The 116796-nt window shown below is 44.4% G+C and overlaps 2 protein-coding genes and 1 long non-coding RNA gene across 4 annotated transcripts; 1 reads left to right on the top strand and 2 right to left on the bottom strand.

Moving 5' to 3' along the window:
• Nucleotides 1-6554: 6554 nt before the first annotated feature.
• Nucleotides 6555-98916, bottom strand: SCAI (suppressor of cancer cell invasion). Of its 2 annotated transcripts, none has more exons than XM_044992704.1 (18): nucleotides 98761-98916; nucleotides 97676-97720; nucleotides 56559-56690; nucleotides 40658-40753; nucleotides 39902-39988; nucleotides 38552-38650; nucleotides 37049-37145; nucleotides 35373-35471; nucleotides 34084-34236; nucleotides 26316-26417; nucleotides 25354-25455; nucleotides 24036-24114; nucleotides 21695-21794; nucleotides 19709-19790; nucleotides 12815-12887; nucleotides 11099-11272; nucleotides 10778-10878; nucleotides 6555-9216 (listed from the first exon to the last, which is right to left on the bottom strand). In XM_044992704.1, the coding sequence occupies exons 1-18, from the start codon at nucleotides 98811-98813 to the stop codon at nucleotides 9067-9069; spliced, it is 1824 nt and encodes a 607-aa protein (XP_044848639.1). In that variant the 5' UTR covers nucleotides 98814-98916; the 3' UTR covers nucleotides 6555-9066. The 2 variants fall into 2 exon arrangements, 1 of the variants encoding a protein (XP_044848639.1); XR_006574194.1 differs by having other exon boundaries at nucleotides 9176-9216; nucleotides 11099-11190.
• Nucleotides 52464-55388, bottom strand: LOC123352503. The gene is made up of 3 exons (XR_006574195.1): nucleotides 55218-55388; nucleotides 54285-54376; nucleotides 52464-52556 (listed from the first exon to the last, which is right to left on the bottom strand). It is a non-coding gene; the product is annotated as an uncharacterized LOC123352503 (long non-coding RNA).
• A 2858-nt stretch (nucleotides 98917-101774) lies between the features above and the next one.
• On the top strand, nucleotides 101775-104796 carry RPL35 (ribosomal protein L35). The gene is made up of 4 exons (XM_044992921.1): nucleotides 101775-101916; nucleotides 102580-102716; nucleotides 103593-103674; nucleotides 104570-104796. Exons 1-4 carry the CDS (start codon nucleotides 101914-101916, stop codon nucleotides 104717-104719), a joined length of 372 nt encoding a protein of 123 aa, XP_044848856.1. The 5' UTR covers nucleotides 101775-101913; the 3' UTR covers nucleotides 104720-104796.
• Nucleotides 104797-116796: the final 12000 nt, after the last annotated feature.

Raw genomic sequence — 116796 nt, 5'->3', positions numbered from 1 at the left:
CAAACTAAAAATTGCTAGAACACATGCATGTTAGACGTTTGTTAGAGACTCAACTCAGCCAAACTTGGCTTCCTCTGTAACCCCAGGAGCAGCTTCTAAATTTCAAATTCCTGCTCCCAAGAATAAAGGTGCAGAAGTTTCTCAAGACAACAGCGGTTGGTTTGTTTTTTTTAAATATTGGTAAAACATTTTTATTTGTCAAACAGCTTAATTGGGTTTTTGCTGAATTTTATTTATTGCCTCCTGAGGCAGACACTCAGTATGGAAAATTTGAGCTTGAATGCATAAAGTCTGGCAAAGTTACAAGAAATAGAAAATGGGGTCTTATTATGGAAAGCGTAAGGCAACCTTAACTCTAGGCATCCATACCAGCTATACTTGCAGTCAGACAATAGCCCTGAAAACCAGTTGCCATTGAGTACAGGAGGTACGTGATTTACTAGCACCAACACACAAAGCCACAACAATGTAAGACAATGTGCAGAACAGATACAACAGAAAGCTATCAGAAAGAAATTGGTTTTTGCACTCTTCCCTTAGAGGAATTTGGGCTGGACATGAAGATTAGCTTCCCTTCTCTTGCCAAAAATGCCATGGAACCTTTAAATGACCATAAAGTGTTTTATCTGACACCACCACCGCAATGAGCATAAGCTCACCAAGAGCTGGTACAGATGTACACAAGGAAAACCAGAAATGTTTTAAGCAAATATGTTTATTTTATATTGGTAATACACATAATTTGAGTGGATTTCAGATACAAAAATCATGTACAATAGTTCACAACTGATGAATGTAGTCACATTCTGAGAGAACATTTACCAATGTGAAAATGTCATCAACACACTAACAGCAAAAACACCACACTTTTCATATTGTCATTCAATGCAACAAACATTGTTACAGTATTTCATTCCCTTGGTGCTGTATTAGCTCTGTGCAGAATCACAGTGTTAAGTTGGAAAGTCTGTTTAGTGGAATAAATCTTCCCAGCAGCAGCAAGCAAGCAAGCAAAAGGATGGCACATACACACACTGCTTTTGAGGAGCAAGTCACCACTGGCCATTAGGCATTCCTAAACCCACCATTACCATCTTGTTGGGGTATCTGCCATTGAAACCCACAATCTCTCACACAGTTTTGCACAAACTACAGCATGAAGTATCAATATCAACAGACTAAAGCTGGGAAGAGATTTATCAGATGGGATGAAACAAATGAGAAAACTTGCATGGTTGAGATATTATGGTGTAAGCAATTCAGATGCATTAAACACAGACAACAGCTTATAAGTTGCACAAGACAGACATCAGGTTTCCACATCAACCATGTGAGCCGGTGTTTGTGTGTAACATTATCTCTGTAGCACTTTGCAGAAAAATGTCCTAACATTGTAAAACCAAAATGACCTCAGATTCCCTCAGCACCAGAAAGGTCTCTCACTACACCGGTCAGACCAGGACTATTTTCTCTTTATTTATTTTTTTAAAACCTCAAGTCATAACAGACAGATAAACTGGCAACAAGACACATGATTATGTAACAAAGGGAAACAGGCTTTGTGAACCATTACAGAGGTTTGTTACCCAACAGCATCATCACATGCACTATAGACTAGCAGCACTTGGAACAGGATAGGTACATGTAAAACTCTTGTGCTTCCATCTCTTCAGAAGAGAGCGCCTATTAGAAATACAACGGTATATTCCCTACAAATGGCATCACAGTTCAACAACATTTTAGTTACATACAAGCATTGGCCACAGTTTATTAAAATTCCTTTCATACCACTAAGGCGGCAAGTTATGACCTCCAAACAATAATGTTAAAAAACAAGCATGTTACTTTCTAATAACAATACAAAGCTATAAAAAAATTACATAAATCATTTGTCTCCATGGGAAAAAAATGTCAGATACTAAGTGCAGACATGCTTGTTCCACACATGGTTGACTTCAGCGTTCTTTGATTTTAATATGTTTACTCACGAATTACAGTAGGGATTCCATCTGGCTAAGATGGCATTATTGAGTCTGAATATATCATGATCTACATATTCATATCCCTTCCTGACATACAACGCTGCTGCTGCTGTCTGATTAAAAGCTTGGCTTGTATCATGTAAACTAGAGCGGATTGTCCATTTAAGTTGGGTGGTATAGGCATTTTGGTTGCATGCAGTTCCATTTATGGAAATTTAAATATGCCTTCCACCTGGATTATCCAAACATATCCTTATGACTCTTGATTCTCTTAAAGTTGTCTAATCACCACAACTATGAGAGACTAAGGTTTGTGTATAGCTAAACCAAGAGAAAAATCTGGAGAGCCACTGGTTCATCAAGGGCCAGCTGGCAGAAGGGAAAGCATGCAAGAAATCTGCAAAATGGCACTGAAAGAGGCTTAGAACTGATAATGGAAGCAATAAGCAGGCCTTGGTGTTATTCTAATTACTAATAAGAATCAAGGTGGAAACTGAATTTTTTTAAATGAAGTAACTTCAATTCTCACTTTAATCTTAGAAGCAGTAACTTCTTCCTGAAATGTCCAGTGGTCATATATATGTCATAATATCTAATATATATATGTCATAATATATTCCTTTCCTTCCAAAGACAATAGAATATTTTTCTGGAATTACATTGCTTTGGTGAGTTACAGATACCTTGCAAGAAAAGTCCATTTGCTCCAAAAAATTTCTCTCTTTATATATTTAAGTAAAATAGGTTTTGTGTTGTTTTTTTTTTTACCAAAATAAGATATACAGGCACCTGGCTGTAAAATAATTTTGAACCAATTCAATATAAAAATTACTTTTAGCAATAAATATTCTGATTCCCAAAGGCAGAAAGCTCCCATTTCCTGCGTGGATGGGCTGCCTGAGGTGGAGTTCATCTTTCTGGATTCCCATCCCCATTTTCCTTGTACTAACTGATCCTAGGGGAGGGGCTGGAGAAGGTAGTGGCACCTTGTGCTTTTTTAAAAGTACTGCTAGGCAATGCCGTGCTCCAGCAAATCAGCTCAGCACTGCTACTGAGAAGTGGTAGTAAGAGTCCAGGGAGTTCCTTCTTGTAAGCAAATATTAGGGAACACAGTCTGAATAGAAAATTCAAAACGGAGTTTCTGCAGCTTCAGCTCGTATGGCAGGCTTTGTTAGCCCTGCAGGAATACGTGCAGAGAAATGACCTCTGAATAAGATCTGAAAACTGCTCCAGTATCTAAACTGAACAAGTAAGCGGTATTTGAAGTCTGTGACTCAAGTCTCAGAAGCTGGGATCTAAGAGCAGTGCACCTACAGGACAACAGCTGGCTGGCAGAAAAACTGAGAAGGAATGGAAATTCATTCCTTCAATCTTCTGAAAGACCACTCAATTCAGAAATCTTCAGCTCGCTTCATCCAGGGTGGAGAAGGGGGGGGGGCGGGGGAGAGTTACAAAATAACAAGGCAGGGTCTTTTTAAGATGAAGGGTCTGAAGAGCAATGGCAATAGACTTACTTGCATGGCCCCCATTATGGCAATCCTCCAATCCAGCCTCCTCAAACACAGACCCAGATGGTACCACAGTCCAGTTACACGATGTTTGATGGCATGGTCTGTACTAGACTTTTCCCATAAGATTACCATGGTTCTTATTGGTGCAGCTCTACCAGTTGTAGCATTGGTGAGAGCCCCAGTATGGATCAATTGTAATGTATTAACTGCTACATTGCCTAGTCCTGCCAGCTCTATATTAAGGCTTCTAGTATACCACTGCTACCACTACTGAGCTGTAATGGTGAGAAAGTCTAGTGTAGACACAGGCTGTTTAAGAAAAGTGTTCAGACAGAAGGGCTATTCAGAGAGGTCACAAACAAGTTTTTAACTTCCAGGAAGGAGTTTGGTTCAAAGGTTTATGTACAAGTCTGGATATGGTTCTGATGCTAATGAAAGGATAAAGGAATCAAGCCTGATCAATCAGCATGAAGCCTTCTCCACTCTCCAATATCTGCAACATTGTATATGGAATTTGGGCTTCTAGGCATGCTCCCTCACAGTACAAAGAGCAGCCATAGATTCACACACAGATATTAGCATCTCCTCCCATCCTCAAAGGGTCAGTTTTTACACAACTGCTAAAATTTTAAGATCTCCAGAGATTAACAAGTGCCCCTGCTGAAGCCTGAATTCCCATTCCTATATGCTCCCTTTGAATCTTAGGAGAGAAATGTCCTCATTTTCTTTCCCTGAAAGGGTTTCCTAGTAGCCATTACTTCAGCGCTATCTGCTGAAGATTATTTGAAATCCATCAGGACAAAAACTGTTTGAGACTTTTCCAGAATTCATTCCAGAGTCCAACTCAATTCTTCACAGGTGTTAATGCACCTTCATTTTTGTCAGAGTCTATGCACAAGCAGCAAAGTGGTGGCACCTTTTTATACTTGGAGAGGGGGTAGAAATTACTGAATTCATAAGAAGCTCCACAGCCCTGTTTGTTTTCTGTTAATCTGAGACACCAAGGGGAAAAGGCAACAATAGATGTTTTAAAGCCCAGATAGCAGAGGAGTACCAGGCAAGAGGGATGCCACCAACGGAGGTAAATTACACCATACCCACTACGTTATCATAGGCAGAACGTAGGAGCTGTGGCAGAAGAAATCTGCAAAGCAGCCACTTAGTCAAGTTTGCATATTTTCCTCTAAACATTATAGGCTAAGCTTGCTGTCTTCATAGGACCTTTCCTGAACTTGGAAGGCAAGTTCTCTCCACTGTTGTAAGCAAGTGAAACACCCATGTTTGTTTGTTTTTTTAAAAGGTCTGACAAGAGCCGGTCCATTACCTCTCCCCTGCCTCTAACTGTGATCCTCCCAGATCAATCTTTCTTTCACTGCTATTCAGTTCCTAGCAGTGAGGATTTCTGAACATGAAATGAACAGGAGAACATTTTTCTGTTATGTACAACCATGCTGTATGTACAGAGAGGTATCCACAACCATATCCACATGCCCATGCGTACAGTAGGTATACACATGTTGAGGTTGACCCAGACTTTAAGGTCAGAAGGGACCATCATGATCATGTAGTTTGATCTCCTGCACATTGCACACCACAGAACCTCACCCACCCACTTCTGTAAGAGACCCGTTAGTCCCTGGCTGAGTTACTGAAGTCCAAGTAACAGAGAATCCACCATTTACAATGGATGAGTTCAAGTAAGTTTGAATGGGAAAAACTATTAGAACAAGATAAATGAAGTTCACTCTTTGAAAATCCCTGTTGTTAAGTATGATTAGTAGCAAGTATTCTGAACCAAACCAACCAGATATGATAGAATAGCCAAGAAGAGAATGAGAGACTCCTTTAAAAAGTGCATCTCTGACTTTTTAGATCCAGGCAGAGTTGATGACATGTTTGGATTTTGACTTAATGTTCTCATTCTTTTCAGATTCTAAACAAGCCTCTTCTACCAGCCCTCTCTGCATGTCCATGTCTGACTACTGCAAACTCTAGCTAATGGGGAGGCAGGACCAAATACATCACTTGGTTCTGTAGACACAGAGGTCACACAGAAGCACCATAAGCAGAGAATCTCTTCTTCATCCAAGCTATGCAGAAGACAAGCATCAGGGCTTCCCCATCAGCTCACAAACCACATTCCACAAGGGTTCACCAGGACACAAACAGGGCATGCCAATGGAATCCTTTCTTCCAAGCTCATGTACACATGCTATTCCCAGCTGCAGGGAAGTGAAATGGAACCACAACAGTCAAAGCTAAACATGGGATTTCAATACGGTCACAGTGCAATGACCTGGGACAGAGCTTCTAGCTTATTTAATGTTGAAGTGCAGGAGGGGGAAGGTAATACAGATGCTGTGCGCTCTCCCTTTGTGCTGCGACTACAGAGATTTCCATAGTCCTACATGGCTTCCCCAACGTGTCTGCATGACAAAAGAAAAAAACTAAACATTAATGCAAACACTCCATTGTGTGATTGGGACCTCGTGCCCATGGGAAAGGGCAAATCAGCCTCAAGCTTCACATTTTCTGGATTCTGTTGGTTCATGTCACAAAATTACTATCATTTCAGTGTGAATTGGAATATTTACAGTTGTAAAAGAAACCCCCTTGCTCACTGGATGAGGCCTGCTGCACCTAGTTTTAGCCCCATATTATTTCATTTACCAAACATAAGCCCCTGAAAATAGAGGATTACAATGGTAATGCAACCACAAACTTAACAGCTACAGCATCTTGAATAATGCTTCTAAAACACCCTCATGGAATGCAATCCAATTGGTGTACGTGTGTATATATAATTTTTATATACATATCTTATCTCAAGACCTTCCTATATACAAATATCTATGCATATTTACAAGCACACCCAACAGGTAGGTGGGTGTGTACTGTACATAAATACACAAACACCAACTATATACATATTTATTTTAAAATCAATTCAATCTCAGCTAAAGAAGGTTGACCAAAGAACCCACAGTTCCACAGAAGAGAACTGCATCACCAACTGCTCAAAAAAATAATTCTCATAATGTTCCATTGAGTTTTAGTGCCCATGGGAGTGAAAGACTTGGTTACAGCCCAGCACAGTGCTAAGAAGCACTTTGGAAGCACCATTCATGCCACCTACTCTAACACCCACGCTGTTCTGCACTGGACTCTTACAGCAGTGCTGATGGGCATCAATCCTGACCTGGTGCATCCTCAGTCCCTGGTTTTTCCAGTCTGTCTTAAAAAGATGGTCACATCACTGTGGGATTCTGAAGAGGCCCACTGAAGTAGGCACCAAGGGAAGTAAGCTACCAAACTCATTTTAAAAATTGAAACATTGGACTAGACCTCAAAATTAAAGGGCTACTCAAACTCCTCCCCATTTTCCAGCATTGGAACAATGAACACAGAACAAAACAGCTTTTCATGTAACAGCTTGAAACATTCCACCTTGGTACCATACACTACATTCTCTAAGGACACAACGGAGTCCAGCATGGTGTCCTTGCTCTGTTGGAGGTTTCAGCACTACAGTACAGGGAGCACCCCACTGGCCTTCACTTCAGACAGCAATACAGCCATGCCTAACAACAAGCCAAAGGCAGCCTTTCCAGCACCATACACTTTATATTCACACAAACAAGATGACCACAGTTTGCTTTGCTACCACTATTTCTAGACCTGTCATTTCAGGCCATTTGACAATCTGTTGTGCAATTTCAGATACAAAAATTACAATCCATATCTCCACAGACTTGCCTTTCACTGCATTTAAAGTGAACACCTTCTTGGTAGAATGAGTATTGTCAGTTAAAAGCCCACTATTCATTTTACATATCTTTAAAAACCAAAACACTGGAACCTACAAAAATTTGCTTCAGTCTTGGCTTTGGGACAAGCTGGCTTTTTTACTGCCAGTAACTGAAATGGAGCCAATCTCAAAGCTGAGTGTCTACAGGCTATTAGCTTGGGTGTTTAGAACATTTGCTTTGTAGAAGCCAAAATCCTTCTACTGTTCTGGTGCTTCCACCCTCCCACCCTCCATGCCTCCTTTCTGTCAAGGGGTGCAAGAGCTCCTGGAGCTTGTTCTGAAGCTAGGAGGGCATTGCCTTGGTAGCTTTACCCTCCTACTTCTCCAGCAAGCACCTTCTCTACCTTAGCTTTGAATTTCATACAGATCTTTGATGCAGACTTTATAGAGCCCTGCTGGATGTTGTCTAGGTCTGGGTGGAATTACTGTGCAATTAAAGGGACACAGCAGCAGCTGTGATACCTATGAACCAATCCCCATTAGTTGTGTTTTGGGGTTTGTTGGTGACTATGTGCCTCGCACACCTTCCCACTGCTTAGCCTGCCTGTGGCTCATTTGAAAAAATGCTGTCAGAGCAGGACTCAGAGCAGACAGGTAGGGAGTGGGGTGGAGCAATGGGCCCTCACCACATGCATGAAGGGCTGCAGTGTTCTGTGGCAGCACTTATTAACCATTATAACATAAGAAAAAAAAGCAGTTCTAGGGTCACAAGGCTCCCATGAAAGATTATCCCATTGTTAAAGCAGGCAACAGCAGCAGCACCAAGAGGCGTCCTGCTAGGTGTTTCTCTGTTGGTAACGGCTGGAACTCAGTACTACTATGGGAGACTGGTTTGCTTTCTGGACAGACTCACCAAGGGCTGAGAATACTGTGTAAGCCACTCACTTCATTCACTCAACAAGGTAAGAAGGGAGACACCCTCACCCCCTGCGGTGATTAAGAAGCTTTACTGATTGACTCAAGAGGAGTTATGGACCAGCATCCTCAGGCAGATGGGTGGTGGCTCTGACCCAAGACATGGAGATGGGGCAGACTGTGCTGTACTGAGGAAATGGGGCCAGCGTTATTAATTTTATAATATATGCCACCAGCCTGCTATCTACACCCAAGCAGGCAGGAGGGGACTTGTGTTCTTGGCCAGCAGTGCTGCTCAGTAGAAGATTGAAATTACTAATTTACATGGAACACTAGATGTTAGGAGATCCCTCTGCAGCACCACTCCAAACCCACTGCTCCAACTGCCATTTGTTCTAGCACAAGTTTGTCCAGTTACTCACCTAAGATTGAAAAAAAAATAGATTTGTTGTGAAGGGCTGGTTCTTTTATTGCTCTTGCCGGTTTGCATTATGTGTTTCCAGCTTTACCATTTCAAATCCAAACTCTTTGGAGAGAAAATATTGGTTTTCTATTGGGTTTTTGCTTCCAATTTTTTAAAACTGTATAAAAATAAAGGATTTCCATAAAGCGGGCTAAAATTGGCCAATAATACTTTTATGCTTAGGATCTAGATGTGGTTGCTTTCAACCACAAAAACAAAAAACAAAACTCCAAGGATTCCTTAGTTTAACATTTAAAAGATGTGAAAAGATTTGTTTATAAAATTGACCCCATACAGAATGGGGCAGCTGGGCTAACAGCTATTTAAAAAAAGATCCTAAATTTTAAAATAAAATCAAATAACTCCTTTTGAGGATTTTCACATTAGAAAACTGCACCATTCAAAGTCTGTGGCTAGTGAAACCCTATTGCAGTAAAAATATTTCTTTTAATAGTCATCAATGGTGTTTTCCAGGAACACATTTCTAACATCCAGGATGGAAGCCAGCTCCAGAATGTGTTTTTGGAGATGAGGGTTCTCCACGGTTTCATCTCTTGGCAGCTGGGGATAAGTTTCAGGGTAATTTCGAGTTTCCTGCTAGATGAAGAGAAAAAGAGTACAATTATTTTTATAATAGTACAGAACAAAAAGTATAAAAAGCCAATTCATTAAAAAACACAGACGCTGATCTGTTTGACAGGCCACAAAAGTGGCCAGATCTTGGCAGAAATGATGAAGCTGATCTTCACAGCCATCTCCCTGGACGCACAGGCAGTGGCCTAGTTTTCAAATTATGGCAGCTTAGTGCCTACAGGTGACTGTGGCAGTAGCAAAGCCTCATTAACCCAAGATGGCCAGATGTGTAAGTGAACACATGATAAAAATGGAACAGGACAAAAAAGGAGATTTTACACATGTGCTGAATACACTGCTAATATTTTCCTGCAATGCTCAAGCAGCAAGCAGGTAAGTTAGATCTGTGTACCATCCACAGTATACTTCACAGCGGACGTGTATAATAGCGTAATCCTAGAGGCAGACTTCATTCCTGGCAACAGAGGAACAATCTTTCTGCCCACTGTAATTATCTGCAGTCTTTAAGGTCACAGAATCACAGAAGTGTAGGGCTGAAAGGGACTGCAAGAGGTCATCAAATCCAGCTTCCTGCAGTGAGACAGGACTCAAACCTAGATCATCCCTGATAGGTGTTTGTCCAGCCTTTTCTTAAAAGCCTCCAACAATGGGGATTTCACAGCCTCCCCTAGAAGCCTATTCTAGAGCTTAGCTACCCTTATAGTTAGGAAGTTTTTCCATATCTAACCTAAATCTCCCATTACTTCTTGTCCTTCTTCAGTGCACATGGAGAACAACCGTTCACCATCCTCTTTATAACAGCCCTTAACATATCTGAAGACGTATCAGCTTCCTCCCTCAGTCTTTTCTCAAGATTATACATGCCCAGATTTTTTTTTTTTTTAAACTGTCCTCATGAGTCAGGTTTTCCAAGCCTGTTATCATTTTTGTTGCTCTCCTCTGGACCCTCTCCAGTTTGTCTACATCTTTCCTGAAGTGTGGTGCCCTCACGTGCCTCAAAAACACCCCCACCCCACTTTGGAAATCATGAATTCTGTGATGCATTCCAATTTGAAAGCCCACCCACCACTCTTGTTTATAAACTTGCCAGGCTGTGTGCAAGAGGTCCTCTTACTATATTTTTTGACGTAGCACTCTTAGTATACACAGCTGTGTACAATTACAGTGCTATATAAGTGAATATGTACTGTGGGTAGGCTCAATACTAGAATGTGTACTTCAGAAACGGAGGGATGTGTCCAAACTCAGAAAAACTGTTTCATGCTCTACATGGAATCAGAAGACAGATGCACTATATTGTTAAAACTAGTTATGAGCATTTGTATACAAAGGCCTTTTCACCTGTAAGAATAGCTAACATTATCTGTTATGTGCTTCACACATACATTAATGAATACTCATTTACGCATGTGAGGAGTCCTTATGAGCAGTATTAGTGAAGCACACGAGCAGAAGAGCCACAGAAGTTAGATAGAAGAGCCCTTTAACCCCCACACAAGGCAATTCTGCATGAAAATAGAATTTGTCTGGTGACTTTTGCACAAAGGGAACGTTCCCTGCATACCCGGAAAATTTTGTGCATCCTCATGGTAGCTGAGCAGAAGACGAATCTTGTTAGAAGTAAGCGAAGAAATTCATCCCCAAAAAACTGAAGAAAGGCCTGATCTGCAGAGGAAGAAGGTGACACTTAAAAAAAACTGAATTCAGAAAGGCATTTTTGAAGCAAGAGACCTCTGAGAAAACACCTCATAGAATAGCTGTGCATTTCCCCCCCAAACTGTATTATTCTTTGGCAAGACTGACCAATGAGAAAGAGATAAGAAATCCAGCTCAAGTTGTGCCACTAAGTTCTCTGTTGAGTGTGTGTAGGTCTTTAAGGACATACCTATGGAGCGAGAATGGGTCAGCAGCTGGGCGATATCCCGGTTGATTTTTCTAAGGTAATCTTGACACTTCTCCCACAATCCTCTGCGCATGCTTGATAATCCAGAGACAAATAGGAATGCCATTAAAGGGTTGTTCAGAAAGAGGGTGAAGAGGCTACCCCGCTGAGACTGATCTAAAAGCCAATAATAAACAACAACATGATGCATTCAGTGTGTGAAACAGGAGAGCTGTCCCTGTTCTGTTCATGGTTTTAATACAATTAGTGTCAATCTTGCAACGCAAGATACTGTATAAGATCATAACTGGACCCACCATATAACATTTCTTTCTTTTACAGTTTATCAGCATTACCAAAAACCTAGAGAAACGTCTTTGCTCTGGTAAGAAGTAGGCAAGCAACACAACACTTGGATATATATGGTCCCCCACCCAAAACAGACATATTGCCCCTTTGTTTTTTCCAGTTACTCTCCAGAAACCTACTCCTTTCTTTGGGAGTGCTGCTGGCTCTATTTAACAGCTTAAAACAAGAAAGAAGAGAGATGCTAGAGAAGTCTTTTACTGTGGGAACCCCCTTTTGGTCACTGGTCAGTGTCTTACCAGAGTTACAACAGATATTTACTGGTGCGTTACTAACACTAAACAGGAACCCCACTGGAGACATTCACTGTTTAAAAGGTAAGTTCTATTATTTAATCAGAATTCCTCTTTGTTAACACAGTTTTCACTTGAACAAAACTTTTAATATTTTCTACTCAAAAGTTTCTAGCAAATAATAGAACTTACCTTAAAGCAACTGTGACGTCTCCAGCTTCTCTCATTCATTCATTTGCTGAGCACCACTTCCTGTGTCTCAAACTATGTCAGCAGACTGGACTTCATGCTGGGAAGTAGCAGTAAAATTGGCAACCCTCACAGACACACACCAGAACCAGTCACAGTTATAGGTATTGGAAAGTTAATACGTATATATTCTTATTTAGCAAATATTTATTTTGCTACCTCAAGTAATGGCTGCAGTTGTTTCCGTTAAGCTCTGACAAGTAGAGCTCCTGACCATAGTGCAGGCCACACTGTCAACTCTGTTCTAATGGAAAAAGGCAGATGGGAATCTGACCATGGTCATCTTTAACCTAGGAACTGGCAGAAGCATTCTGGTCTCTGACTTGCTCATTCTGGAAAACCATTTTTCCATGAGATGCACTGATTGTTTTCCTTAAGAAACCCTCCAAAATCTACACAGGTGCCAGAGAGATTCTGCAGACTAGATATTAATGCAGATTCTACAGCTGGCCTTTAGAACGGCTCCTGGAATAGAGTGGGCAACATTATCTTAGTGACATTCCATTTGTAGTGAAGCTTCTCTCAAATGCTAATAATAGAAAAAGTGAATTGTGACCCCAGCACTGTGATGGCAACTTTCTGGGTCTCTGCATCTGCAAACTGAGTTTCCTCTCTGGCACTTGGTGAAGCTGCTTGGACAGACTCCAGTTGAATCACACCATGTTAAAGTCATTTGTCATGAACGGTCAGTAACTCTTGGCATGCTATGCCACTTCAAGCGCTGCTCACCCCCCGCTGGGGTTATCATCAAGTGAAGAGAAAGCATCAGAAGGTGATCATTTTGGAAGCTGATAAATGTTACTTTATATTGTCTTACACAGTTTTTAAAGTAATACAAGAGAAGCTGTGAGGAAAGGCAACACCTTTGTACCTTGTAATGCTTTTGGATACGCTGTTGGAGAAAGCAAGCACACCAGTGGCTGTCCAAATAAGTTTGTGAAATTCTGTAACAGAACAGTTAAAACATCAATTGTCATTTTGTCTTGTTGGTTGGAACCTTAATATATGTTTAATATATATAACTAAGGAGGGAATGAGCGGGGAAGGGACACACACACACGCTTCATAGAAACAAATTGCTTTTAGGGAGTAACCCATTACAGTAATGGACTTGCTTTAAAAATATATTCTGTACTCCAAAGAACAAATCTGTTTGTTTTCAGGCCAAAGACCAACTTGGATTACCCTTTCAATTACTTTCCTTGCCATTAGTTTGGCTGTCCAATGAAGGTAAAAATATTGCTTTTTCCTAACAGTAGGACTGTTCCCACTGGAATAGGAGAGCCACAGGTATGATGAGTATTTAAAATTGGCTCCATTTAAAAACAAATGTGAACCATTAAGCAGCTGCTATGCGAAAACACTGTTTCAAGTTAATTGCTTAATCAATTTTCCTTCAGTATTCGTAAAAACACCGTATTTTACAAGAATTACTCTGAAATTCAGAGCACTGCATTGTTCTACACTCACACACACACGGAATGCATCTTCTACTCTAGAATCTACTTCTTATAGAAAAAGAGGTCATGAAACATTTCTCCAGTTTAGTTACTAAACTGAGTTGCTCTTTTCCTGCTAGCCATCTTTCTAAAACTGAAGAGTTGCAATGCCTTATAAGAGAGAGACCAGAATGTCTGTACGACACCAGCGCATACATTCACGCTAATGAAACAGTGGCCGGTTCAGTGCAATTCATAGTTCCCTTCAGATTACATATTACACATCTAAAATGTACATCATCAATCTTGGGTTCAAGGCTCAGAGAATCATTTACCTACTGCAGAACCATCAGTCACTTGGCTCAAAAAAGAAGAGGTCCCAATTCTGGATCTTTTGGATTTCTGCCTAGCGAGCGGATATTTAAACTGCTTGCAAAAGTATTTTAATTAAACTAATTCCTTCTAAACATGTCAAAATACTAACTGTGGCCTGGTCTAATCAAAGTAATATACGTTTCCCATGCCTAGAAAAATACTGACTAAGCTAAAAGCTCTGTTCCAAGAAGAGCCTAAGCAAGATTTATGAACTAGATATTAAGATTTTGGTCTCTAATGAAGAATCATCAGAAACTATTACTGTGCAGATGACTGCAAGCCAAAAATGAACTGATAATACTGAACTATACAGCAGGGGTGGCCAAACTGCAGCTCACGAGCCATACGTGGCTCCTTTACAGGTAAAGTTCGGCTCGTGGACCCCCCGCCCCCCATTCTCCACCTCCCAGACTGGGGCAAGAAGGGGGGAGGGAAAGCTCAGGTGGTGGGGTCAGGGGCTTCTGCTAGAGATGACTGGGGCCTACTGTGGGGCGGGGAGGGGGGGGGGAGAGAATTTAAAAGTTCGTCCCCCACAACAGCTTGAGTCAAGCCCCCTCAGGCAAATCCCCCCCTTAGCTTCAGCAGCCCCTCCCTGCAGCTCCCAGGTGTTGGCTGCTGCCTCTCCACATGGAGCTAACACCTGGGAGCTGCAGGGTGGGGCTGATACTTTAGCTCACTGAGAAGATGCAGCAGCAAAAGCAGCAGCTCTCCCTGCAGATCCCTGCTGTTTGTTGCTGCCTTTCCCCATGGCTGCAGCTTGCCAGCTCCACCAAGCAGGGCTAGCAAACCCTGGCGAAAATGGGATGGGGGGGCACATGACCCCCCACATATATCACCTATAGCTTCTGCCCAGCAGGGAGAACATAAGAACGTAAGAGCAGCCAAAGGTCCATCCAGCCCAGTATCTTGTCTACCGACAGTGGCCAATGCCAGGTGCCCCAGAGGGAGTGAACCCAACAGGCAATGATCAAGTGATCTTTCTTCTGCCACCTATCTCCACCCTCTGACAAACCCTTCCTTACCCATCCTGGCTAATAGCCATTAATGGACTTAACCTCCATTAATTTATCCAGTTCTCTTTTAAACGCTGTTATAGTCCTAGCCTTCACAACCGCCTCAGGCAACGAGTTCCACAAGTTGACTGTGCACTGTGTGAAGAACTTCTTATTTGTTTTAAACCTGCTGCCCATTAATTTCATTTGGTGGCCCCTAGTTCTTATATTATGGGAACAAGTAAATAACTTTTCCTTATTGACTTTCTCTACATCATTCATGATTTTATATGCCTCTATCATATCCCCCCTTAGTCACCTCTTTTCCAAGCTGAAAACTCCTAGCCTCTTTAATCTCTCCTCATATGGGACCTGTTCCAAACCCCTAATCATTTTAGTTGCCCTTCTCTGAACCTTTTCTAATGCCAGTATAACTTTTGTGAGATGAGGAGACCACATCTGTACGCAGTATTCAACATGTGGGCGTACCATGGATTTATATAAGGACAATAAGATACTCTCCATCTTATTTTCTATATCCTTTTTAATGATTCCTAACATCCTGTTTGCCTGGGGGTTTTTTTCTTCTTTTTTTGGAGGGAGGACTCAGGGCTTCAGCCCTGAGCCCCGGCAGGCACGCCTCAGCTCTCAGATTTCTGAAGATTGTCATATGCGTAGGGTCAGTACATTTAGCTACCCCAGCTATATAGGAACCGTTTAGAACTCCACAGGTATGTCTTGACAGCACACTAAGCTCAGGGCTTTGTGACCCGTGCCTGCAGACTCGGTGTTCCAAGCCCAATAGCGCCTGACTGATCAGAAACACCACCCTGGAGGGTGTTGCTGACTGCAGGATATCCAGCAGCTTCTGCTGCAAATCCCTGACCTCTAGGAATGGAATCGGAAGAGTGTCAGCTACCTCTTTAGGAGGTCTTGAAATTACCAAAGATCATTGGTCATGGATGGTGGCAGAGACATAACTGCCTCATCTGGAGAAAAGGATGAAATAGGTGTTTGACAGTGGCTTCATTATCTGCCCTGGCCTCCTGCTCCTCAATAGTCTCCTCCTAGTGACGGGCCGGTTGTGGAGGAGAGGGCTGTGCAACTCTGGTCTCCCTCTGAAGGACAGTACTGGTGGTCTGGCAAATGGTCATTGATAGGCAGTCCAGAGTATAGTCATTGGGGGGGCCCTCATACGGAACAGGGGTGAAATACAGGGTTGGTTCTGCTACCCTTGATAATGAGACAGTTATAGGGAAAGATCAGGCTAAGAATGAGTTCCTGAAGGGATATGTTGGAGAACCCTGAACAGAAATAGAGGAGACCAACTAGAAGTCCCATCCAGTGGAGGAGCACTCACAGAAAATGGTGGAGAGTCCTGTGGTACCAGAAGACAGTAGTCTGGAGATTGGGGTCTCAGCCAAATTATACCAGCTGGCTCAGACTTCTACCATCCCTCTCAGCCCTCTGTGTAATTACTTAATTGCTTCCCATTATGTAGTATAAAATCAACTCACATGCATTTGTTCTAGATAGGCTTGTCTGCCTTCTGCAGACATTAAGATGTGACAGTACCCCATTTCCTCGATTCCAAATCCCACATTCTCTAATTGGCAGAGGCCCAGATCACTGCTCTTCCAACCCACCCTACATTCATTGGCACACAAGAGTGCTTGCAGGAGATGAGGACAAAGCACTTTTGGTAGTCAGCCTGCTCCTCTGGAACTTGCCCCCAAATAGAAACAGTGAAGCACAAACCTGTCTCTATTTAGAAAGAGCTGCAAGATGACTATCTTGGTCCAGGTTTCTCCAATGGACTGAACTATGAAAACCTGCCCTCACAACTGACTGGCCAGATTCCTCCTCTGTCACTGTGGAAAAGCTGTGTGCTGCAGAGGAGCTCTTATAATGTTAATTACTCAATTTAAGCGATGTAAAGTGCACAAATTTCATGGTGATGGGTACCTACTAAATGTTCCTAAATAAAGAAATCTCCAGCTTTGGATGGGTCCAACCCAAATATAAATATTAGAGACGTTCCTCTCTCCTTCTTGCCTCCCACTCTACCCCCATAATAGCACAACAGTCAGCTCTCTTGCTTAAATGCCCTGCTTGAGGAGGAGGTGCTAGGTGATACTCCCACAGCATATTGCTCAGTATGACTATGCACGCTGTGTGGATGGAGAAGAGATACAAGAAAATGAACATTTTCTTTTTAAGACCTATTAGCAGGTCTCCTTTTTCCCGCAACCGTGGATGCAAAAATGTTTTAAGAGCAGACACCTTTCTTAGAGATAACCCCTGCTGGCTAAGGAATAAGGGACAGTGCCTACATCCCTCAGAGGGCCAGTCCAAAGTTGAGTAGAGTATTTCACAGAGGTGCTGAATTTCTAAGAGCACGACGTCACTTCATGGCAGGACTCCCTCTGTCATCACCATTTAAATTCTTCAGGAGGAGAAGTAATGACAGAGCGCACATGAGCAGAAAGCAGCTTTTTGGAGAAGGCCTATGAGCAATTCATGTTACTGTCAATAATGCTAAGCAGTGCCATTTAAATGTCAAACTAGCTACTGTTCTCTGAAGGATCAGAGCAGCAGCATAGAAAGGAGTCACTACACTGGCTCTGATTTTTCACACAGAACATTTGTCTGCGCTGACGTGCTCTGACTACAAAGCATTTCATCTCCACTCACAGCTCACCCAGGGACATTTGCAAACAGCACTAGTTACATATTCTTACTGCAAGTCACCAAGCACACTTGCAGAGCAATGACATGGGACTTGCATTACTGAGGGCTGGGAAACACTACCACAGCTGGGCACTCCACTAGTTGCCTTTCATTGAGATATACGAATGGTGATAGATTTCCTGACGTTCAGACACGAGGTCCTTAACATTGTTTACAAAACTATTTCAAACAGTCACACTAACTTTCCTGAGTTGTCTCTAGACAGTCACAAAAAATGGAGTCCATATAATCACCAATGTCCTACAAGTTCCTAGCAGCTAACATAATTCCAAGGAACACCAGAGTACCCACTTTTCCCCTTGCACACAAGCTGGGAGCTGAGGTGCCTCCCTGCTCTTTTCTTCTGCTGGCTGGTCCGTGAGCTTTGGCATAACAACTAATGCACTGGATAAGAAGTTAGAGGTTTGGCTCACTGACCAAACACAAAGCACAATGAGGAGCAGAACTCAGGCTGAGACGGGTGTTTGTCTTATTGACCGCACAGAAATTCTACAGTCTCCATTTGGAAAGGATTGAGTTATTCCTGAGTTTACAAAGCAACTTTCTTCCAAAACTATTGTTTAAGAGTCATGTGAGATGCAAGCCCAAATGAGGGAATCCATGACCTCCCCCTGCAGAGAACATGCATGTCCAGAGTTGTATGTGTACTGAGGTTCCCTAGTTCTGCCCTCTCCCATACCAGGCCTACATGTTTTTTCAGAAACTATAATAGGAAGGGAGGAAGAATGGTCTTGTGATTAAGGTGGAATGAAAAAATCAAGAGATCTGGGTTTATTTCCATCTCTGCCACTGATTTTCTTGTGGCTGTGGTCAAATCACTTATCCCCCTTTCTGTAAATTGGGATAATACCTACAAGCAAAAGGGCATGGTGAAACCAACTGCATTAGTGATTGCAAAATCCTTCAAGATGCTTTGACAAAAAGACACTAAGAAAAGCAACGCAGTGTTATGTCATTTAGGTCAAAGTGTTCCCAAATTTATGATAGACTAGACTAATTTTGAATTATATGATTACTGATATGCTGAGTCATAGAATCATAGAATCTCAGGGTTGGAAGGGACCTGAGGAGGTATCTCGTCCAACCCCCTGCTCAAAGCAGGACCAAACCCAACTAAATCATCCCAGCCAGGGCTTTGTCAAGCCTGACCTTAAAAACCTCTAAGGAAGAAGATTCCACCACCTCCCTAGGTAACCCATTCCAGTGCTTCACCACCCTACTAGTGAAAAAGTTTTTCCTAATGTCCAACCTAAACCTCCCCCTCTGCAACTTGAGACCATTACTCCTTGTTCTGTCATCTTTTACCACTGAGAACAGTCTAGAGTCTTGTTATCCGACATCCCTCTCTAAACAGGGGAAACAGACAATGGACACTGAAGAGAGAACAGGCATATTTGGCCACTAGACATCCCTAATGCTCCTTAGAAATAGAGCTGCAAATGACCATTTGTCTAACTGTAAATAAGTCAAGTTGTAAGAGGAAGGCATTAGGAAGTGACAGTTTTGCATACCCAGCATGTTTCTGAACATTACATTCACTAATAAAATGTCATCCAGAGGTGATTGGTGCCTCTGGAATTAATCACACTTGCTTCCACATTACCTAAATTGTAGATTGCTAATGAGGATTTGGCACTGAATAATTCTCTGTCTCTCTGAATAATTCAGTCACAGGAGTTTGTCATTTTTCTAGCACATATTATACAAGAGGAGATGCTAAATGTATATCTAATTTTTGTAACACATTTGTCTTTTAATTTCTTATTTGTTATTTTTTTCTCATTCAGATATTTTTTTCCAGATAAATGAACATACCTATTTACAAGGCAAAACTCTGCATTGACACTTTTCTGCCATTTAAAGCAGCTCTGAGTAGGAGGGTTAGATATCTGGAGCAGAAAAGCAGATTAAGTAATCCCCCCGGAAAAAGAAATTATCTTTGGTATATAACAAAATATAAATCTCTCACCAGTCCCAATCTTAAACTGCTTTTTTCCCCCTCCAAGAGGATTTATTACTTTCCAGTGAGCAGCCATTCATGTGCTTCTGTTCTTGTTCCTCTTTAAAGGATCAGATCCTGCCCAGCACGCACAACCCCGACAAAAAGAACTAAATACAATGCATTAAAAAAAAACAAACACTATAAAACTGTAGGCTACCTGGGGATTGGCACCGTACTCCATCACACGTCTGCTTTCAAAATCTTACCTTATAGGCAACGCTGTTTGAGGAGTCCACAATGATAAATAGGGGCTTTCTTGTGAAAGGGTAGAGATCACCAGGGTGAAGGCTAAAAAGAGAAAGATGAGACAATTCACACAGTACTAGAACTTTCTGTGAAGCTGCTACAGGGGTCGCGCTGTCCTGCTCTGAGCGAGGAGGTTTCTCCTTAGGCACATAGCTGCCCACATCAAAGGGAGAACAGTAGGATGGAACAAGAAAGCCTAATACTCAAGTTGTAGCTCACTTTACAGGAAAAACAAACAGAATATTTAGGCGGAAGTTTTTTTGCAGTCACCCACAGAGTATTAGCCCCAAACTAGAGAGGATGTAAAGAGGTGATATAAAACGTTAGAAAGAGCTGGACACCACAGCCGACATCCAAGATGGTTTAGCATAAGTTGGGCCCGACCAAATTCACAGCCATGAAAAACATGTCAGACTGTGAAATCTGGTCTTTTGTGTGCTTTTACCCTATACTATACAGATTTAATGGGGGAGACAAGCATTTCTGAAATTGGGGGTCCTGACCCAAAAGGGAGTTGCAGAGGGGTGGCAATGTTATTTTAGGGGGGTAGCGGTATTGCCACACTTACTTCTGCACTGCCTTCAGAGCTGGGTGGCTGTTGGCCAGGCACCCAGCTCTGAAGGCAGCCCCCCGCCAGCAGCAGCACAGAAGTAAGGGTAGCAGTATTGCAGCCCCCTCTAAAATAACCTTGCCACCCCCCGCCCCCACAACTCTGTTTTGGGTCAGAACCTCTATAATTACAACACTGACATTTCAGATTTAAATATGTGAAATCATGAAATTTATTATTTTTAAAATCCTATGACCATGAAATAGACCAAAATGGACCTTGAATTTGGTAGCATCCTAAGTATGAGACAACATAATCTTTTCTAGCCTTTCAGGAAAGTAACAAGGGGCTGGGCCTGAAGGGGTGCAGGTCCTCTCCTTCCCCTTGACCACACAGGACAGTGGGAGGGAAAGAAGGATCCACTCAGTCAGCAAAGTGCTCCAATAAGAGTCCTGATGCCGTTCCTCCTGAACATCCGGGATTTGGGGAAAGCACCTGCCCCCAAGGCACACTAACCCTAGGAACCACCTTTCAAATATAGGACTGTTCCTGAAGTGAAATTCTGCTTAAGTCTGTTCATACTTTTTAGTGAGAAACACTCAGAAGGGGGCCGGGGAGCGGAGATTACTGCCATACTTCTACAGATAGTGAGATTTGCCCTTTAAGTCACCGGCTAGAGGCCATGAGTTTTGAAACTGAGGATTCTGAGTTCTAGTCCCCATTCTGAACGTATAATTGTTATCACCAGACCTACATGCACTGAACAGCTAAGAGCCAAATACACTGTCATGAGTATTTGTGCCATACGAACAACCTCGCTAAATACAGAGTTTGTTTGTGTGTGTGTGTGTGTGTGTGAGAAACCAATATAGCTATGTCAATACGAGCTCTAGCATAGCTGCAGTTTACACTGGCAAAAAAGTGCTTCTGCCAGAGAACTATATAAGCTGCGCTGGCAGAAGCACTTTTATGCTGATGTAAACTTCATCTACACTAGTAGGGTTTGCTGGTATAGCTACACCAGTTAAAAAAAAAACAACCCACTTTCCTAGTGTAGACAAGTGTCATCTAGATGTAGGTGGAGATGACGGGTGGTAAATACAGCTCAACAGAAGTTAAGCATCCAGACTGACTCCTCCCAGGTGTGCATTTTCTTGCCCTCTCACTACTAGTTCATCAGACAGGAAACTCACTCCAACTCTAAAGTTTTGTGACCTATGCATTTGATTATTACATATACACATATACACACACACACATATATATAAAATAAATGCACACATTTTTCCAGAAAAGTTAAATAGGGTTTGGTGCATCTTTACGAGAAGAAAAAAACAAACAAACAAACCAAACTTGCTTGCCACTTATTTCCCCTTGCTGAACCCATGAAACTCACCAGTGCATCTCCTTGTAAGATTGGTTCCGTTTGTGGATAGCATCACCATTTATAATGTCCCGGTTACTGTTTGTAAGGACCCCACCAAAATCATATGGGCCTACAAATGTCAAAAAAGAGACGAGATTAGCTGTCACGCCATAACTTGGATGAAGTGATTATAGGTGTAGGACAAAAAAAAAGTAATGAATCTGAACTACTAGAGCTTCAAGAAAAAGTAATGATGGAGAGTTTACAATTTACTAGCCATGCAACTTAAAATGTGTGTGTTTTGGTCATTTCAGTGACTAACCTTCTGGTCTGGTAATACTGAGCATGCTGTAACTTCCACATTATTCATTTATTCTTCAAAACAATGTAGAAATCAGAATCAAGACATCTACTGTAACCCATTAGGCTATGTAGTAAAAGGAATGCACATCTAGGTCAACAGATGCACCGGGGACAGGAAAAGAACTTTACATATATTTCATACAGGACAAATCAAGACAAATTTTAAATACGACTTGAATCAATATATTCCAGAGTCAGAATTTGTCCTTCTAAGGAGTTAAGATCAATCAATTTCAAAACTTGAACTTTCCCAGGGCAGCCACAATACCAGCCTTTGCAGCCATCAGAGCACTACTAGGAGCTCTATAAACAAATCTCATAAGTTGAAGAAAAGTTGGTTTTTAAACCTAGTAACAATCCAACATTATCAGCCAGATTTCAGATCCAAAGTGATGGCTAGCTAGTCTTTGGAATTCTGTTGTTTCTGAAGTTCTAATAAAATATTACACAGTTTTAAAAGCTATGTTGCAGTGTTTTGTGTGGTCCTACTGCAAGCTTAGTGATTATTCCATTGGGCACAGCATCTGGGCTGACTGGTGGACAGTGTAGAAATTTAAAAAATTGCTGTCTCCACAGAAATATCAATGGTCCCTGCAAGAGTGTGCTGGTACAGACATGGATATATTTCTCAGTTTAGTGGGAGTAATGGAACTCTAGTATTAATGGAAGAATTGCATATATACTGGGACTTCCTAATTCTGCACAGTTGGATTTCATCACTTATTTCATTTGCAGATAGTCCTTCCCTGTCTACACCTGAAAACCCCTTCCCCTCAATAAACAATTATTACTTGTAAGAGAAGCTTTAAGATGTCAGGAACAGAGCAAACTCTCATTTAGTGCTGTCACATGTGGCTTAAGTGTGACCTGTCAGCCAAAACTGGTCTGTATAATTTAACAATGCAACCTGCAGCTCCCTCTTCTTTAATACAGAGCACTACATGCTGGGAATTTTAGTTTTTGCAGGCCACACTTTCCTATTTAAAAACAACAATACACACACGACTGACTGCAATCTGATTCATCATGCAAGCCCCTGGGACCTGAAAAGTTGCTTATGGAGCTCTCCATAGGACAAAGATTGAGTAGTACAGTAGAGTAGTAAGTTAGAACAAGGCATGCAGTGAAGTTGGATACAATGCAGGTTACAAGGGACACAATATAGTTAAGACCAAGCTGTCTGGGTTGCATCACACTGTAAAATGTTAAAAGTAATTACAAAAAAAAAATCACTGCCACAATAGAAAGTTTGCAGGGATTTTTTTTCTTTTAGCATTTTGAAAGATTCACAAATCATGCAAGGAAGATGAAACAAGCATGCATCTTATAAAGGAATGCAAGTCTCAAACAGATGAAGAGTATACAATATTTAGGATGTTTCAAATAATTTCTTCCTTTAAAGAAAGTTATAGAAAAGTAACAATCTTTTGACTCCATTTGCAGTAGTTGGCCAGTTTTAGATTTTTAGACTGTATCTGCATCCCAATATTCTGCTGGGTTGAACAACAGGGGAAGATGAGGTGAGGGGAATTATTAAAATCATGACAAGAGCTTGAATTGTCACATCAATAAACGTATAAGGAGTACAACAATCTCTGCAGAGAGCCCTTCAGCCCTTTTGCCACCATTCTCCTGAACATCTATTTTGATACTTCAGATTGGAAAGAAATGCCAGATGTTGTTGAACCATTTTATTATGGTAACTCTTCACTGATTGGCCAATTGAGCCATGTGTCTTCAAAACTTATGAAATATTAAAAATGTCACATCTTTCAAAAACTTGGTCATGTCCTTTGAAAAGATTTCAAGTCAGTAGGTTATTGTGTGCTAAACACATAGAATTAGCTGCTGTGTATCCAAAAGAAAGCAAGTCTTGGTAGGTAGATGGGCATATGAAATTGGACTTGTCCTTTAAAAGGAGTTTAGCGAGATCTCTGTGGGCCACTTATCCTGAAATATAAAGCAAATTCAAGCCCTGTTCATGACAGGGAGCATTCCTTTATTGTACCTTCACTATCCGAACGACCTGAGGGAAACACGCCAGTGGCCGACAAGTAGATCAGCAGCACGCTGTTTGCAGGCAGCTCCTGAATTTCAAGCAAAGGAAAGGGGCAGGAGGAAAATTCAGACAGTTATTGTAACATGCTACGTACATTCTGTATCAGCCCGATAAAATCATTGGTATTTACAGGTGCAACTCCCCTGCCCCGGCTGCCCTTCACCCTTATGTGGCTCTTTTGCATGTATCTATATCGCTTACACAGACACTTCTTGAATCAATGGGCATTTGGGATAAGAACAGCCATGATGGGTCAAACCAATGGCTCATCTAAGCCCAGTATCCTGTCTTCCAACAGTGGCCAATGCCAGGTGCTTCAGAGGGAATGTACAGAAAAGGTAATCAAGTGATCCATATGGGTACACACAGTGATGCGTGCTGCAGAGGTACTCAGTTGTATCTTTTTAAATATCTGATTGATACGCCGGGTTCAGAGGCTGTAAGAGCACCATTTCCCACACATCCCCTCTATCCTAATATCTAGACACAGACTTCCTGGAATGTGGAATCTAAGAGTTAAGTCAAGGTTCCTTGGGCAGACAATCTCCAGCTGTCCCAGAATTCTGAAGGAGGTCTTGGCTCCCCATTCCCCTTCTCCCCCCCGCAAAAAAGGGCCTGCAACAAAAATAATATCCCAAAACTTCTCAGTTGGGCAACTTGCCAAAAAATAACCCAGGGTGCTGGATCCTGCACGAGTCTGTGCAAGCAATGCATATGCATCCATGTGCCACCTTTCCGTTCACGCCCTGCATGGGAGCACCGACATATCAGAGACCCCTGCTTTCTGGGGGAGAGACTGAGCATGCAGGCACGCACAACACCAAACACAGCCAGGAAGTTTCATTTTAGGCTCATCAGCTGTGACACTGCTTCCTCTGTAAAGAAACAAGTTGTTTTTAGCAACTAAATCCCCCAGTTGCTGCTGGTACAAACAATTAAATATACTGGGCCCTACAACTATATTAACTGGAAATGAATTTAGCCATTACCTTTGTAGAATTCTTAGTAAAAAGATACTTATATATTTAGATCAGATAATCTGCCACTAAGACAGACAAATAAGTCATTAAAATTTCCATCCTATGAAGAGGATGGAGATTAACCTTTTGTCATTTACAATTTAAAAAGGCTACTAACGCCTTAGTTTTCAGGAAAAATAAAAAAAGAAAGGGGTTTTCTTGACTCAGTTACTTTTCTTTAGCAAAGTGTACCATTCCAGAGTTGTTGTTTTTTAAATCAACTGACAAATACACCTGATTTTACAAACCTTGAACGCTGCTGCTAAGAACGTATACAGCTGGCTGAAGGTAGGTTTATACAGCAAGTACTTATGGGGATTTTCCCGCCTAGCAGGTTTCTCAGTCGACTCCTATTTAAAAACAAACAAACAAAACAAAAAAAGCACACCATGTATATTCCTAATATATCTTTATCTTTAAACTTCCATTTATCTGAATATTCATCTTCAACGTGCTTCCCTAACATACCGGTCTGCCCATGTAGCATTCTCTACTTAGTACCACAGTAACAAAGTTCAGGTCAGAAACCATTTGACAGTCAGTATTCAGGCTTAACCCTCAATTTAATTTGCCACCCAAATCCTGCTTTAATCCTGGATTATAATTTCAAGAGAACAAGGTGAGAAAATGCAGTCTCCAATTCAGTTAGTTCCCGATCCCTTAATAAAGCTCCCTGACCATATTTTCAAGGACACTCCCTGATAAAAGCACACATCGGCCTCATTCTAGCTCCACGTTTTTTACTTTGTTCTTCCAAGATACAAACATTTTCTTCCATTTTATTTGTACCTCAACACACTGCTGTGAAGTGTGCTGACAAAAAACAAGGACTGGCAATTCTCCCCTTTGTCTACAGATGAAACACAAAATGCATCCTAAATATCTACTCTAGACTATACTAACAGGGATGACCCAAATGAGAGGGACAAACTGAAAGTCCAATAAGCAAAAAGAAAACAGAGGGGCTTTTGGAGGACAGCAAACAAGATAAAGTCTTTCCATTAGAACCAAACAATACTTGCTACTGAAGCTTCCACATATAATAGAGAAGCCACTGTTACCCAAGTCCAACTCTAGAGTTTGAACCCCCTTTCTGTAAGTATCAGAATAAGAGTTATAACAACACAGCTGCCATGCTCTACATACAGAGAAGATAGACTAAAGTTAATAGAATTCTGTTGCCAAGTCTGCAACTGAAAATGAAACTCACCTGCATTCCAGGTTTGTTCATCTGTGAAGCCAAGTTCATTGGTTCTCTTTCCAGTGCTTGCAACATTCGGAACATGTCAACCGTTAATTCACTGAACTTTACCTGCAAGAGGAACACTGCCATCACTAATGCATCCTGTCTGGCACGGGGTAAATAGGTACTCTGTTTCCTTAGAATTACCCAGGTAAGAGCATTGAACTGCATACTGAAAAGATTAGAGTGACAGACTACAATATCTAAAAGTGCCCAACATTTGGTTAAGATACTTGTAACCCCACTGCTGACATGGAAAAATTATAGAGGTGAGATATGAAAGCCACTTGACATTGTTAGCTAAAGACAGAAAATTTCCCCAGGCTGTTTGGAAAGACATTAAATCTGTTGCATCACCTGTGATGTGACCCTCATATGGAAGTGTCACATCACAGTGATGCAACAGATCGGGTTTTTCCAGACAGACTGTCCCACAAAAGACATGGCACTAGCATGTTTTAAATGCGCATGTAGCAGGGTGGTCACCCACTCCCAGCCTGAAAGGGTTAAAAACCAGCCCTTGGAGAGGGCTGGGGTTGGGAGCCTTAGGCTGGGCTGACTGGGGAGGCAGCCTCAGCTGTGCAGACACACAGTCTTCTCTAGCTGTGGAGGGAGACAGGCCTGGCTGCTGGGGAGCTAGAGAAGGTACCTGGAGTGCAGCAGGGCTGGGGAAAGGCCACGGGAGCCGGGGAGCTCTGGCCTGGAAACCCCCCAGGCTGCAGCCTAGTATAAGGCCAAACAGGTACTGAAGTTGCAAGGGGCAGCCCCGCTGTAGGTAGAGGCAGCAGGTCCAAACCCAACCTTGCCTGTGATGAGTGGCTTATACTGCAGTCTGCCCCAGGGCGCTGGGGCTAGTTGGTGACTGGCAGTAGCCTACGACTGAGGCGAGGTGGGGACGGTGGGTGGGGGGTTCCCCTGGGTGGGGAGACCCAGAGAGTGGGAGTACTGCCTGGGGGGCAGCACCCTGAGGAAAGTGGCACCAGGTCCAGGCGGACATGGGGGCCAAAGCAGTGAGTGACGAGACTTTGGCCTGCAGAGGGCACTCCAAGGCTGGAAAAAGAGCTAATTCCTAGGACGCCAGCAGGAGGCGCCGCCGGGTGAGTCTGTGCACGACTACAGCGCACAACAGGCTTTGGGTATCAGATAGAAGAGATCATTTTTAACTAGCATAATGGATATAAGTGGTAAAAAAGTTATGCGGCAGTGGGCTGACATGGAGAGGTCCCTTACCTTGCAGTAACTTGAGTTTGACCATTTTTTCCCTATGGGTGCTCTTTCGTAGGATGTGCCCACGTGCTCTTGACTAAAGAATGCAAAGTACTGTGTGAAGGGCTGCACCTAGCAGCACCTTGTGCCTCCAAGTGAGGGCATATAACAAGAGGCACGAACATGCTGTCACTCAGTTCCTTCTTGAGTGTGAAGCAGAGCTCCACAGCTGAGAGAAAAGGGGAAGGGAAGCACCCATACGAACAAAACATTTTGAAGAACTCAAAGTTACTGCAAGATAACTAACCTCTTCTATGGTGGAGCACCTATAGGGACACATACCTGAAGAAGACTCCCCAGCAGTAACTCAACGAGGAGACCAGTCCAAGAAAATTCAAAAGACCATCACCAAATGTAGCATCATCCCTCCAAGCAGGTAAAATGGCACAATGCTTGGCTAAGGCATGAACAGAAGACCAAATTGCAGTCCTACAAGTTTCTGTTATGGGAACGTCTTTCAGGAGAACTACAGATATGGACTGAGCTCTAGTGGAATGTACTGTCACTCCGTGAAGGGGCTGCATCCCAGCGGATTCATAACAGGTTAAAAAGCAACCCGAAACCCATTTCAAGACTCTGAGTGGAAACTGGTTGTCCTTCCCTCTGTGAAAAGTCTACAAATAATCTGAGAGAGGCCTAGAAGATCTTAGTCCTGTCCACGTAGAAGGCAAGAGCCATTCGGACATCCAGTGTATGTAGGCTGGCCACCTCTCTGGAAGCATGATGCTTTGAGTACCTGGTAAGTGGATCTCTTGATTAATACGATATTCCAAAAGATACCTTTGGAAGAAGCAAGGATGTGATATAGCATAACCATATTTCTATACAAGGTAGTAAATGGTGTGTCTGCCATCAGAGCACTGAGCTCTCTCATATGTCTACGTGAAGTGATGCCTATAAAGAATGAAGTCTTGAAGGAGAAGTGGAGGAGAGAACAGGTAGCCATCAGTTCAAAGGCGGTTTTCCTCAGGGCACTGAGAACCAAATTAAAAATTCCCATTGAGGGGCCAGAGGCCATACCGAAGAAACAACTCATGTAAGCCCTGGAGGAATCTGGCTGTACAGGTCTGTCACATCTTACGTGCATTTAACATGCGCAATTTCAGCTTTACGCGGTCGGCAAAAAAAAGAGAACAATAATTTAAATACTGTTTCTGTAGTGTGGGCAATTCCGCCCGCCATTCAACTCAATGTAATTTTGACTATACGTGGTTTTCGCTTTACACGCTAACTGTGGAACGGAACCCCCACGTAAGAGGAGACAGACCTGTAATGGGATGGGCAAAAAACTGAGAAGCCCTCAAAAAGTGGAAGGCAGTGATAATGGGCAAATGTACTCATTGCTAGACGGCATGTCTACAAATCCAATAGTTAGTCTAGGATTTTGGAGAGCAGAACACCTCTTCAGTCTATACCAGCATCAGAGAACCCCAGGAATGGAAGTATTTCTAATTTTGAAGGTAAGTTTTGCGAGTACTAAGTTTCCTGGTAGATAGGAGAACTGACTAGACCTTATCCAAACATATTAGCCCCATGCTCAAGAACCATCTAGGAACCATACTCTCAGATTCAGGGGGGAGGGGGTTCAGATAGATCAGGGTCCCAGAGTTCTGGGACAGGAGATCCTTCGCGAGAGAAAGTCTGGGAGGCATTGCCAAAAAGAGGTGAAGGAGGTTCAAGTACCACACTTGTGTTGTTCAGAACGGTGTTATGAGGATAACCTCCCTTTCCTGTTGCAGTTTAAGCAAGGTCTTGAGGAACACAGGCAGAGCAGGTAAGCACATAGCAGGATACAGGGCCACAGTGTTGTCAGGGCAGTCTCAATCCCCCTGCTGATTCCTATGTAAATAAGTCTCCCCGTTTTTATTCCACGCTGCTCAATTTACATTGGAGACAGGTTGCTAGCTGCCTTCTCTCGAGTTCAGGAGAAAACCAGTTTCTCCCTGTGTTTGGTCACAGACTTTGAAGCATATCAGTGAGTATCCATAATTTCTCATATAGTATTTCCGAAACGTATGCATTATGATATTAATCACCAGTAAGTCACAGGCTTTCATAAAAGACCTTACTAAAAACAATTTTCTAATACAGTAATTTGTATTCAGTTGATTCAATTACTTATCTGAGGTTCAGACCCCTCAGTTATTAACAGATAAGAGGCATCTCCCCCCTACTTGCTAGGTTGATGGCTTTGTTTACCTTTCATGTAAGTATACCTCCATTATTTCTGCTTGTCTGACCAACATGCATTCCTTTGTCCAAGGCAAATTGTGTTTAAAGTGTGTTTGGCAACACTTGGTACTGGTAGTGTTCTGAGCCTATTGCAAAACATACAAAATGTTTGTGGGATGGAGGGGGGGGAAAAGGGAGGAAAGATGGCTACATGAAAGTAGACATTCTGGAGGTCAAGGGCAACAAACCAGTCTCCCATATTTAATTGGAATGACGGCAGCTAGTGTCACCATGCTGAAGTGCTGTGAAAGGATATAGGTGTCCAGGTTTCTGAGGTCGAGGATTGGTCTCCATCCTCTAACCCCTTGGGAATGAGGAGATAGATAGAATAAAACTCTGTTCCAATGAACTCTGGGGGAACAGGTCCAACTGACCGCAAGAGTAGGAGAGACTGGACGCCTTGTTTTAAGAGATCTTTGTGAGAGGAGTCCCTGAAGAGGGACAGAGAATGACGGTGCCGTGGGGGGGCGGGGGAGAAGAGTATGGAAGTGGATAGAATATCCCACATTGATCACCTCCAATACCTAGAGCCCTGTGCGGATACAAAAATGTGGCTCCGCATCCACCAGGATCAACGTGCAATCCGTCTTCTACTTGTATCCACATCTGTACCCACAGCAGCAAGTCGTCTAGTGATGGGGGAGGGGAAGCAAGCGTGGTGGGGGCAGGGTCTTACAGGGAAGAGGCAGCACAAGGGTGGGGACTGGAGGTAAGGAGTAGCATGGAGGCAGGGTCTCAAGAAGAAGGGGCAGCATGGAGGGAGGGGCTGGGAGAAGGGACTTTGCATCACATGATGCTCCCAGGGGCTAACGATGGCACTCAGCAGTAGTGCTTATCGCATCACAGTGGGGCGGAGGAGTGGGGTGCCCAGGAGCTTGTGGGCCGGGCCTGAGAGCGCAGCCACTGCTGCCAGGCCATGGTGTGGATGCTGGCGCTACCCGAGAGGCCCAAGCTGCTGGACAGGAAGCTGTATGGTGAGTGGATGCTGGACAGCCCTGCTGCCCAGCCCCAGCCACTGGCTGCTGGCCTCCAGCCCAGTGCGTGCTGCACCCCACAGGCTGTCCGAGCCGGATACCACAGGCCAGGCATCGCTGGTGAGAAGAGCCCTGCGCGATCGTATCTGCATCTGATCTACTATCCTCAGAAATGGTCCGCGGATATTTGCAGATATGAAGTGGATATTCTCAGATTTGCAGGGCTCTACCAATATCCATTTATCTGAGGTAACCTGTTCCCAGGCAGGGAGAAAGTGGGAAAGTATGGCTTGTACAGCACAGGATCTGGGAAAGAAAGTTGTTCAGAGCCCTTGACTAAGGGGTTAAAACCGTTTATTAGTGGGAGGTGCAGACATTGCAGAAGGGGATTGTAGACCTTTTTTGAGGTCTAAATCAGGGGGTCTCAGGACAAACTTTTTGGTGGCCTCAGAGTGCTTGTTGGTGGCCGGTCTCACACTTTTTCCTAACACAATTAGCTTTAGGAAAACCAAATAAATATGCACATACACATGTTCCAATGGTTGTAATTATTTATTGCTAGCTAGTAAGTCTGCTGTGAAAAGTGATATTAAACATACAAGTATCACTTTTCACAGTGGACTTACTCAGCCCCACCACGCCTGGGGACAAATTAAGCTCTGGAAGGCTTAAGGGGAGCCTAAAGCCCCTCCACCGGAGCCTGGAGCCTAGCCCGGGACTGGCGCCCGCCGGCCAGAGCCTGCCACCCCACCATTCCAGGGCTCAAGCCCAAAACCTGAGCCCCGCCACCCCTAGAAAGGTGGGGAACTCACTGGCTGCCTGATCCTCCAGCGTGTACCCCAGGTGACTCCAGAGGGGGGGGGCAGGGCCCAACCCCTGCTGGCAGCCCCAGCAATCAACACCAAGGCGGGGTGCTTTGCTACTCCCCCCTAGCACAGCAGGCTGTGGCCTCAAGAAAGGTCCCTGGTGGCCGCATTTGAGAAACACTGGTCTAGATCTCCTCCTGTGAAAGCCCAAATGTCTGGGAAAAGTCTGCTGCGGATGGTACTGTAACAGTACAAAGAGCTCTGACATTTGGAACCTACTAAACCATCTCTGTTGCAGAAACAAAGTTCCCAGAGACCCTTGCGTCCTTCAGGGTGTGGAGCACTGAAGAGCTTGGACTCTTTAAAGGGAAGGCCATCTTCAACCATACTCTGCACCTCTCTGGGGACCAGAAGACTGGAGCCAGGATGCCCTTTGCATAACCACAGGCAGGTTTGTCGCATCCGGAGGGAGATTTTAACTATAAACTGACCCTCTGAAATGAGGGTTTGAAATTGTTCCCTCTCATCCTGTGGCAGATGTTCAATAAAATGTGTGAACCTGGAATATGTATTAAAATCATATTTCACCACAGGGCTTGGTAGTTTGCCACCTTAAATTGGAGAGACGCAGAGTAGCAGCTTTTTCTACCCAGGTCTAAATGTTTGGACTCCTTATCATAAGGAGAGAGTCTGGAGTGGGTTTGTTGATTTCTCTTATTAGCCGCACCCACCTCCAGGGAATTGGGAAGGAGGAGGAAAAAAACCACTCTATTCCCTTGCTCATTTGCAGGTGGTTGGATAGTAGCAGGTATTTGCTAGACTGTGCAAATAGGCGATAACAGAGCCTCATTGATTGGGAGAGGAATTTTCTTGAAAGGTGATATTTAGAATGTCCACCAACGAGTGTTGAGACTCCTGGACCTCTTGTCATAGGATCTGGAGGGATTGTGCCAGGCAGTTCAGGGGGGGCTTGGAAAGCCCAAAAGTCATCAGCATAAGATTGTACATGGACTCAGCAGGGTGTGATGGTATGGTGCCAAAAGAAAGAGCCCTGTACCAGAACCTCAGAGTCAAAAGCAGTATCATTCCTGGGGCTGAAAGGGGGAACATAAGATATAGGTGCCGGTACTGGGGTTCAGTCTGGGAGGATTGTGGTTGGAGGTGTTCATGCAGTACTGGGGATGGAGCGTTTAGAGAGGTCCGTAACAGGGGAGATTCCAGTTCTTCCAGTTATAAAAGAGGTCCTCTGTGGAGAGAAATCTGGAGAGTGCTCGTAGGCTATGGTATCCAGAAGTCTGGTCAGTACTGGAACCTGGAGAAGGACTCTGGGCTGAAAAGGAAAGCATGGTACCAGAGAGGCTTGTAGAGGAACTTCTGACCTCAGAGCTCTGGTGCAGGGAAGGCACGAACAGTGGAACATGAGTGGGAGGCCAGCGTGCATCTCAATGCACAAGAGATGTCAGTCAGTACTCGGGGAGATGGCTGCATGTACTGTTTATTAGAAGACTTCTCATGCTGCTTCTTGTGCGGTACTGGCGGCTTGGTACCAGAATCAGACAGAGGCCTAGTTGTACCCCTTGAGGAATGCGAGGTCTCCTGAGAGTGGGATTTATGAGGCTTCTTCTCGGAAGTTCTAGCCTCTGGAGGTGCTGATGGAGCTGCAACAGCCACTGGAGCACCCTGGGATTGAGGTTGATGTACAGTGGGGGAAGTGAACAGCCTCCACTGGGGCTTTTGAGTGTTCCATTAGCAGGCGCTTCAGCCTACTCTCTGCCCTTGCTACCTTTAAACTACCTTTAAATAATGCACAGACCCTACACTTTGATGGGATGTGCGTGGCTCTGAAGCAGCTCAAATGCCCATCGCTAGAGTGAAAAAGACTTGAGGCAGGTCTGGCAGGACTTAAATCCCAGGGTCTTCAGCATCACCCAGAGCGCTAATGGACCAAAACAGAGGACTGAAAGACAGGGGCGAGGGGGAGGGGACACTAAGAATCGCTACATTTAAGCAAGGCGGGAAGCTGAGAATGAGTGGACATGCAATCTCTCCATATTGAGCTGCAGCCGGATGAGAAAGAACTAAGTGACAGTGGGTCCAGGCCTCCTTATATGCCCTCATTTGGAGTCACAAGGCACTGCTCTGTGCAGTGCAGTCCTGTGGACACTGCTTTGCATTCTCCAGTCAAGAGCACTCGGATGCGAGCATATCCTATGGTGGAGTACCCATAGGGACATACATTCGAAAGAACAGGACAGAAAGGACAGTTCTTGCTGGTTATTACTCAGTTTGCCAAACTCTCAGCTAATCTACAGTCACTCAACATCATTGCTCAAGATTTTATATTTGCATCTCTTGGACTCTGCAATTTCCTTTAGTAGAATCAGAAAAAAAAATGAACTGTTTTCAATTCCAATTGAAGACTGAACATTACAAGGAATTGTTTGTAGTCTCCTTTACCTGGTTATTGCAATTCCCAATAATTAATGCATCTGCAAGAGTGAGCTGTCCCACAATCATTCCCTGCTCCAGCAATGGGGCCCCTGTTTCAGCCAGTCGGTTGGAGGTGATTACGATGGTATTGTCATCATTTAAAACCATCACAGGATCTGCCTGGAAAGATAAACCCGCACAGAGCATGAATTTCAAGGACACCTACAGGGTCCACAACCACAAGGAAAAGGGACTCTATATCCTGTCACTCTCAACAGACATCCCATAGCTGACGTGAAGACTACTTTATTTGTCTTAATAATTTGCCTTTTATATCCTAAGGCCGCAGAGCAATTCCAGCTTGGAAAAGGAGCTGCTCCTAGGGACTAAGAGAAAGTACCTTGGATATTTAAAACACAAATATTTGCGTTGTAGCACTTTAAGTGCAGTTGAGAGGAGAATGTACCCATGCAGGATAAGCCATCTGACTTCGCTTCCCAGAATCAGGGGAAACAAACTTCGCTAACACGAGTGCAGCAGGCAATCCACATGCAGCCCATGCAGATAACTGGTAACACTTCTACATGGCAGAAAAGTCCTGCATTATTTACATATAATAATATGGGTATTCGTACATATTTATGTGCATATGCATTGTACAAATGGAGGAGAGCAGGAAACCATCTCCTATTTTGGAGAAGAAATCCTCATTTTTCTTTGTAGCAAGACATAAAAAGGGCAATATTATAGCTATGCCAAGACATACTGCCAGTATAACTGCCAAGATTATACTGTATTTTCCATTACATATTGCTTACGCATTGCCAGAATAATATGCCAGTCCTGCAAGCATCAAAATATATTTGGAAGTTACTAATGCAGCCAGAAGCGGGCCTCCCACAGAGATGGGCCTGTAGCTGGCAGACCTTCTACAGCAGTTACTATGCCAATGGCTGTGTTCTGATCTCAGTGTCACCTGAACACCAGGTGGTAAGAAGAGAGGTGGTGGATTGCTGGGAGACAGCAGGTCACAACCTCACGCTTCCACTAGCTGCTAGCTTTATGTTGCTTGAGCAGATCTGACACTGATGCCTCCTTAACAGCTCAGCTACTGCAGAATATTTCATAAGCAGACTGGAGAGGAGTGTGGCACACCTGCGCACAAGACCATTCCTTACTAGCTTGCTCCCCATGGCATGGCCTCAGAGAACAGTCTGCAGTGAAGAGTTCCCACTTTTACTTTTAAAACAAGAGGGTTTTTTATGAAGGACACTTTCAAACAAAACTGCAGAGACCAAGGTTTCCTTCACTCTCACCTCAACAAAAGCTGCCACCTCTTGAAGAACCAGGTTCCACTCCACCTGGTCCTCAGTGTTAAAGCGGTGAGTGTAATCTTCAATTTCATCTGATAATTCCTGAGGTAAAAAGTCCAAAGGAAGAGGAATAATGAATAACTCTTTTGAAAGTTAAGGCAATCACCTCTCATAAATAAGGTGGTCTCAGCACTTCAGGGATGAGGTATCTAAGCAATTTAATTATAGAAGTTTTGATTGTCACTACCCACATGGCCATATCCAATCTGGAACATGGCCAAGAAGATGGCCAACATGTGCCACATCAGGAGACAGGACTCCAGGTACCCTTACTTTGCACTCTGAGAACACAAACACCTTTCAAACAAACACAAGAGCAAGGGATGGCACTCATTTCAGACACAAAATTAACTGGCACACCCACACAATGCTACCAGACTGGTCATTGTAAATTCTTGCTATCACAAGTGCTGACTCAAATCTAAGATTCCTGAACTTGTTTAAAGTTATCTGTAAGTGAATGGCCTGTCCTTTCCAGCTGCCTCCTCTGCTAGTCTGTGCTCTGCAGCTCTTTGATGTCTGTCCCATTGGATCTAGACAGGCAAAGAGCAACGCAGCCTACATAAAACTGCCAACACCAGGTTGTGGCTTGCAGCAGTGTAGAAATGTTCTTGGGGAAGTCTGGCTTTCCTGTCATTACTCTTTGGAAAGCAAGACTGTTGTCAGAAACAGCCGCCCAACTCCAGGCACCCATGCCTACGTGGATGTTTTCCCTTAATGTTAAAACTCTTCAAGTGGAAATCAGCACCCCACTGGAGTGTAACATTTTCCCTAAACACAATAATAAAGTATCTAATCTGGTCCAGGATATTCCCTTAACTCCAAACATACTGACGATGCACTGCTGCTCGATGACATACCCTGGTCTGTATCCTAATCCCTATCTAATGTCCCCCAAAGTTTGAAGCAGTTCTGAAAGGTAAGTCTTTCCCTCCCCCCACCATGCGCACACGCAGATTCTATATCTTTCCAGTCCCTTAATGTCTCAAGTCTTTCCCAATCTGGTTTCTGGAAGAGCACGATAGATTATTTTCATTTGCAAGAAACACCTCAGAAATTCCAAGTACCAGATTGGAAAGGAATCTGTGCTGAGCAGAAGGGCTAACAGAATCAAAATGGGAGGGATTTCACGGAGAGGGAGGGTCATGGAGACTTTTGAGGTCAGAGAGAGAAGTGGGAGCTACTGGCCTGAGAGGAGGGAGGTGCACAAGGCTAGAGAGAAGATCCCCAAAGCATTCAGACAGCTGAAACAAGTGTGATATTCACATCCACACTGTATGGGGCTTATCCAAACCCAACTTCATGAGATCTGCCTTCCACCCATGGCAAAACCACTCTTTGGTCAAGTGCTCAGGTCATTTATGTCTACATGATGCTCAGAACACCAAAACACATCAGGATGTTGTTCCTCCCACTGCAGATCCCAAGGCCAGGTTTAGTTAAAGCTGTAAGATTAACAGGAACAACAGCAGCTGAGATCTTATGTGTGAGATTTCAACTGAAAGAGAGATATCCTGGATGCCGAAATATTCCACTAAATGCAGGAAGAAAAGCTCTGCGTGACTAGTGGCCTATATTGCATGGGCATGTACACTTTCCATTGTACTCATATAATTTACCTTTACGAGGTCCTTTACAACATCCATTTTGTTGAGCAAAAGACAAACCACTATAAACCTTGCATAATAACGCAGCTTCTTAACCACCAGTTCAGGCCTGAAAAAGAAAACACCAAAGCAGTGGTCATGGAAAAAGATGATCTGTACTGACCCCAGCATGAATTCAAGCAATGTAGGAGCTGCTCTAATTTAGACCTGCTGTGCATAATCCCTAAAGGGCCCCACACATCAGCTAAGGATCAGCAGAGCTCTGTGCTGCCTCGCACACATCCCCTACTCTAATGTGAGATGTGGGTGGTTGGTGCAGGAGCTGGCTCTACTGGCTTTCTGCCAGTTTATGGTCAGAACCTGGCTCCTCTGTGTTATCTGCTGATGGATCACAAATGAGATTCTGGACCACTGAGTCAAACCATCAGAGAGAACAGAACATTAAACATCTGCAAGTTCAATTATGGGACATAACATCTTATCATATTTTCACCTTTGTAAAATACATTTGACAGTCTTTAAAGGGGACATCTCTGCCAATCACATCTAGTCTGAAGGAGTTCAGACACCCAGACTGGAGTGGGGAGATTCTTCAAGGAAAAATAAGCTAAGATCTGAGGCCAACAATAAAGGACACTAAAATGGTTGTTTAGTCTATCTGCAGACTTTCAGACGGCACACTCAGAAAATCAGTATTAAGTCTCTAGGCCCTGCTAACCAAGTCCAAAATTCTCGAGTGCCTGTAACAAACTTGGCAGGCAATTCTATATTGCAGTGATCATCAGTATAAAAATCTCTCTCAAAAAAGTCAATACAAATCACTTCTCCCCCAATTCTAACTAGCCACTGACCTCACCTCCCAGCCAGAGCAAAGGATTGACAGCAAGAACCTCCTGAGTTCAGTGTCTGCTCATACTGAATCCTCCTAGTCGCCTGGGAGCCTGAAGTGTTAGACAACACCTCGCAGCATCCTTTTGAATGAACCGTGCTCCGGATTGCTCCCCACAGGAGCACACCTCTCGGGCTTTCTGGAATAGTTAATGAATGGGGAGGACCATATTACCTAGTCAAGTGTGGTAAGGCTGCCAAAATCACTGCACTTCGGAGAATTTTCAAGTAAAAATAAAGGGACCTATTATTTCCTCTACTTTGCTTCTGCATGAGCAAATTAATCTCCCAGCTCTAGAACACTATGCGGGTAATTCCCAGTGACAGCACTGATAACAAGGGCTTGGAAGGACACAGATGAGCAGCTGAAGGTCTTCCTTGCTGCTGAACCCAATCGCTAATCCCTCTAGTCTCCAGACATGGCTGGTGGTTCTACAATAAAGCGTATAATCAGGGTTATTAGGATTAACAATGACTTCCTCTGCAGAGCTGCTCTTACCCGAGTTATTTTCCCTTAATCACAGTTTACAATTCAAGGCTACTTCTGCTCATTGCTCTAATCCCTAAAAAAAAAAAGGGGGGGGGGAGGGGGAGGGGGAGGCGCCCAAGATGCTGGTACAGTCATACCTGTCCTCTTTATTGACTTGGGAGTAATATGATCTCTGTCGAATTGCTGAATAAAAGGAGAAGGCTTCATTCAGATAGCTGGTTTCAGATGTCCGCAGGCTGTGGGAGAAACACATTACCTCACAGCTCCATGTAGAGGGTCCTGTCACCCCTACCCCCGCCACTGACACACAAGATGATTGAGTGGATAAAACATGCTCCTTCTCAAGTGAGTGCCACATTAAAAAAAGGAAGTTTCCCAATCCCAGCACACGATTGGAGAAGATTCCAGAGCTTCCATTTTATTTCAGACAGTCTAAGGAAGGAGCCAGCAGCAAAGATCAGATGTCAGGAGCTCATGCCCATATGTACAGGTGATATGTTAACATGGGAGATTTAAGGGGAACAACAGTTTAAAATCCCAAACTAGTAACTAAATCAATATGCAAAGTCAATGCAACAGATATGGAAGACTTTAAAGTGACCCTTGAGGTCAAAGAGGCAGACCTTTAGCACTGTCAACAAAACTTGCAGAATAATATTTGGGCATGAGGGTCATCTTTGGGATCCACTTTTTGATTCGGCAATGAATCTTCTTGGGCAACAAATGCTGTGAGTGGTCCCTCCTGGGGCTGTCTTGTACCACTCCTGAGGGCATGTCTACACTAGAAACATAAGTCAACCTAAGTAAGGTTGACTTACAACTCCTGCAGTAATTACTATGGTGGTTCATGTCCACAATACCCTCTTTCTGTTGGTGGCGCATGTCCTCACCAGGAGTGTTTCCACCCACTTAAGGGGGCAGTGAGGAGGTCTAAGAGCCTGGACAGCTGTTGGTCTGGGAACCAGAAGCGAGGATCCAGGGAGCACCTGTGCTCCAAGCTGAGAGGGCACAGCCTGACTGGGAACAGGGAACCCGGAGAGCAGCCGGGCTCTAGCTGGAACCCCTCACCCACCCCGGTGACAGCTGGGCTTTCTTGTCAATTTCATGGCTCCAGTATGGAGCTGCAAAATTGACAAGAATGAGAGCCAACAGCCGATATCAGTAATGCAGTGTAACTACACTGACATACACCCTACATCTCTCAGGGAGACAGAGTTATGTGGGTGTAAGAGGGCACTTACATTGGACGGAGGAAGGCTGTAGTGTGTACACTGACATAATTAGGTCTACATAAGCTGCCTTACATCAACCTAACTCTGTAGCGTAGACCAAGGCACAGTCACTTGAGAGTACACATGGTTCCTCCCAACCCCATCCTTCACTGCTGGCTCAGGAATGAAATTGTTCTGGAACTACCACCATGTGCGCTGCATGGGGCATGAGCAACACCACTTGTCTCCAGCAGGCACAGCAATAGATTCACTTACTAATAATGGTAGTATAGCTGCCCAATCTTGGAGGCAATTTCCCCAATCTGCCACCGCTTCAATCCATATCGATTGTCCAGTACTTGTCTATTTCAAGCAAGAGAAAAGGGAGAATATTAATATATCCCATGCATTTCCCAGAACAGCAACCCATCCAAATTCAAGTCAAGACACCATTCTAAGGCCAAATCCTGCTTGCCTTACTTACGTGGACAGCCCTTAGAGAAACTTTTATACTCTAACATGGCATTTACAAGCCAGCTCTGGCAGAGTTGTGCACACATTAGAAGTGGCACATTGCAAAACAAGGGATTTGACAGCACCAAAAATGTGTGATAGCTGGAAGGATCATTGCGTTTCACAAATAACGTGAAAGAGGGTCGCAGCTTCCTGAGAATACTCAAGAGAGCTGGGTACAGTGAGGTGTGAAAGGTCAGAGCTTGTGCAGCAGCAAGACATTGCATCCATTCCACATGGGCACACAGGTGCACTGCAGAGACCCTCAGCAGATTAAGGCAGTGCGCATGTAAGCAGGCTGGGAAGTTGTTTTTGTTTTTTTAAAAAAAGTTACATAAAGAAAAGATTATATGCAATGTTTTTTGGTTTAATTTAATTTAAATTCTTCAGGGCACAGACTGTCTCCCCTTGTGCTAGGAGAGCACAATGGGACCCCAGTCCAGGCCTCTGGGCACTACCATAATACAAAAAGAACACTGCAGAACTATTTGAAGATAGTTCTCAGGAGCATTTTCTTACCTATGCTGCTGTTGAAATTTCCAGAGTTTAGTGTAAACATCAAAGGTTCGCCCAAAATAGGACTGCCACTGCTTCTGCCCATACTGAGGCAAATCTCTGCAACAGACAAATGCAGAATAATTGCAGAATACATCCATCAGCCCAGGATGTGAGACGCAAACTCAGTCAGATTTTTGTTTGGGTGGTTGTTTTTTTAAAGTTAACATTTGTATTCTTAAAAAAACCAAAAAAACACAAAAAAGCCCAACACAGACTTGTGATATGCTATGACCAGTCCACACCTGTAAATTCATGTTCTGTCTCTGCAGGTAGACCAGCTGCAATACAGACAGAAGAGGACCTGGGTTCAGGCTGCAGGCCGGTACTTGGGTTAATACTTCCTACTGGCACTGCAGTGTTAGGGCAGGTGGCACTTTGCTAGAGACACCAGACTAAACTAGGTCATCAACTCATGAAGCAGTTTCTGCAGAGAAAGAGGCATGTATTCCCATACCCATTCTTCTGTTGTTACCCCTTACACTCAGACAGAATTCTTTGGCCCCTGTATAGACAAGACTGGGCATTTCATTAACACTAACAATCCCCAGACAGACATGGGCAACAACCTGAATATTTGCTAAGGGTCAGTTTATCACGGACTGAGAATGGGACAGAATGGCACAGAATGCAGAGATCTGGTGCCTTGAACTGCCTGGCATCACCATCACCCACCCCATGCAATGTCATATCATCTACAAGGCAACACTAGTATCAGAGGCAGGGGAGGATAGGCTGGTGCCAGCTAGCATTCACCAGTCCTTGGGACAGAGCCTTTTGGGGACTAAGAAGGTATTTTTGCCTCAGAGCAAAGACTAATAGCAAAGAACTGGCACAGTTCTTCAAAACCACCCATACACCACCACTCCAAAAACACACACTGCTCTGCACTGCAATATACACTCCTCATTTTCACCTGCACAAATGCACACAACTCTCCCAGCACAACACAACCCACACACAAATCAAACAACCAGCATACACAATAACCCCCCAAATCACTCTGAAGTCTAGAATGTCTATTGGGTCACCATGAAGTGATGGAAAACAGCTACAAGTACAGTTGCGAGCTTTTTTTGCTCAGAATATCACCAGATTCATTCTTCACCAGATTCACAGTTACCACCCAATTTTAAGTTCTTGGTCATTTTTGTTTTTTTTGTTGTTTTTAAACTCAACTTTACGAATTACACCCGTGCAACAGCAAAGGCTTTTAGCTACCAGTATATCACTATAGACCAGGGGTCGGCAACCTTTCAGAAGTGCTGTGCCAAGTCTTCATTTATTCACTCTAATTTCAGGTTTCGCGTGCCAGTAATACACTTTAACATTTTTAGAAGGTCTCTTTCTATAAGTCTATAATATATAACTAAACTATTGTTTTATGTCAAGTAAATAAGGTTTTTAAAATGTTTAAGAAGCTTCATTTAAAATTAAATTAAAATGCAGAGCCCCCCCGGACCAGTGGGCAGGACCTGAGTAGCGTGAGTGCCGCTGAAAATCAGCTTGTGTGCCGCCTTCGGCACGTGTGCCATAGGTTGCCTACCCCTGCTATAGACTGTGCATTTATAATACATAGAACATATTACTATGTATGTACTTGCCTCATCCTGCTATGCCTGGAATTAGGGGATGGCTGCCACAATATGCAAGTACAGCAACAGCTGGAGGGAGCTAATGCCACGTGTGAATTCACAGAATGTGTTTACATGGCGGTGGTCTGTGCAGATGCAGACACACATGTGCATGTGTATAGATGCATGATTTAGAGAGTGGAAAGGAATTCATGTTTTCCAAGCTCCGTGAATGTGTCTTTTTACCACAAGTTGTCAGGTCTCGACATCAATAAAACACAAGACTCTCTCTACATATTTACTGTAACCCTGAAAACAACTCCCGAAGGAAACGGCAGGGTTCTTGCAGCTCCTATGCTTTCTAGCAGGCGACTAGAAAAGCAACAAAAGCAGTTATATGCACCAAATACTAAATGAGATTCCAAATATTATCCAGTCAGGAACATACTGCGGAGACTTCAGTTCTGCCCAAAAAAAGAGGAGACTTTGGTACACGCATCATTGTTTGGTTACTCTTAGGGTACACGTCTTCACTACCCGCCGGATTGGCGGGTAGCAATCAATTTCTCGGAGTTCGATATATCGCATCTCATCTAGATGCGATATATCGAACCCCAAACGCGCTCCCGTCGACTCCGGAACTCCACCAGAGCGAGTGGCGGTAGCAGAGTCAACGGGGGAGCCGCGGACGTCGATCCCGCGCCGTGAGGACGGGTAAGTAATTTGAGCTAAGGTACTTCAACTTTAGCTATGCTATTCATGTAGCTGAAGTTGCGTACCTTAGATCGACCCCCCTCCAGTGTAGACCAGGCCTTAGACACTATGTTATGCAGCCATTATTACTGTAGTCAGAAATGGGAAGTTAATGGTCCGTGGAATTAAATTAAACGGTGCTCAGTGATTGTCCCATAAGCCAAATCTCCTTGGAGCTTGTGCTGTGCAAGGGCAACTTTGGTACGAAACAATTGTTTATAGACCTCTCCCTAAATTACAAGAGGCAGGCCCATTTTCCTAAAGCCTGTTCTATTCCAAGGCAGAGAGAATATCCATTTGATTCACAGCTTCTGTGGATGTCAGACTGCGTTTTTTAATACACAAAAGGGATTTAAGAGCTTGCATTGAGAGGTTGCACTGAGAAATTGCCCTGTATTTCCTCCTGGGAACTTCTGCTGTAAACAGGCTATAAAAGCCAGTTCACCTAGAGCCTCCCTTCCCACTTCCCCATAGCACTAAAGGAGATTCACCCTTCTAGTTGCAGACATACACTAACTGGCTGGGAGCACAATGCTTAGTGTACAGAAAAGGACATGGAATGTCTGATAGAATGATGGGGTCACAAATTGCATTTCACTGAGATTTAGTGTGACAAAAGTATTTTGGGAGGCCATGACAATGTCTCCAAAAATAAGCAGCAAGGGCAAATCAAGAACAACCCAATTCAAATCTTGGATTAGACAAATGGCTCTCCCCATTCTTCATCAAGGGCCCAATCCTGCAAGGTGACTGAGGCAGTTGAATACCTCCCAGTCTTAGGCCCTATGATTCCATATGCAAACCAGTTATCCGAGAGTTACTGGAGTCAGCTGGCATATGCCCATACCCAACCCTCATTGGCCCACATTGTGAGACTACAGCACTTCTATGAACAGAACAAAGGTGAGTGGGGTGACACAGCATCACGCTTACTACTGGAGACACCTATGCAAGAAACAAAATGGCAGAACTCACATTCCATGGGACACACTGTGGAGGCAGAGTTAAGGTGGTTTTCCTACCTTTACTGTGAATTTCCATGTTTTTTAATGTATTTGTTTTTGGCTACATTATAAGGATTTTAATCTTTAAATTACCCAGACATGCTCCCAACATTAATATCTACCTTCACAAAAGGCTCTTTGTTAGGGTATCACAAGGAGCTTGGCATGAACTCCATGAAGAAGACAAAAATATCCTATCCCCTTGAAATCAACACATTCAACACAAACCTAGGGTGGAATTTCAAGGCAGGCATACAGCCCACATGAGAAGCTACTCAAGGAGGCATTACATTTAGTTGCTCTTGAATCAGGTCAAGAATTTTTTCAGAGAACCCTATCCTAGATCAGTAAGTTGGTTCACCTACTCTACATAGTGAATAGCAGATCACACCTTCTATAAACAGAGGCATTCTGAAGTCCCACCCCCAACAACAACTTCAAAAAGAAGGACAATTGCAACCTTCCAGGACCAAAGTTCTTTAATAGAGTCCAGCAATGCCCCAAGATGGGCTGCTGCAACATGAGACGGAAACCCCATCGCCTCTCCCTTGCCACTACATAGGCAATAACTAATTTTTACAAGAAGTTCCCCTCCCCTCCCCTCCCGGGAGCAGAGCTGTGCCTGGAGGCACAAGGGGAAGGGATGGCTACAGGAATGCAGCCTCTTGCTGATCATGCCAGGCTCTCTAGAGGAATAAAAAAAGGAATAAGGCAGCAGAATGGGATTTCCACAGCAGAAAGGAGCAACATTGTTGTCTAATCTCTTTAACAGCACCCCAAGTGGGATAGGAAATTAATATTGCTGTGCTTATCAGCCAACTCTATTTCCCACACAGCATGAGGGAAACTGGCTGACTCATTTTATGCAAAATGAATCCGTTATTGGCGTGATTCCCTACCAGCCTGGAAAGCCATTTCAACAACTGTTGCTATCGTGATGCTGCTGATGCCTGAGAAGATAGGCAGGAACTGGCCAGAAAGCAGGTCCTGCCAGACTCAAAGCTAGCTGCTCCTAAGGTCTGAAGCAAGTGGACAGAGTCAGGTCTGAGGGGGATTCCATATGATCACAGGATCCACTGTGCAAGAGGAATACTGCGAGAAGCAGCATGAGCTTCGGGACACCTCATGCAATAAACAGGACAAGTTTGCTTCAGGAAATCTTAATGAATCTTAACACTTGTTTTCTGAACCATCATAATCCTTCCAAACTGTAAAGCATTCTCTCCAGCCACAGACTCCCCAGTTGTCAAGGAACAGCTGTGGAGCATCAAAGCAAGCCCCTTGCTACAATCCTCATGTTGCTTTATTCCCTGGCCCCATCCTCCCCAGGGCTGAGAATATTCCTCACACCTATTGCAGTGACCACCCCCGGCTCCAGCTGACCAAGCAGCAGCATTCTGCCTTATCAGGCCAGGATGACAGGTTAGTTTAAGCAGGAGGCTAAAGTGGGGAGATCCTAGAAGCAGCCCTCTTTCTCCCCTCCTCCAAGTACTCTTCACATTATTTTGGCCATTTCACATCCACCACAAAGTGAGTGGAAAATGTAGCTTTAAACAAGGAAGAAATCAGGCACACACATACTACATTCTTTACTTGTAACACTCTGAATTTATGCGTCACCCCTCACTATTGTGTACATGTCCTATAAAATCCAAAGTTTCCTGGTTACTTCGGTGCTTTGGATTCCCTCTGATTAATGGCCTATTACAAAACTTCTGTCCTTGCAATATGTACATGTTGGGCCACTATTACTTATAGAAATTCCTGTGTATCTGCACATATACATTTCAAGCAGCAGGTGAGCCTAATCACAGCTGGCATAGCCAGGTACCGTGCCATTCCTGGGCTCCCCTGGGAACAAGGAGGGTCTCCATGGAAACTGACACCAGCACTTTTGATAACATCCTGACAGCATAATAAAATTTCATTTGTGACAGTACACCACCACAGCACAGCCAAACACTATTCTGCAGGGAAGAGCAGCTCTTGCCATCACCACCCTCCCACCCATTTGTTGTCTTGTGATCTGCACATCATTCATGCTGCCTTTGTCAGGAACTGCCCTCAAAGGGAAAGCATAATGGGAATCAACGACAACCTGTTACTCTCCTTCCCGACAGCCGTCTCCTTCTTCTCTTCACCCCTCTATGCACCTAACCCAGACATGCACGCCATCCAAAGCACGGTGCAGGACGCAGGAGTGACAAACAGATTTGCCATATGGGATGGATGGTACAAAGAAAGGAGTGTCCCAACCACTGAAGGATGGGCAAAATATGCTGAAGGGATTGAGTAAGAGGACAGAGAAAAGACAGTCAGTCATTATCTAGAGTTTGCTACTAAGCCCTCCAATTTTAATGGTAAACCAATGCTTTTAAAAATTCAGATTTTTGACATCTCTAATAGGAACGAGTGAAATCCCACAACTGCTCCTGGGGCATGGCACGCACTATGGGTGTAGTGTAGTCTGTTGGTCCGTGTACTGCACTGGGACAGATGATGGATAAAATTGTGGTGAATTTTTAGGCCCCATGTGGAAATTTTCCCCAGTTCTTGCTATGATCTGCTTTACGAGGTATAGCACTTCATCTTGTGCGTTCAATAATTCATTTTCCATCAGCGGTTTCAACCACATTGCTGACAGAAGCCAGAGTTGCACTGGTTGAAAATGAGTTAAGGAATATTCCTTTTGGCTAACTCCACGTGGAAGCTGTCACAGAGGGACATGGCTCAGACTGAGTAAAAGACCCACAAAATCCAGGGAGATTCTCAGCAGGCCTGCAGCAGCAATGCAAGGAGCAAAAGCTACACTTGAATGTAACAGAAAAGCTTTCCAGAATGATGTGTTACACTGGGGGGGTGAAGCCCAAGGGACTTGTCTGTTCACAATCATACAGTCACTCAGCCAGGACCACCCCTTGCCTCCTGTACCCAGATACCAGAACTGTGCAGTAACTCCCTAAGGGGCACAACCTCCTCACCAACAAGCCACTGTGAGCTAGAAACTGCACCAGCAACATCAACAGCACTGCTTCAGTGGAGCGGGTGCAGCACCCCAGATTAGAGGCGGACAAGGCCCTGATTCCATAATCTTGTGGGGGAGGAGGGTTCAGACAGCAGAAGTACTATAACCCACACCCTCCTGCGCCACACAAGCACAGGGCCCTCTTCCTGAGACACACTGCCAGCTGACTTGAGGAGGATGAGCTGGAAGGGGAAAATGGGGAGCACAGCCTTCGATGGGCCCACATCAGGAGCAACTTGGAGGCGACAGACCTGTATGAAGGCGAGGGGTGGAGTGTTTGCAAGGTGATGTCTTTGGGGTTGCCGAGAGGAGTGGAGACAGCGTGCAGCATGGGGTGGGAGTTGTACACACTTAGCCACTCTGCACACAATTTAGAGACGTCTAGTTCTCTCACCCTTGCCCACCTACCTCACTGGATTCCCTTCCCCACCCCAAACACGCACATTGTTGTAGCTCTGGTGTATTGTCTCATGTCCATCATTAGCGTGAGCTTTGGGAGAGGGGCTCTGCCTTCCTAATATGTTTACACAGCAAATATGAGGAAATATCATAAGAGCCACACCAGCTAGCATAGAACAAAACCAAAGGAGGTTTGACCTGAGTCCCTGAAAAGCAGTGCACATATTACTGGAATTCTGGGAGAAACAGGAAAATATTACCATCTCTTCCAGTAAAGCATGTTCTTTCAGGCCACACAGTGAGCAAAACATCATCGCTAGACTGCAAGCTCCTCCAGGACAGCATCTCTCTTTCCATAGCACTGAACTCAACATTTAACAAGTGATACTACTAGAAGCAATGCAGAGGCTGGCTATCCCACAGCTAGGCACTTCCTAGCATCCGGGACATCTGCAATTAATTCAGGTTTTAAAATGTATTGCTAAGGGTGTTTATTAAGGGAGGTAAGTGCTACAGACATAACCTCCTCCCGCCCCCCGCTCTACCGAAATACAAGTAATTCTAGCAGCTACAGTCACAAAAAGGAAGCATCTCCCTTACCCACTGGTAAGAGCATAAAATATACTTGGGAGCAGCAACCTTTATAACAGGTTTTTCCTCAAATGCTGTATTTGGCAACTGAAATCAGGAAGAGAGGAAGGAAATGCTACAGAAAGAAAGACGTGGCAGGCTGGGTCCTTACCATTCTGACAGCAGAAAGAGTGAAACAGCTGCCAACACACAGCCATAGGCTTGGCTTTCTGCAGCTCGAGCACCCAGAAGAATTTTCAGGAAGGAAACCCCCAGCATGAAACATTGTGTGGGTGAAGCCCCTGTCCACAAAGCAGCAGAAGCCATCACCTTAATCAAAACAGCAGGTCAGGCATGTACCAATGCATGCATTATCCTACAGGGAGAAGCCAGTGCTGAGATCAGGAATTAGGAGGACACTAAGCCTTTTCCAGGAAAGCCAGAAGGGGACAGGTAACTTGCTCAGGAGTGTTGGTGTCACTAGGCATAAATCTAGGTAACTCGGAAGGATGGCTCTGGGCCTATGTGAACCAAAGTACCTCTATGTGAAGCGCTTTTGTTAGCCTTACTAAAACTTTTGTAACCTCCGGTACTATGTGCTGACTACTAGCAGCTGCAAGGCCGGTTGGCACTAGATGCAGCCAATACTAGATAAGATAGGCGAAAAGCAGATGCTGTAATCAAAGTTATATGCATGAGAAAGTAACCCCTACACAGTGGAAAAGTACAGATAAAAAGAAACAAAAGGGGTATAAATACTGGGACCCCGCCTGCGTGCGGGTGTGCAGGATTTGAGATTGCTATTTTTCCCTTGCACCTTATTTGGGCTCAAATAAACTTGGTTTGCTTCTCCACCCTGGTGTGTTAATTACTGCAACGCACACCGGGCAACAAACCCCACTGTTGTCCCCCTCGGGCCCTCTGGGCCGGCAACAGGAGGTACCACACAGAGATATGTTATAGCAATGCTTCACCACAAACCCTATGCCCACAGGAACTGCAGCTGAGAGGAGCACTGTGGGTGAAATAGTGATTGATTTCTGTCCAAGGGAAGACTGCATTCGTTGTGTATTTTACTTCAGATGAACCCATGCAGTGGCATATTCAAATACAATCAATGATCACCTTGAGAAACAGTCTGAGCCTGGTGACTGAAGTCCATCCTCTTACATGGATTGCTCAAACCCATTGGTATTTTTCTACTTCCTGTTATCTAGCTAGGTGAGAAAGGATTCTTTCCCCCTGCATACCAGTTACAGTATCAAAATCCTGATCCTCTATCAATCAGCTGGAAATTTAACACCGCATGTAGCTGCATCAAAGGCTTTTTCAGAGAAGACACTTAATGGTACTGTAGCAGATCCCAGTGTTTGTCAGGTTCTAAGCCTGAACATTCCTCAAGTGCCAAGACACAAGAAGTTCTGATTTATTCCCTACAGGGTCCAAGGGCTACAGCCATAAGCATGCTATGACCTAAGCATGACAGGATGGGACATATGATGCCAGAAGCCAAGTGAGAAACCTGGGACTCAGGATCTCTCAGTACCAGAGTCTGCTTCCTTGGGATGCTGCATAAGGTCAGTGAGGACTTTTGCATGTCCATTTGCTTTATCATTCATATTCTGCAGCACAGGCTGTTTGTTTGGCGTTTGGAAATCCAATTCACACGCAAATTGTAGGATTATCAATAGTTTATGAGAAAAGGGACGAGAACATCTTTTCTAACCATCTGTGTTTGCGTATCAGCAGTCCATACAGCCCCCAACACATAGTATTACTCAGACCAATAAGACACTGAATTGCCAGGAAAATAGTGGCTATGATAAGTGTTGCTCAAGAAATTCTACAAAGGAGTTAAGAAATAACAAAGCTTCTAACACACAAACATCAGCCCAGAGGGAATTCCCTACATTCTGGAACAAGCATGCCCATGTCACAGTGAGAGAGCTTGAACCACTATCCCACAGGCACCAACATTCCTGAAGCACCTTTCACTGCCTTTGACAAGATAGCAAGGCTTCCAACTTTTACTAGTTGCTTTGGATAATTCTAGATTTGACCCTTGTCAGGGCTTGTTCTACAGATAAGGTTAGCTTGAGCAATGACCTTTAGTTGTGTACTGGGCATGAAAATGAATCTGTGCCAGCAGGAAATAACTCTGCACCCCTTAAAAACAAAGTAATCTCAAACGTGGCCTGTGTGTTATCTGAGGCACACAAAAGAGCGGCTTGTCCCAAGGTCACATGGGAGTCATTAACAGAGCAGAGAACAGAACTTGGGATTCATGACTCCTGTTTCACCAGTGTTTTAACTACTAACCACCACCTTAGGATTCAAGATTGCCTCTCTGGGTTGTGCAATTCTCTGCTACTGCAGACAGCCATTTAGGGTGAAGGTATAAAGTGAAGAACCTGAAGTCCACTGTCAGCCACCATCCTAGGCAAGGACTGGCTGAGATTCACTCTGAAGCTATTTATTCGGCTAAAGGGGTCCCTGTTAAGTGGCACAAGGAGCTTTCCCCCAGGGTTGGGCTGAGAGCACTGATTCTCAGTTTCGTTGGCCCAAGAAACAAACAACAACTAAGTGGGGTTAGCTTCTGAACCCAGATAATTTGCATAGAAGTGCAGTTCCAATCCACCATCCAGCCCTTTACTCCACCTGGCTAGCTTCATGTTTGGGGATCTTAAGTGTATTGTTACTGTGTTGGGGGAAGGCCCAGAAAGATTCAAGGCATAACCCCATTAAATCTGATTTAGGGGGCACAAATGCTGCTTTGTTAATTTGTTCTAACAACTGCTGAAAGGGACCCCCATCTTTGCAATCTGCCTGATCTCAGCAGAACAACATAAATTTGCTCAAGTCATCCTGAACAATGCTGCTCATGTAACATCTCTTCCTGTAGGCACTCAAAACTGCCTCAGTAAGACTTATACCAAATGTTTCACTGGACCTTCTTAGAGTCTGCATATTGGCTCCCCAGATTGAACCAGGTAGTATACTGATCAGGTTGTTTCTGGTCTTTATTTTCAGTAAGGCCTTGGTAAGGTGTTCTTGAATGTCCAGGTGTGGTTCAGTGTAACACCTAAATACACCGCTTTAGGTCATGGTCAAGCTCTGCCATTCAGTAAAATGTCAAGCTGAATGTTGGCTTTTCGTGGCTTACATGGAAACAGCTGGAATCTGTCTTTTTGGTACTTGGTTTAAAAGTTTCCATCTTCGACAACAGTGGGCCATCTCTCTCATTGCCACATTCAGGATTTCTTCTAAGTGACTGAAATCCTGGTCCCACACAGCCAGACAGATACTCTGTAGCAGAGTATTGCTCCCTGTGTGGGTCATCTCATCTCACAAAGGATAGTCGACAATCAGCTAAATGAAACGATGCAGATAATCACTAGTACCATGAGATCGACCAACCCAGCCTCGCTGCTGGTCCTGTCCAACCTTGCCCCTTCTGACATGAGGTGACAAGTCGCCTTGCAGAATCTTGCTCCTTAAGGTGCAAGACATGCCACATCTACCTGTTTAAAAAAAGTGTGTCTAATCCACCAATCTACTATCTTAGCTCATGGCTCCCCCTTTGGACAATTCATTTGAAGAACCTCAAAGTCACCTCCAGATGTACTACATGGCAAGGTTTCAAACATAGCCATTGTTTATCTTGTGAGACATTTGAAGCCCAATCCCCCCTTTTGACCTCCCACACCATCTGTAGGCAAAACTCAATAGTTTTCAATGTAGAATTAACAGATGTGCTGCAAATGACTACTAGTGGGAACTTTCTGACTCTCTCTTTACCACTGTGGCCGGTTAGAAGATTTTGATCATAAACTTGCAGGCTGCACCTGTTGGCAATGGCTGCCTGATTCATTCATGGACTTGCACAATGCCCTTCCCTCAGCTACTGAACGGTTAAGACATTTAGACGAAGATGCTTGACTTCAACGTCTACGTAAATGCAATCAATAAAAAAACCGGACCTTCAAATACATCCCAGATCTCCTATACATCAGTTGCTTTAGTGCACACTAGAGAAGCAGAAGCCACAAATTCTTCATACTTCAGCCTAGGCAATCAGCCTAACTTTCACTTAAACCAGCAGATATTGATGTCAATTAGCAACGTGCTTTCACTCTGGAAATACGTCAAGCTCAAAAGGCATATTGTCAACTACCAGAGACAGACATTATTCCTGAATTCATGTTACCTAAATCACAGTCTACAATTATTGCCTTTAACAAAAAAAAAACCTCTGCAGCCTTGACCTTTAAAGCTTCACCCAGCTCACTTTTATGCACACAGAATTAGAAGATTGCTTTATATACTAATCAAAATCGTTTAAGGGATCAACACTAATAGAGTAGCCCAAAAAAATGTTTTAAAAAGCAAAGAAAGACTTGCTTTAGAAGGAGAGAGGCAGTACAGTCTCATGTAGTACTTCTCACCCTGTCGGGGTCCACAACCTAAAAAAGGCTCAGGTCATCTTGCAAGCCACCGTATCCAAAAATCCTTTGGAGTCTGATTGTGGGATCTTGGCCCTAGAAAGAAGCAACAGGTAGTTTTTGGGTGCTGAAGCTTGAGAGTTATGGCAGATGTTGATGGAGTATTGGGAGCTGTTGCTTTGGGTATCAGTCTGCTGGAGTGGAAGGGGTGCTTGTTTCCTGTTCAGGTGCAGGAGAATAATACTTTCAGTGGTTGCAGAATTGGCTCTACAATTCCTTGCAAATTCATTTCTGAGCCCTAGTGCAGAGCAATGGGTGGTGTGAGGGAATAAGAGAGCAAAGAGAGATTGTTATATGATTGGGAATCAGTGAAAGCACAGAGCCAAGGTGCTGGTAGCAGAGACGGCAGCAAGATGGGAGAGGGAGTGCCTGGCCTATAGGATTTCATTGCTCATGTAACTTTACTTCCTCGGCACCCACTTCCCACATTGCATCCCACTGACCGAGAAGTGCTGGGTTAGTGGTAACTGCACAGAACAAGATGTCAAGGACTCTAGGTTTTATTTCTGGTTCTGTCCCAGGCACAATGAGTGGCCTTCAGCAAGTCCCTTAACCTTCCCTGTGCCACTTTCCCCCTCCAACAAGGACAATACTTAGCTCCCATAGGTGTTGTGATGATTAATTCACTGATATTTGTTAAGCACTCTTCAATACTTATATATGCTGACTCAGAAGGACAAAGCATTAACAAATTTGTTTCTGGCTTGTAAATTGGAGCTAACAGTGTTTTATTGCTGATGTGCCAGGCAAACAGTAGCCACTCGAGAAGATGGAACTAGCCAGCAGACTGATCCAACAGGGGGTTATAGATACCACCTGGCAGAAGTCGCACAGCAGTCAGCAGCTCTAATCAGATATGTCAAAATGGCACTTCAGCTGGCCAGATCGGTAGAAGAGATGCTGACCCATCTTAGAAGAAGGCTCCTCTGTGTGGCTCTCACATCCCTGTGATATTAATCTATGCTCCTGATATTTGGATGATTGCTACATAAGGGCTTCTTACATCGGAAAGGAAATGTGGAATATGGTAGGATGTTATTCACAAAAGCAGAATAACTATTGTGCACTAATTCCCCATGTAGACACCCATTCCACAATAGGTGCTTTTTTTGCAATGTATGCAATGTAATGGGATTTAAATTCACACCCTACTTAATTCCATGCTAACTTTCCAGGTAGACAAGCCCTAAGCTCTTTCTGAGAAGTACAGGATGTGCAAATCTCACATTAGCAAGACAACCTGCTCAACTTCAGAGTGTTTTTAGCTAATGTTTCAGAACTGGTGCATACCAGAGTTTCTTGGGAGCAAGGTGAATGGAGCTGCTTTGCAAGATGTTAGAGTGTTTTCAGTATAGTGCATATGCCACCTCATTACCACAGGGTTGTCAGCTACATTATTAAATTAGAATGGTGCCAGGGCAGTATGCAGGTGATCTTGTAAAAGACAGTTGCCTAACTGCCCAAGGTTCACTGTTGGAGAGGGGTGGGAGTGGGGGCAGAAGCAGGGGTAGTTTGCGCTTGTAAGGAAAATAGCTGAAGGTTTGTTTTTAAAAAACACATACTATACTGAATAAACACTGCAAATAGACATGAAAAGGCAAGTCAGAATTCAGAGCCATTAACCCGGAAAGGCTCTTTTACTCAACAGCATAGCTAGAAGTCTTTTCAGTTAAGGCTTTAGTAAGAAAGACAGTTAGTGCCACTGATGCAGCCAACAACATGCAGAGAGAAGACTATATATAAAGCCAGACTTTGGAAAGTCACCTTGGCAATCGGGAGCAAACTGAACAGATTCAATAAGATACATTGCTAGCACACAAACGGACTCTCCAGTACACATCTTCTACCTGAGCTGACTGAAAGAAAGAACAAAACTGATGAGTAACTAGCTTTTCATGGATTCCGTTTAAGCTTTATACTGCAGCTATAACACTTAGCACTCATTCAGTGCTTCACTTCTTAAGAGCACTTTACAAAAACCACTACCTAATACACCACCACAACTCCCCTGGGAGGTAGGCAAAGAAATATTATTGCTCTCCTTTTATAGCGGGAGAACTCTGAGGCACAGAGAGGTGATGTGACTTGTCCAAGGTCATACTAGGATCCCATGGCAGAGCTAGGATAAGATTCTGCTTCTATGTTCAAGCCATTAGGCCACACTACCTCTCTGATTGCCATGTTGGATCAGGAAAGAATTTCCCCTGCAGGTCAAATTGGCAGTGACCTTGGGGTGTTTTAACCTCTCTCTGCATGCATATGGGTGTGGATCACTTGCTCAGACTATTTGGATATAACCCACTGCAAGGGCCACAGGCATGGTGCTCCTCGGTCTCTTCTGTTCTCTACCTGTGGTACACAATAGTTAGGCTCCTGTGAGCTGTAATACTTCGGTCTAATTTCAGTTGTTGAAGGGTGTTAGTGACCTATGATGCAGAAGAGGCCAGACTAGATCTCGTAGTCTCTTCTGACCTTAAACTCTATGACTCGCTGGGTGGCTAACATCTGCAACATTTAATGGAAAAAAAAATCTATTTAGAGAAATATTGTGAAAGTGCACAATTGTTATGAGTCTGTTTAGTCAGGCTAGACTCCTAGAATTTGCCTGCACCTTTAAAAAAGTGTTCTGAACCCTGGGGTCAGTCAACAATCAGGCATGTGGAATTTCCACACCAGCAAGTTTTAAGACATACTTACCCATTCTTTAATAGATGGGCACTACAGAAAACCCTAAGTGCTGCACGTGCAAATTGGATCTGCAACTTAATAGCTTCTTAGGCAGTGTGCATTTCTGTACTAGCCAAGTTAGTCTTCATTTGTTGAGCTCCAACAATGCATTTGGCAATGTATAGAACAGAGAGGAGATGAGAGCCCTTTCCTCAAGGAGCTTACAATCTAAGCAAATGGAGGGGAAGGGGGGGAAAATCACAATGATTTCAAAGGTAAGGAATACAGTTACTCAACCCTCGCGCCCCCGCCCAATCATTGCTTTTATAAAAAAAATAATGTCCCTGCATGTAAAGAACCAGAATGGAGAGAGGAGCCCACAAGCATCTGTATTTCTCAGTTCACTTTTATAACTGTCAATTCAGGAAGCCCACTCACAAAGACACTTGTTATATAGCAGGAAAGAACTGAATCCCACAAACTGTCAGTCATTTCCATCCTGGCAACACACAAGAAACCCAAATAGCCACACAGATTTCTGCAAAGGAATTTGCAGATGCAAGTTTATAGGCGGTCTTACCTATAAATGTGTAGGCTGTCTTATTTAACAATAGGCTATTGGAGGGGAGAGTTAATACATTCCCACTTTAGTCCTATAGTCCTACATCAGTAACATTAACATCACATCAATGCAACCACAGTAATTTGCTCTGTATAGTTATGATATGATACACTAGCAGCAGCTCACAATTGTGTACAAATTGCATCAGCTCATAAGTGAATACAGGGACTGTCTTCTTTGCAACTTGTCTACACAGTGCCTCGTGCAGTTGGGCCCTTATTCTTTGTTGCAGGTCCTAAGCCCTACCATAATACAAGGAAAAAAAACTACAGCCTTTAGTCTGCAACAACCAGATGCCCAGTGTAAACGGAGATATAAAAGAATGGATCCAACTACATGCAGCGGCCTTCCACAGCTGTAAATCCTTCTCAGAAGCCCAGGAAGTGGCTGTGCAGCACTCCAGAGTGCACACTGTTGTAGGAATCTGGAAAAGAATTCTTACAACAATAAAAGTGATAAAGTGGCCTTATATAGGAACTGGTCTCAGTTCCTGCATCTCGGAACAAAAATGTATGCAGAACCATAATACATGTGTGTATGCACGATTCTTTCCCTACCCCAACATATACATTTTAATTATTTTGTTTTAAAACAAGAAATTACCATTTACTCCTAGTTTGCTGTACACACTGTATATTGTACAAACTCCAGCACTGTTCATGCACCAGCATCTGGGTTACAATGTTGTCCCTAAGGAGACAGAGAGGGTAATTTTCTGTTCACTTGTGTAGCACTATAAATCCACTAACCTTAAGCCATTGAAGAGCTGTTTAGATTTATCCAGTAGGTAACAAAAGTCGGTGACTGTTTTCCTCTCTCCCTGAGGGATATCATCTTCAGCTCCTCCAGATGACATGATTTCTTTTAGGGCAAATTCAGTCCTAGAAGAAAGGAAAGACAAAGACTGAATGCAACTAGGAACTCTGCAGACAGGTTTAAGCATGATGATTTCACAAGGATAACGAAACAGATCAAACATGCAAATCTCCCACAGGTTACTTTCTTTGAGGCTCACTAAAAGTTACAACAGGAATATTAGCTTAGGATCAGAAAACCCTAACAAAGCATGGGGATATTTACAGCATGGCTCACTAGTTAACAGAGCAAATGAAAATGGCACAATAACCATGAAATAAAAATAACTTGTTGACAGGACTATTAACGACAAAGCACAAATAAAAGGATGTGTAAACAAAACCTGATTTTGACGACAACTCCCTCTAGGTTTGTCTATTAGCGAAGTGATGTGGTTGCCCCACAGCAATGTTTAGAGAGAGAAGAGGCCCAGGCCCTAAATCTGTTTATTACATGTGTTGCCACATATTTCCTTTCCTTTCACAGTTGTTGGAACCTGTAGTTTCCTGTTCATCACCGTAGGACAGCACAGAGGACATCAGCTGTGTTTCCAGGAAGACCTGCCCAAAATGATGACTGTTGCCCTGCATTTCTTCACCCTCTGTCAGCCCTAAGGGCTGCAACCCCACAAGGATACCTACACAAACATTGATTTTTTTATTATTCATCTGTGCACTACTTTACATTGTGCAATAACTGTGTTCATACACACAATTATAACATAGCAAGGATCTGTAGTGTGGCTAGACCTAAAACTGAGTAAAGGTGTCAAAGTTATAAGGACACAATGATCTTTTTGGGAAACTTGTCTGAAATTAATCCACAGCAAGCTTGTTATGATCATCCAACAGTGAACAGGGAGCTACAGGTTCTAACACCTGCAATAAGATGTGCTGCATTTTAAATAGCTAGTCACTCTGGGGCCCATCTTTGCTCTTTAGAAACTTGTGTTGTGTAAGGTAAACACATCATGCCATTATTAGGAAAACAGAGAGGACCAAGTATTTTTGGCATCTCTATGGAATCTTGCAAACTAATGGGGGTTTATTTTGGGGGGAGGGAGGGGATTTGAAATAAATTCCATTTGCACAGGAGCATTGTGCAGTGACTGTATATGAACAGCCATCTGCAATGCTAAATTCAGGCCAAGAGGTAGCAGGGCCCGCCCTGCAAGGAGAGCATGGCAAAAGGGAAGATTACATGCAGACACTGGAAAGTAACTGCAACTATTTTCCCATCAAACATCATGCCAAACCCTCAACTCAACCAGACTTTGCTTAGTACTTGGCAGTGCATGAAATGGTGTCACAGGAAAGTATAACCAAAGTGGCAACTCCCTCCTTCACCTTGTAAGGGTACGTACGTGAACATGTCCCACCAAACAAGGAACTTTGTGTCTGCCTGTGTTTGGCAAGGGGCATGTATTCACTTTCCTCTCTCACATGCTGACATAATGACACACATGGCTTTATCACTAGAATGTGGTTTGCTTTGCACAGACCAATTGCTGAAGAGATTCAGAGGGGAAAGTTAAGAAACATCTGTCCAACTGATTTTCAATTAATTACTCCTGTGATATGCCAGACAATATGCAAGAGCTCAAAACATATCAATCACATATCAATGGTTACCAGTATGAACTAAGAAAGCAGGACCTGGGTGCAATGAAGAACCAGTTTGCATTTGAAGCTTCCAGCATCAAATATTTAACATTTTACGCACAATGAAACATGAGACAATAACTATTCCAAGCACCGCCATATGAAATTCACCCAACAAAAAACACATGGTGAGAAGAGAGCTAGAAACAGATGTGCAAAGCAGCTGAGAGGTAAGTCAAGTATTTCAGGAAGAGGGACTATACCCCAGATCCTCTGTGCTCCGCAGCAAGCTTGACCTAAATCCTGTGGCAAGGCCCCTGGATTCTGCAGTGCTCCACTGTGGCAGACAGGATACTCTACAACAGCTTCAGATAATGTTTTTTAAATGTAAGGTTTGAATTACATATAAATCATAGTAATACAGTCAGTACAGTATGTTTAACTCAGTGATGTATACAGTTTATTTTTTGCTGCCTCAAAATTCTTAAATTTTTAATGTCTTTAAGGATACTACAAGATATCCAAATGGCTACTAACACTGGTTCAGCTCCATGGGTGCAACATCAGGAGCCCTCGATTAGGCAAGCACAACAGCTATCCCTGTATTTAACATTTGCAATTAGACCCCCTCTGAGCAACAGTGTGTTTTTCACTTTCACTCTCTAAGACAGGAGTTTGAAAAATGATAAACTACAAAACTGTCAGCACAGAAAGGCCCCAAGAGACAAAAATCCTTCCTGTACGAGATAATATAATCATCTCTGAATCATAACAGCTTGTTAGGGCTGAGGGGAGAGAATTTATCAGAGAGTCAGTCCAGGAAAGACTCGTAAGTCATGAAGATACATTTGGGACAGCTACACTCTATCCTGCTCCCAAATCTTTGCAATGATGTCTGATCTTCTCCCCTTGTGGAATCTATTTCACTGCCCATTTGCTCTGTCTAGTCTACTGATGCCATATCACATCCTAGGAGAGATTATATACATGTGCGCACACATGCTAGGAGGAGAGGGATTAGATAGCAGGAACTCATGTTTTAATGATATTTAAAACCATATATTTTTGTGCTCAGTGGAGGAAGACTTTTACATTTTACAGTCACAGAAAGAAGAAGCTATGAAGCCAGCACAATCTGCCTTGATGACAGATTTTGTTGATGTAGAAGTGCAAGAAGGAAGAGGAGCACATTCTGGTGCTGTGCAGGGACCTGAAGAGTTATTACCACTGGGCCACTGCACTGTGACATTCAATTTACTACCTACTTGCAGCTTCAAGAACTTATGTATGCTGCAGCCAAGCCTGACACAGATGCTCTCGAGCCCAACCAACAGCCTAAGCTTAGTCTAGGAGGAGGGATGATTATAAAGTTTGGGTGGTTTCAGGGCATTGCTTTTCAGGACAAAGACGACACAGGAAAACAGCTTAGCTTTAAATTAATGGGATAGGGGGTCTTTTACATCATTAAAAGGTCTTAGAAAGCCTAATCCCTCAATACTGATATTTTGTGCTGTTTTGTACAATTCATGTGCAATGTATACTCAACTGACATCTAGAGTCACTCTTTAGTCATTAAAGGTCACATTTAGATAGCAGCAGTGAAGCCTCAGGACAACAGTCTTCTCAGCTCTGTAAAATTTACATATGAAACTCCACAGGCCTACTCCAGAGCTGCCAAATCTTGGATGCTCTGCATGCTGCCACCCCCCCCCCCTTATAAAATTCTGCAGACTGTCCTAAATGCTCTCAGTAGAAGTTTAAGTTTGGGGATGATTCCTGAAGTATTTCATAAAGATATTCAGAAAGGCAGAGTTCCCTTATCAGCCCTAATAAGCGCCCTCTTTTCCCAGGCACAGCAGGTAATGCTGCCTGGCCAGTCACTGTTTCAGTCAGGGTTGCTGTATAACTTTCAGCAATGCAGTTCGTATGGATACCCAGACCTGTGGATAGGCCCATTTTAAATACAGATTAATAACCAAGTCAGCCATACCCATTTGCCAGCCGATGCCAAATGATTTTCTAGTCTCAATGCACTTCACAGAAAAGCCCGGACAAAGCACAAGTACACATTACTAGTTAGCCACCCTACTGCTCATCGGCAGTCTCAGCAGAGAGGCCAAGTACCTAATGGATATGCAAATGACCACCTCTTTCATCCATAGAGATAGTCTCTCCACAGCAGGGGTTGAGACTGTACCTGTTCTGAAGAGTTGCCTTCAGCCTCCAATGCTGTTAACTCAGGACAAAAAACATACTTTAAAAAACAAAAACTTAAAAACAAATGAGTGATGTTAAAAAGTCAGCTGCAGTGAACAGATACTGCATTTTATGCAACAACCCTTCCCAAGTCTGAAATCAAAGAAGGAACACGCTGGGTAGCTCTGCAAAGCATTCTGTAGCTCTGTCAACAATCCAAATGTGCAAAATTAATATATGGGCTAAAATACAGTGTAAGAGGACACAGTTTACATAGAGCTAAAGGGATTGAAAAAGGCTTAGCCCATGCCACCCCACAGTCCATTGAACAGACACTGAGTGCAGGATCAAACTCAGAAAGGTCTGCCTTTGGGCAGGTTTGTTCTATTAAACCAAAACCAATATTTGGATAATGACCTGGATTTGGGCAATAATAATTATATCCAGTAAACAATCACTCACGCAGCAAGAACCATATTTGCAACACTATTCAAAACATTTAAAAGGGGGGAAGGTATGGGGACAGGTGAAAAGAGACAACAGATTATTCTGTGGCCAAATAAATGTTACGGTTCCCTTCCGAGCCACTCTCTTTTTAAAGCCGTGAAGTGTTGCGCAACACTTCAGCAGACTAGTCAGAGGAAGATTTCCATTTGTAATCTTGCTTCCTGAGAAGTGAAGTCCACAAATATAATTTAACCTATACCCAGCCACTCTGCAGCCTGTTTAATTCTTCGTTGACTTTGGTACCCTACCCTCACCTCAAACAAATCCACATGACATCTGTTAGTCCCAGCTCCCAAACCTTTACAAAACCCAGTAACTGCATAAAAACAGACACTCATAAGAGATCATTTGAGCTTGGGCCACCATGTCAAGACTGCATCAGACACAAGGTCTCAGCTCAGGCAGGAGAATGAGTACAACTTTCCTAAAATCTTTCTCCTGCACAGCCACCCCCTCAATCTCAATGAAGTTTCACTGGCTAGTTTGCTCTCTTCTGATCCCCACCCATGGATCACCATCTTGTAGTTGTGGAGAGGCTTGTGTGTCTCAATGACCCAGAGATGCTGCCTGGGCTCATGTACTCCCTTAGGGTCACCCATGGCAGAATGGTCAAGGGTGAGGTTCCAGACAAAGTGTGATCCAAGAAGTCCCTAACAGCAGAGCCGACAGAGGATAACTGCACAATGGAGGTGAAACTGTTGTGTAATGTTACAACAGCTGTAAAGGAGGATGAAGGGCTGAAGCAGATAGAGGACTGAGATTGTAGCACCCATGTAAATCAGTTGCAGAGGTAAGGCTCAATTAAGAAAAAGAAGTTGAAAAATATAACCACCAACAGCAACAAGCAGCAGGGTCAATACTGGAAAACAACATTTAAATGTGTAATTAAAACCAAAGGGTCTTAAATTTCACATGGTGGGGGGAGGATTAAATGACATTATGTGATGCCCTTTAGTTTTCTAGGTTCTCTATTGGACACCTTAATAGTCCTCACAAAATGAATGGAAATTTTCAATACGCTCTGTAAAATTGTACCACTGCAAGCTAACTCAATGCTGAAAATCCACACACCATTAAATCCTCTCCCTTCTGATCTTAAACATACCTGTAGATTACACTGCCCAGAATCTATCAAATGCTTTTTATACTTGCATATGGGACTGTGGTCACTCTGAACATAAAAAGTGTTCTGCCACACCAGATACATACTAATATATCTTGATGGATTCCTTCAGGCTACATGATTTATACTTAGATTTATAGAATATAGTGATAAATGACAAGTAACCAGGATCTCATCAGGTACAGGTAAATAAATCCAAGTGCTAAAATGCCCATGACCCCACAGCCTTCAGAAAGGGGACATCTATTTTCCATTTTCTGGAACTTAATTCTTCCATCTTTTAATGACTTTATTTTGATGATGGGGTCTTTGCTTCCCATTAACACCAATTTATCTGGCAGATCCAAGATGCAATTTGCAATTTTCATTAAGTGGTAATTTAGAGGAGAAAGAATATTAGAAACAGCTAAAGCAGGCATGGCCAAAGCCCAGCTCATGAGCCACACGGGGCTCCTTTACAGTTAAAGTGCAGCTCACAAGCCCCCCCACGCTTCCCCGCCCTTCTCCACCTACCAGACTACGCGGGGAGGGGGAGGGAGTTCAGGGCATCTGCCCTGCAGCAGGGTGGTGGGACTAAGGGCTTTAGCAATGTGCGGATGGGGGGGATGTCAGGGCAGAAGCTCTGTGTCCCAGCAGATGCCGCCCTGCAGGGCAGAAACTCCACGCCCTGGTAGGCACTGTCCTGCAGGGCAGGTTGTGCATATCTTGAAGCTCTTGAACATCTGAAAAATTACTGTATGTGGCTCAGAGGCTCAGGAGGTTTGACTACCCCTGACCTAAAGTATCCAGCAATTGAATAAATGGAAACAGAATGTTTGTATTTTAGCAAAAGTGCAGAGACAATGTTAAAGCGTTTGTGTTTTAGCAGTAGATGAACTTCCCTGTTGTAACCTTGAAGTTCGTATTCCCAAATTCATACTTTATTACTCCTGTTACATTAACATGTACCACTCCCAAACTCTATTTGTAAACATCTGAACCTACAAAATTTGAGTGAGAACACCAGCTAGCGGTTCCCACTGCTCACCCAGAGGGCAATCAAAGACAGCCTGGTTTTGGTAATGCCAAATCAATAGTTTTTTTAGTATTATGATGGACTGTTGGTTTCAATCATCTCTAATGGGTTTAGCTACAGCAAGTTTGAGCACAGTGGGAATGGTTTACTGAATTATATTGTTTGTAAGCATTTCTTTGAAACTTCAATGGAGATCCACTAGCACGAAACCTATCCCCAGCCCAGTAGTGGGGAGATGAGGGAGTACATTAGAATGTAAAGAGGAGGGAACACTGCCATAAGTGACCTTGGTGGAAAGACTGGGATGTAAGGAGAAGGGTTTAGAAAGAAAGCCAACCAATTGCAAGAATTAATGTGTTGTTAACCCAACAAAAACCCAGCCACTGGTAGAAAAAACAGATATGGATAGAAAGAAGCAGAATCAGAATTTTCTTGCAGAAATGTGAGAAAAAAGTCATCGTGAATGAGCACACAGAGAAAGACAAGTGTAGTATAATGGGAGAAGATGAAGAGTGCTACTGTGATTCATCACTACAGAGCAGGAAAACAAGGAGCTCAGAAAAAAGGAGAAAAAAGTGCACAGATGGATAAAGGAAGTATTTTACAGAAAATTAGCTTCTAAACATTCAAACCATTATGACTAGCAGCAGAGAGGCTATTCCCTCTGCCACAGTGGAATGCCCAAGAGAGTCAGCCATTATAAATTGCATTAAATTAGTAAAAAGAAAATATAAGCCAGTTACTATTGTGTTTCAAATTTCAGAGCAGAACTGAATGTTTCCATAACTACAATCTTCTCTCTTATTTTCATGCCTCCCCTCCCCCAAGAGAAGTTAAATGACCAGGATAGCAAACAGTGGGAACTTGGGACTCCATTCTCAGTATCTCATTGAAGGCTGTAATTATGTACTGACTAGCAAGGAGGACATGAGCGTGAAGACAAATTAGGACAGAAAGGAAGGGAAAAAAAACTTCGCAGGTACAGCGCTTGAAATTACTACTGAACAGGACAAAAAAGTCTCAAAACAATAGAGAGGAATATAAGAAAGAAAAATGAGACATTCAGGTGCTTAGATCATTTAAATAGCGTGACAATAAAGCTCCTCGGCTTCCAGTGGTTGGTGGAGTTATTTTCTATTTACACATACACACCCCTCCCTCAGACCAAAACACAACACACAAATGGTTGCCAGACTGTGTTTAAAACCTCTCATAGCACAACCTTTCAGTTGTATATTAAAATCATGCACAGCCTAAAAGTTAACAGAAAAGTAAAAACTTAAAAACCGTGCACACACAAAAGGGTCTCATTACTACATTTCCTGCCAAGAAAACATCCCCCAAGCATTCAAAATATCCTCCACTTGGCTCCTATTTATCTCATACTGTTTTATCACATGCATGCACACATTAAAAAAAAAAAAAAAGGAAAGGACTCTCTTTGAACATATTTTACAAAACCCTACCAAACATCTTTTCAATTCAGTGTATATTGAATTAGCTACTTAATGGTAAAGCTATACAAAGTTTTCAGAGGAAGTCCTCTACAAAAGACACAGGCATCAGAAGATCCAGGTTCAACACCTGGCTACACCACAGACTTCATGTGTGCTTTCAGCCTAGGTTTCCTGCTCTGTAAAGGTGCAACTTGCCAACTTTGTTAATGTTTGTAAAGCACTTTGTAACAAAGTATTCTATTAATATACAGAAAGTGAATTTCCTAAGATCCCCACTATTTATATTAGGATATAAATAGTTCAACTGAAGTCTATACAGATTAAATGAAATCATAAAAATATGCATAATTACATCCCTGTGTTCGGGTTAATTTCTCAAACCATCTCTAGTCTGAACAATCTGTAAACCTCATTCTTCAAATGAGGAAGCAAATACTTACAGAATCCTGTAAGAAATATTCATTGTTATTTCTAGTCTCCATAAAGATGACATTTTCCACTAGGAATCACAAATCTGTCAAAATCAGAAGCAATTAAAAACACAACAGGTCAACAAAATGAAGAATTGTGAGGGCCCAGGTTCATTATTTTCACCACCACCCAGACCTGGGAATGCGTCCAAAAATAAAACCAAATCATTCATAACGAGTCCACTGGGAGAAAAGTATCAGGATCCCAAACAAGCAGAAACAAAAACATCTCCAATAGTCTCCCCAGTTTCAGGACATCAAAGGACCTTTCCAAAAAGCTTGAAAGAGCCTCCAATGCTTTATGGGAAACAAATGTTCTGTTGAAAAAGACTATGTAATTCTCAGCACCTATTTTAATTACTAGGAATACTTTCATGAAAACAGGATCTTTTGTTTGGAAGGTTTCATCTGTTTATTCCCCTCCTCATTTAACAACAATGCAATTGAAGGTCTGGGTAAATAAAGCAAGACTAATTTTTCTAGGTCAGTTTGAGGCAATTTGCTATGCATTCATTTAAGTACAGCCACAGCCCCATTTTTGATACTACTTACTTGTCAATGACATTTGTAGTTCAGTTGATAGCTTTACCTGAGAAGATACCTTAGAGCAGTGGCTCTCAAACTTTTGTACTGGTGACCCCTTTCACATAACAAGCCTCTGACTGCGACCTCCCTTTATAAATTTAGCACTATTATAAATGCTGGAGGCAAAGAGGGACTTTGGGGTGGAGGTTGACAGCTCGTGACTCCCCGCATTATAACCTCGTGACCCCCTGAGGGGTCCCAACCCCCAGTTTGAGAACCCCTATTATAGAGCATCCTGTCAACACAGTCTCCCTAATGGAATGGTGCAGCCTGCTCCCCTTGAATTCATCTGCCAGGCCAATTCTTCCAGTTCAGTTGTCAATCAACACAGAAGCAAGAGCAAAGTAGCACACACCCTGTCCATAAACACAATGCCGAGCATCCCAGGGGGTCTAACACTATCTCAGACACACCCTACATTTAGCTGCCATTGAACTATTCAGACATCAGAGCAAGGAGCTAAAGAAAAGACCTGGTTTCATGCAAAAAAATAAGTTTCCCTAGCAATAAGTAAATATGTAAGAAAACAAGATCTAGTGGCATGCTAGTGTTTAAACTAGGGCTGTCGATTAATCGCCGTTAACTCATGCAATTAACTCAAAATTAATTGATAATTTTATAATGAATCGCAGTTTTAATCACACTGTTAAATTTTAATCGGTATTCTATTGTTTATTAAATATTTTGGATGTTTTTCTACATTCATATTTTATATATATATATTATTCTGTGATGTAACTGAAATCAAAGTATATATTTTGATTACAAATATTTGCACTGTAAAAATAAACAGAAATATTATTTTTCAATTCACCTAACAAGTACCATGGTGCAATCTCTTTACCATGAAAGTGCAACTTACAAATGTAGATTTTTTTTTGGTTACGTAACTGCACTCAAAACCAAAACAATATAAAACTTCAGCGCCTACAAGTCCACTCAGTCCTACTTCTTGTTCAGCCAATCACCAACATAAACAAATTTGTTTACATTTACAGGCGATAATGCTGCCCTCTTCTTTACAGTGTCACCAGAAAGTGAGAACAGGCATTTGCATGGCACCTCTGTAGCTGGCATTGCAAGGTATTTACGTGCCAGATATGCTAAACATTTGTATTTCCCTTCGTGCTTTGGGCACCATTCCAGAGGACACACTTCCATGCTGATGATGCTCGTTAAAAAAATAAATGCCTTAATTAAATTTGTGACTGAACTCCTTGGGGAAGAATTGTACGTCCCCTGCTCCATTTTACCTGCATTCTGCCATATATTTCATGTTATAGCAGTCTCGAATGATGACCCAACACATGTTGTTCATTTTAAGAACACTTTCACTGCAGATTTGACAAAACGCAAAAGGTACCAATGTGAGATTTCTAAAGACAGATACAGCACTTGACCCAAGGTTTAAGAATCTGAAGCGCCTTCCAAAATCTGAGAGAGGCAAGATGTGGAGCATGCTTTCAGAAGTCTTAAAAGAGCAACATTCAGATGCAGCAACTACAGAACCCGAACCACCAAAAAAGAAAAATCAACCTTCTGCTGGTGGCATCTGACTCAGATGATGAAAATTAACATGCTTCAGTCCACACTGCTTTGGATTGTTATTGAGCAGAACCCATCATCAGCATGGACGCATGTCCCCTAGAATGGTGGCTGAAGCACGGAGGGACATATAAATCTTTAGCGCATCTGGCACATAAATATTTTGCGCCACCGGCTACAACAGTGCCATGAGAATGCCTGTTCTCACGCTCAGGTGACACTGTAAACAAGAAGCGGGCAGCATTATCTCCTGCAAATGTAATCAAACTTGTTTGTCTGAGTGATTGGCTGAACAAAAAGTAGGACTGAATGGACTTGCAAGCACTAAAATTTTACATTGTTTTATTTTTGAATGCAGAGTTTTTTGGTTTTTTACATAATTCTACATTTGTAAGTTCAACTTTCATGACAAAGAGATTCACTACAGTACTTGTATTAGGTGAACTGAAAAATACATTTTTTTTTACAAGGCAAATACTTGTAATAAAAAATGAATACAAAGTGTACAGTGCTCACTTTGTATTATGTGTTGTAATTGAAATCAATATATCTGAAAATGTAAAAAAAATCCAAAATATTTAAATAACTGGTATTCTATTATTGTTTAACGGTGCGATGTATTAATCACAATTTTTTTAATCGTGTGATTAATTGCTTAACAGCCCTAGTTTAAACAAAGCTGTTTTTAAAGATTTTAATGAAGCATCAGCTAATTATGTAAAGGACCCCATTTCCAGTATAATATTCATATATTAGGGAGCTACTGGAAGTGTCCTATTGACAATATAGGTGAAGATGAAGCAATGGGTTTGATGGAAAAGGATGCACAGATTTACAAGGAAAGTGCAAACAAATAACTTGACAGCTTCTGTCAGGAATTAGGAAATGAGAAAGACTATCAGATACAAGACAGATTTTCTACTTACTGAACAATAAGGGCAGGCTGTTATCTATTACTATAACTGTCTGTAGATCACCTGCACCCTTCTGAACAACTGTAGGACCCACAGCTGAACTCACTTCACCTTGCATTTACTGACCTACCTGTCAGTCTTGCATTCAACTGATTATTATTGGATTATTGTTGTGTGCTATGAAACCACTCCATTTCTGTTAAGGTTCTGACAAATCAAAAGGGTATATAGTACCATGATTAAAAATAATTCCTCCCCAAGTCCCTAGCTGCCCTCCTTCTTCCTCAGTAGGTCTCAGAGATCACAGACCAGTCCTAGATGTTAGGGAATTGGATTCAGAGCCTCTCATTTCAAGGTCATAGATACGGAACATAGTGACCAAAAGTCATTCCTCTCCTAGAATTCTCCTGTTGCCTACATGGAATAAATCTGTCAAATTAAAAGTTCTAAGAATTTTAGAAATGAGATGTGCTATGCCATTCTAAGGGTGATTTTCCTTAGATCTTCAGGAAGATCTTGGATTTTAATGACGTGTATGATGTCATGATAGTCCAAGTGTTCTCAATATACCTGTTCCTTGGCCAGGTACCACCTCTAGTATACCAATTACAAATTGTGCAAACTAAACCAAAATAAAATAAAATAAAAGTTGGTCAACATGTGTCCATGAAAATGGACACTGTCCTGTTAAGGACTGTGACACTGCAACATCACTAAATTCTCTTTGTAGGGAGCATGACTTAAGTATTGCTGCTGGTAACTCATTCTCTTTCCTGTGGAGAGTTGATGCAACAGACTACAGCACACACAAGTAGTCAAAGTTCGAGCTCTGTATTCACCCTGCTCTGTTTCCTGTAGTAATCCTTGTTCCACACTATGTTCTCTGCTTGGGCCTGATTTCTGAACACACCGATATCCCACAAACACCACACAGGAGGTGCTCGGCTTCTTCAAAATGAGGCTCTTATGTACCTACCTCCCAATTAAGCCATGCACACAAAGTGGATTTTCACCCACAGCAGTGTGATCGTTTTACGGAGAGAGGCATAAGACCCAAAATGAGAGCCAGAGCTGTAATAAATGCCAAATCATTGTCATATTATCCTGTTGTATGGCCCATAATGGGAGAGAAGTCCCACATTTGCGTAAACCAGGTTTTTTTTGTTTTGTTTTTTTAAAATCTAATCCGACTGCCAGTGCACCTTCCAAACAAGCATAGCCTTTCTAGGTATGGTTAAAACCAAGCTCTCTCAACAAGTCTCTTGCCCACAAATTTGCAAAGTGTTGTTCACTATATGCATCTTTTGCTTGTATAGTATGTACCATATCTGTGTCAGAGATGTGTGCAAGTGAACATTATTGCCAGTCTAGTTAAGGTTGCATCAGATTTCTGTTTAAAGGTCAACCCTTTAAGTCCTCTAACATTGACATGCTCGGTCAGATTTCTTTGAAATTTGGTGTGCCTCAGGAGGGTGCAGGATAAGGTTAGTGATCCAAATTTTGGGTCACTTGAGCTAGGGGTTCCAGTAGATAAGCCCTCAAAAATAACTGTTTTGCAAAAAGATTCTAAGTATGGTTTTTGTGGGTTTTTTTGGCACAGAGATAGAGATCAAACTATTGCTGTGATTCAGGTCAAATTGGTCTCAGTCTGTCAGTTTTTACCCAAGTTAGTCTTTACTTACCCACTAAGTCTTTGGGGGATTCAATTGCACTAATAAAGAAAAGATGCAAGAGGATTTATATGCTGCCACTTTATGCTTGCCTAGCTAGTTCGAGGGAATCTGCTGATGCCATTACCCCCAGTGAATACCCTGCCATTAATGTTTTCAGTCTGAACCTTAGTACACCTGAGCAATAAAGATTTAATAACTCACATTGCTTGCTACAAGTTGTCCCTGTTATATTTAACATGTTCTTATTTCCTGTGGATAGGCAAGCTTTGTATTGCCCATGCTACCTTAACACTGCCCTCTTTCTAGAATGCCACAATATGTCCCATTAACACATCTATCTTTACTTTGCCAATCCCACAGTTTCTAAAATGTATATGCGCTTCACCTCCTTTTACAATACATTTACTCTCATTCATGGGATTCCATCTAAAGACTATTAAGGATAAAATTGAGGCAGGGGTTATCCTTGCCACCTTCCCTCTACCCTCTTCAAGCAATTCCTCAATAGACACATCAGCATCAAGGGCCAGTGAGTAAGATTCAAGAGGTCCCATATCGTAGCATACACTCACATACTTATCCAAGTCCCCAGAAAGAATACCATATGTACAATTTAAGAACCACTTCACAGCCTTTTACAACTGCCTTACACTTACTCACAGGACACCTCCACCTACACTTTCTTTTAGCCATAATTAAAGCATTATAATCCTCTCAGATTCCACCTCACTGCTGACTAATATTCTTTATAATAAAAGCCCTATAGACTATCAGGGTTGGAAGGGCCCTCAGGAGGTCATCTAGTCCAACCCCCTGCTCAAAGCAGGACCAATCCCCAGACAGATTTTTGCCCCAGATCCCTAAATGGCCCCTTCAAGGATTGAACTCACAACCCTGGGTTTAGCAGGCCAATGCTCCCCCACATTGAGCTGTCCCTCCCCCCTACTGACATAACCTACACAATTCTGGATTGAAATTATGCCTACTGGATCCTGAAGGTACATCTGCAGCTCTTCCCTTTGCTCACACACATCTAAGGGCGCAAAACATAGGCCCCCTCATAGGATAATTACAGCTGTCAGACCCCTCAAAGTAATCTACATGTCCTCACATCACAAACACACCTCTGCCAAGCAGGCCCAACGACTGCCTTCACCATTTAGCACAGGTACACCTAGCACCTAACACACTATCTGCACCTGGAGTGCATGCAAATAATCCCTGTTCGCTACTGCCAGCTCCAGATCAGAGGAAAGATGGCATGGGCTACTTTTTTCCTTCTCTTTTTATCCTTTATTAGAGTTAGATGGAATCATGTGGGTGAGAATAGGCTGAAAAAGGAGGTGAAGAGCTTGTACATTTCAGCAACTGCAAGGTTGGCAGAGCAAAGATGTGTGTGTTAACAGGGTGTATTGTGGCACTGCTGAAAGAGGAAAGCGTGAAGGTTGCATGTATATCCTCAATTGTGCATTTCCTGATTTTCCAAAGTTCATGTTTTGTTTAACACAATGTTCTGCAAGAAAAGGGCACACCACCAAGTAATCTTAACATCGCATTAACCAATTCGCCAAATGGTGGTAATTTCACTGAAACAAGCATATAACAGTTAATGCTTTGTATATTTAAAGCACATTACAAACTTAGAGCAATCAGATCACTGACTTCTCAGTAACTTTAAAAAAGGACCTTATTTTTTTCTTTGCCAGAATGATCCAAATTTAAAATCTTACATTTATTGAACATGGTGCCTTCCATCACCCAAGAACCCTAAAGCACCTTACAATTAATGTACTATGTGGATCACTTCACTCAATGCTGAACCACTGCCACCCCTGGAGTGGAACAGGGCAGCTTTCTAACCATACAACAGCTTGGGACAGAAAGAGAAGATTGAACAGCACACACCAAGTCACCAAAACCAGTTCCTCCAGCACCAAGGATTGGAGGCATTGGAAAATGTCTACTTAGATGCTAGTACCTATGATGATTAGTAGCAAGTTTTTGCCTCATCATTTATTGCTAGGGCCCTACCAAATTCACAGCCATGAAAAACACGTCACAGACTCTGAAATCTCGTCTCCCTCCCCCACCCATGAAATCTGGTGTGTGCGCTTTTACCTTATACTATACAGATTTCACAGAGGAGACCAGCGTTTCTCAAATCGGGCGTCCTGACCAAAAGGGAGTTGTGGGGGGTGGGGGTGGTGTCACAAGATTATTTTAGGGGGGGTTGTAGTATTGCCACCCTTACTTCTGAGCTGTTTCAGAGCTGGGTGGCCGGAGAGTGGCAGCTGCTGACTGAGGGCCCAGCTCTGCAGGCAGCAGCGCAGAAGGGTGGCAATACCGTACCATGTCATCCTTACTTCTGTGCTGCTGCTGGCAGGGCTCTGCCAACCGCAGCAGCACAGAAGTAAGAGTAGCAGTACTGCAACCCCCCTACAACAACCTTGTGACTTCCCCACAGCTTCTTTTTGGCTCAGAACCCGTACAATAACACCATGAAGTTTCAGATTTAAATAGCTGAAATCATGAAATTTATTATTTTTAGAACCTTATGACAGTGAAATTGACCAAAATGGACCGTGAATTTGGGGTAGGACCCCATTTATCACATTACTTACCTCTGAATTGAGCAATATATGTATTGGCCTACAGGGAGCAGTATAAAACCCTACTGAAAATGGGCAAAGTTGTGTTTTAAAATGTTAGCATGAATTCTGCATGGTTTGGCCTGGTTTCTTTCCAGCTGAGAGCCAAGCCTCTTTTCATGCTAAAAATAAAATAATTTAATACTGTGGCATCTGTATAATGATCAGGTGGAACAACAGATACATAGGGAAGCAGAATCTTGCTTCCAAAACTGAGCAAAAAGATACAACTAGGAAAACAAATGAGGATTTAAAAAAAAAAAAAAAGAAAAAAAAGAAAAAAAAAAAGCAACAAATGAGGAGACAAAGAAGGCAAAGCTGGGTGTAACAAGCATGACAAGTTCCAACTGCAAAATATTTCTGAAGAGAGCTGCCAGAAGAGAATTATTTCATGGATTCCAAATTCAAGACTATGGTTGAGTTAATACAGACATAAAATGGGTGCTGCCGCTGTTAGTCCTGGTTTCACTCAGCCATGACATAAACCTGAATACAAAGCAAAGGGGGGAGGGGGTGGGGGAAAGAGACAAAAATAAAAAGGGCAGGAAAAGAATGAAAGCAGTTAAATGAGAAAGAGGGAGGAAAATAATGATAGAGTTAATCAGAATAGAACAGCCAGCTCCACCTACCTCATTCTGCATTGGCTTCTCATTCACAGAATAAGGCAGCATTTTGGTATTGTGCAGAGACAGAGCTACTATCATAAGCTGCTCAGAGGAGAGGGAGGAATTATTCTCCCTGCTAAAAGGCACAGTGCGTTGTAATGCCATTGCCAGACAGGAGGAAGAATTTGCATGAGAAATAGGAAGTGAGTATAGCTACACTTCTCATAAGAACGGTGATACTGGGTCAGACCAAACGTCCACCTAGCCCAGTATCCTGTCTTCCGACAGTGGCCAATGCCAGGTGCTTCAGAGGGAATGAACAGAACAAGTGATCCACCTCGTCGCCCATTCCCAGCTTCTGGCTCCTTCTCCCTTTGCTAGGACACTACAATTCCCTCTGGAATATTTAGAACTGCAAAAACAAAATGAAAAATAAAATATAGCCACAGTATAAAACTACCATTTCTTGACTCCATCAGTAACCGCAGAGATCTGTGCCACACAGGGGCCTATAGCCCAGCGTGCTGGTTTTAGGAGACCAGCCACTTTAGAATGATTTGTGACACAAATTAGCCAGAGGTTCTTTTATGCAAAGGGAAAAAAACAAACCCATGAAGTACCAGAATGAAAGATAGGCGTCAGGAGCCAGCAAAGATTATTTTCTAAAACGTAGCACGTGTCGTTCCTTAGAGGAATAGTTTCTACACTGCTGGCTCTGGTCTCCCTGCAGCCCCCCTTCCCCCCAGACACTTGTTGAAACATTAGCTTAAAACACTGACCATAAAAGGCCAGCAAATGGATACTTTCAACACGGTTTTATTATATTCTCTCAAAAGACTTCACTAACTCCTCGGTCTACATGAGGCAGAAGAATCAGACTGGTCAAGGACATGCCAGGTCCTTTCCAAGATAGTCTCAAACACACAGTACTTTAGATTTCTCTAGTTCACTCCATTTGCTTAATGGGTTGTAGGATGACATCTCATTGCAATACCCAGGGCAGAAGGATTTCAGAAGCATCCTGCAGGTGATCAATTTCAGCAAAGCAGTTCAGCTTGATGAGAGATAGCTTCACGATGCCAGCTGATATTTTCAAAGGCTCTATGGCATTTATACTACACACAATTCCACTTCCTAGTGGTTTGCTGTATTTGGTTAATGTTTTGCAGGTTAAGTTGAAAGGGGGAAGAGATTGATTAAACAAACACTGTGTGCTCCCTGTTCGCTTGGGGGCAATACTCAAGCTTGCAATGCAAAGCCTACTTTGCACATGGTAGTAGGGAATCAGGCTGGCTAGGAGAAAGACAGAACACACATACACAAATTGGCTAAATACTTTTTCTTTTTTTTTTAGCCAGAGATGTGTTACCCAGTAGCCTGCTGGAATCAAGTGGTCATTATCTCACAGCTAATACACCTCTACCTTGATATAACGCTGTCCTCGGGAGCCAAACAAATCTTACCACGTTATAGGTGAAACTGTGTTATATTTAATTTCCTTTGATCCACCAGAGTGTGCAGCCCCCGCCCCCCCGTAGTACTGCTTTACCGCGTTATATCCGAATTTGTGTTGTATCAGGTGGCGTTATATCGGGGTAGAGGTGTACTTATGTGAGGAATAAAGCCTCACTCCATAAGGAGTTAATACCGTTCTAGAGCTGAATAGTGTATTTCATGAGCAGTAGTTCTCAAACTTTTGTACTGGTGACCCCTTTCACACAGCAAGCCTCTGAGTGCAATCCCCCCTTATAAGTTAAAAACACTGTTTTATATATTTAACACCATTATAAATGCTGGCGGCAAAGCAGCATTTGTGATGGAGGTTAACAGCTTGCGGACACCCCCCCTCCCATGTAATAATGTCGTGACCCCCCCGAGGGGTCCCGACACCCACTTAGAGAACCCCTGTCATAGAGGGAAGCTGGGAGTGGAAAAGTCTCTAGTGACTGAAAGGGCGGAGAGAAGAAAAAGCACTTTCCCAGGGCTATATAAAGGGAGGAACTGGAGATAATTGCAAGGATGACACAGTGACATGCAGATTCTGAAGCTGCAGAGAAGTGATGGCTTAACACAGAACAACAGAGTTGGTTTTTCTGAAGTGTGGTGCACAGAAAGTCAGCAGTCTCCTGCCTTCCAGACCCTCATTGCTTGGGAGATTTCAATACTCTCTAAATATGAATGTAAGAATTTTATCTGTCCATTAGCAGTGCTTTAACTGGGTCTCCAAAATGGCCAACTGAGAATGTGCTGTTCTTAGCATACCATCGTCGGGTTTGACACTTTGGCCCTTTATTGTCAGAGGCAGAGAATTCCAGTTACTAACCATTTAATCGCACATTTGTTCCCGCTTATGTTCTAATGAAAAGACTAAAGGCAAGAGTGATTTAGATGTGTAAATGCAGGTTTTGAGCAGCACAAAGTATGGCCACATCATATACCTGGTATATATACACACTTTCTTCCTTCTACAAAGTACACAATACATACACTAAACTTCGAAGGTTTCAGGTTTGAAAACAACATTCTCATCAGAAAACCTTAATGTCTGCATTCATAAAAAAAACTAGAAAGTCTTTCAGAAATTATTGCTCATGCCCTGTTATTCAAGGCACGTGACTGTCATTTAATGTATTTATTCCATAAATTTCAAACTTCCACTAAAATAAGATACACAATGCTCAACAGCCTTAAACGCAGATTTTTTTTAAACGCACTTTTCATGAAATGCTGCCTCAAGTAACCACTTATCTTCAACATCCTCCTAAGAGTATATCTTGAAAACATAGTGTAAAACCCACAAACATTCCAACTACACTAATGCAGGTTCTAATATAATTATTTTATATCAGAGGGACAGGCAATTTACAGGACCATGGCTCCCAGGGGAGCTATTTCTCTACAAAGGTTGGGGGTAACAGGGATTAGTACAAAGACACTGGGTCTCGAGTGACAACCACAATATCTGCAGATTTCCCAGGGGAATCTCAATATAACAGTGGATTAGCGACTGTCTAGCCCACTACCTGGTAGGGTATATATTATTAACAACCAATTATAAGGCTATGTACTTTACAATCTTTAGCTAAATTAATCCTCGACACAGCTGTCAGGTTGATCCAGGGGAAAGATCAAGTGGCATTAGTGCTATTCGAGACCCAGTCAAACTTTGGGGACTAACAGAAGGGAAAACAATCATGTCTCACCACAGTCACAAGTATTCCGCAATGAATTCCTCTTCTACTCAGTATTTGAACAGAATATCCTAGACTGTCAGCATGTAACGCAGAGCACTTTCAGCTGCAGAGTGCTGTCAGCATATAATGCAGAGTGCTGTCAAAAGGATCTAGTTTGCTAATTGGGGTAGGGTCATAATTGGGGGGAGGGATAGCTCAGTGGTTTGAGCATTGGCCTGCTAAACCCAGGGTTGCGAGTTCAATCCTTGAGGAGGCCTCTTAGGGATCTGGGGCAAAAATTGGTCCTGCTAGTGAAGGCAGGGGGCTGGACTCAATGACCTTTCAAGGTCCCTTCCAGTTCTAGGAGATTGGTATATCTCCAATTATTACCTTTACCTTTTTATTACCTCTGAAAACCAAGCCCATCTCACACTGTACCATCTACAGGCTGCTAGTAAAGCTGTAAATCTTCACAAGCAGAAACACAATTCTCCACTTCATGGCATATGGCAGGATCACCAGGGAGACACGGAGGAGCAGAAGGTATTCAAGGGAGGACAGCACTCTGGCAGGCATCAGAGTGGGGAGGGGCAGAAGGGAAGAGAAGAAATCAAGAGCAGCAATTCTCAGAGTCTTCACAATAAATAGGTACAGGGAGAGCTCTACCCCCACTCTCGCTCATTCAGTATTTTACTTCCACTCATGGAGCAGAGAAATCAGAGGCATTCATTTCCCTCTGAAGTGTTTGGGAGATAAGACTGTGTATGTAGTTCATGTACCACACTTAGGCATGGACACACGTACCTGGCAGGCTAGGATGAAGTCCAGTTGTCATGAGAGCTGTAGACATAGGTTGGTAAAGGCAGTGTTTGCAGGGGATAATGGGCAGCAGGCCTGGCTCTACTAATGGTTAAGAGCAGATTACTAGATCTGCTAGAATATTGTTCATGTCATATGCAATCTTTCTGGTGAATGTTGCTAAATCATGTTGCTATTATCTCGTCTTTCATGTATGCTTGCAGCATGCTTTGAAAATGCAATTTAACCTTGAAAGTCAAGCAAGTTCACGTCCAATGATGTTCCACTGATAACAGGGCTTGTCAAAGGATGCTTTGAAGGGAAGAGATCACTGAGTTTCAAACCACTGAGATTAATTTCTAGAACTTTCTTATTTACAACAGGCAATTGGTGAAAAAACTACAGCATGCTGGGTAGAGCCAAAAGGCTAAGAAAAATGGGAAGTTTATGGAGGAGCACAAGTATAACAGTAGATTACTGCAACACCAGTGAAAGACCCAAAGTGCTGCAAAATTGAAAAACTCAGAAAAAAATCCCTTAGAGACCTTTCTAAGGAATATTTCTGTGCATTTTCAGTTAAATTCAGAAAATTTCCCTTTTCTATCTATAGAACAACCTATTTAGGAAGATTTGTATCATATCAAGTGCTTTGAGATCCTCAGGTGATAGGTGTAAAATATTACAGTAGATCCCTCTTAACTGGGTCATCCTCTAGGCTAGCTTATCTTCCCAAAGAAGAGTCAAGTCCACTTCTGTAAGGAGCAGTTTAAAAAGTTGAAAAAATACTGGAAAAAAATGGTACTCTGCACTTCATCAGCATTTCTTCTTTTAATCTTTGCTTAGCAACTTCTGCATTAATAAAGCAGTATTCAATAATTCACAAACATTTAACACCTGGATAAACACCACTCAGAACCAACTAAAGACAACCTCATAGTAACAGAGGCATTGCCAGCCCAGTTCAGTCCCAAAGTCCATCTAGTCCAGTATCCTGTCTCCAGCAGTGGCCTTTACTAGATGCTTCATAGGAAGATGATACCCTGTAGTAGACAGATGTAGGATAATCCATCTCCAGAAGTCTTGTCCAAATCCCTACAAGGTAGAGATTGGTTTAAAACCTGAAGCGGGAGGTTTTGCCACACTAACATAACTCCTTATAGTTACTCTAGCTCAGGATATTGTTATCCATACAAATGTCCAACCTTTCTTTGAATTCTACTACATTCTTGCCCTCAGTACACCATAGCAATTAATGCTTAATTGTGCATTGTGTGAAAATGTATTTTATCAGTTCTGAATTTGCTGCCTTCCAATTTCATAGAGTGTTCCCTTCTTCAGTGCCCTGTCTTATAACACAAGAAGTTTCTGATCTCCCTTCTCTAGACCACTCATTTTTGTACACTTATTAGGTCCCATTTTAATCATCTTCTTTATAAAGTAAAAATCTTTGTAAAAGTGTTTTTCCAGCCCCTAGATCACTCTCATAGCCCTTCTCTGAACCTCCTCCAACTCTGCAGTATCCTTTTCGAGAGGGGATGACCAGACTGGAGTGGTATTTGATATTCTCCATATTGTTGTCCAGTTCCATATGAAATGGGATGGAGATCATTTGCTTTTTTTGACCACAGCTGCACACTGAACTTTAGTTTTCATTAAGCCATCCACAATGATGCCCAGGATCTTTTCCTCGGGCTGGTTATTAAGAGTCCTCTACGGTGTATGAATTGTTCAAGTTTTTCTCCCCAGTGTGCATTAATTTTCCTTTATCAAACACTAAATTTCCTCTGCCACAGCACTGCCCATTCATCTCGCTTGAAGTTTCTCATAATCTTTTCTGGACTTGACTAACCTAAATAATTTTGTGCCACCTGCAGATTTTGCCCCTTAACCAGGGCCGGCTCCAGAGCCCAGCGGGGCAAGCACCCGCCTGGGGCGGCCCTTTCCCGGGGGGGCGGCAGGCTGGGCCGGCGGACCTGCCGCAGTCATGCCTGCAGGAGGTCCACCGGAGCCCCGGGAGCAGCGGACCTGCCGCAGGCATGACTGCGGACGGTTCGCTGGTCCCGCGGCTCGCCTGGACCTCCCGCAGGCATGACTGCGGCAGCTCAACCGGAGCCGCTGGACCAGCGAACCGCCCGCAGCTGCGGGAGGTCCAGCCGAGCGACCAGCGGACCCTCCGCAGTCATGCCCGCGGGAGGTCCGCTGCTCCTGCGGCTCGGGGGCGCCTCCCGCGCATGACTGCTTGGGGCGGCCAAATTTGTAGAGCCACCCCTGCCCTTAACTGCTCATCCCCCTTTTCCAAAGTAAATATTTAACAGCACAGGACCTCGAGGCACCCCACTGTTAACTTCTTGTCATAATGAAAACTGACAATTTATTTCTACTCTTAGTTTTAGATCCATGACACAACTTTCCCTTTTACCTCATGCCTCCTTAGTTGCTTTAGTCGCTTTTTGCAAGGAACCTCAGAGGCCTTTTGAAAGTCTACATAAGTTATATCAACTGGTTGTCCTTTAGTCACTACTTTGACCATTCAAAAAACTAAGATTTGCGAAGCATGATTTTCCTTTGTGGAAACCAACCAGGTTAGAACTAATCACATCATGATTACGTCTAAAATTTTGCCATGGAGGTCATGGAAATTGTGAACTTGAATAAATCAGTGAAAATTTGGAAATGGCTGTAAAAACACATTTGATTAGGCCTTCAAACTAAGTGGCAGTGCAACCTGGTGCACATGGTCACAGCAACACTCAGGTTTGTCCCATCTGCCCCGCTGGAGATGGGGACGGAGGGTTGGGAGAGATGAACCTGAGTGGCACCGTGAGCCTGTGCACCAAGTTGAACCAGTACTTAGTTTGGAGACCTAATCAAATGTGTTTTTACAGCCATTTCCAAATTGTCACTGACTTATTCAAGTTCACGATTTCCAAGCCACAATGTTAAGAGCAAGGAGCTGGGCCCAGCCCCCACGCCGTGGGAGAGGAGCCTCCACTGTGGGGTGAGTGCAAGGTGGGCTCACTCTCCAACTGCCCCGTCTCCCAGGCCTTATCTTTCAGCACCCCTACTATACTCCTGAGTATGCTGATGTAGCAAAACTACATCTTGTGACCTCTCTGTGACTTATTGTTTTGTCTCATATCTCTGCCATGAAATTTACTGAACTTCCATCCAAAAACTGTAACCTTAATCATGGTGTTCCAGGTATTCCATTATTCTATCGGTAACTATAATTACAACCAATTGACCAGCTACAGATGTAAAGCTTACTGCTCTGTAGTCTGGGATGGCAAAAACAGTAGAGCCGGCCCTGACAAAAGGTATTACTTCCCACACGTTATCCTTTGAACCTTGCTGTTTAGCTTGTTAGTTTCACCAAGCAGTATTTGAGAATACTGTTTTGAGCAGAACTGACATTCACTAATATTCAGATAAAAATCAGATCCTTAGGACATTCCACTTGAGCAGGTGTTCCAACTAAGTGTGTCCAGAATCGTTTGCATGAACTACATTAGGTTAGTCATCCATTAGATTTGCATAGCCTCTTTCACCCTGAAGGATCCCAAACTTTGTGCACACGGGATCACAGAAATTCAGTCATCTTTAGGGTGGAGGCCAGCAGTCACAACAGTGAGAAAATAAACTATTTTTGGCCAACTACATTGGAGCAAACCCCCCACTCTCACAGCAAGTGCTACGTAATCTTTAGGAGTCACACAGAGCAGAAAGCGGCTCAGTTTGAGGCAACAAAACATCCCTCATTAGTTTAGGACATGTGTCATTACACCAGGATTTCTCAGCATATGGGTTGCAATCCAAATTTGGTTCTCCAGAATGTGTTAGTCTTCTCTGGGAGGCCCAGAGTGGTAGTTGGAGGAGGTCAGGTCCTGCAGAGCCTGCCCGGCACTCACCCCACAGCAGCAGCTCCAATCCCACAGGGCTGGCTGGGCTCAGCTTCCTGCTCTGGACGTTGTGACCTGGTGCATGGGGTAGCAGCACCACTCAGGTTTAGCACAGCTGTCCCTCCTTCATGAGGAAGGGGGGCCAGCCAAGGCAAATTTGAGTGAATGGTGCTGCAACCCAGGCTGCAATGCCACCCTACAAATATGGGCCGGCTGACCCCTAGTCAGGGGAGCCAGGTCAAACCTGAGTGGTGCTAGGACCTCTGAGGTTGCAACACCTGGAGCGGGGAGCCAATCCTAGCCAGCCCTGTGGGAGCCACCTCTATGGTACTCTCAGTGTACTTTAGTACTTGTTATGTTAATGGGTTTATTATATACTGTGGATAAGAAACATTTAGTAAGCCAGATTTTTTTCTACTCTAAAGCTATTTACTAGGTCACCACAGGCCAAGGTTTACAAGTGGGTCCTGAGCCCAAAAAGGTTGACAACCACCAATAGATACTATCAACTAGGTAAGAAGAATGCTGCCAGAGAAAATTTATTCAGCAACAGAGTCAGTGTCACAGCCAACCCTCAAGGAAACGCAGAGGAGCCTCATACCCTCAGCATGGAACTGGTCTCCCATAAAAACAGGCAGAGGCATTTCAAAACATGTTTCATGCATCACATTGGAGTAGCCAATGGAGAGGTTGCGCATGAACCATTACTAGCACAAGGAAATAGACTGCCAAGGCAGAGGAAAAGCAGCACGGGATCAAGACCAAAGTTAAGAAGGAACTTCAGAAATCATGCTGGGCCTAGAAGCCCACAGAGATAAACCCAAAAAAGGAATGCTTGAGAGAAGACACACATGGAAGACAGGAATTTATAGATTCAGGGGGTCATTACCTGAAAGACTGCTTTATCTAGCTTATTAATCCTCTCGAAATATTTTGTTTTTCTAGACCAGAAACATGCATATGAGAGTTCAAATTAACCAACAGAGAAAACACTCTGCAAGCCTCAAAAAGCTAAAGGGAAAGTCACAAGGTAACACACACTTCTGCAGTGCTTGATATTTTGTGGGTAGTGCAGCCCCAGTGCTTCTTCCCTAGCCTTGGGTTTATTATGTCAGAATGGTTCATCTTTTGCAGCTGCCTGGCTTGGGGTGGTATTTCGTATGCCACTTATTGAACTTGGCACTTTTTAAAAAGGCCACTTTAATTAGAAGATGAAATACTGAATATCAGCCTAGTCATGAACATGAAACTTACTATGACAAAGGGAACTGATCAATGTGACCCCTTGAAGCTTCTTTGGCTAAAATTAGAAAAAAGTGTCTGTATTTTATTTCAGGCTCCAGTAGCTCAATTACTGAACTTTTGGTGTTGTCCCTTGGTAACCTGCAGTCAACCTTTAGAGCAAATCATGGATGCAAATCTAGTCTCCTGTGTGCATGAAGGATACTCTCCACATGGAAAGAGGGTTTTTCCTGTCTGCATTTCACCCCAAAAGGTTAGCAAACTGGCATAAAATAAGCAAAATCAAGCAGTGAAACCAGATTAGTTTGGCTGTATTGATTAGTCTTTGCCGTAAGGATAGCAGTGTTTGCATTGCTGACACAGGATTCAACATACAGCAGTAATCACCTTATTTATCAGATGTCCTGGCTCTCAAGAATTTTAAAGTTCATTGTTGCAACAAACCTAAGAGATCAACTCTTATCTTGAGTTGCTCAAGCTTTTCAGAAGGAGCTCTGATTAATATTAAAATTCTGCACATCGAGTTCGAAAAATAACCCTGTGGGAAGAAATGTGATCCTGTGATCAGAGTGCAAGACTGGAGTCTTGACTCCCAGTTCTAAGAACAGCACTACCATGAATTTGCTGTACCACCTTGCCTGAGTTATGCCCATCTGTGCCACAGCAGACCATTGCACAGAAGTTTAACAGTTATTCTTTAACATCTCATTCAGTTTTTATCCCTATGTACATGCACAAGCTCAGATCAGAAAGATAACACATTTATTTATTTATTTTCAAGAAACAGCTTGGTCAGGGGGAGAGAAGGGAGGAGAAAAACTGCTCTGCTTCCCAGCAACCAAAATATTCGAGACCATCCTGCTGGTACAAAAGTCTCCTTGCTTGGATTCTCACAAGAAGGGGGGGAAAAAAATTAAATTGCTCTCTGTGGAGATTAACAGGAAGGGTATAATCATAATCATCGCTAGGTTTTTTGGGAACCTCTCTGAGTCCTAATAACCTTGAGTCACACACATGAACCAGAAACTCCTTACAGTACCACTGCAGCTTTCTTCTTCTCCTCACTCCTTTCATTCTGACACATTTGTCTTTCCAAGACAGCACTGGCAGGAAAGATAGAGATCTCAGATACCATGGGAGAGCCTGACCCCACCTTTGAATCTCATTAGCAACTTAAAAACTTATTGGGGGAGGATGGATTAGCTCCTGATCACCCATCCCTGTCCCAGCTGAACACACCAAAATCCATCCTCCTCATCCCTCAGGCCCCCCATAACCTGGGAATCATCTTTACTCACTGCCCTTCGCATCTAGGCGAGATCCAAGTGCTGCTTCTTCTGCCTCCAGAACATTTCTAAAATCCACAGCTAAAACTAATACAGGTTCTCAACAACTCCCATCTCAATTACTGCAACCTCCCACTTTGACTTTCAACCCACATCAACTCTCCCAGAGCCAATTACAAATACAGCTGCTAAAACAATCTTCCTACCCCATTGTTCTGTTTTCCACCCTATAAATCCCTCCACTGCCTCTCCCTTCAATGGGCGCTGTGACCTGGTGCATGGGCTCACAGCACTACTCAAGTTTTGCCCAGCCACCCCTCCAATCAAGTGCACCAGGTTGCAACACCCACACTGGAGAACCAGCCCCATGTGACCAGAGCCACTGCTACAGGATGAATGTGGGGCAGGTTCATTCTCCAGCCCCACACCCTGCCCCAAGCCAGCATTAGACCTGCAGCAACAAGGCGGAGTGTGCTGCTGCAGGTTGTCTATGCCCCTACGTTGGGGCAAGGAGGCAGCATCAGCCTGCACCCATTGAATTGGGAGGCTACATCCCCCACCCCCTCAAAACACACTTCGCAGATGGTTTGTGCCAATGCTAAACATTAAAATATCCAGCAGGTAGTAATTTTATTCCAGACATTAAGAGGCAAGCCAGCAAATAAAGCATGTCAAGTATGGTGACAATTACAAAGAGATCCATGAATTTTCTCTATTTATTTATTATTTCAGGATGTTTAATAGCAGTCAGCACCAAGCATTAATAGGTACATCTTATCCCAAAACCACGGCTCGCCTTTGAACATAAAAATGAAATAACCTAGCCAGAGCCCAGGCTTCAGAGGTATTTGTTTATGCAGTGTACAAATAATAACCCTGAGTATGATTTTTAGAAGAAAAAGTGGATGAGCTGTTAATTCTATTTCCTTTATGATGTTCAAAGCACATTCTTTCTGCTTGTCATTTCCTCTATGACTTGCTTTTTGAGCTTTCAAACAGGCATTAAAAGGAATGTTCAGGGGTAGAGTGGGAAGAGAACAGGATTGTGGTTGTACCAGAGTTATCTGTGGATACATTCCAATTTGGCTTACAAATACTGCCAGCTCGCCGAGGAAGCAATCTGTCACACAAAAATTCATTTATCTATTAAAGAGGTAATTTATAGCCAAATGACTTACTCTAAAGAGTAACAGGGGCAGTAATGGATTTCTTTGGCCAAAGTAAAAAGATCTAGTAGGTGTTTAAAGGGGGGAGGGGAGGGAGACAGTAAAGGGCTACAAGGAAAAGCAAGAATAAATCTTACCTTGAGGCCATGAAGTTAAAACCTTCCAGATCTATGCAGTTCCAGCATGTGAAAGAGCAATTAAACCAAAAGCAATTACTACAGACAAAAAGTTTTAATAGCTAGATACAATTGCTTATTTCCTTCTGTCATATACCAGAATACCTTGAAGACTTAACAGTAAATTTGTATTGTTTTAAGACCACAAAAATTCATACCAATTGCCACGTCTGCACTCCCTTTGATCTCTGAGCAGGAACAGCTCAAGACTTCTGGTAGAGAAGAAGCCAATGTAATGGGCAGCCTCCCCATTACACACATAAATTAGTTCTATGCTACTTAAATGTGTGTGTTATAGGTCCAAGGTATGGTTGTGAAATACATAAAGGACACTTTAACAGCAAGATTTGTGTGTAAACTGAATGTATGAGCTCTAAGGTTACTGGAATATATGCTCACTGGTCATTTTTTTTAAAAAGAAGCACTTTGTAGCTCCTCATTTCACACCATTCTAGACTCTAGAAAGACTTAGGGAGGGGGAATAGCCCATCCTACAGGGATCACAAATTAGTTTACAGGAATGACCTAATTCCAAGTTAAAAAAATAAGGTAAGGAAGGTCTAAAACAAGCTAACACACCTCAGGGTACAGTCTTAACTATGAGTCAGACACCTCTGTAATTCAGCATTGCCCCACAGAATTTGAGAAAGTAAGAGCGAAGGAAGCATAATCAGACACTCATTTTCCATTTTAAAGTAGCTAATTTGATTCCCCGCATATTCAGATGCTTCAAAATATTACAATATTCTTTCAGAACTCTATACTAACCATGAGGTTGTTTAGAAGCTCAACACACTGGAATTTTAAGAGGCAAGGGAGTTAAGTACATGTTTAAAAATAGCCACAAAAACTCCACCTCTTCCGGTTCTCTCTCTTGACTACATCCCTACCAACCCTCATTTTACAGTCATTAAAAACATGCATGATCCGTGGTCTGATTATGCCAAGGTTTTGATATGTAGCTTTAAACCATTCCAAGAGAGATTTTTAAAAAGCACTGCCATGCAGCAGGAATTCATCTCTCCTTAGCCGCAGCTTGACTCCATCACAAATAGTGGCACATCACACTGATTTATAGTTTTGGGGAAAACAAATGAGACATTGGCCATCTAATCCCTATTCATATACTAACAATACAGTAATGGCCTCTCACTACCTAACAGATATTCAGGCCATTCTTAAAAAAAAAAAAAAAAGTACATAAATAAAAATTCTGCCTTTGGTTCTTAAACATTTGACTACATCCTACCCTCTCCTCTCCCCAGAACAGAAACCTACATCCATGTTCTTTCAAATATATTTTAGTTCTTGTCACCTGAATGAAATCGTAACAAAAAAGTTGGTTACCTGGAGATTTGTGAGCTTCAGTTTCACTACATTTATTCAATGTAAGTAACCAACAGGAAGACAAGAATATTTCTTTATTTTGACAGCATCAGCTTTTCACTCCTAGTACACTGGAATCAAAATTGGCCAAAAAGATAAAATTACAGACACCATTCATTTATAGACATTATATAATCTCCTTTCAAATAATTTTAAACTCATGAATTACTTTAGTGGATGGTAACATTTGGACCCACATAGTCTCTAAAACATAATAGATTAGAAATCTGTGTTTCTACTAATCCCATAAGGTTTCTTAACACAGTTTGTAAGACCAATGATATTTACACAACATGGGGGAAAGATCAAGCAAGTGAGATTTACAGTCTCCAAGTTTATGATTTGACTTTTAAAACAAAACAGTATCAGGAAATCAGTTTGATGGGATGCACTTGGTCTTTATTTCTTCGGGATACAGAAGTTCTCACTTCCTATGTATTGTTCTCTACCATTTAAAATGATAGTTGCAGGAGCACTGGATCACCTTTTTTTGTTGTTTTTTTAATCTTTACATGATTAGACAGGGAATTTCTCCTAGTCAATAAAGAAATTGAATTTCACAACACTCATTTAACTCAAGTGCTTTGTTATTTAAGAATAATTTCAGTATAGGTTCAAGGTTAGTAGTGCACAGAGTATTTTGAGAGCTCAGATGGGACTGCATCTGAACCAAATGAGTTAGAATATACTTGTAGATTGCTCTGTTACCCTGTCCTGTTTAAAACTAATGGACAAAGGCACTGAGCAGGAATCTGTGGAGTGGATCATTTACAGTATTTGACACAAAGTAAAGAACAGGTAAAAGTAAGCTGATCAAATCTGATTGGGAAGAATACAACGGAGAAAGATATGCATAAAGTCTGCAAAAAGGAAAAAAAACATCAGGAAACACAATGAAATGGCAAATGAATAAAATAAAAAGAACATTCACAAAAAGTGCTTTTAGGTGAGTCATGATGTCCACAGGCAAGACAATAGGTATAGTATATAGAGTGGTATAAACAAATTATCGTCCATATGCAATTTTAGTTTGTACTGACTTTGCTAGTGCTTTTTATGTAGTCTGTTGAAAACTAGGCAAATATCTAGATGAGTTGATGTACCCCCCGGAAGACCTCTACATACCACTGGTGGAGAACCACTGCTGTAGTGGACTTATAGCAAGGCCTATCGAGCAACCACTGTGCACAAATGCAAGGATGTATCTAGTTCCTCCTTTCCAGGGATCACACCCCTTGTCAAAACACCAATGCTTAAATTGTAAACAGGCCCTGCCATGGGACTGGGAAGTGGAGAGCCTCCTGGAGGAAAGTAAGGCATGGATAACCTGGTTGTAATAGCCTTCATTCTACCAGGGGTTGGCAACCTTTCAGAGGTGGTGTGCCGAGTCTTCATTTATTCACTCTAATTTAAGGTTTCGCATGCCAGTAATAAATTTTAACGTTTTTAAGTGTGACAGGGTCAGGCCAGATGGCTACAGGAGAATGTTAGAAGGCAGATATATTAGTCCCAGATTAAGTAGATCCCTTTTCCCCAGGTAAGGTAACAGGGGCAGTTCCAGAACAAGCAGGAACTTGCTGGAACCAACTAAGGCAGGCAGGCTAATTAGGATACCTGGAGCCAATTAAAAAACTGCCAGAATCAATTAGGCTGGCTAATCAGGGCACCTGAGTTAAAAAGGACCTCACTTCAGTTTGTAGTGTGCATGTGAGGAGCTAGGAGCTGAGAGAAGACATATTGCTGGAAGACTGAGGAGTACAAGCATTATCAGACACCAGGAGAAAGGTCCTTTGGTGAGGATAAAGAAGGTGTTGGGAGGAGGCCATGGGGAAGTAGCCCAGGGAGTTGTAGCTGTCGTGCAGCTGTACCAGGAGGCACTCTAGACAGCTGCAGTCCACAGGGCCCTGGGCTGGAACCCAGAGTAGAGGGTGGGCCCGGGTTCCCCCCAAACCTCTCAACTCCTGATCAGACACAGGAGGAATGGACCTGGACTGTGGCTTCTACCAGAGGGAAAGGTCTCTGGGCTGTTTCCTGACCCAAAGGGTGAATCTCTGAGGCAAGCAAATCCGCCAATAAGCGCAGGGACCACCAAGGTAGAGGAGGAACTTTGTCACAAAGGTCTCTTTCTATAAGTCTAATATATAACTAAACTATTGTTGTATGTAAAGTAAATAAGGTTTTAAAAATGTTTTAGAAGCTTCATTTAAAATTAAATTAAAATGCAGAGCCCCCCGATCGGTGGCCAGGACCTGGGCAGCGTAGGTGCCACTGAAAGGTCAGCTTGTGTGCCAAAGGTAGCACACGTACCATAGGTTGCCTACTCCTATTCTACAAGATGCTTCATTCAAAGAGCCATGCTAAATGCAGAGATCCTGATATGACAGAGGTTCCTCTGTGACGAGCGTGTGGGTGACACTACTGGAAAGAAAGGTTGCAGGGAAGCCATTGCTACAAAATCAGAAAATAAGGCCTTTGCAGACTCTCTGGAGCACTAGCAACCTCATGGGCTATTTTAATTTGTACTGTTTAGCAATAGGATTTGTGGGAAGGCAAACAAGAGAATCCTAACCAGAGTAGGAGACAGCCGATTCCCAATGGTGTCAGGTCCTTTGCATTTGAGAAATCTTTTGCATACTTTGTGATCAAAGTTCATTGTGAATAAATCTATCTGAGGGCAGATGAATCTTTATGAAGTCACCCCAAAGCTTTCAGTTCATACTTCATCTTGGCAGGAAGAATACTGTTTTTAAGCTGGAAGTTTAAGTGGCACTGAAATTTCTTGGGGGCCCCAAGAATGCTATATTCAAGTCAGATTCCAGTCCCTACTCCCTGCAACTTAAACTTGGGCTACCAAAGTCTTAGTTTCTCATATATTTTAAGCTGCTAGACCCAGAGGAATCCATTTCCCCAGCAATACATCTCTCCTACAGGACATAACTGAGAAATGCTCAGAATCTCACGGGGCTGGCTTTACCAAATGCAGACATAGGAAAGAAAATCGTATACCTACCTTTTTTGGGGACAAGACTGCCACTGAAGTGGTTATTGGAGAGGTTGTTGTTATAATTACTGCTGCTATCTAGTATTGTAGTAATTATTTTGCCTTACTCACCCACACAGAAAATTGTATGTGTGATCTTACAAGAGGATACATTTCAAATTAGCTACAATTTCCATTTGCAAGGCAAAATGGTTAGATCTGCAATGAAGGGAGCAGAAAGAGGAACTTTGCCTTTAGACCTGGTTGGTTTTAAAGTCACTTTCCAGGGCTGATGGGGGCAAGGGGGAGAACCAGGACCCCAAGCTCCAGGGGTCCCCTCAAATACCTATAACAACTGTGTAAAGTGAAATGGGAGGGGTGAGACCCCAGTGAATATGATGTACTGGAGCCTCGAATTTCTCTCTGCAGGTCTGCTCCTTCCTCCTCTGGTTTGAAGAAACAAAGATGAGATGCAGACACCTGCCAGGGAAGGTGTCTCAATTATTGTTGCTTCCAGGAACCTTTCACTCCACCAGAGTCCTCCCCTCCCCCTACTGAGAGGAACACTCTTCTACTAAACATGGAATCCTCCTTGAGAGACTTGGTGTAAAGACTGCCTCCCCTCCAACCCCAGGAAATATATTTTGTGGTAGACTAGAGACACTGGCAAAAAGGGAGTGTATGTCTAATGACTAGAAGATAAAGTTAACATGGTTCAGTACAGTGAGGACTGATTTAAATCAAAGCAATGTAAGTCAGATTTAAATCAGCAAGCAGGAAACTTTGATTTAATGTTTACATTTGTACTGTTATTTTCCCAAACAAAGGGCATTCTCATTAAAAACATGTTGATTTACAACTAAATACAGCCTTTACACTGTTTGTACTACAGATAGTATGTACTGGTATATATTATTTAAGCAATTATGTAGTTTAACTTACATTTATTTAGATTTAACTTTCACATTTTTATGATAGAAAATCGTAAATGATGGATGTCTTATTTTTTACTTGTGATGCATGTCAAGCTCTCTTTGGATGGTAATTAGAATCAGTGAAAATACACAATTTAATTATTTAAATAAACTACCTTAAATATGCTGCACATATAGAAAAGGTTTATCAAAACAAGCTTTGTATTTAAAGTTACCTGATATAATAATACTTCTTTTTGTTTATCTGTAGTGAATTGAACTGATTCTTCCTGGTCACCATGTCCTTTTAGATTTTAGAACAGTTCAATATCCCCAGCTCTGCCCCAACTAACTGTGAGACCTGGAGTCATTTCTCGGTCTCATTTTCCCTGTCCATAAGTAATCACCTACCTCACAAAAAGGTAGCAAGGATAATACATCAGTGCAAGTAAGGTTCGCTGCACTTCTGTAATGTTGCATCCAAGGAACGCTACATCAACGAACAACTTATAACCATCAGCCATGGGTAACACAAGATGCTTGATATGCTGATTCTCTTCATTACTATAATCAGAAATGCCAAGTTAACTGTTTAACACATCAGAGTGCTAGTTATACAACTGTACCTAGAATGTGGAGAACAGCACACATGGATAAAACTGAAACACAGTCACTGAGAAGCTAGTACAAGCGTGAATCTGTCCAAGCAGCTTTAATCATTCTGAGCCCATTATACTGTATTTTAGGTTATTAATAGTATATTTACCTATTTCTAAAAAAGCATTCTGCAAGAAGAGCCAAATGAGAACTCAGCTTTTCTATTTAAAAAGAGAGGGGGAAAAAAAAAAAAATCTTACTGGCCAGGTCATTCTGAACAGCAACTGCCTCCCAGGGCTATTTCATCACAAGTGTTCCATTTAAATCAGTGTGCAAGCATCAGAGTTCTCCTGCTTCACAAGTAAACATGAGCTCAAGTTTCCAGACAAACACCCAAGAGACAGCGTCTTTCAGAACGCAAGACTAACCCTTAGCAGGTGGAGGCTCTCACCTGTGCTGCACATACTGGTTTGTTTATTTTGCTATAACTCAAGACCTGCCAGAAACTGCATGAGACTGGCTCCTTTCTAAATTTCTTCCCTTTCTCACCCACTGAAGAGGACTGTCAAAAGGATCTGCAGCACCCCCTCCAACACTACACACTGCATCACATTCCCACCCCAGAGCTGATTCTAGCCAAGATCCAGCATCTCCACAGCTCACTCACTTGATCTTATTTGTCCCAAGACAAGTTGTGGCTGGGCCTAACTTGCCTCTTATGTGTTTTCATATTTTAATTAATCTAATTTCAAGAATGGGGAGTCAGTTCTAGAATTTCAGCCTCAACTAAGTCTCCCCACCCTGGCCTGTTGGAAGTCAGGTCCTTTCTGGACTGGTTTTTCCCTAGAATGAAATTAGATTGTCTACAACACTACATCCCCTATATGGGGCTACATCCTCTTGCTTCTCATGCAAGGACGTAGCCAGCTCCCTCCCATACACTCTCTCTTCCTTACGTTGCTGCCTCTGGCAATTTGTTCCACATTAGTCCAGTCTGTGCACTCCATGCTCTCCCCATTCACTGCAGCTCATGACCCCTTTTCTATCTTGAATACAAGAGGCAAAGTCCAAAGATGTCCCCACAGCAGGTCCCCTTTTCTTCCCTCATACCAACTTAATTACCAGCATGTTAATAAAAATAAATCAGTCACTGAAGCAGCCAGCTTCTGGATCAGAGGCCTAGGAAGCCCCAGTGGATGGGTCAAAGGAGATCTGGGGTTTTAACACACATTGATTTAGGATGTTCTTACTGAAAATGGTTGGAAAGAAGTGCGCTGCTCTGTCACCAGCAATTTGATCACAAGCATTGTAAGTGTCACACCACATCCAATGCTGCATTATGTTAGTAATTTAAGTTACATCCTAATATCTTTAGGACAGGAACCATCTCATGTGTTCATGCAGCACCTAATGCAACAAGGTACCAACCTATGACTGGTGCTCTTAGGCTCTACTATAATACCAATAATCATAAATGCTAACTTAGGATGCTGGTAAGTGAAAGAAGGAAAAGAATGTCTGAGCAATCTAGTCTGCGAAAAACCAACACCATCCTCTGTTGAAGGCTGATGTGCCAAAGTATTTACATTTCACAAACTGAACTATTCTGTGGGTTTTTTTGCAGCAAAGTGTCAGTAGTGAATTTTGCCACATACTCAAGAAAACACACAAGCCACAAGATCACAGCAGTAGTCTTAAACCACTACTCTGCACAGGTCTGGAGCACTTCATGAAACCAGGGGGTGAAAGGGGAACGGGCTAGAAGGCAGACAGGTTGCTGAAATACAGCAAGGGTTGAGTACGTTAAAATGACAAACTACCAAAATGCAGCCTTGGAGCTCAGTACAGTCCATGGAGCTTTATCACAGACTCTACAGCCTAAGCAGCATGCCCAGTTCAACCCACACAGCCAAGCACAGCTAGAGCAAGGCAAATCGGAGCTCAGATCTGTCCCTCCGCATTAGAGATGGGGGCAGGGTTCACAGTCAGTTCTATTTCATGCACATTAGGTGGCAAGTTGCCAACAACTGTTGGGTGAGCCAATTCTGGGCCCCTTGAACTAAGCCATCACCTTAAGCAGTGTGGAAAAGCACATGCCTCTCACATGAGCCAAGTTCCTGGAAAGCATCTGAGTTACAGGACAGTTTTTTTGCTTCCTCAGAAAGCTACTGACGGTTTAACCCTTTTCAATCTAGAGACACTGCTATAATACCACATAACATGGTGCTAATGTGGCTTAGATCATTTGGAGACGTACTCACAGCAAGTTGGATTATTGCCTAGATAGCCCAAATGGCATGTCAGGCTAGCTCCTGAACTAGAGGGCAGTAATCATATCATCCTACATCTTGTTAGCATTCTCAGCAAGGGTGTTGGTGGCTGCCTTCCAACTGGAACTGTACTCCACTAAGACAGGAGAAGACAGTATAAGCTCAAAGAGAGCCATCAGATTGGTTTGCTGCCCACCCTCCAGGTCAGAGAGGAGAGAAAGTAATGTATGAGAATCATGTGCAGAGTATATCAGTGTCCTGGAGATTCACCCTCCAGATCAGAAATCATTTCAAGATCAATTCTTTACCACCAAGCAGGGAACTCCCTGTGTTCCAGCTTCTGCAATCATAAGGAAGGTTTAATTACATCACGAAATTCAGTGTCTGGTCTTTGTTCTATTACAACAACAGTAATAATTAACAAGACTTCAAAAGAGGAAGTCTCCCCACCAAGGCTTTTTGAGATCACATTCTTCCCTTTCTGCCCAACATCCTGCGGGAACCAGACTGAATCCGATTACAGGACCCTACTGGGCTCCCTTGGCACAAGTAATGTTTATGTAGGCAGCTAATTAGCACACTTTATGGAAGCAGACCTCTGCTTGACCCTCTGTGCTTCACACACACACACACCCCATTCTTTTATGCTGCCCCCTTGTGCCAGAACAAGTAGGCTAAGAATGGAGTACAGCAGGTTGCTTGAAATCACACACACACATACCCCCCGCCAAGTGGAGCTTGCATACTCATGGCAAGTAACCTATGAGGAGTCCGGGGGCACCTTAAAAGCTAACAGATTTATTTGGGCATAAGCTTTCCTGGTAAAAAACCCACTTCTTCAGATGCAATGCAGTGGGTTTTTTACCCACAAAAGCTTATGCCCAAATAAATCTGTTAGTGCTAAAGGTACCACCAGACTCTTTGTTGTTTTTGTAGATACAGACTAACATGGCTACCTCTCTTATACAAGTAACCTATGTTAGAGACCCAAGACCTAAGTCTGCAACAATCATGATTTCTAGAGAAATGAATAGGGGGAGTTTTGCCTGCACAGCCCTGATTTCCTTCCATCAGAGTGTTCTCTAGGGCACTGCGAAGAGTGCCACACCACATCCATACACTTCCATAATACAGCCTTTTGATTTTACTTCACTGTTCATTTTAAAATACAACATTAGATAGCAGTTAATTTAAACATTTGAGAACTAGCCTCCTCTCAGGAGATTTCAGACTCTTTCATACTGGAATTCCTCTCCCACTGCCTCATGTCCCCATGCCTAACAACAGGTGAGCCAGCAAAATGATGAATCCAGATTATCAAATTCATACCTACACACAGAGTACGATTCTTCTTTCACTCTAGTGAAAGTCAGAACTCCATTAAAGTCAGTGGCGTTAAACCAGTGTAAAAATGGTGTACAGTGCGAGCAGAAGTCGTGCAGCAGTGGCCCCCAATCATAGACCAGAGCCCCACTAGCAAGACAAAAATTTGCAGTTTGGTATGCATGGAGATCATCATTCTTAAGTGTTTAGCATGTTAATGGTACATTTATACAGCACAGCCCTCTGGCAAAGAGTTATTTTTCCAATGCTGTTTTTCAGACAAAGTGTTTTTAGAACTGAGACAGGTTGCAAACTCCTTAGCACAGGGACTCTGTCTCCCTATTTGTCTGTAAAGCACTTGGCAAACTTTGGATGCTTTATAAATAGCAGCAATATAGAAACAGACAACTTAATTCAAATAAGGTACCCATTTCTCCCGCCAACTGCTATAGGCTTATATAAGATCTGACCTTTCACATGAGTGTTGGGAACATTAACAGGGTGCCATTATTTTCACATGTCTCTACAGTTACAGTTTAACCAAGTTAGTGTCTCGGTGAGGGAAGGGAGGAAAGCTTCCCATATTTAGTTGGGAAATCGATTTCCAGTAGAATTCCAGCAGTTTCCTTCAAAGACCAATATTAAAATAGCTGGTTTTCTCTGTAACACAATTTGAGAGACAAGACTTTCAGACTTTCCTTTCCTCACAAACAGGGGCGGCTCTAGGCACCAGCAAAACAAGCTGGTGCCTAGGGCGGCAAAATCTAGGGGGCGTTCCCTGCCGCCGGGGGGGGGGGGGCGGCAGGCTGGGCCAGCGGACCTGCCGCAGTCATGCCTGCGGGAGGTCCACCGGAGCCCCGGGACGAGCGGACCTGCCGCAGGCATGACTGCGGAGGTGGCGCTCGTCCCGCGGCTCGGCTGGACCTCCCGCAGGCATGACTGCGGCAGCTCAAGCGGAGCCGCCGGACCCGCGAGCCGTCCGCAGCCGCGGGAGGTCCAGCCGAGCCACGTGGGACGAGCGGTCCCTCTGCAGTCATGTCCGCGGGAGGTCCGCTGCTCCCGCGGCTCCGGGGCGCCTCCCGCGCATGACTGCTTGGGGCGGCCAAAAAGCTAGAGCCGCCCCTGCTCACAAATGGTTTCTGTAAAGAGATCCTCATTTTCTGTAGCGTAGTAGCTGGCTGCTGTAGTTGTGTATCCTATCTGCATTATTTTGGCAGCCCTGACTGATGGAGAATGATGCTCTTGCTTGTCACTAAGTGACTCAATGTTTGTTCCAATTAAAATAAAATACTGCTTGGCTTACAAAGACTCCCCAAACCATTCAAAGAGTGGGGGCAGGCCAGGAAGGGGCAGGCCGATTAATCTCAGATAAAAATTAAATGTCTTTTTCCACAAATCTAATCTACAGTCAGGTGTGATGCTAAGGGTCCTAATCACTTACACGTTCAATGGACTGAGCAATGAAAGTTACAACTCTTATGCAACTGTGTTCATGTAAGGTCAGTAAATGCACTCAAGAGTAGCTGCTTCTGTAAACCACTGTGGCTGTCTCTATACTAGGATATTTTTGCTAAAATTCCCCATGACTGCCATTACCATTTCAGCTTTGTTGCTGGTAGCACTGGTGGGAGAGACAGTGCAGACAGGGGGTTCCTGGGTACGCTGAGGTTTTAATTGTTATATTGTTTAACCCAGCACAGAGCAGGCCTACATGGAAAAGCATTTAGAATGCCAGCAGCTGTCTGCCACCCATCTACATGAGAGCTCCCACCAGTGGAACTGAAATTATGTTAACTACATTAGGAAATTTTTACTACAATTCCTTAGTGGAGACAAGTCCTAAGTCTCAAGTAATAACTAGCCCCCAAAGCTTTTTACCACTGCAACTCAGACTTTTGTGGAGTAACTTCCTGTTCTCAGTGGCAGGAGATCAGAGTAAGACCCTTGGATCAATGGAGTTTGGACTGAGTCAAGTGCTCAGGACCAAGACCTTGGTCACCGCAATTCTTACAGTAAGTAACAGGGAGAGAGAGAGAAGCAATAACAATGCACAACACAACTATTAACAAGCATATTTATAAATATTTCAGTTTGTGAATAAAATTCTCAACACATACATGCAGCTTTTTCCATCTCCCTCCCGACCCAAATCTCTCTCTGCTGAACTGACTTTGTCAGTCTGTACTGCCTAGCCCCAAAACCCATTGGGCATCCTATCAATCAACTGATGAAAATGGAATTCATTTTAATAGCCCTTAAGGCACAGCAGTACTGCAGGAGTTCAGAGCATGAACAGCAGACACAGGAGGAAGAAAGCAAGTAAGGGGCCCCTAAATTTTTTCCATAGGGTGGCCCTCACCTTAGTAGAGACACTGGCTCTAAGACAACCTCCCTTCCAATTCACTGTGGCACAAACTATCTTCTCTGCTACTTGCCTTCACACAACATTCCTGTGAGATCCACAGCATATAAAAAATTAGGAAATTATTTGTGGCCTCTTTTAATGCAATTTAGCAAATGGAAAAGGAAATGGGCCAGCACCACTCACTCTATACTAACCAGTCTGGAGACTGCAGGAATAAAATATTTACTCACAAAGATCTCATGCATGTCAGTATTCGGACTGTTGTGTATGTTTTTCATTGTCAAACCTTCCCCCCTACAAAACATTAACACTTTTAGACTCCTGCTGTCAGAGGCTGTAACAAAGCAGAAACCATCAAGTGAAAAGAGCCATGAAACCCACACCGAACCAGACAGAATCTGGAGAATATTCCAGACTAACAACAGAATCCCCTTCCCTCTCCTCAGAAATTTAATGTTGAGAGCAAGGGAAAACTAGCCTCCAGAAAGGTGGCTAGGTGCACAGAACAAGGCAGCAGCAAGGATTTGCAGACATTTCTCTTCTGGCTGAATAAACAGACACAGAAACTTGCATGCCTAAATGCAAGCAAAGGCATCTCCCTATTGGCACCTCCAGAGATATATACATATGGAGTGGGAAAGAAAACCCCTGTCGCCTTTAGAATCACTTCTATGGTTCTTAGATACTCAAGATCTTTCCAAGCAGAGAATCTATTTTCTCCAGTGTGTGTTTTTCTATCACCTGCATTAGGTACATACACTACAATGCATTATCTGCCTTGGTCTGCAGCTTTGACACCATTTTACAATCCCCTCACCCTCTCCTAGGAAATTCACAGACATGTCACTTGACTAGGATTTCTTGGACTAACAGAGCAGTTCATTTTTTGACTGAACACACTGGGACACAACAACTCCCACTGATTTCAATGTGCTTCACTTTTGCTTATGCCAATCTTGAGCCTGATCTTGTAGCAGGAGGCTCTGTAGAAGTGTCTGTGAGAGCAATGAGGCATGGTGTGGAAGAAGGTCTATTTTGCCTATCCACAGTCAGCCATCACCAAAGTAAAGGAGGGGGATGGGAAATCACCATCTTACCTGGATTTCCGTTTGCGAGAAGGCTTCTCCACCAGGCCTGCTGTTCTGGAGGTGGGAAAGAGAGAGAAGGCAGTGACCTGGAGGGCCGGGGGAACGAGCACCAGGAAGGGCAGAGGGGGAACAGGCTCCAGGGTCCGCCCTGCCACCCTGACCTGCCTGGCATCATTCAGCACTAGGTAGGCACCGGCAGCCCGCTCGGCTCTGAGCACTGAGCACAGGCTGGGTCCCCAGCAGCTCACGGAGGAGAGGGTCCAGTGGGGCAGGTGAGGCGGGCCGCCGGGGGGGGAGGGACCGGACCGGGCAAGGCACAGGGAATAGAGCACAGCAGGGGGCACTGCACAGGGCAGCGGGGGCTCGGGGCAGGAGGGACAGAGCGGGGGGGGGTAAGAGTGGCGGGGGGGCAGGCGGGGGTCCCGGGCGATTACAGGGCGGGGGGGAGAGGAGAGTCGGGGGGGCAGGCGGGGGTCCCGGGCGATTACAGGGTGGGGGGGGGAGGAGAGTCGGGGGGGGCAGGCGGGGGTCCCGGGCCGTTACAGGCCGGGGGGGGAGGAGAGTCGGGGGCTACAGGCCGGGGGGGGGAGGAGAGTCGGGGGGACAGGCGGGGGTCCCGGGCGATTACAGGGCGGGGGGGGAAAGAGTCGGGGGCTACAGGCCGGGGGGGGGAGGAGAGTCGGGGGCTACAGGGGGCAGGCGGGGGTCCCGGGCGATTACAGGGCGGGGGGGGAGGAGAGGTCGGGGCTACTGGGGGGGAGGAGAGTCGGGGGCTACAGGCCGGGGGGGGGGGGGAGAGTCGGGGGCTACCGGGGGCAGGCGGGGGTCCCGGGCGATTACAGGGCGGGGGGGGAAGAGTCGGGAGCTACAGGCCGGGGGGGGGAGGAGAGTCGGGGGCTACAGGGGGCAGGCGGGGGTCCCGGGCCGTTACAGGGCGTGGGGGGGAAGAGTCGGGGGCTACAGGCCGGGGGGGGAGAGTCGGGAACTACAGGCCGGGGGGGGGGGCTTTACGCGCTTTTCCTGCCGCGGGGCCGGAGCCCCCCCCGAGCTCCTGCCCAGCGCCCCCCCGTGCGCGCGCACTCGGAGCCCCTCACCTGGAGGCCGGGCCAGTGCGGGGCAGGCGCTGCCGGGCGGCTCCTCTCACCATCCGCGCCGCCTCCGCCAGCTCCGCGGCGAAGCTGCTCCTACCGCTAGCGCTGCCGCTCGGTGCCGGGGAAGCTCGGATGCTGCCTCACACTAGACTGGGGGCGGACTTTCCCCGCCCTTTCCAGGTTCTAATTGGCTCATCGCTCGGCAAGGAGGCGACTCCGCACTCTGACTGGCTGCAGCGCCCGTCACTCTCATGCCATCTCCCTAGCAGGATAGGTTGAAACAGCGAGTACGGCTCTTGCTGCTTAGATACGGACAGGGGTGGCTGTGCGGGAGGCAGGGGCGCCACCGTGCGGGGAGGGGCAGAACTGCACCTGGAAGCTGCCTACACCAGGGGCTGCCTGATAGCTACTGCTCAAGAATGAGGGTATGTCTACACTACGGGACTATTCCGAATTTGCATAAACCGGTTTTGTAAAACAGATTTTATAAAATCGAGTGCGCGCGGCCACACTAAACACATTAAATCGGTGGTGTGCGTCCACGGTTCGAGGCTAGTGTCGATTTCTGGAGCGTTGCACTGTGGGTAGCTATTCCGTAGCTATCCCATAGTTCCCGCAGCCTCCCCCGCCCCTTGGAACTTCCGGGTTGAGATCCCAGTGCCTGATGGGGCAAAAATTGCTGAGCTATGCCCTGACCCACCGCGGACACGGTGTTTGACCCTAGAAGCATTTGGAGCTCTGTCTGGAGATTTTAAAAAAATGATTTTGAATTTCGTCTTCTGTAACGGAGCGCTGATAGAACAGATTTGCCTGCCCTTACAGCGATCACGTCCGCATGGTCCATGCGGGAGCTCTTTCTTTATTTTGATTTTTAACTGCATCGCCACACGTGCTGATCGGAGCTCCATGCTGGGCAAACAGGAAATATTCAAAAGTTCGCGGGGCTTTTCCTGTCTACCTGGCCACTGCATCCGAGTTCAGATTGCTGTCCAGAGCGGTCAGTGGTGCACTGTGGGATACCGCCCGGAGGCCAATACCGTCGATCAGCGGCCACACTAACCCTAATCCGATATGGTAATACCGATACTAGCGCTACTCCTCTCGTTAGGGAGGAGTACAGAAACCGGTTTAAAGAGCCATTAAAATCGATATAAGGTGCCTCCTAGTGTGGACGGTTGTGGCGTTAAATCGGTTTTACGCGATACTGGTTGGCTGCACAGAGACCTTGCCCAGTCCAGAACCTCTTCAACAAGGACCACTGGTGACAGGGCAGGTCAAAACCAGGCAGGCAGATTGTGGCATCAGTGACGAGGGACTGGCTGGGGACTATAACAGATTCCTCTCGCCCGAGTGTTTCCGCCCTAACCGCCAGGCATGGCGGATGAGACCATAATGGGCAACATGACGGCAAACGTGCAGCTGGTGGTTTTAAAAGGTCATTGTGCAGCGGCAGGCTTGGGTTGGTTTGTACTTTCTCCAGTAACTTGCCAGTGGCAACCTCTCATCTGATACGAGGAGGAGCAATATTGCTCAGAGCTGGAAGCCATGCGAGTGGAGTCAGATGCAGGGTGTCGGAGATAATACGCATGGCAGCATGTAACTGCATATCCACCAGTTTGGCGTGTGATGATCGACTCCAAACTGGAGCGTAGTACTCCGCCACGGAATACGCGGTGGCAAGACCTGACGTCCGCGAAGTTGGAGCACAAGCACCCCATGATGAACCTGCCAGCTTGCTAAAAAGATTATTGTGCATCTTAACTTTAGCTGTTGTCTTCTTCAGGTGGGCATAGTAACTCAGTGTGTGGTCTAAGGTCACACCTAGATAGACCGGTTCTACTTCATGCTTCACCTTTTGACCATTCAGATAATTTTAAACATGCAGTTCTCGGGTTGCTCTGGCATGATAAAGATGGAACAAACTGGATACTGTTTTTATGATGCTTGTCAAATGCACAAATACAAACTGAGAAAATAGATTTTTCTCTGATCTCTGTTACATCAACCTAAAGCTTCGGTCTCGCAGTTGGATCCATGCAGGTAGATCCTGTGCCCATGAGGAGACCCTTGGTCTACCCATCTGGAATCAACTGCAGGTTCAGGGCCTCAGATGTCCCATTAATAATAGCAGGAACACCATTTTCAAAAAGAAGCATGATTTTCAAGTTGACACTACCCAGTTAAGATGGATTTTAGCATTTTAATTGTCTTTACAGCGGGTCACATCAGTGCCTTGCACAGTATCCTCAGACAGCATTAACCTCTTACTCTCTAAGGCCCTAGTGATCAGGTCTGATTATCAGCCAGCCATTGTAACATGAAATGTTACAGAGCAGTAGTTATGGTACATTATCATTCTGTATCTTGAGAGCTACTGTTACCTGTTACATTAGATACTCACAGATCAATCCGAGTATAAGGGCTGGTCTACACTATGGGGGGAGATCGATCTAAGTTACACAACTTCAGCTATGTGAATAACATAGCTGAAGTCAACGTACTAAGATCTACTTACTGCGGTGTCTTCACTGTGCTGTGTGGCCCGGAGACGCTCTCCCAGAGATTCCCCTTGCACTTTTCATTGCGGTGGAGTACCGGAGTCGGGGCTAGAGCGATCAGCAGTTGATTTATCATGTCAATACTAGACATGATAAACTGACCCTCGCTGGATCGATTGCTGCCCGTCGCTAGTGTGGACATGCCCTGAGAGGCACAGTACCTGATCATGCAAGGGATCCATGCAGAGCCCCCATTGAAGCCCTGGGCCTGCCCATATGCTGAGCCACTGCAGAATCCCAGCCTGATGCAATATAATTACTTGGTCGTTACTATACTTATTATATTGGCTGATTTTATTAGAATGGCAGCAAGTGCTGGGATTGCTAAACATTAACATGCGGGCCTCGAGTAACGAAGTCTAGTGACTCTGGACCGCAGGACTCCCACCCCTCCCCTCAGTCGGGAAGGCTGGGCGCTCGGTAGCGGGCTGTACCATTGCGCGGCGAGTCTGCAGGGGGCGAGTTGCAGTGTGCCGGCTCCTCCCATCACCCCTGCACTGTGAGACCGGATTGGTTGATCCCGCCCACTCAGGCTCTTTCGCGTTCTAACTTCTGGCCTCGCTCGGCTTCCGTCCTTTCGCTCCGAGCCGCTGCCGACATGGTGAGTGAGTTCTGCGGCCGGGACCCCTCGCAGCTCTAATCCGGAGCCATCCGCGGGGAGGGGCGGCCCCCGGAGTGCGGGAGGGTCAGTAGGCCCGGCCGGTCCCCCCGAGGCCCGGCTAGTCCCTCGGGCGGGGGCGGCTGGCACAGGCCGGGGCCGGGGGACTCTGCGGGGCTGGCGCTAGGCCGCGCTGGGTGGCCCGTGGGGTCCGGGCTCAGAGGGGCGGGCCGGGCCCGGGGAAAGGCGGCGGGGGGGGCCGGGCCCGGGGAAAGGCGGCGGGGGGGGCGGGCGCCGGGCCGGATCGGGCCGGGCCTGGCTTGAGGCCGGCTGGGCTCGGGGGAGGCTCCGGCAGGCGGGCCGGGCCCGGGGTCTGAGGGGCGGTGAGTTGGGGAGAGGGGTGGGCCGGGCCCGGCCCGGGGAAAGGCGGTGGGGGGGCGCCGGGCCGGGCCTGGCTTGAGGCCGGCTGGGCTCGGGGGAGGTTCCGGGAGGCGGCCCGGGACCGGGGTCTGAGGGGCGGTGAGTTGGGGAGAGGGGCGGGCCGGGCCCGGGGAAAGGCGGGGGGGGGGCGCCGGGCCTGGCTTGAGGCCGGCTGGGCTCGGGGGATGCTCCGGGAGGCGGGCCGGGCCGGGCGGGGTCTGAGCGGGCTCTCGCTCTCCTTGGCAGGCTAAGATCAAGGCCCGCGACCTGCGAGGGAAGAAGAAGGAGGAGCTGCTGAAGCAGCTGGATGACCTGAAGGTGGAGCTGTCCCAGCTGCGGGTGGCCAAGGTGACTGGCGGAGCCGCCTCCAAGCTGTCCAAGATGTAAGTCCAAGCCCAGGGGGACGCTCGCTCTGGCTCCCACTTAGGGGCCTGGCCGTGAGCCTGCGGCGAGAGTGGGGGCTGTGAAGCTGCAGCTGCATTGGGCTTATCAGAACTCCCACCTCTGTCTCGCAGTGTTGTGCCTCAAGGTGGGGCCTCTCCAGGGCCCCTGGCCCCAGCGTTATATTAGGCTACAGGTGCTTCAGCCCTCATCTAACCCCAGCCATAGGCTGTGGTGTGTGAGTACGTGCTGAGCCTGTTGTAAGGGGAAGGGAGCATTACTTCTTACAACTGGGTAAGAATGGTGTCCCTAGCCTCTGTTCGTCAGAGGATGGAGATGGATGGCAGGAGAGAGATCACTTGATCATTGCCTGTTAGATTCACTCCCTCTGGGGCACCTGGCATTGGCCACTGTCAGTAGACAGATACTGGGCTAGATGGACCTTTGGTCTGACCCGGTACGGCCTCTCTTATGTTCTTATGTAACTGATATTGCTGTAGCAGTTTCCTCACCTAATAGAGACAGGCTGCTTCTTGTTGATGTGGCACAGTTGAGATATATGATGTAGCAATACCATCCTTGTCCTGAGAGTAGGTAGCATTGAAGAGAAGCATGGCTGGAAGAGGAGGAAACAAATGCAGACTAGACAGGAGAAGGGGAGTTAGTTTAGTGTTTGGGTAGAGGGGAAATCTCCAGGGTGGTAAGATTCTAATTGTTAAGAGTAAAATTACTATATCTTGAATATAGTAAGAGAAAATTCTCTGGCAGTGCTTCTGTTACCCTAATCCTATAGTTCCTCTTACATATTTTTGTAAAGTACTTGCTAGTTTTAAGCCTTTTATTGTCTGTGTTTTGAGGCCTGTTTCTTTACTCTGCAGCCGGGTTGTCCGCAAATCCATTGCCAGAGTGCTGACTGTCATCAACCAGACCCAGAAAGAGAACCTGAGGAAATTTTACAAAGTAAGTCCAAACTTTGTACTTTATTAGGCCCTACCCTACATTCCTTTCTGGCTATTTTCATATATGTGGGTAGAGTTGTGAGGCAAGAGACCTAGCTAGTTGCAAGAATAATTCTGCAAATGAGATTTTGTTTCAAATGTTCTAATCCTGGGGAAAGTATAACATTAATCTCATATTATAATGGTCCCTTTTCAAAATATTGTTTATTGCAAGACTAACACCCAGCACTGCTCTGAATTGAGTAGATGCAGTGTGAATCTGTTCTTGCTAAAGGATTCTTCTACTGGACAGCATGTAACTCTGTTATCTGGCTTTGTGTGCTTTTCTAGTAGGCACAGGTGTAAGTGCTCTGTTGGAAAATACATTTGTAAAGATTGGCAGTCTTGAGGGATGAAATCATTGAGAACACTGGAACAGGTTGTTTGTTTGTTTTTTTTTCCCCTCAGGCAGTGTGTTATTTCTCATGGTCCACATTCTTTCCTGTACACCAGGATTATCTAGAGCAGGTGCCCAAGTGAATACTTCCAGAGGTACTGGCAGACTCCTGGAATTAATAAAATCAGGAATCACCCAACTTTAGGCTGCAGTCCTGTCTGGTAAAATGGCTGGTAGTGACTGATGGTTGGTACACTACTCAGCAGCTGTGAGGGTAACGCCATTTCCTAGTGGAGAAGAGTATGTCATACACATGAACAGCATAGGGAAGTTTTAGCCCCTGCTCTCCATGCAGTACCAACAGGCAGGATAGCTTTCTGCACTTGTACACACACAGATCCTCTGCAGATTACTGAACAGCGTGGATGCAGTGGCAAGGGTAAAGTCTGCTTTTAAAAAAAAAAAACCCACACAACCACTTTTGATGCTCGTTTGTTTTTTTGGTTTTTTTTGCAAACAGGGCAAAAAGTACAAGCCTCTTGACCTACGGCCGAAGAAGACTCGTGCCATGCGCCGCAGATTAAATAAGTATGAAGAAAGTTTGAAGACCAAAAAACAGCAGCGAAAAGAGCGCCTGTACCCTGTCCGGAAGTTTGCTGTTAAGGCATAAACCGTTTGCATACTATGGATCTGTCAATTATATTGGCCAGCTTTTTCTCATTAAACATCAAGTTGTTTGGAAACTGACAGGCATAGATACTTGTTTTATAGTATGGATTTGGTTCAGAACTCATAACACTGTATGGAGGGAAACGATTCAGTTAGAGATCATGGGAGCCTTGTGCTAGTGTAGTTTGGAAGATGCTAAAGTTAATTTCTGTCACCATTTGCATTATAAAACTGTTTGTTTAATTTTCCGTAGTGTCCTCTATAAAGATCATGCTAATGTTTTAGGCAAACATGAGTCTTTGCAAATATCTGAATCCACTAAGCTTTTAAGTTTTGGGGCAGAAGTATTTAACTTCTGGCTTCTCAAAGTGAATTAGTGTGTGTCTAGTAGTTGAGAGGATTTTCTATTTTAAGATTTTTCTCTAGTGTCAGTCACTTCAGGATCTGATCACTGTACAGATAAATTAGCATAGTGAGGTCCCTTCTTTGCTCTGCCTCTTTTGCCCGAGCTTATTTTGAGCAGTGACTGTACAGCTGGAACTCCTTACTGTTATTGCTCCAATGAACCCCAGTATATCCAGTAAAAATGTCTGTATAGCCATTGATGATATCTGTCATTCTAAACCATTTGGCATACAATTCATGCTTAAAAATTACTAGCATTATTAGTAATGCTTAGGCTATTATGTGGAGATTCACCTTACTTTCAACAGGTGCTCAAGTGTGGCTCGAAAGCTTATTGCAATCTTAATCTTGATTTCAGAGGATTGGCCACCCTCTGAAATGAAATTGAGAGAGCACTGCATGCTGCTGAGGATTTATAGCTCCCAATAGGTGGTTCTTTTATTACAAGCATGGAGGGCTCCTTTTGCTCCTGGCAAATTGTCAACACTGCTCTTGGCTGTGCAGAACTTATCCCTACTTTGTGCTTCTGTCGTGTGAAGATGGAACAGTCTGGGTTGAGGTTTCTGCACTGATGAATCAGCAAAAACTTGAATGATCTATGCCTGCTATTCCAGAATATTCACTACAGTTACTTTTATATAAAGACCTTATCAGTTAGCAGGTATGTTTGTCTCCAGTGAGACCAAAAAATCGTGGGCATGTAGGTGGTTCTGAAAACTAGATTTGCTTACTTATGAGTAAGGCTACGATTTAATCATGGGTATTTTTAGTAAAAAGCCATGGACGAAAAACAAAAGAAACAAACAAACCACAGCTCATGACCTGTCCATGACTTGTATCATAAATACTCCTAGTTGAATCTTGGGGAGGTGCCCTGGGAGGCCAGCTGCTGCGCCAGCCACCCCAGGACCACTGCCAGGAGCCACTGAGCTGGGGCTGCTCTGGTCACCCCTGGGACCGCTGCTGAGGCAATCCCCAGGGCCAGCTTCCCTGGGCTGCCAGAGCAGCAGCCAGGGCCCCTCAAGCAGCAGCTGGCTGCCTGTGTGGTTGGCTGCAGAGCCACTCCAGCAGCAGCGGGTGTGGCTGGCTCCAGGGCCAGCTGCTGGGTCAGCCCTGGGGTCAGCCACACTGGCGCTACAGAAGTCACAGAGGTCGCAGGAAGTCACAGAATCTGTGACTTCCACGACCTCCATGACAAACAGGGAGCTCTACTTAGGAGACTTGTTTGCAGGCTCCTTTCAGTCCCATTGTTGGTTCATAGTGCCTGCTGGAGCTAAGATGTGTGGCCTCCCCTGCTAGTCAGTGACACTTCAGCCACAGGACTCCTGTACAGAGCTTTCAGCTGCATGTTGGAAGAGAGCAAGATGGCGGTATGTACAAAATCACAGTAATATGAAGATTGTTTTTTATGGTGCACTGCAGCTTTCAAGATGTGACAGTTCCCTTCTCCAGCAGAGAGCAGGCATCACCTCAAAGGCCATTGTCGTCATAGCCTGCACCTATAAAGAGAGATAGTGTACTTCCTTACTGATGTTTCTTGTTTGAATAACCTATGCTGTTGTACATTATCATCAGTGCTTTGGATATGATCAGGCTCCCTTCCTCTCAGTACCCAGTCTTCATTTATAAGTGGGCTAAAGAGCCATGCAAATTCCCACACTGTCACCTGTAAAACAGCCAGTTAAAGAAACCCAACCAAGCTTGCTTTCCTACAATATTTATTTTTCTCCTGTAGAGAGTTCTGCAGAGCCAGAGCAATGAACTGTAGCTGCTATTGGATGGGTTCCCTTCAGCTGTAACATATTGAAGTGTTTCAAGCTGCTATTTAAATAATGCAGCACCAATAGGGTGCAGTCTGTGTTGGATCTCATTAGTTTCTTTATCAATTGAGAGAGGTGTCACAGGATGTATTTCCCTACACCATGTTTCATGTTGCAAGCCATCCTCACACACTCTTGCATAGTTTCACCAGTGTGCTTCATTTAGAGTGGCTTGTTTAGTTGTCCTCCTAGTGAAAGGATTTACCCAAGCTCCACCCTAGGCCCAGGACAATGGGGCTGGAGATGGGAGAAGAGATCTCATCTCTGAGATCTGGGCTTCTTTAGCCATCCTTTTCCTCTCCCTTTCTATATCCTCCTTAACCCTCTCCAGCTGGTGAGCTGAATTCCCTTGTTAACTGGCTAAGCACCCAGTCCTTAATTAACTATCTCCCAGTTTAACTCTTGGGGGAATCTTACAGAGGGGTGAGTGAGCCTTATGCTACTCCCACTGTCACAAGGGCTGATCCACCTTCTAGTGAATTCAGGGAAAAGATTCTCCTTAATACATGCTGCTCACACTAGTTCTGAAGGATTCATAGGCTGGAATAAATTCTAACTAGGGTACAGGCTTGTCTACGGTGTGCTAAAATCCATGCTGAGGTTACTGCACTGTTCCCCAGCACTGCATTATAGTATCACCCTGTTAGAGTAGCTGTAGCCATCTATCCTTTAACATGGGAAGGAGCCCTGCCATAATAGCTGCTAATCTCAAATCCGAGCAGGGAGATGGGGATTTGATTTTGCCTTATTGTACTGTGCCTGGACCCAGGGTACTTGTTTTATAAAACATCCTATATGTGCACAATAAAATAATGTTAATGATAAACCATGACAACAAAGTAATCTAGAGAGGAGTCTAGTTCTTCTTACCAACATTCCTGCTACAGCGAAGCAAACACCTAATATTGCCCTGATGTCCTACTAGGGGTTTGTCTTGATTTTTGTAGGCAAATTCCAGACTAACTGTATAATTCCAGGAACCAATTGCCTATCACAAAAAGAAAAACAACACAAGTTCATGCTGGTATTGCAAATGAACGGTGCACTTTTGGCTAAATGGCTTGGACATTAAGGTTGTTGGATCCCCTAGCGATGAGCACAGCATAAATGCCTACCTGGATAGAATCTTCTATTTGAAAGGTCTCATCATGTTATAAATCACTAGCATATCATTCACATGTCAGTAGCTAGAAGATGATGACAGGACATTGAGCTCTAGTTACCAGATCTTGAGCATTCAGTGAAAGGTCACAACTTTGCATAACATCATCCTGCCCCATGAAGAGCCTCAACATCTGGCCTAACTGCAGGGACAAAAAGTGAACAGCAGTTGGAAATCTCTCTCTAGCCCTTCTGAACCATAAGTCACAATGCTAGCTTCCCCTCCCCCAGGGGTTTGCTGGTCCTCACAAATTCCTGCAGCTTTACAGGGAGTTAAATAGCACCTCATGCTACACTTTCAGATGTTCCTTATGCCTCTGTGAAACTGACATCAGAACAGGTCATGGGATACTCAGCAGGACCTCTAACAGTCCAACCCTATACTGTAAGGGGATTCTGTTGCTGTGCAGAGGACTTACATCAGCTTTCAGTGCATCAAAAAGCCATTTAAATTAGCAGAAGAAACAATGTTAATGCTCTGAATTGAAGGGGCAGGAACATGCTGTTTCCTTCCTTGGACACAGGACTACTACTTTAACACCATCTGCAAAAAATGAAGCATCTTTCTTGGCTTTTGGGTGTTAAACATGCATGGAACACAGGAATCTCCCAAGTACCTGCTTCACCTGAGTGTCCCAGAGAATGGCCATGTGGTCCCAGGCCCCTGACAGAGGCTGCTTGGAATCAAGGCTGAAGCATAGTCTCCACACTTTCAGTGACCTGGAAAATACCAAGTGGGTAACAGTGTGTGAAATGTAACAAACCAGACAGTGTCACATTAATGAAGAGAAGGGGCTGTGAATGGCCCTAGTACAGGGATACAGTTGAGGCTGCTAACAGCTTTGTATTAGCTCGACAGTGTTGCATTAATTAACCATGCTAGTGCCATGTGAAATCTAAAGCTCTACAGTGTGTGAGGCAGCTGTGTGCCCCCTCGCTGCCTGGTGATGGAGCGCATCTGAGCAGAGCCACTCCAGCTGCCCTAAGGCTTTGATTTCCAGATCTCTGTCCTGTCAAACACGTGTGTTCACATAGATGGAAGGATTCCCCTGCCTATCTGCTGCAACACTCCTCCCTCTCTTGGCTCTGCTAAGCCATCCCTGCCAGGGCTGGCATTCATTCCTGGCTCGGAGAGAATGCTGGAGAACATCCTCAGGCTTTGTCTTTGGCTTTGAAAGTGTTTTCAAAACACGATTGCAGGGAGAAGCCCTCTTCCCATCTACCTAGAAGAGCTTTCCCCCTTCTTTGAATGATTCAGTTCCCACACTCCTCTGACCTACCTAGTCATCCTTTTGTAATCCTCAGCACCCTGGAGGGCAGGGCCTGATTCTGCCCTTAGTTACATAGCGGCAATTCTTACTGAAATCAGCAGGGTTCTGAGAGCCTGGGCCCACAGGGTTTATTCTCTTATCAGATCAGCTCCCTGCCCTTTTGTTGTAGCCTTTGGTCACAGATGTCCCTGTCTGACACTGGCAGCCCTGGCTCTGTTGCACACACACCTTTCTGCACATGGAGGCGATCAGCAGTTGCTGTTTCCCACACAACCAAGCAGTTACGTGCGACGCTGGCAAAGAGGGTGGAGTCGGGCGAGAACCTGCAGTCTTTGGCCCTAGGGGGAGTGTAGAAAGAGTGGTATAGCTGAAGGGGTGCATGTCTCAGTCCAGAGGGCCCACAGTGTTGCTCACAAATTGGGCAAGCTCATCTTTAAAATGAAGAGTGGACTTGGAGACTACAAGTTCCAGCATGCAATGCTACATCTCAGTCCAGGCAGTGACCTCTCACACCTGAAATCTCTGCATGCTGCACCTGGTATTCAAGGGGACTCTGGCTGCAGACTGCTCGGTTCCATCCTAAGCAAGGTGCACCTCTCCAGACCCATGTAAATTCTTGCTACAGGCCCCAGTGGAGACACTCCTGGGCTAGTCCATTCTTGCTCATGTGTTGTTAAATTTCGCAGGTGCCTGGCAGGCCAGGCTGCAATCAACACAGCCAAGCCATCGCATGTTTAACAATGAAAATTAAAGCCAAGGAAGAGAAGAAAGCAAAGGAAAATACCCCTGGATGGAGAGCCCCTTATATCTTCCCTCTAAAGCTGTAAGCTGGGTGGTGTGGAATGCACACCCCCAGGACAATGTGTGGCCTGGCTAGACCAGTGACCGCTGACCCCACTTCAGCGCTGGGCACTCTAACATGTTAGCATTTTCTTTTGGGATAGCCTGGCTCTAAAGGAGACATTTGCTCCATGGCATGGTCAACCACTTGGCCACACCTTAATACTAATCCTCACTGTCTTCATGGGCAGTCGTTAGGTTTCCAGGGGCTACAGTACTGTCCACCAGTAATACCCCTTTTAACACCACTAATGGTCCTAGCGTGGCTAGGCCCTGAGGGATAGAGTCAGTGCCCGAGGCAGCAGCCTGACTTTCAGACACTAGCCCACTGCCTCCATATTACAGGGACGTGCTGGCATTTGACTTCACAGAGCAGCTCTCCAGTTCTGGAGTTCCACAGGAAGAGAGCTGTCATTGGAGCCGGTCGGCAGAGAAAGCACAGGCACTGACCTGGAGAAACAACAGTCACTTGATTTCCTTTAGCCACTCACAGAGAGGAGACACAGGCCTGGGAAGGACAGCGTGCAGGTGAAGAGGGAGACAGGGCACCATCTGGGTCTGCCCCAGAAGTTCTTCTTGGGGGGCTGCAGTAAGAGGAAGTGGAGTTAGGGCAGGAGCAGGCGGGTCAGTGTTTCTGGCCTGTAGACAACTTGGCTGCAGCCATCTGAGGGGGATGTCTGCTGCAGGGCAATCTTGGAAAACAGGGAACACTGACGCTGTGAACAATTTCATCTGGGGCCCTGGACTCTTCCCCTTCATGGGCTCACAGAGGCCAGAGTAGAAGGCCGGTTAATCCCCCCCAGTCCATCCCACGGGACCAGGATTGGACTCTTCTACTTCATTAAGGTTTGTTATGGACACAGTGAGATTTGTCACCAAAGCAAAGCCGACTGGTTCCCTCAGCTGCTTTTGCCTCTAGTTGTCAGAGTGACCCTTGCACCAGCTGGATAAGAACAATCCTAGCCCCAAGGAACCACTGAGAGCTGATTGGCCACACTGAGTGTCACAGACCTTCCTACAGATGTCTCTGGCCACAGCCTTGCCCTTCCATCTGTTCCTCGCAGCCACAGAAGAACTTGACCTCAAAGGGCCCCTACCTCTGTGTCACATTCATTCAGATTAGCGTAAACAAGCAAACCAGGCTGATCGCAGTCCAGGGACCACCAAGCCAGGCCATATACAGCCCATGTAACTCAGGACTTGCCTCACCTTTCTGCCTCACATATTATGTTACATCCATCACTGCAAAACGTTCTGAGAGATTCCCCCACATCTTAGCTTGGACTGGCAGGGCTGACTAGCTTGGTGGAAAAGCCAATTTTGCTCAGCTGTTAGTCTGTGCTGTCCCCCCATCCTGCTCCCTGTGTCAGGGTGGGGCTCGCTGCTATTTCTCAGCATATGCAGTAGCCTCTTTCAGGAGGCCCAGAGCTGAGCTGGGGCAGCTCATGTTTGGAAATGGTTCTTGTTGCTGTGTACAGAGGCAGCCTGGCTGTCTCCGTAGTTACAGGGGAGCGAGTTTGCATCCCTCTACAACCCAGCTGGTAGATTAGCAACTCCAGGTTGCCTTCCGCTCTCATTTTAGGAATGTACCTTCAGAGTTTTGATTCCCATGGAAAGCTGCCAGTTGGAGAATGGCATTATACAGAAAACTCCTGGCTGCACATTAGTCTGCCCCAAACATAAATAGGTCTTCATTCCTGGAGTAGTTCTGACTGACAGCTGTTTCCAGGATCACGTGAATGTACATATTCAGAACCTCCATACATCTGAGAGTGAATCAGTTTGATCACATTAATCCTTTGCGCTTTTGCAGTAGTGAATGGATGAAAGCCTGGCCCTGGTGAAGTCAATGACAGAATTCCCAGTACACCTACTGCTTGTAAAGCACTCAGATCCATGGTTTGGTGGATTAAGTACAGCACTAGGAGACTGGCTTCACCAGGGACTTAGAGGATGGCTGTGGAAAGGTAATTTTGCCTCACTGCTCCTCAACTGCCCCATGTGTAGGATGAGGCTAACACTGTCTGTAGCAGGGAGCCATCTCTGGGCACCCCCCATGGGCCAACATGGCCCTGCAGGCACACTGCCCCCAGTTCTCTCAGGGCCTGAGAAAAACTCACCCCCAGGCCAGAGCACTTTAAACCAAGATTCCCCCTCCCCTGTACTTTTGTGGGATACAGTTTATTCATGTTACAACAAATCAATTTTCTCCTTTACCCCTCAAGTCCAGCCCCCTGTTCACATGGATTCAGGGATCCTATAGCCCTCTTTCTAGAGTCTACCCCTTAGGCCAGGAGTCCTACAGCCCTCTTTGTAGGGTCTCTGCTGAAAATTCAGGTCAGCTGCAACCCTCACTCAGCTTTTCCAGGTTATCCCCTTTCAACCCAAAGAACTGCTCTGCATAAGCTCAAAAGTGCCCCTCTTACCCACCAAAGCTGGTCAAATAAAAGACATGATCACCCCCTCCTTGCCTCTCTATGCAGCTGGGACCAAGCTGGCCAAGACAGACCAGGCCTGGCCCACACCCTTTCTACTCTGTTCTTTCCTCCACCTTTTGAGACACCTCCTTCTCACTTATCTCCATGTTTGGATTGATTTAACCACATGACTCCCCTGTCATGTGACTGTGCCAATTTTCCTCACCTGGGAGGAGGCCTGAAGGAGTCACAGGTGGGGCTGGAGCCATTCTCTCTTAAAAGGCCAGTCAGTGTAAGGCAGGGTTTGTTAGAAGACAGGTGTGTAGTGCTTTGACAAGACCATACTGCATGGGTCTACAACACAGGGCTGTTATTCTGTTGCTTTCTGGACAAGTAAGCATGCAGCAGAGCTGTCAGCTAGGGAGGGTGACAGGAAGATAGTATCTGGTTAGATAGTGAGCATGGAAGGAAAAGGGATTTGAAATGGTACAGTTGATAGAGACATGGGCAGCTCATTCTAGCTATTCTTCCTCTGATAGCCTCCTGGAATCTCCATCCATCCTCAGATTCTTTCTTTTGCAGGTTCTACCTACATCTCCTGTCTCCCTTGCCCCAGAGAGGCTCCTAGAGTCCCTAGGTATTTGGTATCCCAATGGTCCAGTCCTGTGAAAAAGCACCAACATCTCACTGCAAACCCAAATCACTCGCTTCACAGGTGTGATGGGCTGTGAGTGACCATGTAGTAAACCCCCTGGTCCTCCAAATAGCTCTGAGAATTGCATCAGGAGCCCAATGAACTGCAGTTTAAGGAGAAGGCACTAGAGAGCATTACAGCCTCAAATATTCTGTAACCTGAAGCTAGCTTGAGTTTTGCCCTTCTGGCTAGATCCAGCTCTGAACCTGGAGGTATCAAGGGATGGGTCTCTACCTGGCTTCAGGTGAGATGTACAACAGGTCATTCCAAAAGCCTGTTTTTTCTGCCGAAAACACTGCCTGGAAAAATAATTTAGACCCTAGGAAGCAGATATTCTTTCCTCAGAATTTCGGTCACTAACCACAGGAACTTTGCTGAGAACCAAGGTCAAAATTTGTGCACACAGTGTTTGAGCTGGCATTTTAGCAATATGCCAAGCTGTGCTGAGCATGTTACCCCTTCAACAGGAGGATCTCAAAGAGCTTTAAAAGTAGCATTGAATTCCCAGTCCCTCAGTACTATTCCTACTACACTGATGGGGTGGCAGAGACACAGACAGGGAGAGTGACTTGTCAGGCAAAGCAGGGGATAGAATCCAGGAGTCCTGACTCCTAGCTGGTTGTTGAGAGCATCTTTCCCCCTCCTAACTGTTCATGCTAGCCTGTAAGCTCTGAAGCCATGGAGTGATTGAGGACACACTGAGTATCTTTGTAGCCTGGGGCATTCTCACAAAAGTGATCGAGGATTGAGCCCTTGACCCAGGCAACCCAGAGTGTCTTACAAGCAGCGCCCTAAGCATGAAACAGAGTCGTGCCATATCCTGGATCCCACTTCCCCCGGGAGTCACCTAGCAGATTTCACTGCTGGGACACTGCTAGAAACTCACCCTATGTTTGTCCTTTCCTCATTTTCATCCTGTTGCTTTGAGGGACCTTTTACTATAGCACCCTGAATGTCTCCCCTTCCCCTTGGTGCCTACATGCTTCAGACACTTGCAGATGATGGGCAAACCCCAATAACCGTCCTACTAAAGGTAAATTAATGGGGAGCTAAGAGAAGCCCTTTCCCAGAGGGGATGAGTCTCTCTGTTCCAGATGGGCAGATACTCAGAGATCTCCCTGATGTTGTTCACATCAGCAAATTGCTGATGGGACCCAGGATTTGCGCAAAGGTTTTCCAAGCATGAAGCTGGTTATGTTATCTCTGTAACTGAAGACATTCCATAGCATTGAAGCAGGTTTCCTGGAGAATATCAACTTAAATAAATAAGCTATTTCCAGAGTGATCAAATTAGGAATCCAAAGAGAGGCTGGCTGACTGCCCCAACTACAAGCTATTTGTGACTGTCACCACAATAGGGTTGTGATCTAGGGTGACCAGACAGCAAATGTGAAAAATCGGGACAGGGGATGGGGGGTAATAGGCAACTATATAAGAAAAAGACCCAAAAATCGGGACATCTGGTCACCCTGCAGTGATCGTAGGCCTTGCAAACGACTCTCAGCAAATGCAGGTTCTCCTCTGCACCCGCACACACCTAGGCTGTGCAGGAATGAACCTGTCTTCATTGCAGCTTCTGCTTTACTTCTGCCCCACGCAGCGGAGTTTGCACTTGTTAAATGAACAGCAGCTCTTTGAACGTGTCCCACCCTGTTATCCTTTGGGAATCCCTTGTTCTGGGCGTTTGCCTCAGGACAGGCTGGGTGTCTGCTCAGAATTTGACTTCCTCAGATCAAGAATAGCTCAGGTGAAGTCCCACCATGTGAAATTGCCCTTCCTGACCCTGTGCAGGACTCAGTGTGTCCACACTTCCAGAAGCGGGCATGGTGTAGATTTGTCCCCATAAGCCTCACCCAGGGCCCCTCTGTGTCTCAGCATTAACACTGAAGCTGGAGCAGGAAGTTACAGAATAATGGTCCTCCACTGTCTCCTAGGAGAGAGGTCCTTCAATCTGGTACGGACTCTCCTGCCCTGGCTGCACTCAGTGCAGGAGTCCCCATCCTCAGTTCCATGGTTCAGCTCTTTTCCGGCTCTGGCCCACACCCTGCAGCTAGACTGGGTGTAGAGGGTGTCAGGCCCAGTGTGCTGACCATCGCGAGTGCGTTTTGGGACGGCGGCACTGGGCTGTGAGGATTAACTCCTTCCTGTGTGGAGATGCAATAGAAATACCAAAAGCTTTATTCCTAGTAACAAGTGGAGCAGCAAACTGAGCTGTGTTCTCCATGGGCAGCTCCGACCACACTGTGTCACGTTCAGAACATTGCAACGTGATGTGCGCTCATATATCTCATTTTCTGTCAACAAACAAAGTCTAAGGGTGCTTCTCTGCCTGGGAGAGGCTGGAGGCGCCCAGCCTGGCCTCCTGACCCTCAGCTGCATCTCTAAAGAGAAGCCAAATCCTCTGTGAGAGGCCAGATGGAAGCTCTTTCCTCCCACACATTTACAGGTCACCCTGCCACACCCCCCCGCTCTGCTGACTGCCTCGCTCTCCCCTCCACCCTGTGGGTTTCCCCATGGCCAGGCTGTCTAACCCTGCCCTGCAGTGCTGATTGCTGACATATCTAACAGCTTGGTGAAGGAAGAGCCTGAGGCCCACTGCTGCCTCCCTGTGCTCTCTGATGTCTGCTGCCCCTTGGGCTGAATGCCCCAACAAGTAACAATGGAGTCTGGAAACTCACAACCTAAAATCACCTACCACCCCATTTCCACCCCACACGGGGGCAGGAAGTTATGGGGCAATGGTCCTTTAGCGTCTCCCAGGAGAGAGGCCCTTTAATCTGGTCTGTTACCCTCCTGCCCATCCGGCCTGCAATGCAGGATTCACCGTACTCAGTTCCCCGCCTCAGTGCTCTTCTAGCCAGCCTGATAATGCAGGAACCCAAGTGAGAAATCAGCTCACTGCTACGGGTGAGTTACTCTCAGCCCGTATTGCTGACTGCACTAAATGTGGGCAAGGGAGAAAGCCTCAGTACCTGAGCGCCTATAACTAGCATCTAATTTGCCGCCCAGAGCAGTCTAGCTGCACCAACCCGCTGTGTTGTTGTTGTACACAGCATTGCGAAGGGAAAACGTCAAGTCTTGCTTGCCATGCAGGCAGCGAGTCACAGGCCTGCCAAGGGCAGCAGTCCGGTCACTTTCCTGAATGGCTCATTTTGTTTGAAGGGCTTGTAAAGCAGATTGTTGGGGGAGGATTTGTCTCGTGCATCATTTGAGTCCTGCTGGTGCCATGAATAAAATCAGTGTTCTGTCACTTACTCACTGTTCAGCCTGGGCCGCGCTCCCACCATCTCTGCAGCACACAGGATTTGGCTCACGTTACACAAAGGCTGTTGAGTGATTTAATTGATTTCCTGTCAGAGCAGGAAGTGCTTAATGAAAAGCTGCACATCCAAGACGCTATGAAAAATCCTCTCTTTTAGGGCCAGGGATGGGTATGGGGTCTAATGGCTAGAACGGGGGAGGGGCTGGAA

Source organism: Mauremys mutica, chromosome 18, assembly GCF_020497125.1.
Source record: "Mauremys mutica isolate MM-2020 ecotype Southern chromosome 18, ASM2049712v1, whole genome shotgun sequence".
Lineage (NCBI taxonomy): Eukaryota > Metazoa > Chordata > Testudines > Geoemydidae > Mauremys > Mauremys mutica.
This window is presented reverse-complemented; position numbering and strand designations above follow the sequence as displayed.

What these genes read in the sequence shown, in the direction of transcription:
- SCAI (XM_044992704.1), bottom strand. Translation starts at nt 98,813, where the DNA reads ATGGTGAGAGGAGCCGCCCGGCAGCGCCTGCCCCGCACTGGCCCGGCC. An exon ending in CAAGTCAATAAAGAGGACAG is followed by an intron (nt 37,146 to 38,551) that starts GTATGACTGTAC and finishes TTTCTTTTTCAG; the next exon opens with GCCTGAACTGGTGGTTAAGA. An exon ending in TTGGGAATTGCAATAACCAG is followed by an intron (nt 26,418 to 34,083) that starts GTAAAGGAGACT and finishes TTCCTCTTGCAG; the next exon opens with GTAAAGTTCAGTGAATTAAC.
- RPL35 (XM_044992921.1), top strand. An exon ending in GCCTCCAAGCTGTCCAAGAT is followed by an intron (nt 102,717 to 103,592) that starts GTAAGTCCAAGC and finishes TTTACTCTGCAG; the next exon opens with CCGGGTTGTCCGCAAATCCA. An exon ending in ACCTGAGGAAATTTTACAAA is followed by an intron (nt 103,675 to 104,569) that starts GTAAGTCCAAAC and finishes TTTTGCAAACAG; the next exon opens with GGCAAAAAGTACAAGCCTCT.